At 41.0% G+C, this 142,921-nt stretch overlaps 14 protein-coding genes across 14 annotated transcripts in view; 5 read left to right on the forward strand and 9 right to left on the reverse strand.

Moving 5' to 3' along the window:
- leng1 (leukocyte receptor cluster (LRC) member 1) overlaps positions 1-3,149 on the forward strand; it is a 4,020-nt gene extending 871 nt beyond the window's left edge. Inside the window, exons 2-4 of the mRNA XM_079227676.1 lie at positions 1-122; positions 1,183-1,502; positions 1,754-3,149. The exon at positions 1-122 is cut by the window's left edge and continues 70 nt beyond it. Coding sequence (XP_079083802.1) covers positions 1-122; positions 1,183-1,502; positions 1,754-1,973 — 662 coding nt within the window. The 3' untranslated portion in view covers positions 1,974-3,149. The remainder of the gene's footprint in view (positions 123-1,182; positions 1,503-1,753) is intronic.
- An 11,597-nt stretch (positions 3,150-14,746) lies between these two features.
- Positions 14,747-21,005, forward strand: lmtk3 (lemur tyrosine kinase 3; the record flags this gene model as incomplete). The annotated part of the gene is made up of 6 exons (XM_079227289.1): positions 14,747-17,815; positions 17,904-18,067; positions 18,692-18,825; positions 19,077-19,411; positions 19,501-19,585; positions 20,872-21,005. The coding sequence occupies 6 exons, from the start codon at positions 14,747-14,749 to the stop codon at positions 21,003-21,005; spliced, it is 3,921 nt and encodes a 1,306-aa protein (XP_079083415.1).
- A 4,479-nt stretch (positions 21,006-25,484) lies between these two features.
- On the forward strand, positions 25,485-30,341 carry prpf31 (PRP31 pre-mRNA processing factor 31 homolog (yeast)). Its single transcript, XM_079227559.1, has 14 exons — positions 25,485-25,607; positions 26,528-26,740; positions 26,832-26,892; positions 27,036-27,119; positions 27,221-27,318; positions 27,799-27,905; positions 28,026-28,195; positions 28,314-28,471; positions 28,577-28,666; positions 29,018-29,145; positions 29,422-29,494; positions 29,677-29,805; positions 29,891-29,989; positions 30,078-30,341. Exons 2-14 carry the CDS (start codon positions 26,528-26,530, stop codon positions 30,189-30,191), a joined length of 1,524 nt encoding a protein of 507 aa, XP_079083685.1. The 5' UTR covers positions 25,485-25,607; the 3' UTR covers positions 30,192-30,341.
- A 528-nt stretch (positions 30,342-30,869) lies between these two features.
- On the reverse strand, positions 30,870-40,391 carry cnot3a (CCR4-NOT transcription complex, subunit 3a). Its single transcript, XM_079227550.1, has 17 exons — positions 40,349-40,391; positions 40,117-40,184; positions 39,944-40,018; positions 39,742-39,831; positions 39,503-39,631; positions 39,204-39,299; positions 38,838-39,057; positions 38,599-38,732; positions 38,418-38,474; positions 37,198-38,155; positions 36,985-37,090; positions 36,763-36,904; positions 35,297-35,405; positions 34,617-34,815; positions 32,633-32,765; positions 32,409-32,534; positions 30,870-32,312 (listed from the first exon to the last, which is right to left on the reverse strand). The coding sequence occupies exons 1-17, from the start codon at positions 40,371-40,373 to the stop codon at positions 32,214-32,216; spliced, it is 2,766 nt and encodes a 921-aa protein (XP_079083676.1). The 5' UTR covers positions 40,374-40,391; the 3' UTR covers positions 30,870-32,213.
- Positions 40,392-41,680: 1,289 nt separating this feature from the next.
- tfpt (TCF3 (E2A) fusion partner) lies at positions 41,681-45,990 on the reverse strand. Its single transcript, XM_079227563.1, has 7 exons — positions 45,893-45,990; positions 44,851-44,952; positions 44,213-44,335; positions 43,417-43,487; positions 43,268-43,337; positions 42,479-42,637; positions 41,681-42,280 (listed from the first exon to the last, which is right to left on the reverse strand). The coding sequence occupies exons 2-7, from the start codon at positions 44,950-44,952 to the stop codon at positions 42,206-42,208; spliced, it is 600 nt and encodes a 199-aa protein (XP_079083689.1). The 5' UTR covers positions 45,893-45,990; the 3' UTR covers positions 41,681-42,205.
- A 206-nt stretch (positions 45,991-46,196) lies between these two features.
- ndufa3 (NADH:ubiquinone oxidoreductase subunit A3) lies at positions 46,197-47,512 on the forward strand. The gene is made up of 4 exons (XM_079227566.1): positions 46,197-46,216; positions 46,467-46,541; positions 47,085-47,162; positions 47,318-47,512. Exons 1-4 carry the CDS (start codon positions 46,210-46,212, stop codon positions 47,407-47,409), a joined length of 252 nt encoding a protein of 83 aa, XP_079083692.1. The 5' UTR covers positions 46,197-46,209; the 3' UTR covers positions 47,410-47,512.
- A 3,122-nt stretch (positions 47,513-50,634) lies between these two features.
- Positions 50,635-57,542, reverse strand: LOC306744857 (BAR/IMD domain-containing adapter protein 2; the record flags this gene model as incomplete). The annotated part of the gene is made up of 14 exons (XM_079227553.1): positions 50,635-50,707; positions 51,025-51,065; positions 51,203-51,371; positions 51,752-51,814; positions 52,668-52,869; positions 53,263-53,908; positions 54,579-54,755; positions 55,142-55,294; positions 55,785-55,922; positions 56,156-56,227; positions 56,447-56,508; positions 57,088-57,174; positions 57,270-57,345; positions 57,495-57,542. The coding sequence occupies 14 exons, from the start codon at positions 57,540-57,542 to the stop codon at positions 50,635-50,637; spliced, it is 2,007 nt and encodes a 668-aa protein (XP_079083679.1).
- An 8,233-nt stretch (positions 57,543-65,775) lies between these two features.
- LOC306744860 (neuronal pentraxin-2) lies at positions 65,776-69,978 on the forward strand (the record flags this gene model as incomplete). The annotated part of the gene is made up of 5 exons (XM_079227557.1): positions 65,776-66,447; positions 67,375-67,825; positions 68,537-68,784; positions 69,374-69,553; positions 69,769-69,978. The coding sequence occupies 5 exons, from the start codon at positions 65,776-65,778 to the stop codon at positions 69,976-69,978; spliced, it is 1,761 nt and encodes a 586-aa protein (XP_079083683.1).
- Positions 69,979-73,907: 3,929 nt separating this feature from the next.
- Positions 73,908-81,247, reverse strand: cyth2 (cytohesin 2; the record flags this gene model as incomplete). Its single annotated transcript, XM_079227562.1, has 12 exons — positions 73,908-74,467; positions 74,643-74,797; positions 74,912-74,983; positions 75,933-76,009; positions 76,662-76,773; positions 76,886-77,034; positions 77,397-77,509; positions 77,752-77,832; positions 77,928-78,046; positions 78,131-78,197; positions 78,634-78,784; positions 81,181-81,247. The coding sequence occupies 12 exons, from the start codon at positions 81,245-81,247 to the stop codon at positions 74,380-74,382; spliced, it is 1,251 nt and encodes a 416-aa protein (XP_079083688.1). The 3' UTR covers positions 73,908-74,379.
- Positions 81,248-84,781: 3,534 nt separating this feature from the next.
- Positions 84,782-90,982, reverse strand: sphk2 (sphingosine kinase 2; the record flags this gene model as incomplete). Its single annotated transcript, XM_079227551.1, has 7 exons — positions 84,782-84,844; positions 85,323-86,925; positions 87,054-87,257; positions 87,929-88,044; positions 88,211-88,305; positions 88,389-88,538; positions 90,526-90,982. The coding sequence occupies 7 exons, from the start codon at positions 90,980-90,982 to the stop codon at positions 84,782-84,784; spliced, it is 2,688 nt and encodes an 895-aa protein (XP_079083677.1).
- A 3,107-nt stretch (positions 90,983-94,089) lies between these two features.
- rpl18 (ribosomal protein L18) lies at positions 94,090-98,697 on the reverse strand. The gene is made up of 7 exons (XM_079227564.1): positions 98,679-98,697; positions 97,922-98,008; positions 97,671-97,778; positions 96,917-97,015; positions 96,627-96,750; positions 95,690-95,759; positions 94,090-94,226 (listed from the first exon to the last, which is right to left on the reverse strand). The coding sequence occupies exons 1-7, from the start codon at positions 98,679-98,681 to the stop codon at positions 94,151-94,153; spliced, it is 567 nt and encodes a 188-aa protein (XP_079083690.1). The 5' UTR covers positions 98,682-98,697; the 3' UTR covers positions 94,090-94,150.
- A 956-nt stretch (positions 98,698-99,653) lies between these two features.
- On the reverse strand, positions 99,654-101,089 carry LOC306744868 (mpv17-like protein; the record flags this gene model as incomplete). Its single annotated transcript, XM_079227565.1, has 4 exons — positions 99,654-99,773; positions 99,900-99,929; positions 100,030-100,100; positions 100,756-101,089. 4 exons carry the CDS (start codon positions 101,087-101,089, stop codon positions 99,654-99,656), a joined length of 555 nt encoding a protein of 184 aa, XP_079083691.1.
- An 8,987-nt stretch (positions 101,090-110,076) lies between these two features.
- myh14 (myosin, heavy chain 14, non-muscle) lies at positions 110,077-135,856 on the reverse strand. The gene is made up of 46 exons (XM_079227549.1): positions 135,780-135,856; positions 131,939-132,128; positions 130,141-130,347; positions 128,726-128,882; positions 127,931-127,958; positions 127,036-127,150; positions 126,730-126,777; positions 126,400-126,411; positions 124,987-125,079; positions 124,823-124,886; positions 124,459-124,557; positions 124,145-124,288; positions 123,836-124,050; positions 123,589-123,741; positions 123,106-123,279; positions 122,597-122,770; positions 122,404-122,518; positions 121,911-121,979; positions 120,686-120,891; positions 120,433-120,554; positions 120,249-120,318; positions 120,007-120,167; positions 119,048-119,156; positions 118,466-118,597; positions 118,172-118,378; positions 117,858-117,995; positions 117,640-117,763; positions 116,962-117,133; positions 116,635-116,847; positions 116,350-116,494; positions 116,058-116,264; positions 115,594-115,698; positions 115,267-115,419; positions 114,787-115,035; positions 114,584-114,697; positions 114,404-114,502; positions 114,105-114,317; positions 113,846-114,007; positions 113,633-113,761; positions 113,432-113,520; positions 113,229-113,352; positions 112,934-113,142; positions 112,523-112,631; positions 111,844-112,016; positions 111,556-111,579; positions 110,077-110,776 (listed from the first exon to the last, which is right to left on the reverse strand). The coding sequence occupies exons 2-46, from the start codon at positions 132,104-132,106 to the stop codon at positions 110,587-110,589; spliced, it is 6,183 nt and encodes a 2,060-aa protein (XP_079083675.1). The 5' UTR covers positions 132,107-132,128; positions 135,780-135,856; the 3' UTR covers positions 110,077-110,586.
- Positions 135,857-139,806: 3,950 nt separating this feature from the next.
- Positions 139,807-142,759, reverse strand: kcnj14 (potassium inwardly rectifying channel subfamily J member 14; the record flags this gene model as incomplete). The annotated part of the gene is made up of 3 exons (XM_079227558.1): positions 139,807-140,037; positions 140,487-140,804; positions 141,710-142,759. The coding sequence occupies 3 exons, from the start codon at positions 142,757-142,759 to the stop codon at positions 139,807-139,809; spliced, it is 1,599 nt and encodes a 532-aa protein (XP_079083684.1).
- Between the last annotated feature and the right edge of the window lie 162 nt (positions 142,760-142,921).

The following is a 142,921-nucleotide window of genomic DNA, read 5'->3' on the forward strand; positions in this document are numbered from 1 at the left end:
TTAAAGACGAAGAACAGAGTGGCGGAAGTGGAATTCTGGAGCATCTTAATCTTTTCCCCCTCGAGGATTCCTCAGAGAAGAAGGGGAATGAGGAGTATCTCAAAGAAAAGAAAGATGAAAAGGTGATGTTGCTACTTCTTCTGTCACTCTCATGCAGTAATTATGTATTAATAAAGCAATGTAAATAAATGCACCTTGAAAAATGTACATTAAATTCTACCCTTGTCTTACAACAAGATCCACTTACTTGGGATTTCCAGAGCTTTCAGCCACATCTTGTTGCCTTCATCAGCTCATGGAGAGGGTTTCGTTGTTATCACTTGACCTACAGTGAGTGTGGATTTAGGGGTTACAGTCTTGTGACGACAATTGATCCAAAACCATTGATCTCACTGATCAACTCCATCCCATACGAGATGTGACTGAAGGCTACAGGAAAAAAAGTGGACATTGTAATAATACAACTTTTCGCAAAACTGTTATTGTCAAGATCAAGAATGAACCTTTTTGCTCAACTAGCATTTAATTGTCGTCATTGTTTTCCTAATTTAGGTTCTAGTGTATCATCCATCACAACATGAAAGGGCCTGTTTAATGTAGAACTACCTCTTTACACAAAGGTGTTTTATGAACTAACTTGAGCAGGCAACCATCGGCTGTGAACGGTCAAACACAAACTGATCTTGTTTGAGTTTGCCTGTGAAATGGGTATTATTGTACCACAGGGATTGAGCTTGTAATCACAACATTTTGAGTAAACGGTGTGCATGTTGTGGCTCGTTTATTCATTGAGATGTTTGCACAACAGCTACACTTGTGTCCGTACTATCATTCATGTGAAGATGCTGGCATTTTGAATTGGATGTTTAAAATCACTGGAAGCAGTCTGTTTCTTGTTGTGGAGAAAATGCATTATATATTCTGGATGCAGCTCAGCCACATTATGCATACAAGCAGTGTAAACATATGGAGGGTGAGAGTGGGGGGAAACTAATAAAACCACAAGAGGCACAGAGCTGTTATTTCAGGGCAAAGTGTACAACACAAGGATGTGATCCAGTTTTCTAATCAAATCTCAATCAAGAGATTAGCCAAAAGAAATGTGAATAATTGTACTATGCTTTACTGATATCACCACACAACACATGTTATTTTAATTACTGTTGTCTTTCCTTTTTCCAGGAGAAGGAGGAACGCGCTATTGGCTTGCTGGTGTCTCTCGGACCCCAACCAGGGTCTGAAGTCACTCCGTGGTACATGAAAACTGGCAAAGAAATAGAAGAGAAGAAAGATGAGAGGAAAGAAAAAGAGGAGAGGAAAGAAAAAGAAAAGAAGAAGGGAATAAGTGAAGAGGAGAAAGAGAAGAGAGATCGCAGGTTGAAAGATAGTTTAGACCCATTGAAAGAAATGAAGAAAGCCTTGGCTGTAAAGGACAGAAAACACAATAATGGCAAGAAAAAGGAAAAAAGAGTCAGAGGGGAGAAGAGGAGCAGTGGAGAGAGGTAAGAAAGTAACTTTCTCTTGTTAATTATAATATTGTTATAATAACTAAGTGTAAATCTGCAAGTAGCTGATATATCATTTACTAAATTGATTTCAGCCCAGGAACTCAAAATATTTAGATATATTTAGGCTGTTTAGTGCAACGATTTTAAAGGGATACTTCAACATTTTGGAAAATATAACTATTATGTATCTCTGTGATAAATACTTATGGAGATAGAGAAAAACACGAATGTGCTTTCTTTTTCAGCTCCATAGAAAGGTTACGTGCGGAGCGCTTACAGAGGGAGGCTGAAGAGAGGAGGAGGACCAAGGCCCTGCTCGACCAGAGGAACGGCAACGGGAAGGAGCCGGGGAAGGACACAAATGAGCGGGAGAGGCCGTACAACAGCGCTTATTTCCCAGAACTTGCTCGCAAGCGGCAAAGGCGGGATCGAGATAGCTGGAGAGATGAAATATTAAAATTGTGAGCTGTCTTTATTGGTCGAGTGTGATATCCATGCTGGATGGTTAGTGGACAAATATTGACACCAGTTTTTCTAAGTGAAGCAAATGTAAAAATGTCCACAGGAAAGATGTGCCAAAGGGGTATGTTTGGAGCCACATTGAGAACATACCTGTAAAGGGGCAGCTTGTAGGCCACTTTTCATTTATTCTTGTTCACACAGAAATCAGAGGTCAGTTACAGTTGCCTCGTGGGGCTTGAAGCTCTATCGGCAAAGAAAACGCATAGTGAACAACTGGTAGAATTATTTATACTTTATATACTATATAAATTCCAAGAGATCGTAGGATGATAGAAAATCAGCAAACAGTGAATAAAGAAGTAAATCAGTAGAGAAAGATAAACTGGAGCGTAGAGCTGAAACTATTTCACGAGTAATCAATCAGTTGATTGACAGAAAATGTAGATTTTCGTTCTCATTTTTCAAGCTGAATTGTCAACAATTCTCTAGTTCCAGCTCTTCTTTATCATATGTTACTTTAAGATGAATTTATTTGTGTTTTTGACTTTTGGTAGGATAAAACAAAAAACATCAGGCTATAGGAAATCTTTTTCCATAACACATTTTTCAGATTTTTGTAGGTTGTAAATTTCTACATTTCCTTTTTAAATGACACATAAACGTTTTCACAGACACAGTTTGAATTGTCAAAGTAGCAAAAGCACAGGTATAAATAAAAAAACTGAATTATATTTAGTCCTAGTATTATTTATTAGTATTTAGCATACTGGCTCACTGTCACGTCTACCTGGGACAGAAGATGGAACAACGTCGTTATACATTTTATTAGTAACACCTGTGCAATTTTTTTTTGCTGCAATGTGACATCAATGTTTGCTGTTTTCAAATGCCTATTGTATCATATACCAACACCAATAAGCAACCCAACAGATTTATATGAACTTGTTTTGTTCATCGCTGTAAATTATTTCATAAATACATGTGAAAATACGCACAGCTGAAATAAATACTCTCATGACTGATATAATGTTTAGTTTTTTGAGGTACTGATAAGGTGTATTGGGCGAGACTCCATTATTTATTTAACGTTGTCCTGCAGTCTTCAAATTGGCCATCAATTTAAATCAATGCTTTCAACAAAAACTGAACATTATATCCTCCATGAAGGCACCATTTATTGCACGGCTGTGGTTTTAAACTGCATTAGTTTTGTGTATCTCATAAACCTGCAACTGGCTAAATCATCCATGACAGCTTAATCTTGTTTTTGTTGCTGGCATTAAGTTGGAAACCTTTTTCAAATGTTGTGCAGTTATGACCATTCACACCATATCACATGAAATACATTCAATGATGCATCCAGAGAAAAATATTTTTTGTTTATAAAATGTAGAAGGCATCCACTCCTTGTGGCGTGGTCAATTAACACGTATTTTATCATATTATTTCATATTTTTAATAGTAGTCGAATTACATCACACCCCAAAGTCCTCATGAATACTGAAGTGATATTTTAAAATATTAAAAATTCAAATTGAGATCGATATAAACACACCACCTACACGCCATCACCTCCCTGTGGGGACTTGATCACAGACTCTTTCCCCTTCTTCTCCGGGTCTGATACCGAGCTGGACCATGACAATGCGCGCCGTGTGTGTCTGACGTAAGCTGGCGGAGGAGAAAAACACAGACAACACCGAGAGATAGAGGGAGAAAGAAATAATTAAATATCCAGCCTATATATGCATATGTAGCGGGATGGTTGTTTTCAGCAACGCGCCGCACAGATGGAGGCAGAGCAGCGAGCGGTGGCCCGAGGATGCACAATAGAGCACCGCGCACACCGTGTTTAATTGCGGATTAGAGCAGGAGGAAGAGGAGGAGGGGGGAAGAGCACACCGAGGAAGGCAAGGAGACGCTCTTTATTATTAGGAGAAAAGCGGCGTGGGGGTGGTGGTGGTGGGGGGAGACACAGACAGCGTGAGCCCGGAGACGGCACAGACCGTGGCGGGGGTGACGGGAGAGAGGAGGACACCAACACCGACAGTCGGCAGCGTCGCTCGGATGGTGTTGTTGTTGTTGCTCCGGACGCGGCGACGATGCGGCCACACTGCTGGGTGATGGTAGCGCTGGCGGGGATGATGTCGTACTTCAGCCCGGAGAGAGCCCTCGGAGCCCCGCAGAGGGAAGGTGAGCGGAGGAGGAGGAGGAGGAGGGGGGGTTGAAAAACCTGTCAGTGATGCTGGAGAAAGGAAGAGAGAAGGGGGGATGTAATGAAAAGGCCTCTCTACATTGGGGGGACTGCTGTGTTATCCGCCAGTATAAATATGAGACATAATGCGAATTATTATTGCAGTCGTCTACGTGGCTGACTTAATCAAAACAGGAGCGGGGCTGATTTGGTGATGGTTAGGGTACCACATTTGCATGCAGTGATGAAAATATTAGGAGGGGTGGGGGGAGTGGATTTCGGGCCTCACATCGATGGCATTTAAAAACACTATATACTGTATGAGTAGCAAGCTAAAACCGTCGGTCAGTGCGAGATATCGGCTTTAAATAGCCTCCGCTTGGCACGGGAGATTATTTAGCCTATTAACCACTGCTGGCATCTTTATTTTTCTCAATCTGAATATGCCTTCTTCCCCCAAGATCTGGCAGAGTGTTGTATTAGTGTAATGTGTGCAGTCATTGTATTGTGGTGTATTGTTTTGATAGGAGCTGCTGGCACCGGGGCTGGTGGAAAAGGCCCTGTGTTAGGTTCCTATTCATATGCAGTGTCTGTCTGGACATCTGTCTAGGGAAAGATGAAAGAATAGCACTGCACAGGAGGAATTGTTCATCGGGATTGAAGCCTCCAATTTATATGTTTGTGTTGCATATTTAGGGGGACGCATTGCCAAAAGGGTTATTTAGTTTTCATATTTAGCCCCTGTTTAGCAGGTTCCGTGATCAAGAATTAGATGTATTTATCTGTTTCATGGGCTAAAACTCAAGACTGATTATCAAAAAAATTATTGGAGTGCCAATTTTCTTTTAATTCGCAACAGATTGGACCATTCACCAGCCTACAATTTGAAACGAAGGGGGTTTTATATGCTGAATACATCTTTACTTACCTCTGCGCAGGATGGGTGAAACAAGCAAAATCCTCTTCTGTTTGTGTTGTAACTTTATGTAAACACCAGAAATACAAGAAGACAAGAGGCGCTAAAAGTGTTAACCAAAACGAGGCCTACATGTTTATCTTGAAAATAAAATACATATTCCTTCCTGGGTTATATTTTTTGTAAAATGCTGACCCTCTTTTTACAATATTTATGAAGTTGGTAAATTATTAAATATACTTGGAAATTTATGTATGCAGTGTTTACAGTATCATGACATTGTGAATGAATGTATTTTAGGATTTGTTTGAGGGACACAGAGGATGAATTTGGGATATTTTAAGACAGCAGGCTCATAAAAAAAAATGTAAAAGGTCTACATTTTCAAGGTATGGTTTTAATATCATGGTTTATGTAAACCCCTGGGTTAATATTATTATTTCTCCAATGCATTTGTGTCAACAACAATTTTAAATGAATATGTTGTAATTTCAGGGAATACAGCTTTAAAGGTTTATTTGGAGAATACACATGGTAAACTTCCTACTAAATACCTTGCGAATATCATGTTATATAGTGACTAAAGTGCTGCTATATTTACACAGACTTAGACAAGATAGGATAAGTTATGATTTGAATATGAATGTTTAATATACAAGTCCTTCATGTGTTAAGTATGAGTTGGTCACCTTCTGACTAATCCAAGGTGTCATTGTTCCTCTCGCTTGTCATCTGTCATAAGTACTATAATGTCTGACAGTATTTAAATGAAACCTAAAAAAAATACCTGAAGGGCATTTAACCACCCTGCCCTGCCCCTTTTCTTTTCTACAGATGGTTCACTTCCCACAATCGACTACGTTGAGGTACAAAAATCAAAATGTCCCAATCCCTCCCTCTCTCACCTGAGTAGTAAACCTTCCTGATTTGAGTAACTCTCTTCCAGTTTCCAACCCTTCCCAATTCGCGCTCCTTTTTTTACCTAAATGACAACCAGCCATCCCTCCCCTGCTTCTTAACTGTGTTTCCTGAGTGGAATGCCGTTTCCAATATTTCCCCTTTCCCCGTGCTTTTTTCCTTACTGGAATGGTATATTATCCCACTTTCAAATTTGTATTCAAGTCTCTACTTTCTTATAATGATTCCGACAATCGTTTTTTAATTTTTTATCTTCAAGTTAATTTCTTTTCCTGCTTTTCCCTCCAAACTCCCTGATGCAAGCAGTCCATTGGGGTTCTCCACTGTTTCCCCAAACCTGCTGCTAAGAAAATGCTCCAATGGTTTCCCTCTATACAAAACACATGTGTAAAAAGATTTTACACTTTCCTGATTCAGTGAATTCTCTCTTCTTCCCACTGACTCAAACCTAACAATGCGTACCGTTACATTTCCGTGTTAAACCCTTTTCTCCCTTGTATTTTTCTTCTCTCTCTTCAGTTTCTCAGACCAGAGCTGCATCCCTCTCTCCTCCACCCTACGTCGTCATCCTCATCTCTTGCTCTGGGCTCGTCTCTTTTGTCCTGCTGCTCCTGACCTGCCTGTGCTGTAAGAGAGGAGGAGTGGGGTTCAATGTAAGTCTTCAACATGTAAGAGATCTATTCACCTCCCTCTGCTTCCTTTGTTGTGTCACACCTGTGCATGCTGGTATTGCTTTCATTTAAGCTTGACTTGATAAACTGCTGGAGGATATGGACATCGCAACAGGACTCAATAATTACAACATAATTAAGTAGAAATGGTCAATAACCATCTTTCTGTTTAATCTTGACTTAGCCTCCATCTTTTGCTCTGACATTGTTGTTGAGCGGGCAGACAGGGTGTCATTAGTTCAGAGTGGCTGCACACTCATTGTCTGTCCTTGTTGGTTACTGCTAAATTCCACCGTATTATTAAGAGAGCTTATTTAATATTTTCAATTATACCAATGATATGATTTTTTCTGTGCTGTTGTGACTCAACCAGGAGTTTGACAATGCAGACGGGGAGGAATGCTCTGGGGGCTCCAGTCCCATCCAGGAGGACAGCCTGTCATCATGTCCCTCCCTCCCTGAGGTCTACACCTTGCCAGTCCGAGAGAGGCAAAACTGCGCTGCCCTGCAGGATGTAGCAGGTAACAACCTGAAACAACTCTCCTGTTCTCTGACTCTCATTTGAGCACAAACCTCACAAGGAAGCTGAAGAACTGTCCTGCACTGAACTCCCTCACGGTCTGTTGCCTGAGTCACTGATGTGGATCCATTAAGGTCTCAAACTGAGTGGACAACCAGTACCGCTGGACTCCCCGGTGAAGTTCAGTGGAGTGGAAACTCTGATCTGAGAAAATTCTGCATCAGTGCTCCGTATGAGCACGCCAAGTTGGACATTTGGCCACAGACAGGGATGGTATCAGCAGACCTTATGAACTTTTGTCTCAGACAAGGTTATTGTTGTGTCATACATTCATGTCCTCCTCTACTCTGAACCATGCTTCGCTTCTTTTTACTTCGCTGTGCAGAGTAATGTAAGAGCACTAGAAGTCTCTTTTCACATCCGTCTGCTGAAAGCTGTGGTTCAATATGCAACTTACACAAAAGTGATGTGGAAACATAAAAACCTGAAGAGCATTTTCACGAACAAGGACTTAGAAGCCATCTTCTGTCCAGTAGTTCAACTTGTGAAATAGATTCTGGATTTTTCAATGAAAGAGAGGTGTATATATTATTTCTATACATTTTTAAGTAGGTAATTAGCTATGATGTTTTTTGTAAAAACAATGTCTTTAAACTTCTCTGGAGGGATCTTTAATGTCTTGGTGATGGCTAGTTGGGAGCAGTACTTTTTGTTTACCCTGTTATTTAAGGTCATAAAACAACATAAAATGCAGACGTCTGAGCGACTGATCTTTATTTATTTCTCTCTTCTTTTTTTTAACAGACTCCAAGTCTCAGTGGTTCAAAAGACACACTTTAAACTATCTTCAGGAGATAGGAAATGGCTGGTTCGGAAAGGTAAGATGATCGCCTCTCACAGTCAGACATCACTGTGTTTTCATGTTAAATATGACCCACATCATAGATTTTCTTTCTAAAAGCAATGACAACCTATGATGTGGGTCATATTTATCTGTTAAATACTGGTCTCTGAACAGATAAAGAATCTTAACTCAATCTTAACTTTGCTGCTGTTCTGCTCCTCCTGGGCACCCTCCATGTTATTGCCCATCGATCTCTCCTAGGTGATCCTGGCTGAAGTGCTGTGTGACTGCAGCTCCTCTCAGGCTGTGGTGAAGGAGCTGCGTGTCAGTGCCAGCCCTCTGGAGCAGAGGAAGTTCTTGGCTGAGTCTGAGCCATACAGGTGGGAGAAACTGCTGAAACACTGGTCGCCATTTTGGTGTTAAGACTTTCCCTTAACAACAACAATTGTAGCCAAAGTTCATAATAATTTAGCATATAGTAGCACATTTGAGTCATTGAAATGACTGTATGAAGTCTGTTCTATGGGACAATCTATCTAACATTAGCAACCATAAACTGGTATATAGACAAATTGAGGCTGTATTTGCATAACCTAAGCATATTTAGGTGATGAAATTTGTATTGTATTGCTTATTGGTGCACTTCAATCATTGATAACAGGAGCAACAATATGTCAAGCTTGAATAGTACCTGTTTACATTATTAAAATAGTGTTTTAATGTTTAGTTAGTAAGCGAGTTAAGCACTGACCCAGTCTATTTGTGACTCAGAATAGCATTTTAGCTGTCCTTCTCTCTCTCTTTTTAACACACACACACTCACACACTGCATATGCTTTGGCACCAACCTTCCCCTTGGCAAGTCACCTTTTGTCCAACAACAAGCGCACACACACACACACACACACACACACACACACACACACACACACACACACACACACACACACCCACACAAAACACCAAAATGCTGTCTGTCCTGTGATCTGCTCATCAATCTATTCATACTTTTCCCTTCAGGAGCCTTCAACATCCCAACATCCTTCAGTGTTTGGGGCAATGCAGTGAGAGCATTCCCTTCCTCCTGGTTATGGAGTTCTGTCAGCTGGTAAGTACACAGTGGCCATTTAAATATGGGACAAAAAATGAAATTAAACACTTAACAAACCCTTATGAAAAAGGCCTGAGACATAAAGGTAACTACACTATTATTGCATAATTTGTAGCAAGAAAGCTATTATGATCCACTGTTGTTGCAGTTTTTCAATCTCATCAAATGTTAAGGTTATTTTCATTGTTGAAGTACTTTACTTCAAATAATCCTTATTTTAATGTAATTGTATGTGAGTAGTTCTGCATATTATTTGATGCAGAAATGATACATTATTGGAATTATAGATGTTCCTGAAATCTGCTTGGCTTTGGTACAATTGTTTTGTTTTCACTGACTGATTAAGAAAGCTCTATGGCTCTCAGGCCGAACAGAGACACAAGCAGATCAATTACAGCAACACAGCCAGAGACGCTAAAAAACACTGAGGGCCTGACTGCTATTTGATCAAATCTACTATTGTCCTTTCCTCGTAGTATATTTCCCATTATTTATATAGTCCTAATTGTATTTACTTGCCCTTCCTGAAGCATAAATGACTAATACAAAGGCTGACAGCTCATAACCCCCTGCAGCTTTTGGGGCTCTGTAATGGAAATCACCCCAAAAGGTGACATATTTACTGCAGAGACTCAAATATTCTCTTTGCCTATATACCGTGTTGCCTGGAAGTTTTAGGAGAAGGCCACAAGCACTTGGCACGCACACTTAATGGCCAAACTGGTATTAACTAATCTTCTATTTAAGTATCCATGCATTTCACTATTTCACTGCTTGTGTTATTTTTGTGATGAACAACTAGGGTGACCTGAAGAGGTATCTGAGAGCCCAGCGCAAGTCTGATGGGATGACCCCCGACCTGCCGTCTCGAGACCTCTTGACTCTTCAGAGAATGGCGTTTGAGATCACCTCTGGTCTGCTGCATCTCCATGATAACAACTACATCCACAGGTCAGTCACGACTGTACATACTTAGAACCCACTTCTTTACACAATGTTATCTCTCAGATAGATACAGTGTGTGTCTCTGTTCAATGTGGTTGATGGTTAGAGGGTATGTTCTACTCTCTGCAGTGATATGGCTTTAAGAAACTGCCTGCTGACCTCAGACCTCACTGTTAAGATAGGCGACTATGGTCTTTCACACAACCATTATAAGGTAAGTGGGTCTTTGCTTGTAATTCTCTGAAAAATAGATATATCAATGTATGCTACCAGATTGTCTAACACTATATTTTTAATTTTAGAAACTGTAAAGCCTTTGTTGTGTCATGTAAATGATGACATAATACATTTTCCTCAGTATAAAAATAATTCTTGTTTTATGTCTTTGTGAAGGAGGACTATTACCTAACTCCAGACAAGCTATGGATTCCACTGCGCTGGATTGCTCCGGAGCTGCTGGAGGAGTACAGAGGATCTCTCATTGTTACAGACCAAACCAAGACCAGCAATGTGTGGTATGTTTTAGAGCTGTCACAGCTGTTGATATAGAGAGCCAGCCAGACTGATTATGGCCAGTTCACGTGGGTAATTCTACAATCATGCGTGTTTATCTGATGTCTGTTAGCCATTAGTACACCTGTTAAAAAAAATGCAGAATTTTTTTGCTGTATCAGTTAGGGCTTTGTTCTGGCCCAAAATTAAAAATCTCTTACTCTTTTGAATATTAAATTCAAGCAGAGTGAAAGTAAAAATACAAAGTCAGCTGTTTTGAAATATTTATCTTCAACAAATCAAACAACACATAAGCCTAACTTTACATATCAGAGTGAACTCAATTTAGCTGGACCTGAACCCTCCGCCTCCGATATTACAACTTCACTTAAATGTGTTTTGTTGAATGAACGAAGAAGAAAACATTCTAGCAACAAAACACCGAACTACAGGAAGAGTTTTTTCTCTCACAGAAGAAATTATGGCTTAAGATTGAAGAATTATTTATTATCTTATTCCTTACCTCTAATAATAGAATAACTCAGCTGTAACGACACATCCAACAAAATATATTTGACTGTTTTTTTTTTATTATTATGTCTCTCAGTCGTGTTTGTTTAAGTTAGTGCTCTGTATACAACAATGTGTTGCTATAAAAGCATTAAATAAGGAGGTATGTCTCTACATCTTCTTTTTCCTCCAGGTCCTTGGGGGTGGTTATATGGGAGCTTTTTGAATTTGGCTCTCAGCCCCACAGACACCTGAGTGACGAAGAAGTGTTGACCTTCGTCATTAGGGAGAGACAGATTACCCTGGCCCAGCCCAGACTCAAACTCTCCCATGCAGACTACTGGTCAGTACTCATCAACTAATTGGAGCTTTGCAGGAATTTTGATTATATAATTGGAAAGTGAAAATGCTCTAATTCTGTCTCTCCAAACTTAATTCCTCTGTCCTCAGGTATGAGATCATGCAGTCCAGCTGGCTCCATCCATCTCAACGTCCCTCTGTAGCAGAGATATTCCTTCTCCTTTCCTCCCTCCTGGCCGCTGAGCGAGGAATGCCGAGAGGGAGTGTCGGGGAAGAAGATGAAGAGGATGAGGAATATGAGGAGGGTAGAGGAAGGAGAGGGGAGAGCGAGGAGTCGTTTGAAAGACGCTGGGACTTACTTCGTCCGCCTGCCTTTCAGACTGCAGCAAACGAGCGGAGAGAGAGGGAGTATGGCAGGGAAGACCACTCCTACCCCCTACTGGACCCTGTAGGGAACTGTATCACCTCATCCTCATCTGAACTGGATGACATCCTAACAGTCACTGAAACCAGCAAAGGTCTGAACTTTGAGTATTTCTGGGAAAAGGCTCATGCCAGACGAGGCTACAAGCCTCTCCCGCCTCCTCAGCCAATCCCCACTGCGAACAATAACCACAGACAGTCTTTAGACACACCCACTGTGGTCCCAGTGATAAGCGCCCGCAGCCCCTCCCTCGCCAGCGAGTACTACATCAGATTAGAGGAGCACACTCCCCAGGACAAGTCGCCAACTCTTAAAGGGAAGACCCAGTCCTCTTTCCGCTCTGACTCGATCTGCCCGGGAGACATGGAGATGTTGGAGATTCGCAGTGGGATGCTGGGAAAAGAGCGGGTCCCTTACTGTTCGTCTGACAAGTGTGGAAAAGGCCTCCAGACCATCAGATCAAGCGAGATTCAACTCCAGGTGTCCAACACAGGTGTGGCTGAATTCAGAGACACTTCGAGCAGAGTGACTGACTTTTCAGTAGTTGATTTGGGAGATGATGATGAAGAGGAAAAGAAAAGGGGTAGTGAGGGAGATAAAAAATCTCAAGCCCCGGTACTTCCTCCCAAGCCTCGCTCCATGTCCATGTCGTCAGCCAACCACCTTCACTCGCGCCCCCTCCCAGCCCCTCCACTTGGTTATAGAGGACTGCCTCACTACACCATCAGTGGGAAAATCGAAACAGACCCTCATCACATGAGCAGCTGTCCACCTTCTACCTTTGATCACCTGGGGCTCCATCGGTCCCGACAGACTCTACCCCCCTCCCCGTCCCTCTCTCCCTCTCTTCCCCCATCAAGCCATCCAATTTACCCCCAACCTCCTCAAATGTGTCCCCCACCTCTCCCTCCCCACTCCAAGCCGCAAAGAAGCTGCCCCAGCTACAATACAGCAGAGACTTATTCAAGATACAGTAGGCCGCAGATGCAGAGATCCAGTAGAGACCCATTATCCTGTGACTTGTCTGATAGAGAGGGTGGTAGCAGGCACTTAGCATCATTGCACACCTCCAGGGAGACTTCTTATTCTCGTGCGAAAGACTTTGACTCTCCCATTCGTCGAGAAAACCCATTGCGTCCAATTTATCGCAATTTACCCCGTCCTCAGCCCACAAACCCCCTGATTGACCGACAGTCTTCATCCAGTCCCACCTACTCAGATGAGGATGACTCTCCCTTCACGTCCCCTGAGAGACCCAGTGGTGGATCTACTGTCACTCACTCAAGCCTATCTGAAGATGCAGACCCAGCCTGTGCCGAGCTTTTCTCCAGGGGAATGAAAAGGACTCAGTCCCGCCTTGACACCATCCTGCCTGCCATTTGGAGGGAAGATGCTGAACTTCATGCGGAACGTGTGGCTGCTGCCAGGAAATCCCCCATGCATCTGTTTCTGACAGAGATATCTAGTGTAACAGAGTCTAGTGAGTCAAAGTCAGAGGATTCATGGGAGGGAGAGAAGGAGGAGAAAAGAGATGGAGAGAGATGGGGGAACTTTGTGCTGCCCAACAGAGGGATGCGCCGCTCACAGTCGCTAATCACAGAGCTGGGGTCAGCAGGACAGTCATGGGGGCCTGAGAAATGCAACAACAGGACAAGAGATAAGGAGGACGATGCAGTCACTAAAGAATCATTCCAGAGGGATCTTTTCCTCACAGAGATCGACACAGGAAGGATGGATACGGATCTGGAGGGAGGATCACATCCTGATCCAGTAAAATACCTCTTTCCTTCAGGATCCAGATTGCGGCCCTATGTCTGTGCTCCAGGACTTCCCTCATACACAGAGGCAGAGGAAGCCTATTCAAAGGGTATACGGAGATCCCGCTCCCTCCTCTCTGAGATCACCATCGAGAAGCAGGAGTCTGAGTTGCAGCAGGCCGAGAAGGAGTCACGGAGAACAGAAATGACCAGAGAGGAGTTCCTTAAGGAGATCCAATCAGCAGAGACCTTTCTGACTGAAATCATATCCAGACAAAACACTGCTGCAAACAAAATAGAAGCAGACTCATCTTACTCCCCTACTCCACTGTCTCCTGAATACGAGTCCATATGCATTGACCCAAGCTCCGCTCAGACCATCAGATTTCAGTCGGAGAGCTCCTTACGAGCATCTAACAAAGGCAAAGATGAAACATTAACTGAGGCCATCTACGCACAAGTGACCAAGCGTGCTAAAAAGAGTGAGATAAAGGTTTCTATGAAACCTGAGATCCCAGTCCTTCATATAGGATCAAATAAACAACCTGTTAAACTGGACAGCGAAGGAAGCAATGCTGAAAACTGCCAATCTGATGAGTTTGTGTTTTCAGAAATCATGCCCAAAAATGGTCTTCTGCACAACCAAACACTTGCATCTCGGAAAGAAGAGGAGGAGAGTTCAGATGGCCCTGCTTTACCTGCCAGAGGAGAGCAAACAGCTCACGTAGAGCACTCTCCTTCTGAATCCAACACGGACAAATTGCTAATTACAAATGAAACAGATACTCAAAAGGCTGCTGTTATAGGGAACGGTGAGCTAATGAAAGAAGACCTACAGGGCAGCAACGCCGAGAGAGTGGATCAAACACCTGGAAAGACAGGTAACACGTCATATGAACCTGATAAAGGAAAGTTTCAAACTGATAAAGTTTCTGCAGTGGACTCTGAATACATCAGAGCAGCTGATTTGGAGAGTTTTGGAGAAGATTCGGGTTCTCAAAATAATGATGAGACAAGAAGAGAGAATTTACTCCAACACAATGACACTAGGCAAGAAAAACACTGTCACACTGCCAATAAGGCACCCACTCCTGCTGCCACTCCAACCACTCCAGACTGGGACCCATCCTCTGATGTCTCACTCATCACCCCGACCGACTCGGTCCTGTCACCCATGACTTCCAACTCAGCCGACTGTCTCACACCTAGTGACTCTTGGATGAGCGGTGAAGGAGGAGTTGGAGGAGGCGGGTGGCGAGCTCTGGGAAATGAAACACCGCATCGAGACTCTGCCTATTTCTCAGACAGTGACTGGGAGGGGGAGGGGATGAACCGTAGGAACAGTGATGGACTTTTTTCCTCCAGGCCGAGCAGCGGTCGAGGAGGGGATCGGGGAACACTGACAGGGATAGAGGAAAAAACTGAGGAGGAGGGAGAGATGAGAGAAAAGAGCCCCTTTAGAAACAGCATACAGCTGTCAGATAACAAAGGTGAAACTGGAGAAACTATTGAGCTGTGTGAGGAAACGAGGACTCCATATCAACATGCTACAGGAAATGTCGTCTCTAATTTAGATGATGACAAAGATATTCTAAACAAAGGGCTAGAGTCAACACAGAGAGACGATTCTGGCATTTTCCGAAACGAAAGTGTGGAAAAGGGTGATGATCCACAAGCCAAGGACTGTGTTAACTCAATTGCTAAGTTGTTGAAAGGACTCCCACACAGCAGTGGGTATTCGATTGACAACCACTTACGAGAAGGCATTGTCTCTCAGATAACAGATTGCGAATACCAGGACCCTGCCGAGAACGATTTAAATCTACATTCCAAGAGCCTCGTTGAGACAAATATTTTGATCGAGTCTGTATGTGGAAGCCAGTCAAACGATTGTGTGTTGAGGCCCAGCAATAAAGAATACACAAGTGTTACAGAAACGGATATTGATCTCTCTGCTCTGAACTCCCTCAAATGTGGAAATGACATTGTGGAATATGTGACACCATCCCAAGTTGACAACAAAGAGTCGAGATTATCTAAACTTTACGGCATTCGAACCAGTGAAGTTGACAGCGATGACACCCCGTCAGTTGTTGAGCCAAGTGATGATGTGAAGTCTGTCTGTGATGAAGTTAGTGGTCCGACATGTCCTTCTTGGGCAGAGGAGGATGTTGAAGAGCCTGAGGGAAGTGAAGAGAGGTCTGGTCTGGACCACAACGAGCTGGGCCTGAGAAACCTGCGCTGCTCACACGGCAGCGAGAACAAGAAGGTTACGACAGATACGGAGAAACAGCTGGCCGCCGCAGAGCTGAGTAACGCCATTAAGGAAAAGTCGCCCTTGAGAGGAGCAGCCAGTCGGACGGACTGTGCTAACAATGCAGATAAAGACTCCTGTGAGGGCCTGGATGTGAAGACTAAAGAGCTATGGAGCGCTCTGGAAGAGGATGAAGAACAAACAGGAGCGGGTGTCGTTAGGGGAGAGTTTGACTGCCACCGTTTTTCTCAGTCAAAGGACTTACGTTTGTGGCCTGATGAAAATGACCAGTGGGCCTCTCCAGAGAGGAGATGCCAGGATGTTGAACTGAGATCCGAATTTTTGTCTGGGTTCAGTAATAAGGCCTGGGAGGTGGGGGAGAGGCTTGTTGTGGGTCAGGAGTTTTGGGAGACTGAAGAAAACGATGAACTTGCCGGTAAAGAACCGCACCCTGCCATCTTGGAGGGCTGCGAAGAAACCTGGAACGATGAAACACAAGGACTTGCTGGTAAACTTGCCTTAAAGGAAACATGGGAATCTGCAGACGCTAATGACCAACAGGCTGTCCAAGTGTTAGATGTACAACAGGAGGAAAATATTGAGAACGTAGGAGAAATTGACGGTGTTAACAAAGACCTAGAAAGGGAAATCTCTGATATGGAAGTAGAGAATATAGAAATTCCAGAGCAGGAGTCATTGGAGAAAGGAGAGAGGCTGATTTTGTCAGACGCAGACACAGTCAGGCAAGGTCTGCTAGACTCCACAGAAAAAGAGGAGAATCTGAATTTTAACAGATGGCCTCAGAATCACCCCTGCATGATCCAAAAAGAGGGACAGATATCAGCTGAGCATGTTGACAAAGAAGCAGGCTCTAATTTAGAGAACTGCTTCAGTCACACTTTGGAGAGCTCAAATATAACCATTTGCATCACCGAAGCTCCTCATGAGAACTTTTCAGACCTGGAAAATGTTGAATCAGGCACAGATTCAGAAGCTGAAACGAGACCATGGCTTGCTAGTCAATATATAGAAGAGAGAGTAAGCATTATGAACGAAGAAGAGGATTACAGAGACATGCCACCTCCACCCAATCCCATCTCTTGTCCAAGTGACCTTGACGTGCAGGAGGAGATAGATCAGTCTTATTCACAGGTAGACAATTTCAGCTCAGTAGATTTCCCTAGTCCTCCACCAAGCATAGACCTTGACGTGCAAGATGATAAATTGGAGAGTTTAGACGACTCTTTTCCTAGTCCTCCACCATCTGTTATAGAGGCAGAGGAGTTTATTAGTCACATTAATCTAGAAGACTTTATTGCTAGCACTGAGACAGAGTCGTATATTTCCCCAACTCACAACGCAGATGTCTCAGAGCCACCTCTGCAAGAATCATCACCTGCTACTCAAAGTAAAGGGATCCCAGCCAATCTGAACCTTCCCTCTGTGCACATAACCCCGGCCGATGAGAGCAACCTAGCATCCGACATAGAAAAACAGGATGAACATAATAATCTGTTCCAGAAAACATCATCCGCCTCCCCATCTTTGCCCCAAGTTCCACTGAACAATCTCCCAGAATTACTGATTTCCGAGTGGAAAGATTTGGATGAGGAGCCCTTGGAGGATTTTGAAAAACTGGAACAACTGTGTTGCATATCTGGGGATGAGGAGGACTCTCTGGGTGACCTTTTTCTGGAGAACCTAGAACTCCTGGAGTCTTTGAAGAAAACACCTGAGCAGAAGGGCAGCCGTGTTGGTGATAGCAATACAGGTGAGGAGACATGTGACTCCTCGACTCCCGAGGAGAGCAGGGTGGATTTGAAGGAGGATCGGATCGCCAATAACAAACTGGCAGAATCTGCACCACATCTGATCCTGGACTCTGAGGAGAAGAAGAATGACGGGCAGAGATCATCAAGCCAAACATCAGATGTCAAAGATCAGGGCTCTCTCTCTAAGATGACAACAAAAAATGGCCTCATGATGCAGGTGAGCATGCTTTTTTTTTGTGATTTGCTCCTTGTACTACCTTCTGAATGTATTCAATCCTCTTCATTGTTTTGTTTTACTGCTTCAGGTGTGTGAGGAGAGGCTGCAGTTCTCCCTCAGTGAAAATGTGAAAACCAATGTGCTCTGGGGGTCGACTGTTAAAGACACAGTGATGCTCCGGCCCTGGGGGGAACAAATCTCAGAGAGCAGCAGTGCGCTGGTCACTGTCTTAGAACAAAAAGAGGATGAAAGGTAGGAAGAAGGCTGAACTTGGAAATCTGAGTTTATGTTAAATGGTTGATTCAAACAAATTACAAAAAACATCTGCACATATTTTCTTACTTTCCTCTTGGAGCCCTCAAAGTCTTGAAATGTTTCTTTTATTCATTAAAAAAATATATCCTCATTAGTGACCTCAGGGGCTCAGTAGTGTCCAGCTATACAGATAACTTTGGTTTTATTTGCCCAGCTTTAGAGATATTTGATTGCTTTCATCTCAATATATGATGGGGATGATTGTATTTTCCTTGGCAAAATCAACATATCTCTTCAGAAGTAGTGTCCCTGTTACTTTGGAAACTCTACACAACTCTGCGACACATTTTCAGTGGTACTATTTATTCCGTACAAAGTAGTTCCATTGCAAAGTTTTGACAGCAACATCTGTGAAATTGCAGTAACAGGGATAATACATATATAGTACTTTTTAAATGTCATTTTCAAAGCTGTGAGCACCAAAATGAAATAAAAAAGAGATAAATAACAAAAAACATGGACACATAAAACCAAAGCTATCTGCATGGTTAGATACCACAAGAGGTAAGATAATTTCATTTCATATTCATGTTTTAATTAATTGTTCTGTTGTTGTTGAAGCCAAGAGGAGCATGAAAGTTCCCCCAGCATTCAACCCCACACCGGGTCTGATGAAACTAAAGCTGAGCCGCTCACTGTGATTGAACAACCTGAGGTCACGACCCCTCAGCCGACTGCAAACCAGGCAATGAAAGGTACCTTCATGTTGCACTTATTGCTAATATTCATGACTGAGATAATTAAATATAATCTTTTTTAACTTTTAACTTTACAGTTTGTTCCCCCATGTCCAGCCATACAGCTATTTAATCTGTAAATAACCCCAAAGCAAACTGGTCTTCCTGTTGAGGGACTGCAAACTTTTATCCAAATCTTTAAATAGTTTTCTGACTCTTTTCAGGTACCTTTCATATGTAACGTCTCTTCCCTATTCTCATTTTCACAGCCAAACTAGCTCGTCTCTCTCTCGCCCTCCCTCCTCTCGCTCTCACTCTTCCCCTCACCCCCACTGGTAAAGGAGGATTTGGGGATGGTCCGATTGGAAATCGGATCGGAAGACGAAGATATCTCTCCTCAGGAAGCGACCCTGACGATGAGGAGGAGGATGAGCAGGAGGACGAAGGCTCCCGGAGGATGATTGTTGTCACAGAAACAGATGTGGACAAACGTGTCGGGCTGAGGAGTCTGCTGAAATCACCCAAAGAGCCGATGGACAGAGAGCGGGACAGAGGAAGAAATGTGTCCTTTTTTGATGATGTCACGATCTATCTTTTTGATCAGGTATCTCTCGTTCTTTCAATGATTGATTTATAGGAGATTCTTTTTAATACAATAAAAGAAGGCCTGACTGTACTGTTTCATTACAACAGGAAACTCCGACCAATGAGTTGAGCAGTTCGGCGCCCACAAGTCCCGCCCCAGTGTCTGTCAAAAGCACCAAGCTGGATTTGCGTGGTAAGATCATAAACATTTGAAACATCTAATCATCTCACTTTTCATGGTCAATCGTTAAATCGTTTCTCCATTAAATGTTGTACAGGAAGTCATGATCCCCAGAGGACAAATCATACTGACTTTGGTCATCTCCTGACTTTTACTCTAGCGCCCCCAGCAGGTTAACATTTGTGTATTTTTAGCTAAATAACATCGTCCTCCTTTAGCTCAATGCACTGCTGAGTGCAGCATCACAGAACTTTTAGCATGCTCCGGACTCTTCTTATCAGACTATCGATAACATGCATAAATCTGAAATGTGTTTATTTTTATACGTGTTGTCACTCAGTCCCCACCTTAAATCGGAGAATGACGAAATTAAATCTGACAGCCACTAACTCATCCCCCCCCCCCACCGAAATGGAAACCCTCAGTTCAACCATCTCCCCTCCAAACATGCAGACAAAATTAATCCTCTATAACTATGCCCCTCGACACTGTGACGTGTGGAAATGAGCAGCGACATAAATCCTGCACTCAACAATGCAAGCCTAAACTGTGTTTTCATTTGCTCTCATCGCTTGTTCTCCCTATTTTGGACAATAATGACCTCATTTCAAAGAATAATGTACGTTAGGGCTCAGAATTTCCTTTGGGCTGTGTGTGCACACATACAGAAAAACTCCAAAATTAGATGCTTTCATGATCTTTCGTAGCCTTAAGAGTTGAAACTTCAAGGCCTTGCAAGAAGAGGCTCTGTCCCTTTGAGTTATTTTTAACAAAAAACTGCTTTGCTTCAGTTTTATTATATTAATAGACATAAAACATTAGTTTATTTTCTGACTTGTCATTGGTTTGGTGCAAATGACAATCTGTATGGAAGAAACGTGCCACAGTCATTTATTTGTTTAAATTTGGGTCTTTATCTAATAGATGAAACAGATTGACTGGGAGGGGGGAGTGAGAGGGGACAACTTGCAGCAAAGGATCACAGGTTGGATTCCAGCCTGGCACATGGGATCCCCGCTTTAGCCTATGACCGGGGTGCCCCAATGTGTCCCAGTCATGATGGATTATGAGACAACCGGCCCCTGGGCAGAGACATGTAAAAGGTCCCCCAAAATAACATTTATTTTTACAATCAACACTTGAAATGGTCATTTTACTATATTTTAATAATTTTCATGTTTTACTATTATTTTAACAAACACAATCAGGACTTTATCTACTTTAAACTGCGTTGTTGAAATGTTGAAATGAAAAATGCACCCAAGGGACTTATGACTGGGCGTTTTCCTTTCCACCAGGGCCCAACATCAAGAGCAAAGAATCAAGAAGGAAAGAGGATTTCTCAATCAAACCAAGGTCGCCTGCGGGGGCCAAAGCAGTGACATCATCGCGTTTCACTGTCAGTCCTGCCAACGACCCCCACTTGGCGTGATGTTTCATGTCGTGGGAACCTTTAGAGCTGAACCCTCTTGGACTGGCCAGTGAATTAACCACAACAACCAGCCATTCACCCAGAGGCTATTTTTTTATTGAAGAGGCATCTTAAAGAATGAGACTCCCGTTCTAAAAGCTGGACACATTCCAGGTTTTACCAGCGACAGGATTTTGTATGACAGGAGTTGTTGTGCTCCTGGCTGCCACTATTTACAGAGTTTATTCATAGCCTTCAGCTACAAAAGTCTTTGGAAAAGGCAGCATATGCTAGGAGAAGAGGAACCCGGAGCTTTGTAAAATCTGAAACGGATTTGACAGCTATGCAGTGGGAGTCTTGCTGTGTACCAGCTTACCTTCTCTTTCTCTTCTTCATTCTGTTGTATTATTCCCCAAATGTGCGGGGAATGCACTTTCTTTGGTCATTCATCTGTCTATGTAAACACTTGGATTCCAGTCCTCTCTTTATTAAAGAGGTTTTTCATTGCAGTCAGTCAGTTGTTCTTGTAGGCAGCTGTTTGGATCAGAAATCGCTTGACTCCTGTATTTGAGAATATTCATTTGCATTTGTACAAATATCATAATACAAGTGAATCTAATATCATTTTTGAGCTGATTAATTTTAGATGTATCCTTAGACTGCACGAAAAATGAAACAAGCTATGCTTCTTTATACTTTTAGTTCTGAAAAAATGTCTCTTATGTTATTAATTTATATATAGGTATGTATTATATTGTTTAAATTATTTATGTAAAGCCTGTTTTTATGCAATATTTTATTTATTTATCTGTTTATTTATTTGCTTTCTGCAATTAACATATATTAACTTAGCTATAATTTGTTTGGGACTGAATGCATCTAGATTATACCTTCTCTAAGATCTTCATCACGAATAAATCAAAAATATTTTCCCAAACGTGTTAATTGCTAAAAAAGGTATTTTGTTTAATTTTACTTGTTAATATATGCCAATCTGTATGGAACTATGTCCTGTAATGTGTCCTTCTTTTCCAATGTCTAGGAATTTTTAGCTGTCTTGTCATTATTTTACCTTGTTTAAAGACCGTTAATGTAGCTTAGCATGAAAAATCAAAGCCTTTCAACAGTAAATAACTCCATTTGTTCGTATATCTGTTAATTTACCCCATTTTCTACTAATAACAGTCCATCCTGCAGTCAAGGTCCAACTAGTCCATTTGTTTAGTCTGTTTAAGTGTTGGTTTAAAACCTGTATTGTTTAAAGAATGGTTTTTAAGGGGTAATGTATAAACAAGGGGAAATAAAAACTACAAAATGTGAACCTCTTATTGAACTGTTTCATGAAAATAAATTGTATTGTTTTGTAATCGTAAAGCGCTCTATTTATAATCAGGAAGACTCGTATATCTCTTGTTTGTGCAGCTTGTTGACGTTGAGGTGTCTGGGTTGGGGAGTGAACATATCATCATTGAAATAAACAAACATGCTTTGTGTGGGATGTAGCAGAACAAATGAAAGTTAATTAAATAGAATTTTGTCTAATTGTCAAACCGGATTGACCGGATTGACTGCTGCAAAAGGTTTATGTGGATACGGAGCTACTGAATGTTAAGCACAGAAATAAAACAGCAGATCTAGTTCAGGCATATTACCGTTATAATGATAGATTGTACAGTGATTACATGCAGCTTTATACAGACATCCACTCGTGGGTCTACTAACAGAGGCAACAGGGAAGCCGTGAAGATTCCCTGTCATCCGACTTGGGTCATATTATTCAAGTGTGTACTTTGTTGAGTTATTTGCAGTTTTGTTTGCGTTAGAGTGTGGGAGATGTGACAGCAAGTAAAATACTTATTTATAGGGACTCAGTGTCAGCATTGTCAAGCATTGAAACCAGAGGAGGCAGAAATCAAGACCTAGTGTATGAAATATTATGTTCTAATTCAAGACTAGCCGGCCAGGGGAAATATCATTGTATTCATGGTCAAGAGAGAATATATGCAGATAAATATCAAACTTTCAAATAGAGAAAGGATATGTTGGAGGGAAATAAACAAACTGTGGCAGCACTATTGGGATAGTGAGACAAGATACTTACATGAAATACAAAATGAATCAGAGGTGTGAGAAGCAGTTGAAACAACAGAAAAGAACAAATAATCACAAGTATACTAAGAATTAGATCACAGCAACTTGAGCAGTAGACATAATCTCAGAGGTCTAGTCATTGTAATCAGTGTCAAGAAACGGCTGTAGAGTACGCCATAGTTTCATGCTGGAAATATGAAGAAGAAAGAAGGTTTTTGGTTGCAGGACTACAGGACTAGGACGAGGAGAGGTCAGGGTAAAGATGGGATTGAGAATGGGGAAATGGTGGAGGGTAGAAAATGGGTATTTATGTTTTTTTAAACCATCAAACTGGACAAGGCTCAATAAAAAGAAGATAACAGTGGAAGATTAAATCCAATAGGAGGCCGTAATGCAATGGATTTAAAAGAGATTGGAGAGAAAAATATCAGGATTGTACTAAAGAAAAGTTCAAGTGACAAATATTTAAAATGTATTCTAGAATGTTTACTGCCAACAAGACTAATTAATATAATTTAAGATTTGTTTGATTTGTTTGTTTTTGTGCCTTTTAGCCAAGAAAATAAGAATATGATATATGAGCTATGATGTAAAAGAGTTTATCCCAACTCCGTTAAGATTTTTCAAGTGCCAAAGAATGGGACATACGGCAGGGCAATGTAAGTGGAAGCAGAGATGTGCAAGATGTGGAGGTGAGCATGAGTACGGAAAATGTGGAGGTGAACACAGCGCTGCTTTTGGAGGATGCCCAGTTCAAATGGAAGCAAAGGAAAGGCAGAAATATAAAATACTCAATACAAGTGTCTTATGCGGAAGCAGTTAAAAAGGTGAAGGAAAATGATAAGTTACACCCAGGGAAACGCTCATGAATGAAGCTAGGAATAAACCCCCTGTGGACCTTCCCCCATGTAATGAATCAGAGTCAAACAGAGTTAAATCCATGCATTAAAGAGATAAATGAGGACACGCTAATTGTTGATAAAATGTGTTTTGTGGCCTTCATCTGGAGAACTATGAATTTGGCAATGCACCAAAAAGAAAAAGTGACAGAATGAAGACAATTGTAGAGGCAGCCATAGAGATACAGGGGATTAAATAAACTAAGGCAGATTTGATTCATAAAATGTTAAATCCTCCCAACTATGATGCTCAGGGTGATTAACCTCCTTATGGTGTTGCACATCGTACAATGGAATGCCAGAAGGTGGTGGCTGATCTGAAATATATGCCAGATGTTATTGCATTCAAGAAACTTGGCTTAAGCCACAATTGGACTTTGTCATTTCAGGGTACAGCTCTGTCAGATGTGATAGATCTGGAAAAAAAGGTGGGGGGTCTGTAACATTTATTAAGGATGCCTTAGCATATAGGAAGATTAATGTTCCAAAGCAGTATGAATGTGTTATGTATGCAGTCCCAGATGAGGTATCAAGGTAGTGCACTTTTATAATCCTTGTAAAAAGTTTTACGAGATATCAGGAAATATTGGGAAAAGAGAAATTTGGTGTGGAGATTTTAATGCTCGTAATACATTATGGGGAAGTAAGTGCACGGATTTCAACGGAGGGGTAGTTGCAGAATTTATAGAGGAAAGAGCATTAATTTGTCTTAATGATGGAAGAGGCACTAGAATAGATGTTACTCAAAATTCAGTGTCCTCCCTAGAACTCACCTTAGTCTCAGGAAATATGAGTAATTTGTGTGAATGGAATATAATGAATAGTCATCTAACATAGGGAGTGATCATTACCCAATATTATGTTCATGAACTGGACTGTGACATTGGACATCAGACACAAGAATACATTAACAACACTTATTATAGTTATCTGCAAATATACACAGATTGGTCGAAAGACAATGGGAATGGTGACGTTGGTGCAGGGTTATTCATAACAGAATTTAATAGGGAAATATGTAAAATAATTAATGACAGACAGTCTGTCTTCACGGCTGAAATGATTGCTATAATCTTGGGGCTGCAATGGGTGGAAGAGGTCAGGCCTGAGAGAGTGGACTCTGCTGCAGAGTTAAACAGCATTAAGTCCAAACGATCTATACGAGAGGGTATAGTGCTGGAAATATCTATGCTAATGTTGAGACTGTAGTTGGTCTGCTAATTAGTAGTATTTAGTTTTGTTGTTTTGCTTTGTTTTTAGTGTTTTGTTTTTATTGTTTTTTTGTTTTGTTTATTTCTTAGTTAGAACAGTTATTCCTGAATCTGCACACTCCGGTACAGTAGGTGGCGGTATGCACCTAGGCAAGTTGGTTGCGATCCGCCAGTCAAATGTATAGAAGAAGAAGAAGAAGAAGGACAAAGAAAACGACGACGAAGAAGAAGAATAAGCGTATTGACTTTATTTCCCATAAAGCAGTTCGGCGGTTGTTACGTATTTAGTCTGCGTCGAACCCTTTACCAGTACGCAACACTCTGGCGAGGGAAACCTCGTTTAACAGTCGTTTTACCTTAAAACCAAAGAAGAACTTGATATTTATTGTTGTTTCATTCGGCAGCCAGTTTGAAGCTTCAAGGTAAGTTTGTGTTTCTCACGAAGCGTTTAGCGTTTGGTAACATGACGCATAGCCAACGTTTAGTAACGCTAACGCTAACTCGCGAGCACTAGCCGTTAACGATATAACCATGATTTGTATAAATATGTATAGCTTAACTGTTAGGTTTATACATGCATAAATTGTTTTTTTAAATGGCTAATGTTAAATATTCACTCTTTGCCTGTCCCGTTTACGTTAACGTACTTATCTTGATTCATTTTCATCGGTGGTACGATGTTTAGATCACAATGAATCTCATTTGAAGATGTTTCAATGGGTTATAACACGCCATGTATATTAGTCACATTATTGATTCATATTTGCATGTTAATTCAGTGACCGTTTTTTATAAAATGACGAATTTGCCAAATACAAATAGCGAGAGCACAACGCGGTGTCTTGAATTGCTTCTATTGTTTTGTGACGGCCAACGTATAATTAAATAGGTGCGATGTTATGGCCTCGTTACAAAATTAAAATTATTTCACCAATAAATGTTTTCAAAACAGGTAAAAAACGAAGAAATTTTTTAACATGTGTTCTTATTTAAATTCCTACACTTTCTATAATGTTAGTCTCTAATACTAATGTGTAGCCTCTCTATAACCATTTTGTGATTCTTTTGATTGCATTAATCAGCTTCACTGCTTTCATGTAATTTAAGCTATCTGACGATAACTTTACATTTCACTTCGCTTTAGTGATAACAAAAAATATGACTTAAAATCAGAACAAACAAAACATTCTGAAATTTCCCACGCCATACAGTCATGTTTTATTGGAAAGATTAAAACTGTGATACTAACACTCTGGTCTACCGAATACGTTTTGGAGACTGATCTGGATCTTATCCAGCCAGTTACCTTAAATGTCCTCAAACCTTCTGCGGCTAATTGCAGATGTCTCTGGCGGATGAGCTCCTGGCAGATTTGGAGGAGGCCGCCGATGAAGGGGATGATGGGTTGTATGACGAGTTAGATGGGGAAAGTGACGAAGAAGTAACAGAGGGTAAGGCAGATGGAGGGCTGGAAGCAATCCCAGAGGAGATGGAGGTGGACTATAGCAAAGCTGAGAGCGTTTCATCCATCGCCAAGCTCCGCAATAGCAAAACGGTAAGTTGTAGCACATGAGTGTTTTTCAAACAGATCTTAGTAGAAATGCTTCCGTTTGTCATTCCAACAACATTTTCATTTTTGTCTCCAGTTTTCAGAGATTATGGACAAAATTACAATGTACAGTTCAAAGCAGCGCAAGAAATCAGAAGGTGAGTACAACCTATATTGTATTTATGATGATTTGCTCTATAAGTTCCTCACAGCATTTGATTACATTTAAATATATGAACTAAGAATGTGAATAAAGTTGGTATGTTTTTTTTTTGTTTTGTTTTTTGTTGCTTTCTTTTAGTCTCAGGTCCAGTCGAGTCTGACCCAGAATACAGACTGATTGTCGCAGCCAATAACCTCACAGTGGAGATCGACAATGAGCTCAGTGAGTTGGGCGTTCTAGCTTGGTTAACTAAAACAAAAAATGTAAAGAGTTTAATGTTCTGCTCAATATAACATTTATTTTTCTTTCTAACTGGGGTTCAGATATCATTCACAAGTTCACTCGGGACAAGTACTCCAAGAGGTTCCCTGAGCTCGAGTCTCTGGTGCCAGATTCTCTAGATTACATCCGCACAGTCAAGGTGAGATGGGTTGACTTTTATGAATTATTATGGTTTTACAACAATACCCAGCAGCATTTCAAAAATGAAATTTTGAAATTGGTTTCTTTTGCTGCACTTTAGATTATTTGTATTAATTGGACAGAGAACCATTTTGAGTCATTAATGAATGGCTACACATCTGCACCAGGCCAATAATTAATTCTTGAAAATATTGGTCTTCAATGTCATGGGAAAGCAGTATGATTTTTTTTATTTTTTTTTTAACAAAACTGAAGGCTTTGTGTGATCACAATTGTGTAGTGTTGAAGAAAGTACACAGATTGACCTAATGTGTTAATGCTATATTAATTATTTTAGAATTTTAACACTCACAATTTCTACACTCAATCACTTCTATGTAGGAAAGTGTATACAATGACTAAAAGGCTAACTAAAATTGTATTACCTAAAATGTGGTTTTAGCATCATATATTCTCTACTTTTGTGCTTCCTGCTCAGGAATTTGGAAACAATCTGGAGAAATGCAAGACCAATGAAACTCTGCAGCAAATCCTCACCAATGCCACTATTATGGTTGTCAGTGTCACAGCCTCGACCACACAGGGGTGAGTCAACAACATCTGTGGTTTAGGGATGTCATCGCTCTCGTCCGCAAGTCATCAGCATGACGGTCTACATTGAAATTCTTATCATTAAGGTGACTTTGTGTATTTTTATGGTTTCAGGTCACTGCTCAGTGAGGATGAACTGAAGCAACTAGAGGAGGCATGCGACATGGCTCTTGAGCTGAACCAGTCTAAACACAGGATCTATGAATATGTAGAGTCCAAGATGTCTTTCATTGCCCCAAATCTGTCCATCATTGTTGGTGCATCAACAGCTGCCAAGATCATGGGTGAGAGGGGGATAAAGATTATTTGATTTACAGTACACAATTATATCATCCATGCTATCGGTCTCGAATACAATATTTAGCATTAGTCTCACGCTCTCTGGTTTCCCATCCGTTGCAGGTATCGCTGGCGGCCTCACTAACCTCTCAAAGATGCCCGCCTGTAACCTGATGCTGCTGGGAGCTCAGAGGAGAACCCTGGCTGGCTTTAGCAGTGCCTCCCTGCTGCCCCACACCGGCTACATCTACCACTGTGATGTTGTGCAGTCACTACCACCTGTCAGTACATATATCAACATAAACCTATTGCAGTGTTCCCCTTTTGTACATTTGACTCAGAATGGGGACTGTAGCTAACGCCTGTCTTCCATTTTGGGTCTTCAGGACCTCAGGAGGAAGGCAGCTCGTCTGGTGTCTGCAAAATGCACTCTGGCTTCCCGAGTGGACAGTTTCCATGAGTGTGCAGTTGGCAAGGTGACTGTCCAAATGGATCACATACACATTATTGCTAAAGTTGAACTAACGAGTGCTACAATAAATACACCAAACCTTTTCCAAACGGGCTAAATTCTGTAATATTTCCGTGACCTCATTTACATATAACAAGGACAAATGTATACAAATACCTACAGTACACTGTAGTCTAATGCAGCAATACAAGATTGCAGCCTCAACCATTGCTATGTAGTTTAGATTACACCTATCTGACACTGTCAATATTAACAAAACATTTTACAAAGTTTTAGCTTTTGGATAGAGCTATATTGAAGAGAAATAATTTTTTACTCCTCTGGTGTTAATCTTTTTGTTTCCTTATTTTTGTAGGTTGGCTACGATCTAAAAGAAGAAATAGAGAGGAAGTTTGATAAATGGCAGGAGCCTCCGCCAGTGAAGACTGTCAAACCGCTGCCAGCCCCTCTGGATGGACAGAGGAAGAAGAGAGGAGGAAGGAGGTACAATTCATGTCAACTGCTCTTGACCTGCAGAAACTTTATGAACAGGCCACAGATGTAGAGAACAATGTTGCTCAATATTGCATAGTATACATTAATTGATTAATGCAGCCTTTCATTTAAAGTCAAACACTCTGCAACATCGGAACCCTGAGAAACAAAACAAATTGCAAGGAGCAGAAATACGCATACACAAGTTGCAAAGTTAATAATATCACCATCAACTCTGTTTCTATAGCATAACCAACTCCACTGCTCTTATCTCTTCTCCCAAAGGTATCGAAAGATGAAGGAGCGTCTCGGCCTGACTGAGATCAGGAAACATGCCAACAGAATGACCTTTGCAGAGGTCAGTAGATATTTTCTATAATGCCTCCTTTATCGCACATCTCTTTAACTATGATCCATTAAAGTTTTACTTCTATTTTAGCCAATGCTGTTCACATTTAATGTTAAATATTTTGAGTCGCATTGTACCATTTTAAAAATGTTCCACATAATATACAGCTTAATTTGTGATGTGTTTTTCAGATTGAAGATGATGCGTATCAAGAGGACCTGGGCTTCAGTCTGGGTCAGCTGGGAAAGAGCGGCAGTGGACGTGTCAGGCAGGCTCAAGTCAATGAGGCCACCAAGGCCAGAATCTCCAAATCCCTTCAGGTAAACATTCTTTACTCACCTTTGGCCGATTTTATTTTTCTCACCCATGTTCTAAGTCCCTGTACGTTTCTGTTGCACACCACAGAGGACCTTGCAGAAGCAGAGCATGACGTACGGAGGAAAGTCCACAGTCAGAGACCGTTCGTCCGGAATCAGCTCCAGTGTGGCATTCACTCCTCTTCAGGTAAAGAGTTCAACATAATCTGTTGAACATCCCTTTCGCGCTGTGCAGGTATATTTCAGTGATCTAACCATTGTGCTCTTGTCTGCAGGGCTTGGAGATAGTGAACCCACAGGCTGCAGAGAAGAAGGTGGCTGAAGCCAACCAGAAGTACTTCTCTAACATGGCGGAGTTCCTCAAAGTCAAGAAAGAAGCTAAGCTGTGAACACAGACACCCATCATCATCCCGCTCATGGACAATTGCACTCAACACTGTAAAATGATAGTATATTTTCAATCTCGTTTCACATTGTGCTTTGTCCTGTAACTTGTTTTTACTTTGTTTTTTTCCCATTTTAATAAAACATAAAGAATTCATGAGGCGTCCTGTCTTCTATAGAGAAGAGAGGGGAAAAAAAGCTCAACTCTACAAGTAAATGCATACATCAATACTCAACCAATAGCTGAAAGTTGATACTTGGCCACCAGAATTTTGCCAAATCCACTCTAAACCAACAAAATATATTGGAACAAATCAAAGCCAAGCTCACCTATTAGTGGAAAATAAATGATTCCATTTAGGAATGACAGGACTTTACACCACACACTGACTTGTAATTTCTTAAAAGTATTTATTGAAATTTTACAATCCTCTTAATCCCGGTTTTATGACATCTTCCATGCAGAACTGTGATGAGAAAAAGTAAATACGTCTTGAAATTCACATTTTAGCAATCTCCTAACTGACCGTCCCTTTCTGAAAACCTTAAAAGCCCCAAAAATAGAATCTATAAAAGGCAAATCTCTCATGACTTTGCTGTAGTTTCCTCTTTTTTTTCCCCACACCCTCAATCCAACCCCTCCCTCCCCCCCAAAAGATGTTACTAAACGCACGACATGAAATTTGAAATGCAGTACAGATCTTACGTTTTCATTGTTGCTTAAATGGAAAAATCTGATTCAGTTTAACACTCTCCCCATTCAAACTGCCAAGAAAAGGTGGGATCTGTCTCACACTAGATTCAACCTTATTGTTCTTCAGTGTAGCACATTAACAACCACGGCAAAGTAGACATTTCTTACTTAACCCACAAGTTAAATCTACCACCAGAATTTTAGGATCTGTGTTTTCACTCTACATGTAAACAGTTTCAGTGCACATTCACTGTATAGGGGTTCACGTAAAATAACAGGTGGTAAATTAAACGCAGTGGATTTTTAGGATGAAGTAATGTCAACAAAATAGAATAAAATCTTATTTTAAAGGTGGGAAGTTGACTCGAACCAATCTCAGATTTTATTTTGAGAGTAATAGGTGATTTTGGGTACAGGTACATTCACTACCGTTACCGTGGCATTTTGCATTGAGGATGATTATAATTACTTAATGGTGTACAAATCAAACATCACAGATAAAATGTCTCAAACCCTATTTTTAAGATTTAATTTACAAGTTTATTAATTTGTCACAAACATGAATGCACCATAATGCATTTTGACAGGTTAACTTAAAAACATTTTATTTGTAAAGAGAGGGAGTCAGAGACCAGTTCAATTGCATAGCAATTTAATCCATGTCCAATACGGACTCTTTCCCTGTCACAGGGAGAGGCCCTGTGGTCACTCTCAATAAGCGTTTTAAACGACCAAGACAATCAATAAAAACTATTGATAACCGCTCACTATCTCTAATAGTGAGCATATTCAACAGGCATCGTAGGGTCTTAAAAGAAGCCAGTCCTACACACCATGACTAAATGTCCACTGTACCTCCCCAGTCTACTCCAAATTACAGTAAATACAAGATGGTCAGTTTACTTGATCAAATCCATGGTTTGTTTTGTGTCCAGTCAAAGGCTTCCAGGCTCATGTTGGGTAGGTGGTATAGAGAATCTTGTTGAAACGGAAAAGAAAACATGAGAAACATGCATGGGGTAGGCTTTCCTAATGCCACATACTGAGTGTGCACACAGACAGGCACAAACGCAGATCTCTAGTGAGAACCCGGCCAGCTCGAGCAGCGTGATGCATTTGATCAGGCCCACAGGGCATTTTTTGTCAAAAGCAAAGCGCTACAGGAGGAACGAGTCCTTCACGTTGAGATGCAGCCTATACAGACACCAGTCTCCATCTTAGGAGATGGTTTCTACTACACATCACAATCTCTATCCACAGTTTGAAGTTCAGTCTCGGAATGTCAACAGCAGCACGTTTTGTCTCTCTCTGTCCTTTTGTGTCACTCCGTCCGTCACTGCAGGTCTCTGTCTTCGAGGTACCTGTACTCAAAGGTGAACCCCTCCTTCTTCCTCTGGCCCCATTTCTCATAGTCAAAGTAAATGTAAGTGCCCTGGAGAAACAGCAGAGCGGAAAGAATAAGCATTCAACACAACAAACCACAATCCCTAAACTTTGAGCGAAAATGTGTACTGTGGTGAGTCTGCACCTGTTCAAATTCATCGGTTATAGTCTTTGGCTCCTCGTGCCTCTGGAACCACATCATGTACTTGGTATGAAACCGCCATGACTGTTTCTTCAGAGCCTTGGCAGACAAATACTGAGCCTTGGTGCCCTGAGAGAGAGAGGGTCAAATACACATCACACTTACATCTTTAGGAAACAAAAAGATTATCTGGGAGAAATATTGAGTGAGTGGGTAGAGTGTTTTACCTCCAGGTAGTAGAAGATGAAAAAGAGAGTTTCTGTGGATAGCCTCTGGTAGAACTCTATAGAGTCCGAGTGGTGCGGTGGTATCTGATGGTGGAAGGGCAACGTGGGACACGGATTCCTCATCAGGTATTGCCTTTTAGGACGGAAGCACAGACAGTTCAAACTCCATTGGGGGGGGGGAGTAATCAGGGGTCTCTATAAATACTTCAAGTAAGGGATACAACCACACCATTAAACAAACCATATATAGTCAGTTTGTTGAAAAAGGTAATAATAGCGTGTGGGAAAATCCTCAAAAGTAATGTTTAAAAAAATGTTATTGTAGTATTTAATATAATATAATAATATATATGATATATTAATATAATATATATTTAATATAAAAATTGATAGTACGGTATTTCAAAAAGGTTAGTGTCAACAAGTCTATTGTATTTAGAAAGTAATTGTTAAAAGTATAGTGTTGAAAAAAATAATTTAGTATGTAGTAGAAAATCATAAAAAATATCGAAGAAAGTAATCTTATATCTTAAGTCATAGTATAGTGTAAAAAATAAATGACTGTAGTCTTGTCGTAAAAGGGTATAGTTTGTGTTTAAAAAAATCATGGAAATATAGTATGTGAAAAAGTTATGTAGGTATGTATGGCATTGAAAAATGCCATAAAAAGACATTCAAATTTACAAGTAATGTCAGCCATTAAAGACACGATAAAATGTCAGTATGACCTCAAATCAGTTTTAACTAAAACTTAATGCAAGTTAGACATTTTTGTTATGTTCCAGAACTGGACCTCGTTGAATTTAATTGAATACTCCTGGTATAATATGTAAACATTTTATAATATAGTATGTCATAAAAAAAGTTTGTAGTTTTTTTTAAATTGTGGCCTTCAGCAACATATTGTGCAGTTTCTGAATGTTACATAAAATGCATTATTTAACTTGTTTTGTAATCTTTAGTACCATTCTCTGCTACTGTGTCAAACTGTCAGGTCGTAGAAAGCTACTGATCACATGGAAACTATTGGCACCTCGTGAGTATGGCAGGATATGTTCAGCAATGCTGGTGCTGTTAGCTAAAGTGAGCAACTCTGCAGTTTAATGTGGAAAAGATGTTTTGTTTGTGTGTACTTTTCCTGTGTGGCCTTCAATCATATGCCATCTCCCTAGATAGGCGCTTTAAGATCCCTGATCTTTACTTCGTTAAAATAATGACTGCAAGTTATTGTTTCTAAAACAGCTGGACACTAGTTTTAAGCAAATATTACTCAAACAGGATTAATTACGTATTCATTGCAGAGAGAGAAGCTTTATCAAGCTTGAGCTACACGGATTATACTTAGTTTGTTCGTAGAACCAATTCATTGTTGGTTTTGGTCTTAGAAATATATAGAATATCACTATACTTATTCTTCAAATAGGTTATAACAGATTTGTTTTTTGGTGAGTTTACTCGCTCGCCTTTACGTGGTTAATTTGCCTTTTCTAGCCGCTTATCTCCATAAAACAGTTACTATTTCCGCCATCCACCATAGAAATAACCACAGGTTCTGCTTTATACTTGTTGTGGAAGTCCCACAAACGTCGGAACATCAAACGCCCTTGTGTCTGGGTTCATAATATTATTCGTAGCCGCACACAGCTCTGACTCCTCCAGGACCAGCAGCAGTTTGATTCAACAACGGCAGGACGGCAGTGAATACGGGCGCAGCTTTTGGTGTGAACGCAGAATTAGAAATATATATAGAATATCACTATACTCATTCTTCAAATAGGTTATAACAGATGTGCACATAATGTAATAGAGATTATGTTTTCTAGGAATCATGATGTACAGTAAAAAATAAATACAATAATGTTAACTCATTAAATCCATACCTCATTATCAAAGCAAATTTGTGAAATGACAGATTTAAAGCTCAGCTCTTTGTTTATTCTCAAGTCATGAGTATGTAAAGATGCATCATCAGTGGTGTCCTCACCTGATCCTCTCGGAGTCTGAGGGGTGTGGCATGTGTGTCCATGCGGATTCCTGCATGGCCTGCTGGTAGAGCTGATCTTTGGGGAGAGGGGTGGGGCCAAGTGGACAGACGCCCAGCGAGGGGGGGATGCTAACTTCCGACACGGACGGCTGAGGGGCGGCAGGTGTGCCGGGCGCTGCAGATGAACTAGAGAAGATATCTGCAGAACAAAGAAGACATGGAAGATTGAGTTTGACACACAAATACTGTACAGACTCTTCTCTTAAGTTCAAGAACTCCCTAAACCTACTGCTCTTTTCTTGCGAAAGGAAATATATTTAATAATATCTGACTTCTTTCTGGAGAGTTCTCTAGCAAAACACAAATATTTGCTACATGGTGAGTCTATGTCTGCAACTGACAATTATTTTCATTATCGACTACACTTTTGAATGATGCGTTTACTTAATAACATTTAATTAATAATTGTAAACTTGAAATACATTTTCTGTCAGTTGACAAATATGTTAATAATTTCTGTACTTTATGGTCATCTTGACTTTTAACCCTACTAATGTGCTGTGGAGTAACAACATCCCCTATTAATCCAACATGAAATATTATTGTAAGTCACAGAACGTTTCCCGTGTCAAATTGTGAGTCTTATTATTATTCAAGAAGTGTAAATAAAAGCGTCTGACCGTTCCGACCTCTGTCCGTTAGGTGCAGGTTGGGAATCTCTCCATCCAGGCCCGATCCCAGCGCTGCTCGCTCAGCCATCGCCTTCAGAGAACTGAGAGGTTCAGGGGCCTGAGGTGGGAACGAGATTGAGATAACACAGAGGGGTTGATTGAGTAAAATTAAGTTGGGAGAAGAGAGAGAGGAAAGCAGATATGGGCATTTGAGAACGGAAGGGCAATGTACGGGAGCATTTAACATGAAGAAAAATTAGCAGAAAATTAACAATGAAAACCAACTACTATTACAGCTGCTACATTAACCTACAACAGTCAGAGAGGCCTAAGGTCTAAAATGATGCACCCACAGCCAGCGACAATATTAAGACACAATAAGTAATGTTTTCCAAAGAGGCAACATTCAGCAGCTAATATAAATAAATACTATAAACACACAAAATAAAAAGCACAGATAACAAACGAACACATTCTAAAATATAACCAATAATGATATCCTACATTCTGTCCTGATACAGTGTACAACACTGTCTGCTTCGTGGTGTCTACAGTGAAGTCTAAATATAAGTGTACCACTGGGTAGACGTGGGCTTCTGCGTCCGGTATAAATGTGGCTCCGAACAGAGGTTCGTGGGCAGTCAGGGATAGTTCAATAATGCTATTTACAACCAAACTCATCAGCATGAATTATTAGACTGCAAGACAGCGGTTCTTCTTCCTCAGCAGGAGAGGTTCAGCATACTTCTACGGCTGCACCATCCCTAGTACCCTGACCGGCTGCATCACCGCCCTCAACCGTAAGGCTGAACAGAGGGGGGTGAAAACAGCCCAGCACCAGGACGGAGGACAGCTACATCCAGTGGTGTTGGAAGAGGACCAACTAGATCATCAGAGACCCCAATGAGCCACAAACTGTTCTGCCCGCTACCATATGGCAGGCTTGGGGACAGCTTGTTTGACCTTTGAACTCTTGAGCTCATTGCTTAACACTTAATATTGTGACTTTATCTCTATATACTTTAGTTACCGTTTTACAAATAGTTAACAAATGTATATTACTTTATTTTCTTTATATTTTTATTCTAGCTAATATTGACCTATTCTATGTTTTAGATCCCTGTTTTTAAATGCATACACAATTTTATGTTGGAGGGAGCCTGAGATCTTCGATTTTCATTGATAACTACGGCTTCTCTGTAATAGTTATTCATATAATAACTGAATCGTTAGTGTAGGAAGCTTTTTCTCCCACAGTCTGACATCTGTCTCATAGTGTCAACCATCTTCTTTCCTTTGTCTCAAATCTCTCCATGCAGTCCGCTTAAGGGGCAGCAGATACACCTGACTATGATCTCGCTGGTTCACACCTCAGAGTCTGGCTACTCAATTATGCCATTATGTGATGCTAACAGAAGACGTAAGCTCTATTGCAGATAGTGTTTATCCCACGCCACACTGCTGTGGTCCCTTACCTTGAGAGCCTCAGAGGCTTGTGTGTAGGAGTGGGGCCCGTTGAGAAGACTCCCTCCTCCGGGTGTGCTGTCTGAGAACGAGGGGGACGGAGAGCTGGGAGGCAGGGTGATGGAGCTGATTAAACTGGGACCATTGTCCATCCTGCAACAAAGAGACAAGTTAACAACTATCGTGTAAAAAAAAGTAAGAAGATGTGAGCAAGTGAGCAACCAATAACTTACAACTGACTGGTTGAAGAGCTGAGAGATGAGGGTTGGCTGCTTTGTGACTGGCTTGGTGTGCTTAGAGCTGATTCTGTTGAGCTCTCTGCCACTATAGCACTGTAACCTGATGACAGACGAGGAAACAAATAGAAACAATCTTTTATAAAGAAAGTTAACTGAAAAAAAATCAGTAAAGAGTCACACAAGGACAAGCCCAACACAATAACGTACTTGTGCTTCCATTTTGCTTGAGTCCACTGGGTGGTCTAGCAGGAGCAGCGTTCACTCCTACTCCTCCAACCATGCTGACATTCCCTCCATTGCCTCCCATCATGCCAACTACTCCGGGTGTAGTGCTGACAGAACTTGGGGGCAACTGAGAGGCACCGGGGTCTACATTTAGCCCAGGAACCAGTCCCAGAATACTGCCACTCAAAGAGCTATGGGCCGGGCTGGAACCTAGCAAACCCAGCCCTACCAACGCCCCGTTGGTGGTGACTCCACTGGAGCCAGAGGAGGGTATGGAAGTGCTGCTGTCTACTGAAATGCTGGACTGTGTGGTGCTGCTCAAACCCAAGCCTCCTGATGCTGCTGCCTGGGCGTAAGCGGCAGGTGAGGAGCCTGAAATGAGCCCTGCCATTGTGTTTAGAGGAGACGAGTGGACACCCAGGCCCAAACCAGACATTTGGTTGGCACTGCTTGTCCCCATCAGGCCAATTTTGCTCAATCCCAGTCCCAGTCCCAGCCCGAGTCCCAAACTAGATGTGGGGGTGGGCACAGATGTGAGTTGAGACTGAGAGTTGGTAGCTGATGAACTGGGTGTGCTGGGTGTGGGGAGAGATGGTGCAGTTGAGGCTGGGAGAAGAAGGTTGCTGGGTGGGCTGGGGGTGTTGTTTGAGGGGGCAGAGGGTTTTGTCTGAGGTGACTGCTGCTGCTGCTGTTGTTGCTGCTGCTGCTGCTGCGGTTGATTGGTTGGCTGAGGTTGTTGCTGCTGTTGCGCAGGTTGATGCTGATGTTGCTGCACCGCACTGCTGAAGCTCCCTATAAGGCTGCTGCTTGTGGAAAGAATGGGAATGCCTCCGACAACACTTGCCATGGACACAAGGGAGGAGGATGAGGAGGATCCAGAGGTGGTGGAGGAGGAGGAGAACGAAGATAGCAAGGATGGGGTGCCGTTCTTCACAGGTGACTGAAAATGAAAAGGCACCAGAAAAAGTGATTTCAGACAAACTGTCCAGTGGGCAATTACAGCTGTACATGGTGTGTTAGGAGCAAAGTGAGTGTTACTGCAAACTAGAGACAGAAGTCTACAACCATGGTCCCACAGAGAAACGGCATGTGCCTTTTCAGTGTTCAAGGACCCTTCAGCCTCTGCCTCTCCAGGACCACGGGGGAGGAGCGCTGCACTAAACGGTTTATCTGCTGGCATAGTACAGATGAGAGCCTCTCACCTGACTAACTTCACTGTCTGTCGATCGTCCTCTTTTCTTATCGTCCTCCGAGTTCTCCTATAGGAAGAAATACCTTGATATGACAATACACTTTTGAAATTGTGCCAGACTGTACTTGTCCTACCCAGCATCCCTTAAACACACTGACCCAAGTTGTAATAATACAAACACAATAACTTACAGCAGTGCAAGTGGCCGGGGATGGAGGAATAGGTGAAGAGGAGGTTGTAGAAGTGGGAGTGCTGTTGGAGTGTAGATACATCTCATCTTCCAAATTGCCCTGACCTGTTGGAGAAGTTGCAGCTAATGCTGCAGCTACGAGAAAGGGGGGGCAGAGAAAAGTGCAAGATGTTGTCTTTATTAATCCACCTGAAGTCTGAATGAAAGCAGCATCATAACACTCCACAGAGCTCTACTCACGGATGTCTTCCAGGTCTAAGTCGTCATATATGAACTCGTTCTCTTCAAAGTCGGGATCTTGAGAGGAATCAATGTAGTATTCAACATCATCCTTGATCTTCTGGATTGCATCCACTGGTACTGAGTCATTATCCAGCATTCGTAAAATAGTCTCCAACATGAGAATGTGGAATCGATGCCTCTCAATCAACCGCTTGAGCTCCTCAATACGATCTTGCTTCTTTATGAAAGACAGAATACAAACTTTTTACTCAAACTTTTACCAGACTACATTGGGCTACACTGCACTGGATATTCACAGGAATTGCACTACTTTTCAAAGTGCGGGGGGAAAAGCATCCTTGAAAATAATGATGGTTGACTTACATCTTTATCGCCCTTCTTCTTTCTTGTCTGAACCGAAAGAGATTCAACCTCACTTTCAAACTGATCCACCTGCATATTTAGGGTGTCTATTGTATTCTATGGGTGAGGAAGAAGTCAGAAAAAAGGGCATTAATAGATTCAATCAAAAGTTTCACCTGAAACACATTTTTCAATCAAACTGCCTTATTTAATTAACCCTGGGTGATAGTTCGTCTTTGACCAATATTTTCAAAACTTTATCTAGAAAAATGCAGGAAAACAATAAGTACAACAGGTATAGATAATAGTGCATGTATTACTGTTAGCCAAATTCCCGTTTCCTCTTTTTCCCTCTGAGCTGGATCCACTTTCTGAGCGAGCCCCAAGCCTTCTTTTGAGTAGGCTTTTGTTTTTGTTTCCCGTTCCACCACCTTGAACCGCTCCATTTGCTAAGGAAAGAAAAATCAGTCAGTTGACTGCTTTGATGAACTGATGTCCAAATGTTTTACTTTATAGAAACAATAATAGCCCTAAAACCAGAAAGGATGGAGAACCATACCGTCTCTATAAGTTTGCGGTTCTCGACTAGCTGCCTTTTGTCTTTGATCTCGTTTGAGGCCACCCATGTTTTTATCTGATCTCTCAACCGCTGGAAAGAGGACAGACAGAAAAATATAAAAAATGTCAAAGACCGGTAATGTTGTTGAAGAGCACATATACAGTAAAAGGACAATCAATATGCGCTTGTTAACTTGAATTACCTGTAGTTTTTTAATCTCTTTCTTGAGGTCAGCCTCATATTTTTCTTTCTGGTTTGCATTCGCTGCATTGTGAAGCTAAAACGTAGACAAATAAATTAGAGATTTTAGGTCATGCCACATTTATTTAAAAACTGGAGCAATAATACAAAATGCAGGAAGCAAAGATCTATTACCTTTTGCCAGATATCTTCAAACTGTTCTACACCTTCAGCTACTTTTTTCAAACATCTATCGATCTCACCTGTGGAGATAAAAAGATGTGGTCCAACATAATGATATCAAAAATCTGTGCAACACAAAAATACTTTGCTGGATGAAGTCAGTCTGAGTCTCTGCAAGGTGCCAGGCTGGACAGTGTGATGCATCCAGTGCAACATTACTGATGAATTACACCAACGGTCTTACCTTGTAGTTTTCTCTTGTCAGCCATGGCTCTGACTACGACTATGTCCACATTCCGTCTGTCACAATGTTAACTATGTAAAGAAAACCAAATGTGCATTCAAACATAACACAAATCCCTTCAACAGAGCATCAGTACATCGGTGTCCAAAGTGGAACTGACGTTATCTCCAGCTAGCTGGCCAGTGAACGTTAGCTGCACAAAAAACGTCATCTATTAACAATGTAAGGGCACTTTAAACCATATATTGTGTCTGGTCGTTTGTCTCTCGTTATAATATTATATATATTGCTGTTACTAAAATGACTGACATGGTTATCTGCTAAACATAGCCAGCTATCGCTCCTGTTAGCCAGTCGCTTAGCTCCACCACCTCGCTCGGTCCAACCGTTCAAAACAAATACCGCCGAGCATGTTGATGGACGGGCGTCATATTCATGCATCGTCATTTTGGGGCGCAGAACAGCTCTTTTATGGTGGTTTTGCATTGTGAAAGGTAGAATATATCAGAATCCGTTGTAATCGTTACCCTACTAGCTGCTGTGGCTAACTGTCTGTCTAGCTTACCTATACATACAATGCTAGCTAGCAGCTTAGCTAGCCAGCTAGCCAAATGTAGGTAAATGGGAAACTGGGTCAACCCGAGCATCTAGATTTATAGTTGTTTACGACATTTACCTAGGTTATGGGCTTTCGTTTGTCTTTTTCAATTACAGCCAAATCTAATTCCAGAAAGTCTTCTTTACTTCCAAATTGTGTTTTCTTTTCGACAAGCTCGCTCACTGTAATGTAGCTGAAGATGGACGGTAGCTAAAATCCCACCTCCGCGTTTAGGCCCCGCCCTAAATCTAATCTACAAGATCTAATTGGTCAGAGCTCACGTCTGTCATTAACACACATCCGCTGGAACGGGTTTAGGCCATTGGCTGGGCCGTCTGATGAAGAATGAGCGACCCAAAACAAAAGCTGCATCTACAAGAACACATTCCCAATGTTCATTTACTGAAACATTTCTGTATAGTTTCTTTATTAACACCTGATTTCGTAGTGTGTATATTTATACTATGATAACATATATTTAACATAGATATTTCATTCTTCGTTCGTTCACGTTGACAAGAAACTTATAGAAATTGATCTCCATCACAAAGAAATAATGTGATATCAAGCTAAAAACTCCAGAAAAAAAATAGCAAATTGACCTGCAGTTGATTAATAATAATTTGTAATTATTATTAGTTTTTCTGCCTGAAATTTTGACTTTTATTTAGAAACATAATCTATCACAGTTTGAATTGTTCATGCAGATGTGAACATGAATAAAGGTAGTTGTCAGCAAAGCCCTTTTTAAGCACCTGTAAAAAGTTAAAAAAACAACAAAAACTTCATAATACAGCGTAACTGTCAAATTGCAGTTTATTTCAGCATTTACTGAAATAAAATTGTGAACCATGAAATCATTGATAGAATCCCAGAATGTAATGGGAAAGCTAATAATAACAAGTTTGCAACCCCACGATCATTTTATTTAGGTTGCCAGATATTAAACCAAACAAAGCTGTCGATGACAGTGTGTACGGGTTGACATTGGTCATAATTATGTTTTCTCATCATCTCCTTGGTACAAAAAGCGACAACAGAAAATAATATATACAAAACAACTGCATTTATGTACCAGGTGAATAACATTTCCTTTTACCTACCATTAATTATTTATATTCACAATGTTCAAGTAAAGCTACAAACAGTGCAATACCTGGCTGAACAAAGGCAAAGTAACTACTGAACAGTTAAAGAAACTGGGTGGTCCTTCATCATCATCATCTTCATCATATCCAGGGCTGCAGTGCAAGCTTAGATTAGTGAGACAGAGAAGTTGGGCTGGGCATTTCTCCAAACTGTGTCTCTGCCAACACTGACATGTCTGGTTCAGTCTGGTAAAAAAATTAAAATCAATATAAAATCAATTATTCGAACATCAATGACACCTTTCCGCATTTTAAACCACCCATTCATGCATCCATAATTACATGTTTATCCAAATTAGACACACATGGTACATTGTGAGAAACTCACCCATGTACGACTACACTTGAATAGACAACAGCAGTCCAGCAGAGTCCTTCACCTACCTGTTGGTCTTTATCCTTTTCTTGCCGTGGAATTCGATGCCTCCTCCTCTTTGGTCCGGCAGCATGAGGCATTGCTGCAGACAAAGTGGAACCAGACACACCGTTCAGGCGTTCATCCTCCACTCCAGACGCAGGATCTAAATGGGCTTCGGGCTCATCCTTCAACAAAAAATAAAAAAAGGTATACATTTCTAAATGTAAAGGCATTATATAAATTGAGCATATGTATTATTGTTGGTATATCAAACAAATCAGCAGACCTGCTGGTGCCCTGGTGTCTTTAGAGGACCCAAAGCCACATATTAGTTGCATGTGTATTGGGTTTTGGTCATTTTAACTTAAATATCAATTAAAGCGATTCCTGTCTTGTACAATAGTTCTCTGTCGAAATCCAGATTAAGAGACATTCGTTATTTTACATTGTCCTCGGATTCTTAATTCATTGTCAAGAAGGTCTTACATTTTCGCTCCGGGCCCCGTAAAGGGTTAATCCACCCATGGTCAATTGCTTTAGTAAAATAATGTAATACAATCTTATTCGGCCTGAATTTAAAGATTATGCAAAATTTAAAAATAGGGGATAATTGTATTTAAAAACTGGTGTGATAAGTGCATTATTTTTTCTTTTGAATGTCTCATATACGTGGACTAGTATAGCATGTCAAAAAAAGTTTTTAAAAGAAAATCACAGTATACGATTAAAAAAAAAGTCATAGTATAGTATGTTGGAAGAAGTCATAGTATGTCGAAAAAAGTCACGAGTAATATCCATCTCCATTTAATTCTTACCTCAAGAAGTATAGTGAGCTGGGCATTTCTGTAGTCATCCCCATGAGCATCTAACGTTTTCATGAGAAACCTAAAAGATTAACATAATCGTCAGATGTGCCATCAAGTGGGAAACGCCAAAATGTAGTTACGATCATGAGGTTTAGTACCGTCTTTCCTTCTTCATGCGCCGTGTAATTCTTTGTACTTGATGAAGGCGACCTAGAATCTTCTGATTCACCTGAAAAAGACAAATTTGGAAGTGATTACAGATGCACCATCATACTTGTCCGATATTAACTTTAAATAGTGAATCAGTATTAGTCCAATAAATTATTGTTGAATTGGAATTTTAAAGAGCTTTTTTCAGATATATGTCACATCATAAAACAGCAGAATAATCAGAAAGTGTCATATTCTTTGTTTTAAAACAATCAGATCACGGAAAGTAATAGTAATCTATCATTGGTGCCAGCCGGCCCTCCATCCTGGAATTGTACATCTCCAGAGTCGAGAAACAAGCAGGAACCATCACTGCACCCTGGACACAACCAGTTCCTACTCCTCCCCTCTGGGAGGCGCTACAGAGACACCAGAACAGCTTCTTTCCACTGGCCATCATACTGCACTATTACCTTTATTCTGCACTGTTACTTCCATTGTATCGTCATTGTTGTTGTGTTTTATGCTCAGATATATACTTTTGTTGATATATTTATATACAGTTTTGTTCATTTGTCTATTTCTGTGTATGTAGGTTGAGAGCAAAAGGAAAAACCGGAGTCACATTCCTTGTATGCGTACGCAACTACGCATATATGGCCAATAAAGTTCATTCTGATTCTGATCAGTAATCCGTGTTCGGAAATGATGTAAGAAATTAGGAACTAAATGGCAAGACCCAAACATAACCCATATGCCAACCCTGACACACTTGTATGCATGCATATGCAAGCTTGCACACACCTGTTCAATATCTTTACATCTCCTGTTCAGAGCCAGACATTTCCTCTTATCAAGAGCTCTTCTCTCTTCATCCTCCTGTGCTGTACTCTCCAGCAGCTCATTGCTTCCTGGGCCCAACTCCACCTGGGGACAAAAAAAATAGTTTCTGTTTTATGTTTGGCCGTCTATGTCAGTGTTTTTCAGTGTTTCAAATGGAAGAGTTGTTACAACAACAAAGCCCATTGTTGGATCTATTATTGTCAGTAACACACATTGCACAATAATGGTGTCATTGTGTTCCTACTTTGATCAGAAATATGTTTTTGTGTCAATAATGCATACAACACCAGTCAGAAATTACATCCAACCCCAACAGACCCTTGCTCCATCCACTAGGCTCCATACAAATTACCACTTTTACACAAGACACTCTGAATTAATACATTTTCTCTCACTCTATTATAATTAGAAATGTCTGACATGGTGCCATTTGTAGATCACATTCATGGGATATTTAAATAGATAATGGGTGTGACTGCAGCTTCTTTCCTTTAAAGACAGAGCTTGTGAATTATGTGGTGTTGAATCTGGTAATATGTGGTACAATTAGCACCTCTCATCAATATAATCATTAGCATAATCATTAGCATTAACATTACCTCTCCTGGTCCCAGCTCCACACCACCAGGCTCCAGCTCTGCCTCCAGGATGTGTCCTCCAAATAGAGGAGGGAGAGCCAAACCAGAGAAATCCTCCATCATCTGGAAAGGATGAAACAGAAGATTATGTTATGATGAGAGAGAAAAAAATCCATAATGCACATGTGGTGAGAAATATACCTTGAATGCCAATTGTGATGATAACCTATGGTAACATAGAACCCTGAGGTCAGAGCATAGAACCCTGAGGTCAGAGCATAGAACCTTGAGGTCAGAGCATAGAACCTTGAGGTCAAATCATAGAACCCTGAGGTCAGATCATCCATATTTCTTCACTTGCTAGCTGCTGAGGGGCTGAGACTGGTGCTCGTCTTCATTTTGGAACTAGCTGATGCTCAATCTCATCCTCTTCTTCAGAGTCACTGTCAGACTCTGAATTTTCATAAATGTTATCCTCACATTCTGAAGCATCTTCTACATGATCATCAAAAACTTCTCTCTTTTCCAAAATCAATTGCAAGGCCCTCTGAGCAGAGTATCTTTTGGCCATCTTGATCAGTTGTGACACACACACACACACACACACACACACACACACACACACACACACACACACACACACACACACACGTAACCTGCATGTAGGGGAAAATATTTTCTGATTTATGTTCTTCACAGAAGATTAGCCAAAAAACAGACCGAACACCCCACAAGGGTTAAGTAAAAGTACTCATTATGCAGAATTACACATTTCCGAATCATATCTTTATATTATTTGATTCTAATTAGTGATGCAATAAGGATGCAGCTGGTAAAGGTGCAGCTAGTAATAATAATGACTTAACATACTGCTTTGGAGAGTAACCCAAAGTACCTCGTAAAGCGACCAAAGAAATGTAGTGGAGTAAACAGAAGAATGTTTGCCAAACGCAGTGGTGTAAAAGACTAAAGTCGCATAACTTGGATACACTCGAGTACAGTAACATCACAAGGACCTAACTAGTTGACTCCCATTCTCAGTCGCAGTCTCTCTGGTACTTACGTTTCTGAATGATGACTCCAAAGACAATGGTGTCGCTCAACAGCACAGATGTATCCTGCGTGTTTAAAACTGTTTCTAACGGTCAGCCTACTCTAAAGACGTTGTATTAGTACATAGTGTACACACACAGCTAGCTTACAGCCTTTAAAAACATTAACTTGGGCTCAAATCAAACGTAAACCAAAGAAATTGCAGCATCTCTGCCAGTCTCGTCGACTAACTAATGTTTATTTGCGACGGGCGCAACAATTATACGTCACATAGTAGTTACTACATTTCCCATGAACACCCGCTAGATTGAAACTACACAAGACAACATGGCGGGTATGTTTCTATATATTCCTCTTTTGTACAAACATCCGGCGAAATTAGCTTTATTACGACATCCAGACGGCATGCATACATACTCAAACGTTTGAAACAACTTTATTTAAGCCTCAGAGTGACTTTTACACACTGGTATCCACTCGAAAGTAAACGAAATACGTGACCTTGGATGTGTTGCTAACAGTGGCTAACGTCAGCTAACCGTATGCTACTTGGATTGTAACCTGTCCGGTTTGTGTTTCTGCAGGAATAGCAGCCTTCCTGAAGAATGCGTGGAATAAAGAGCCCGTTATCGTGACGTCCTGTGCTATTGGACTTGTAGGTCGGTAATCAGCCTCCCACACTTGGCTCAACAATGTGGGCGACAGAACGAGCACAACGCTGTACTTCATTATGGCCACGATAATAAAGCAACGTTTAACATGAAAGGGAATTAGAAGTGTGTTATTAAGATGGACCCATGAGACAGTGGCATGCATTTACTGTAACTCGGTTCAGTCCCGTTCAGTTTATTTTGTAGCATATGTGCCTTAAATTAAGAGTAAAAGATACAAGCCGTCCTTTTTAAAACCATGTAGTGTTTCTCTATTTGTCAACATTCTTATTTCAATATAATGTGGTTATCATATCTAATTGAGATCATATCTACACGTATTGTGTTTCTACTATGCTAATAAAAGCAACAAAACTGTACATTAAGATAATGTCCTGATATGTCTTTACATATTCAGAGTCTGCTGGGAAGCAATGCAATTAAGCAGTGTACTTCAAGATGTTTTTTATTGACCAATGTAGACACAAAGTACAATATAAAGCGTAATTAATATATTTAATGTAAAGTTAATACAACTCTGTATGTCCTCAGGTGTTGCTCTTCCATTAATCAGCCCCATCACAAAATACACAGGAATGATCAATGCGGCTGTACCGTACAACTACCCAGGTAAACACTGTCGCTGATCATTTTACAGCAGGTGTGTGTTGAAAGATGCTTCACAATGCTGATGCCTGTGACACAGCTTTGGGTATTTCAATCATTTACATCTATATCCGTCTAATCAATTATTAAAGCTTCTCCTCCTTTCTTTCTCAATGCAGTTCCTGTGCGAGATGATGGAAACATGCCCGATGTCCCTGCTCATCCGGCTGAACCAAAAGGAAAAAACTTGGATTGGCTTAAAAACATGTAACTTCATGTTTGCATGATCAACACTTGTGCCGTTCCTCTTGTTCATGTGTCTGCAAAGCTGCTCCACTTATCAATATTCCACAATAAAGATTTATTTAATTCTATGTTTGTGCCACACTTTTTGGTTTGGTTACATGTTTTGGTACATTACAACATCACATGAACATTTCAGAAAATTGCCTGAGTGGAACAAGGCTTTAGTCTTTTTGATTTAGCTCTATAGTGGGATGGGAGACCAAGATCTCTTCACACTGACAAATGTCAAAGGAATAATTTTTCTATCACATAACATTTCTGTTTGATTTTCCAGAGAATCGTGAGAGTTTTGAAAGTAAGCTTCAACACAGCCCTGATCCTCAGAAAAGGCTTAAATTGACAAATCTGTAATCAGATTAACACAGTTTAAATATGAACTCCATGTTTCATTCCAGCATCATTCTACTTGCATGAGTAAGAAAGCAAGTGGAACAATATGTGGAGCTGTGCTGCATGAAAGACCTTACAAATCCAGACCCAGCTGCTACAGTTAAAATATGTGACTGTATTACTCAATAAGATGTAATGCATTTCAACATCTGTCTTAGTTTGTGCCTGTTCTGTGTACTCCACCCCAGAGACGGACTCAAAAATATACATGCAGAGCAAAAGTGGACAATGATTTCCTTCATAGAACTTTTATTTCACAAAACGTCAATATTCAGTGTTTCGGATAAAGAATGTCCTCCTCAGCAGTATTCATCATAGTATCATCTGCAGTCACCAGGATTGGATGTTGATGCAATTCAGAGAACAGACCGACAGTTCTGTTTATGTTGCTTCATATTTTTCACAGAACCTAGGAACTGTGTAAAATGTGTGCAATGTTAAAAAAATATTTCACTTTGGAAGAAAAGTTCCTGTTTCTACCAACATCTTTTTGCATAGGTTCCTCCATCTGCAGTTGACAATGGACAGATTCCAGGTATCATCTACACACATACTTTCTGTTTACAACATTTCCTGTTGTTATATTTAGCAGGTATATATTTTTAATAAGCAAATGTATTTATTACAACATATTACACACTTCAGATATATTTATATGTTGTACATGCACTACATTTCTCTATCAATTTCCCCCCCAAAATATTTTTTTTCAGGGCAGAATGACATGTTGTATAATAAATGACACTGTATCATTTGCCCCAAACTCCGTTCATGTTTCATTCTATTTTATGACTCATTGATAAACTACAGCCACTAAAAAAAGTAAGTCTATGTTAATCAGTATTCAGAGTTTAAAATGCATTCAGACCCATATAGGTGAATAATATCTTGTTCCATATGATCACTGTGTCAGAGAGAAAGGTTTGATTGCTAAATTCAAAGTCAAAATTTTCGACCAAAGTGAAATATCATTATAAAAAGAAGTCAAATAAAAGTCATACAATCAGACATTTTCATCCCCATTTACAAGCATGAATAACATTAGCTCTACCATTCTGTGGTCACTTTTATTAAAAATGCCGTACTACTTAAAGTCATATTTGCTGTTAGAGAGGATTTACTTCAAACCTTGTTGCCATTATCTTGATATTCAAGGTACTAAAAGATCACAGAAACTCAAGGTAGTCACAACAGGAACATTAAGCATTTCAGTTTGTACAAATACACATTTTTCATCTTAAAACCACAGTTTTCTAGAGGTGACTACAGAGCTACAGAATTACTTTGGATATTTCTAGTTTACTATAAACACTTGCTCAGACGTTGGTCAACTTCCCATATACTTTCTTCATCACTTTCATAGACACATTTCCCCATTTAAACTTAATCCTATTGTCTGTCTCGGCCTTCAGATCTCTCTTGAAGATTCTGCTCAGTCTGATCGGTAAACGTACAACTATAATGAACTAGCCAGATGTTATCTAGCTTTAGATTTAGGACTGAATAGGAATCAAGAAGACATAAAATCCAAAGACTAAGCATCCAAATATCTCATTCTTAACAATTTTAACCCTCCACAACATGCTACTTTCTAATAAAAGGGTTTTTAAACCCACTTTCGGTAATAACACCGTCCGAACGTCCAACTTTTAACTGTCACAGTTTCTGTCTGTGAAGCTCATAAGCTTTTCTGCTTCTGTGTTTTCAAGACTCTCTCTGTATTAAATAAGTATTCCACTCGAAAGCTAACACTTCTCAATGATCAATCATTTGAATACTCAAATTTAAGGTAGAAGTTGTTTTCACAACAATTTTGAGTCCAGGCAAATAATTAAGCTGTTTCAAAAATCTACATCAACCAAACACTAACATGTACAGTATATAGTGTTAACTAGTATAAACATACCATCTAATAGACAGGGACTTGAACACTCAAAAAGCTTTTCCCATGTTCAGTTAAAATTAAACAATAATAACTCACTGTGCCAATTTCATAAAATTATGCCAAGTCTCCCTCAACCAAACAACCACGTTTTAAAATAGAAAAGACACTCTGAATGAATCTAAAAGTTTACCTTCACTGAAACCAAGAAACAATCTGGCATCTTTTCTGAAAAATATAATATTGTAATAGCACTTTTAGAGTAGGAGCCTGTCCTCTTCCCATAACACTTCATGGCAGTGAAAGTAAAAGTTCACAACCTGCTATTAGGAGCCAGTCCCTAGATCAGCCCCACAAAGATTATTTTTTTGAAAATGGCACAAAAAATAACTCTAGCAAGGTTATGTTGAGAAAAATAAATCACTGTAAAACAGTCAGAGATATAAGCGGCATCTTTCATTGGCCGGGATGTTTTTTTAAATGTTAGTTATTTTGGACGACATAGTAAGTCGATCTCAAGCACTAAACTAAGTACAGTTAAACACCTTTCTTCTGTTTCATTAACCTAGATGTTATTTTAATATCATTGTTTCACTCAAACAGAATTTTACGACATCAAAGTAGTCTTGTTTCTATACACTATACTTGTTTCTTTCCTATAAACTACCTCAACATTAAATGGATTGTAATCATATTTATAACAGGTCATCCTTTACACATGATATACTTTTAATGCTTAGATTTTAAGATGTTCTATTTCTGCACAAGAAATACAATCTGTATCTAATTAATTTGCGAAAAAGAACATCCAGAGTAAAAAATCAACATCAACCAATGAGCTGTTTCCAGGATTCAACTTGAGGTTTGATGGACTGACAAACCACAGAGAACAAAGTTGCTGCTGTGGGAATACATCTCTTACTCAATGATGGGAGCTGAGCGATCGTTGGTAACAGTTCTTCTGAGTCGGACGTGGGCAAATGGATTGGCCCTGAAAGGAGAAAGGAAGAAAAAGGAAAGGTATGACAGTTGCACACTATATCAACTGGTGATTAAAGGGGAGCTTTTGCAAATAGGTATTGTACATGCAACAGTAGGAAATGCAAAAAACAATAAAAAAGAAATAAGAGTAGTAGTCTACAGTCATGCCAGCTGCTCTGTAAGGCTAACGTTAGCATGCTTCCAATGACAATGCTAACATGCTGATGTTTAGCAGGTATACGCTTAAACGTGTTGAAAGTGACATATAAAGCTGGTGGAATGCGCCTTTAATAACGAACAAGGCACCTTTGAATTGCTAAAAGGTACCTGGTTGGAGAAGGTGGTGGAGAGACCAATTCTGCAGTGATCTGAAATGTGAAAAAGAGATAATATTAATTCAATTTCCATTCTTAGGAAGCATCTATATCCCCTCCATTAACAGTGAGGCTCAGTTGGGAGAAGATCTTGACCTTTGACCTCCTCCCAAAGGTTTCATGTTTCTGACCTTGTTGCTGTCGGCCATGCTGTACGGGCGCGGGCGGAAGGTGCTGACCCTCGGGGGAGGAAGGGAGTGCTCCTCTTCTGATTCAGGGGTGAGAGCTGGGAGACCTGCAGACACCAACTTGTCGAGTTGGCCCGTACTGGTGCTGTTAGCCTTAGACAAGAAGAGAGAGCTAGAGGGAAGGTCCCAGACAGAGAGGAAAGAATTTACAAGGAAAAAGACAAAAGGAAACAGTGAGTTGAGAGATGTTGGTTTTGTGTTAATTCATCAACAAAGCTGTTGCTGTTGGAAGTGAATGTGTTGGGGAAAGGGCGTTGGAAAGACTGGGAGGGCAAGCAGTAAAGGTCATTCTGCAGTTTATGAGCTCCTGTGGACTTTCTGTGTGTCTGGCTGAGGATGTTTTGATTTATTGAGAATACAGATGGAATTGGGAAGGGTGTCATATTATTTTCCACATAAAAAATGACCCCATGAATTGCTGATTTAAGTTGTCAAAGTCCATCAACCATCTCTAAGCCCCCAGCTTTGAGTGTTTGTTCTTCTTTGACTTACCTCTCGAGGTGATCCATCTTACTGTGGTTTGACTGGGTGTAGGAGAAAGGGAACCAGCCTTTCCTGAGGGGGAAATGTTATGACATTTGACCACTGATGAATAATATAACAAGAGTACACAGTACATTTGTCAAAGTCAATTTTACTCAAATTGAATTAAAAAATTACATTTGGTCCCAGTATAAATAGAGTAAAATCTACTATTGCCTTGAGAGTATTTTTACTCTATTCAGTGTTCATATTTCTACATGATGATATATTTACTCGAATTGGATTCAATTCTATTCTCTTCAGCTCTCTTCCGTCCCATAAACCGTCAGCTCATTCCAGCGTAGCGAGAGGTTTCATGGCGGCGCGGAAAAGAAACTTAAGGAACCGTAGTGGGCGTGGTCACGCTGTTTTACTCCAAAAGATTTTTAGTCTGAATATTTGCTCCTACTCTACTGGCTACGGCTAGTAATTACACTCCAAAATGATGAAATATTACTAATTTAGAAGAAAATAATAGTAACTCTGTAAAAATTACTCCCCTGTTTTTCCTGTGTCTAAAGCAGCAAGTCAGGGCTGTGTGTGATGTAGAAAACTCTTCATTGTCCTATATGAATATATTTGTTCACCTGGCGACAGAGAAGCTTGCACACAACATGCAATGCAAGAAGTCCTCTGAAGTAAGAAAAAAAGAGTAGTTTTACTGACGGTAAACTTGAAAGAAACACAAGGTGAAGGGAAGTGGTGTCCTTGATTTGTTTTGGCTATGGTGACGCCTGAACACACAGCCTTGTCTTATGACATGAGACCTTTCAGAGTCTTCTAATTGTGTACATCACACCAGTGCTAAACATTATAAGGTCCTCTCAAGTTACACAGCCGATCATTCTGTGGTTTTCTACATCAATGGGAGATTTGTAAAACGTACCGTCCAGTTCGTTCATTTTGACCGTAGTGCCACCCGTCTCTGGGCTCAGAGATGAGCAGGGCGATGTTGTCGCCAGGCAGGAAGTGCAGTAAACAAGCCCCGCCCCCTAAGCCACCGCCCTCTGATGCTCCGGGAGTGTGAACGAACATGGCTTCCACACGGGAAGGTCCAGATAAAGGCAGCATCCTGGGGAGACTGGAGCCTATGGAGATAAGAAAGAGAAATAAAAGTTATAATACAAATTGCGCTTAACACATGGCTGGCAATCTCTTTATCTCACTGATATCAGCTTGACTGTAGTTTTGACTAAAGTTACTACTGATGAAATCACTTAATTTACTTTACACTGCTCCTTCATATTAAAAGTATTTTTGTCACAAACACAAACATTTCGGGGAGTAATGACGCAAACAAAGTTGCTAAAAATGAAATCATTCGGTATAAAAACAGTATGAGTTTGTTCGGTTGCGCTTTAACACTAGTTGCTCTTCTGTTGTATTTCTGTCAAAGTCAAAATGTAATTTCTGTCACAGATGTCGCCAAATCAACAGGCTGGAGGCATTCAAACATACAGAAGAGACTTATCACATCTCACCCTGAAAGCCGCCCAGCCTCATTTCACTGACAGGTCTCTTCGGCAGTGGAAGTGTAGCTGTTGCACACATGTCAGCTGTCTTCAGCAGCCAGGGATTATGTGACGGTGATAAAGTATTGCTTCCTCCCGGTCCCACCTGTTGGTGCAGTAACTGCACAGGCGTCATGGCCCGGGAGAGAGGAGCACTGTGGGGCAGTGGCGGACTGTGAGGAGCACTGTGGGGGATGGGGAGGGTCATGCCATGCAGGGAGCTGCCGGCCGAGGAGATCTGGCTGAGCGTCATCACCGTGGAGGGGATGAGGCTCGGGGAGAGGTTGGATGTGTTGGTGGCCAGGAGGAGAGAGCTTTGCTGGGCCGAGCCACCGGTCGTGGTGGGGGTGGACGCAGCAGGGCTGACGCTGCCGCTGCCGCTGGCACTGCTGTCGGGGAGGAAGCTGGCTGATGCACTGAGGGGTGTGCTGCTGTGCTGAGGAGACGCTCCTCTGGAGGAACCTCCAGCAGCTCCTCCAGTGGAGAGAGAAGAGAACGTTTGGGAAGAGCCCTGAGGCGGACAGGCTTCACTCTGGGAGAAGGAGGGGAGTGAGCGCTGCTGGGAGCGACTGGAGTCTCCATTCAACAGAGGAGGGACTTCTTGAACAGAGAGCCTCTGAAAAACCAAGGACAGACACTGTTAACTAACATAAATGATAAGTAACTGTTAAAATCTAATAATGTGAATGTCTTATTAAAGTTTTTAGTATTAAGTTTCCAAGTACCAAAAGTGTGGAGTCGAGTCACCTGACTTAGATTTGAGCCAGACTTACAAATCTGGTGACTTTAGACTTGTCTTGGCAAAATCAAAAGGACTTTGTCACTTCCAGTTTGACTTCTCTTGGACTTTAGCCTTTTGACTTGAACTTGATATAATCTCCAAGTCATAAAAAAGTGCAGACTACAGACGATAGATGATATCTCAGATCACATGAGGATTTACAGACGATGCATCCAAGATTTTAGAAGTCTAAATGTTTTCTTTTCTAATCAAATTAAGAATCAGCAATATCTCCTCTACATGTGTGTCATTTATGGGTTACTGTTCTTATTTCTATAATGACTAATTTAAGAATTAAATTGTGACTTGACTCAGAACTTCCTAGCAAGGCTTGAGTTACTTGTAACTTGCAAAACAATTATTTTGTCCCAACTCTCTAGATTGTTTTGTGGGTTTCAAGCCATCAACCCACCATGTATTCCTTCTGTGGAAACCACACACGATGCTGAGATTAATATTAATATTAATCAGACATCTGACACGGTATGAATAAAAATTATCTGACCTGTTCTGGCTGAGCAGAGCCGATCTTTGTGTGGCGGAGGACTTCGGCTATCCCAGCAGCCCCTGAGCCTTGAGGAGCCGTGTGACGCAGCAGATTCAGAGCGCGCTCGGGGAGTTTTGTGGGCTGAGAACACGACTGCTGCCAAGAAGAGAGTTTCTGAGAGAGAAGCTCTCTCACCTGGATTACATTCAGAAGGATAACAATGTTAGAGGAGAACCTTTTTTCTTTATGTAAACAAAAGAGGAGACCATAAAAACAAACAGTGTTATTTTGTCATTCAGTACTGTCTAACTTCCAGTCCTGTCTGAGACACTCAGAACCCAGCTGATTGGATCCTACTAAAGATGTGACTCTTCAGAATCAGGTTACACATATTTAAATAGTTCTACATACGTACATTCCTACAAAATGTCAAGTAATTTTCTAAAACACCTGTTACAAACAGCAAACCTAGCAAACCTTACTCAAACAGGAGTAAACAGTGCATTTGCTGGGGACTATTTAATACATCTGGATTTCAGAACGTTCCCAGATGAATATATAAGTAAATGTGAACAGATCACCTTGGAGTGGTAGTTGATGAGCAGTTTGGTGACACAACACTGTCGGTCCACCAGGAAGCAATATCGTCTCCTCTCCTCTGTGAGCGCAGACTTGTAACCCGAGGCAACCAGTGTGTCCAGCTCGCCTTGACGACGACTCATCAACTCCACAAACTGAAGAAACCGTTAAAAGAGATTTCACTGCCAAGCTGAACATCCTTTAACATGCACGCACATTCCTGCATTCACAATCACATGCTACGTGTAGTACACAGAGACAAAGTGACCTTTAATGCACATTGTGCGGAGAGAGGAATAAGTGAGGTCATATCCTGCCTGCTGCACAATGATAACCAAATCCAAATCATAAAGCTCTATCCTTTTGCCATAGTGACCTTTTTGATCCAACATAACCCTTCAAGCGGCTAAACCCTTTCACTCTCTTATATCGCTCAGATTTCTCCAGTAAAGGCTTGTGCACTAAGTTGCTTGTTTTCTGAGGAATCAGCTGAGGCAGGTTGTTCTTTAAATCGTATTCGCACTGGCCCATTTCTTACACAAACCCTCACACACCTTTTTTAATCTGCTGTTATGCTGAGTTTTTAAGATATTTCTACTTAATTAGGTATTTCTTCACCCATGTGGAGCTCTGGGCTTCACTTACCTGCATCTCTCTGTCTCCATATTTGTTCGGGTGGCGACTGCCCTGGCTCTTCCTGCGGAGTTTCTTCAGCTGAGACTGGCAGCGCTCGATAGACTCAGATTTAGACCTCCGCTCACTCTGATACTTCTTGAGAGTGGCCTGAGAGGGAAGTGGGTAAAAAGCAGAAGATTTATTCAATAAGTCCACTTTTAGTCTACTTTTTTTCTTTCTTTAATTAATTATGGTTACATTTAACACAATTACTCTGGTGTATTTTCCCATAATTTATTCAATAATTTCCATTATTAATTTAGAATTAGCTACACAACTAAACTTGCCTTTCAGCCAAAATAAACTAAACATAAAAAAAGTGAATGGATGTTTTAACTTACTGTGAGGTATTTAATATCCAGTTCCAGCTTCTGCTCCAACTGGGCGAGCAGCTCCGAGTGAAACAGCTTCAACTGTTGATGAAAGATCCATATGCAACGTTTTAAGGGATACTGACACTGAAGTCCACTTAAGGGCTTTGCTTCATTCATCAAACAAATATGAACCCTTTAAAAAACAAATAAACTCTAAAAATGGTACTCATTCTGGTCAATCTATAAACAATATATATTTTTAAATGTTTGCTAAAATAATAATTTGGCGATAGCTTGAAATGAGCCACTGAGTCTTACCACGTCTTCCAGCTGCACCTGGATCTGTCTGTGGACCTCGGCCATCTGAAACAGCGTGTCTCCTGTAAGCAGCAAAGCACAGGACAGTGAATCAGCATTAAATATGATTTAGATCAGCTGTGTTTATTAGTGACGGTGCATCATTAACCTGTGCGGAAATAGTTTAATCTGTGCTCTAATGATGGCTGTTCACAACAGTGACAACATCAACATTGATGCAGGACAACACATCGGTAAAAATGTCATACAACTTGCTGTTTTAACACAGTTTCTCATTGACAAAGTGGCGGTCAGCTGTGTGTCCCTCCCTCGGTCACACAGCTCTGTAGTATGTGGTGGCTGGCATCTCGCCCTCCGACTCTCCTGCCTGCCTCCCCCGCTGTTTTCAGCATTACAATGAGATCATGTGGTGTTGTTAATCTCCCAACAATGACCCTACTCTCTCCCTTTCCCTCTGTTCTCTCCCTCTCTCTCCACATTTCCTCACTCCCTCTAGTCTTCATCTCCTCCCTCACCAATACAGACTATTTTCAACTTCAATCCAGCTGTCACATCAACTCTGTTAACGTTATTAGGTCCATAACAAACTTATTTTGTATTAGCTCTTCAACCCAGTCCTTCTCTACGGGCCGCCTACTCACCCAGCTCTTTGGAGCCTTGGCTGTCGCTGGCCAGCTCTCCAAGTTTCACCAGAGCATCAAAGTACCCTTTGGCAGCCACAGTTACTCCTGAAGAAGAGAGTACATGTGAGGGGAAACAGAAAAGTATCCTGATCAGTGATTCAACGGCCAGTGGCTCCTGAATTATCCTGTGTTTGACTTACCTGTCAGGGCCTTCTCATAGTGTTTCCCCATGGTCACAAAGTTCTTCAGGCTGGGGTTGAACTGGTCCAGAATCCCCTGTTGACAATGATACACACGAATAACAAGGATAGTCAAATTATGACACGCACATTTGTGGAGCTTTTTCATATTTCAAACCAATTCTCTGCAGTTTATTAGGTTCAGTGTTGGTTCAGACAAGAGCGATAAATACAGAGGAGACATACCTTATAGACATTTTCTGTCATCTTGTTGACCTCTTCTGTTCGAGACATATTTCTTCTCTCAGTTATGTGTTGCCACAATGTCAATTTTGATTGTTTATTTCTGTTGTTCAGGGCCTTAAGCTTTGCAGCAGACAGCTACCCCCTACAAGAGGAAAGACAAAGAAAAGATACAGTGAGTGATGATCTCTAACAATGACCCATAGGATTTAAACAACAACTTGATGATCTATTTGTGGGTGTTTTTTATCTTCATGTCAATAGATGAAAAAGACTATCAATGCACTTATATGTATTATTGTATATTTGTATTGTGCCATGTGGAAAGAGGACCACCTGAAACAAATCATTGGGAGGTTTCAAGTTGAAGAACTGACTGGAAGATTCCTCTTTTTCTCTTAAGAAGAAACTACTCAAATCTGAAATCCTCATATTCACAACACAATAATCTCTACAGTGCTATATGTAACTCTATAAATGACTTTACAATTGATATTTAAACCAGCTAGAGGATTTTTAAGACCATTGAACCATCACAATAAGTGAAGAGGATGTCAGACCGTCTTGTGTTTTGTCTGAGGGCAGCAGTGTTATTTTCACATGGATCTCCTCTGTCTCAGCTGCCAGTTTCTACATTATCGCTTCGCAACATTACGGCAACCTAAATATTTCTCCAAGATTCGTGTGCCAGCCAAGTTATACCATTTCAGATAAGAACAATGGGCTACTCCAGTCCGAGTCACAGGTGTCAGAGCACTGAATAAACAAGCGACAACTAAGTTTCCTCGCCCGAGAGGGCGATCGAGGGGGGACTGCTGCGGGTCAAAGGATTGCAAGTCTGGATTTAATGGCAAAATGCTCATTGGGTTTTCCTTGTGCAGTCCTCCTTTGTTAGCACAGCGAGATTACAGAGAAAATGTTGACCCAGATCAACTAATGGTATATGACACAAAGAAAACATTTCCAGTCTCTTGCTCATTAAGGCCACCCTGGTGTATGCTGTACTGTGTCAGAGGAGCTGTATCAGCCTGCAGGAAAAAAAACTGAAAAGTGGGAGCTGTGTCCAAACTTTGCCTGTTTTGTTTAGTTTGAAGGACTTTAAAGCTTTGCACATTATTAAAACGCTTGAATAAAATACTGAAGCTACATTAAACCAATATTTGTGTGTGTGTATAATCTATCTTAATGTGGTTTAATTCTAAAATATAAAGTGTTGCTTGTTTCAGGATGCAACAGGAACAGTCTGCAGGTGGTTGGGGAACCGATACAGAAGATGCATTCATGCGGTTTGGCCTCTTTAAATTTCTTCGAATGGTTTGGAAGCAAACATTGCATTGAAAAAAACATTAATTAACCATTAATCTCACTTGAGTCTGCAACGAATTCGATGAGCAGAATAATGATCTCCAACCATTTTGATGAGCAAAAATATCATACAAAACTTTTCTCTTTATTAAATGATAGTCAACGGGTTTAGAATGATGTTCGGAAAAAAAATATTCATTGCAAAGCAAATCATGGTGACTTTTTTTCTACTATTCTCTGACATTACAGAACCAAAAAGAAAATTGTGTTAAAAATAATTCATGCAAGAATCAAAAGTAAGAGTACATTGTGGTAGTTTTGAAAGTATCTTGTCTTGTTTCATCGTTAAATGATGCCAGATGTTCATGCTTCTACTCCCAGAATTTCTCTCGATAATTAATGGTGCAACATTGCAGCTAAAACGTTACTCCAGCACTAAATTAGCCTTTTCTTCTCTCACTAGCTCATCTTATTTCAACAAGTGCATCAAAGTATTTGGAAAAACTCAGGCAAATGCGATATAACCCCCCAAAAAGTACAACATGCCAAACCTGCGTGCTGTGCACATTAATAAATGAGTTGGGTAATTACACAGTGGATGTCTTTCCTGAGTAAAAAAGCACCCTGCCATTCGCTCACACGGTGCAGCGCAGTAACAGCTACCTGTTGATCTCTCGGTTCCACTTCCACTTGTAAAACAGAAACACATAATTCAGCTACTTTGGGAAAAAAAAAAGTTACATACCTTTTCTGATCTCATTGTGGGAAACGATAAGGGCTTCCTGCGCGTCTTTGAGTGTTAAATGAACAGTACAACACCCCCCGCCCCCCCCTTTTCTTCCTATTAGGCTACTTTCCCTCTCGGTTAGTTAGTGGGGGGTTGTTTCATCCAGAGCACTAAATCTCCCCTCCACCCCTTTTTCACATGGCTCTCTCCCTCTCCTCCTCTCTCTGCCTCTCTCCTCTCAGCAATCGGGGTCAGATATTTGGTGCCGTTCAGTACCTCTCCTCATTACTGAGCCGATTATAAACATGCCTTCACGCCCGTAAAAACCGGCCAGAAAAAAAACTCCGACAAAAACCCCCGCCCAGTACAACCAGCTCCCTGCAGTTGGAAACCACAGTCAGCCTCCCATTCTGTGTCTCTCTCTCTCTCTGTCACTCGGGCAGAATAACAATGAGCCAACGGGACCTCGTCTGAATGGGAGCAGGAGAATAATGACTTGAACTTTTTAAGCCAAAGACAGAGCAGCACATGCAGGCCTATCACTGGCCTACATACACCGGACCATCACATATTCCTGCTCCCCATTATCATGGGGAGGAGGAGGAGGAGGAGGAGGAGGAGGCCCTTCACTTAGTGCAATACAATACTGAGAAGATTAAAGGCTAATGTAAAAAATGAGGTGCTGGAGAGGTTAAAGTGGGGGGAAAGTCTCCAAAAAGTAAAGTACATTTACCTGAGTACTGTACTAAAGCACAATTTTTAGTTACTTGTACTTCACTTGAGTACTTTTTCCATAGTTTATACTTTATACTTTCACTCCACTACATTTATTAGACAGCTTTAGTTACTTTGCAGATTAATATAATATATAACCCCTCTGATAAATTATGATATACTATTATAGTTTAAGCAATGGTTTTCACTGAAATGTACTAGTCCAGCCTAAACTCTACCAATGATAACATTGCATGACTATGTTAAAATGGTTTGCATGAAAATTAAATCAGCAAATGTACTATAACTGTCATATAATTATAGTGGGAGTAAGCATTTCCATCTAAATGTGGTGGATTGGTCTTAAGTACAGTGTCGGTGCTTTAAAACTGCACATTATGTACATAAATGTACACAGAGCCCATAAAGCCAGAGTGGTGTACCTCACTTGTAGTACATTTCGGTGTCTGACTGAAGCTGTCTTTTGTTGCAGTTGCAGGTTTTCTCCAGGTGGTGGCGATAGTGTGACATCATTTCCTGCAGCACCTCCCCTGCATTAGACCAACAGCCACAGTGGTGCAACAAGTGAAGACTGTAAACATTCAACGTGAATGTTTAAAACACATGTCATTTATAGTGTTGACAATTTAATCTAAATATGAAATAAAGCCAACTATGAAACATTCAGCACAGCTCACAGGTAAACATGTTCTACTCAGGTGTCCACCCTCCACCTTATCACTGCAGCTCATTGTCTCTCCACACGACCTGTGCTAACACAGTATTTTGTATGAATGGACACAACCAGATCAAACCCGCATACAAAAAGCAGATCAAAGTGTCTTTACTCCGTTGCAGGGTGTGCAGGACCTTCTCTCAATTCAAAAGACGAGACCTCATCTCTTTCCGTCATCAGTGTAGCCTCCGGCCTGCCAGCCTGAGCTGATGCTCTTTGGCGTTCTGGGTCACCTCCGTGTTGAGGGGAACACATTGACGTGTCCGTGGTCCTCTGCCCTTGGACCTGAGCCGTAAAGCTGTTTGTGTCGGCTTGCTTCCTCTGGGCCTAATTCACACGTTAAGGAGATTGACAGAAAGAAGAACCCAACTCACACTGATCTATATTAAACAATACAAATGACTCTACACACCTCTCACGTCTATGTCTTTACTTGGAGTCCAAATGTGTCATGTATGAATAGTGTCTTAAACGAATGTCCTGCCAAGGAAACAAAGACAGGATTCAAAGTGTGACCACACAGAAATAAAGTTCTCTGAGAGGTCAAAACATACCTAAAAAATATGGCAGTTCTGAAAAGAATTAGCAAAACTCACTCCATGGAAAAGTAATTGTCCCTTATTAATCTCCCCATTAAACCGAAATGACAAATGAGAAGATATAGGTAAAGGTGGGACAAATAAGGATTTATTTCAATGACTGAGATGGGAACATATTTTGTACGCTGAGTGCAATATAATGCATAATGGTGAATACTGTTGTGACTGTATTATCTTAAGTAATTTATCTGGCATATTACAGCAAATAAAACAAAATATATGTCTCTTTTCTGTGTGTTTACATCATTGATCTGATGAGATAGGATGCGACTATAACATATAGAGAGACAGAACATGTCATGTCCAGACACTTCTGGGAAACGTAACTTTAGTAATTAAGATGTAATTACACCGAAAGAGTCTTTTAATCCTTGATACTGAACACGTGTCACACGCACTGAAAGGACATCTCTTGTAATCAGGCTGTGCACTTTTGTCCAACTGCTCTGATTGTTAGTCGGATTTCAAGCTGTCAATTTTGTCAGAGAAAAGTCCACTAGCAGCAAGACAAAAACATCTTAACCCAAGGTCTACTGTCTAAAACCATTGCCAGCTATTTCAGATGATGAAGAATAAAACAAAGTGACCATGCCTTGAATTGCGCAACCAATTACATTTGCAATTGTCCAGTTTCTCTTATTAACAAGGTTTTAATACCCAGATGCCTGAAGTATGCCATTGTGTCTAAAACCTGTTATATGTCCTGTAATCAACATGCTGACTCCAATATTTGGTGTTGTGTGATTTTCTTTGACCATAAATCAGCCATCTGCTGTCCTCTGCTGGCCTCTTTGGCTGTCAGTCAGACTGGAAGAGACGAGTAATTAATCAGGCCAATTACTCCCGGGCTGAGATCTAGGTGAGCTGTGTGCAGGAGCCGAGCCTATAATGCTTGTGTCCTGTTAGAGGGGATTGTACATCACAGGTCAAATAAAAATATAAAAAGTGTTTATGTGGGTTGTCAGAGAAGGATAATATATCGTCAATATAAGCACATTATCAGGATACAAATATAGACGATGGAGGAGCGAGTAGGATGTCGAAGAGTCAAAAGAGTCTGGCAGGAAAAGAGGTGTGGTCTCCCAAGAAAAACACAACGAAGCTGATGGAGGGGAGGAGGAGGAGAGAAAAGAGAGGTAGAGACAATGAAGGAGGTATAGAAAGAGTTCTCTCCTCAGGAGTAAATCTCCCTCAATCTGATCAGTGTGTGAGGTGGACTAACTCACAGTGGACAGGGACTAAGTGGGACTTTCAGGTACGGACGCTTTTTACAATGTAAATTTAACAGTGTGTTAATGGTGTCCTATATTAGTTCAATTATTTCCACGAGGTGTAACAGAGGACAGTTAAGAGTCGTGGTGTGGCTGTGTTGACCTTTTACCATTTAGAAGCAAAGAAACATAAACCTTTTTGCAGTAAGAAATATTGTGAAAAACGATAATTGGTCAATCATTACAATATAAAATGACACAATTTAGATTTAGAAGAAAGAAACACAAGTTTGGGGATTGTTTGTGTCAGTTACTAAAAGCAACTGCAACTAAATGTAACTGCAGTAATCTCAAGAGGTTGAGACATCTCCAAAGATGTGTCTGCCCGTCACGTTTGCATCCAACAAAACCCTTTCCTAAAATAAATAGTTCACAAAACAATAGTAATTAATGTATCTATATTCAGTACTGATGGAAACTAGAGGTAGATTTATCTATGTTCTACTAAATGTGCTTCTTTTAGTTGGTAAATGGAAGAATTACACATTTTGTTTAATGGAGGTTGAAGAGATCGACTGCAGAGTTTGTTCAATTCCAACTAAGGAGCGATAAAAATCTGTCATAAAATACATATTTTCAATCACTGTTCAGCTGGTCATGACAATGAACTAGAATGCAGGTGGAATATATAACAGTTTAAGATAAGAAGTTAAAACTTTTAAATTTTTTCATGATAATTAATGCTCCAATTCAGTTATATTGTGCATGTTCCAAGTCAATTAATTCGTTATTCAACATATACTAGAACATGCAAAATAAAATATAATGTAGCAGCGATGAGATGCTTTATATGGTTTGTAAACTACCAAATGTGCGGTTTTGGCATCTCACAGATTTAAGTAAAACGGCTTTTTAAGACATACAAATGATCATTTTACACAATAAAGACTATTGAGTGGGTGAAGCACCAGCTATGGGGGACCACTCAATGGGTGTGATTTACACTGAGGAAGACTTTTCTTAAACTTAAACTTAACTAAACAAATTTTGGGAGAGAACATTCTGTTGACATTGATCTTGTAATGCACTGGGATCTTAATAGTTTTAACGCCATCCATTCTCTGTCTGGAAATAATTTGTTTGTTTAGTTCATTATTTTGTTTGTCAGAGTCAACAGTTTTTTAAATCAAAAGGGTCTAACAGCAGTTGTCAGTTTTTAATTTGGGAATAATCACACTACTTAAATATCCACCTTGACCATATGGTGCAGGGTGGTTGCACGAGCCCAGTGCTCACCATGGATTACCCCCCCCTCCCCCCACACACACACACACACACACACACACACACACACACACACACACACACACACACACACACACACACACACAGAGAGAGAGAGAGAGAGAGAGAGAGAGAGAGAGAGAGAGAGAGAGAGAGAGAGAAACACGCAAGCCCACTTATCTCTGGTTAAGGTAGCACAACAACTGTGTGTAATTAGGTTAATTCAGTGACTTGTGGTTGGTAATAAACTCAGGGTTAAACTGTGTTGATTGGGTGTGACACGGTTTTGTACCTCGACCATCTGTCTCTCCTGTAAGCCGTTAATCAGAATAGGGACTGCAGAGACAATATACATTTAAGTTCAAAGGCTGTTTCTTTATTATAATGAGAAGTACATTATAACAAAGCTGATTCTCAATGAATTAAAACAAGGAATTCTAAATAAATTCTAAGGCTTAATAACACCTTTTTTAAATTGCCATTTGTTATTGGATTTTTATTCAGGCTGAAATGATCGTCAGACAACAGACTATGTTTGTGTAGGTATTTTTCCACTGTTTCATTATTGATAAAGTACAGTAAATCATGTATGAACTATGTGTACACACACACACACACACACACACACACACACACACACACACACACACACACACACACACACACACACACGGTCACTGTGAGCAACAGGTGGTCAGTGAGGTTTAGCTGCCACAGCACGCGTGTGCCATTTCAAAATGCCGACCCCGTATAATGAAGGACGCGTTACGTTGCTCCGAGTGGTCAGCCAGCATTAATGATACAGAGAGAGAAAATAATAAGATCTAGGTTTTAAACAATGTACGGCTTTAATACCATCCTCCAAGTATAAGAGTTAAATAACCGCCTAAATTAAAGTTGTAATCCCATTTCATTAAACAAAAGGTTTCTGCAGCCTTCCTTTTGGGCTTTCTCGGAAGTCAAAACCACCAAAGGTACCGACAAAAGTCTTGTGACGCTGTCTGGTCCGGTCAGGATGTCACACTTCTGATTTGGATTAATCCTTGTCTGCACGGCCTCTGGTAGTTTTGGCGCATGCCCGTGTCATGTAAGGTTTACGGGTCAGACAGACTGCAGCTGAGTGGAGCCAGAGACGTCACGCTGAGCTGTTCTTCCGTTGATATACGCCAGCCAGCCTGGTCTAAAGGTGTCTCTTCTCAATGTCCTGTTTCTTGTTTGAGGGAATTGACTAACTAGAACAGTACAAATACAAAACAGACATGTCTGTAAACTTGTAGATACAAATACAGGACACTGGAATCAACATATCAGATAAATGAAAATGTAATACAAACCAAAACAACAGTAGGATTATAATGATCGGGAATAGAGCTAAATAAGCTCATCCCCGACAGAGTCTCTATAGAAAGCTGCCTCCCCTCCTTTGTTGATGCTAATAGAAAACCTTAAATCTAAAATCTGATGTTTTGTTTTACAGGTTTTCATTTTTCAGTGACGGAGGGAGAGGAAGCATCCAGAATAAAAATAATAAAGAGATAAAAGACAAAGATTTTCATTTCTTATGAGTGGATACTCTGCCGATGGAGATCTTTGTTATCACGCTCCCTGATGTCTCCTCTCCAACAACAAAGAGGTCAACACAACCTTAACCGGCATCACACATTTTGAAGTGAAGCCAAGCTCCTTAGACTTACTGGCTGAACTGTGGATGGAAATTATGAGGAACTCTCCGTCTCGACACATGTTCCTTGTTCCCATTGGGTTTTCTTTACTTTCACTTCTCCTTTGCCCTTCAACTGCCAGCTCAGGGTCCGACTATGACTATGGAGCCCACCCACGCTTTGTTTGTACCCCTATTCCCGTGGATGCAGACCCTGCCTGCTTCCCTACAGGGGGTCCAGGTGTAGGGGCAGCAGGGCCCGGCGGACCAGGCCATCAAAGTGCACCTCCTGCTGGCTGGTGGGGGGCGAGCGAGGAGGCCAAAGCCACCATCCTCCACCTCAGGGAGAGCCTGATCCAGCAGAAAGAGACCATCCTGGACCAGCGAGAGACCATCAGAGAGCTGACGGCCAAGCTCACCCTGTGCGAGGGCCTCGGACGAGGCGTGGCGCCTCACGACGAGTTCCACGGCACGGCGTCACACCCCCATCACGCGGGGGTGGCCGGCCATCACCCGTACCCTGACAACGGGCACTATAGCAACCAGCAGGGTCACCATGGTATCCTCATACCAGACTCACCGCACTACACCTCTGTGGGGGGGCACAGCGTGCACCACCAAGAGAAGGACAAACATGTGACGCCAGGAGACATCACATCGTCCCCAGAGCAGATGGAGAGGATGCTGCAGGCGCTGAAGGAGAGGCTGGACAATCTGCAGGTGAGCAACAACAGGGGGAACTTTTTTTTAACTCAGTGGTGGCCGACATAACTATAGGAAGAAAGAATAGGTGGATTAAAGAAAATATAACACAGTTGATGAATAGGAAAGAGGAAGTAGAGGGAGGCTTGTGAAGTGCAGCCTGCCTATATCGGTCTTTTCATTGTTTGGACATTAATGCTGTGGTCACCAGATTGCTGCATAATTAAGTCCCAAAGTAGTATGCCCACTAAGTACTTAGAGAGAAAAGAACAATTAATTACCTAATTGCATAAAGCCACTCACCACATTGGTAAGAGAGTCACTCTGATGTCCCTCAGTGGGCACCTCAGAGCGACAACAGGCTCAGAGGTGGACGTCACTGATGTAAAATACTCTGAAACATTGGATAGACTGGGCACATTTAATTTAAGGTTTTCCTTTAGTTACTCACTGTTTTTACATTCCTGGTACATCTATTTGTCCTTTTCTACTCGCTCTTCTCCCTTATCTGTGATTACAGACTGATGTCAGGAGCTGTTTAGTGTATGGAGGAGATGGGGGGTGGCAGTACGACTCTGACATCCGCAGTAATTATCCTAATCTCCCTTGACAGACTGGTAATCAGGGCATGCACAGCGACAAAGCCTGGATTACCTGCGAGGAAGAGAAGCAGAAGTAGATACAGGAAGACACAATTAATATCTGACTGCTGCATTTGACATTGAAAGATTAATAGTGAATGTGAATAGCAGGCAAAGAAGTAAGAGAGACACGAGTGCTCTCTTAGACCTGCAGGTGACCATGACACGTGACTCCTTGAGGTCCGTTTGTGCACCAAAGTACCACTAATGCCTTTGTCCCCACTGTTGTAAATAGGGAGCACAAGGAAGGAAATACTCTTTGTTACCAATACCTCACCTGTGTGTTCTTCACCTCCCTCAGCAGAAGAGGAACACGTCCATCACCTACTCCAGCTCTCTGAAGGAGCTGCTTCAGAGGAAGATCAGCGCTCTGGAGCAGCAGCTGCACCACCGCACCTCCTCCCACAGCGGCCCGGACCACCACGATGAAGACCGCAGCCACAGAGACGACGGAGACCACCATGACGGAGACCATCACGACGGCGATCATCATGACGATGGACACCCAAATGACCACAAGGACGACCACAACGATGGCGGTCACAGTGACAACGAGAACCATACTGACCATGACGATGACCATCACGATGCAGACACGGGCCACGCTGACGGCCACCATGATGATGGCGGCCACCACAGCAATGAAGCAGAGAGTCACAGTTTCCTTTCACACACAGGGTACAGAGAACCAGGGCCACGGACTGGTTTCCACTCAAATAAACTGGAAGCAATGCTCAACCAGCTGCACCTCACAGGTACACAGACAGTGTGGGAACTTTGTAACATGCAGTCACTCCTTTAATGAGTTATGACGTGTTTAAACTAATACTTGGTCTACGTTGTGCGAACAGCGTATTCTGCAGCTGCGTATGTTACCAAAGACGAGGGAAGAACTTGCAGTGTGTGGAAAAAACACACAAGCTAGCTGCAAAACTTTACACAAACATATTGGAAGTACAGTGTCATATTTGATTCTTTGGAATTTTACATCAGGACATTTTTCTACAAATAAAAAAGCCTTTAAAGGGAACTTTCCCTCCATTTTTATAAAATATTTCAGTATTTTAGATAATAAATATCTGAAAAAAATGTTTGTGTCATTACCTTCTCACATTCTTATAAAAAAAATAGGAATGAAGTAGAGTTTTAAAGTTCATTGTTGGCCTTGTATGCAGCTGTTAGTAAAACAAAACAAAATGACTTATGTTTAAAAGCTCCAGAACAGATACAAAATGGAAGTTTCTTAGATTGAAGGATCTTAGATTGTTTTATCCACTACCAAGGTCAAGAGTGAACTTTGAATGTTCAAGTCAAATAACTGTGAGGTACTTAAATTGCTCAGAAATATGAAAATGTGAACATCTGCGACTCGGCAAACTCCTTCTGCTGACCAGGACGGTTACTAAATGCACCGCGCGTACCAGGAGATTGTTTTCTCATATGATGTTATTTCTCTCCAAAAACAGGCTCCGGCAGGACAAAGAGTCCTGATGCCTTCCAGATCAGCTTCCCCATAAGATCCAACTACATGTACGGGCGGGTGAAGAGGACGCTGATGCAAGAGATCTTCGCTCTGACTTTGTGTCTTTGGATCAAGGCGGGCGTGGGGCCCGGCTTGGGAACGCCCTTTTCCTACTCGGCCCCCGGACAGGCCAATGAGCTGGTGCTCATTGAGTGGGGGAACAACCCCATGGAGCTGCTGATCGACGACAAGGTGGGGACGACATATAGAGCCACTGCAGCATGGGAGTTAAGCTTACTGTGTGGTTACAGCGTCAAAGGCCCCCAAGGCTTCTTTTCTCAATCAGCTTCTTACTATGAGCGATACAATCCCACACCAACACACAATTTTCTAGATAATGTTTTACTTCTTTTTTTATGCACACTTATGTTTGAAGAAGGTTTGCAAACTCTTGAGCCACAATCAGGGTTTAGAATCTAAGGACGGCTGGTTGTTTGCTCACCGTCAACCAAATCTGAAAAAAATCACTCTCTCACACAGAGTATACGTTTTAAACCCTTTAAAAATCTCTACGTATTATCCAATTAATAACTTTGTCACACATATAATCCTGAACATTTAATATTATAAGGAATTCCTTTAAATTACATCTTAAAATACTTACCTGCTGTCTAAGCAGCTTCAACCATCTAAAGTGTGTTGGCCGCTTCAATTGTCCACTAAAATATGCAGCAGATCTCAGAGATATTTAAAAACATGTTTTCTTTCTTCAGGACTTACTTGTATTACACCAGGATGTGTTCATATTATTGTCTCACCATCTCCAATGGCTCATCCCCAGGCTGTGACGCTCCCTCTGACCCTTGGGGATGCAAAGTGGCACCACATGTGTGTGACCTGGTCAACCCGGGACGGACAGTGGGAGGCCTACCAAGACGGAGTGCAGAGGGGGTCCGGGATAAATCTTTCCCCCTGGCACCCTATCAAACCTGGAGGGGTCTTCATCCTGGGACAGGAACAGGTAAAGACAAAGAGAATTCTCTGTAGATGCAAATTTCAGGACGGGAATGAGAATGTAATATGCTAAATAATAAATAAATACCCCACAAAGAGCTCTGAGCTTGAAACATTTTCCAGTCCAGAGAAGCCTTTTTTTGGTTCCTTATGACATTAAATACATTATTGGTTTGTAAAACAAGTATTGCTGCTAATGGTGACGGTTCTTTCCCTCTTCAGGACACTCTGGGAGGCCGTTTTGATGCCACTCAGTCATTTGTGGGCGAGATGTCCGACGTGCACATGTGGTCACATGTCCTGACTGCCAGTGACATCTACAGCCTGGCCTCCTGCGGCAGCCACCTCAGAGGAGATGTCCTAGCTTGGTCCGAGACAGAGGTGGAGCTTCTTGGAGGCGTCGCCAAATACCCCTTTGACCCCTGTCACTGAAAGGCCATAACACCAGATCCATGAACGTACCAAGAACATTTATTATAGATCAAAATGTGTGAGGATAAAACAAGACCCTTTGGCTTCCAGTTGTTTTTTAGGATGATCATTTAACGGCACCAACTCAATGCCTTCCTCTAAACTTAATCAGAGACCTTTTCTTTAAAAAGAACAATAAATATAAGTCTTATCTGTGTCTACGGAGACTTTGTAGGGACCTATTGGACTTTGGTATTAAGTTTTGGGCTCTACTGTAATCATGAGCTAGTGTTGTATGTGACATATTGTCATGTTGTTAATAAGACGTAATTCTGGAGGGGCTGTGATGGAATTAGCAGACCTTACATGTGTTCTGTTGTGGTGAAATGTGATAAACTGTTAGTTTGGATGATAGGCATAGAAATGTGTTGAGAAATCAATTTGTAAACTGGATGCTTCTTTTTGTTAAAAAGGTGTGCCAGAAAATACAGCTAATTTACCAAAGAAAATGTAGAATTGATTAGTGTTACACAACTTTAATAATTTAAGTGTCATAGATAGATTGATGTTTTATTTTGGAAGAAATACTGCAAAGCCTGTCAGACTGAACTAAGAGTTTCACTTCGTTTTGTAAACTAAAAACCTTTATATACTATGCAATAGTACTATACAATGCGTCCGTTTGTTCACTTAACAAATCGCTGACATGCATCACTTTTCCCCCCAATATATTTGAAATTGTGTATTTCGTGTGATCCAATCATTGCACTGTCGCTTCTTAATTTCTTACATGATCTGGCCTTGACTGTATATTTGTTAATGTACTGTATATAAAACACTGAATTTAGGCAAGGTTTGATTTTTGACAATACAAATGTTGTGTATTTGTTGTGTGTTTTCTTCTTACAATATGAAAATGTAAATTAAAAAAAATATAATAATAATTAAAAAAAAAAAAAAAAAAGTATAAAAACAGTTGTTTTTCATCACTTGTGGAGGTCAAACCCAAACTTGACAGGTCAAACTGGCAAAACGACAACATATTAGAATATTATTTCACGACTTGAATCCCAGTGAGACACACATTCACAATGCAGATGATCCACAAGACTTAACAATTTGACACAATTAACTAATGCCAACGTTATTTGAATTCAACTAACGCTAGTGAGTTACAAAGACCCAAATTGACCAGGTTTTAGGATAGTTTCAACGTGAGCTCAGGTTTTGTGCGTGTAATCTGTTTACGTAGAGACAGAAGAAAATTGAGAAACTGGAAACAAAAACAGAGGCCCACCCCTACAAGTGAGCATGCTTACAACCAACGTTTCTACGGTTGGTACTATGAATGTAGGTCCGGGTGAACAAACACATCCAGGAGAACACGTTGTCAAGGCGAAAAACGTCACTTTCACCTTCGACACAGCAGTGTTGTGAGCTGAACGCTAAAATGTTCCAACATGCTCACCTTGATCAAACTTGCATGTATGTATGTATGTAGCTTACATGTTTATATTCAGCATGTATCATGTAAATGTTGTCTTCCATGTTCAGTGCAAAAATGTCACCAAAGTTAAAACATATGCAGCAATCCATCATCTCGGTTTATCATTTATTGTTACACAGTAGTTTACTGGCACCAATGTATCATTTTCATTTTGCTACATTTACAGATGAACTATCCATCTTCACCTCACAGTAAATAAAAATAAATAAATACAAAATGAACACATTTTCTGAAAGAGGTGGAATCAGAAATAGAGGCCCAGTTTTCAATCTGATCATTTTTCAGTGTTCAACATTTAGTTTTAATGGAAATATTTGTGGTCCGAACTGTTTTTTTTGGCAACTTTGCACTTAAAAATACCCAAAAAGGGGAAGGCCCACAGATGTTTTGAGTGGATGCACTAACATGGAGGTATAAAGTTAGGCCTTTGTCAGTTTGATGAGGAAGGAGATTAAAAGGAAATCCTTGATCTGTATAACAGGGTCTACATGTTCTGATCAGAGAGAAAAGACCCCATTTCGCTTCAAACAACATGATCTTTATCAGGTGGACCAATACGGTACATGTTGTTAACAAAAGACTACTAAAGCGGGCACTGACCAGGTGGTGGCGTTATACAGCATTTCTACACAGTTCATGGTTCATCCTTCATCATATTGCAGTGTATGAGATCGCCAGTAAAGGGTGATAAAGAGTATTGTCAGTCAAAGTAACAGCATTTTCTCCAAAATGCTAAAATTGATAAAGTGCGGTAGACAAAGTATTTTCACTACAATTTAAAATGCCAAGTCAACAAACTACTAGTAATAAGTTCATGAACTGGATGTCAAGCAAAACTATCACTGGACACAAATCTAGACTCGTTACTGATTCATTACATTTTAACATTTTAATATTATATAATGAATCAAAGCTTTGTTAGTGTTCCTTGTTTTATTGTCTCTTCATTTCTATCACTGTGGTATGATGAAATATTTATATTACAGCTTGTGAACAGCTTCATCACACTTCTAGTGGACACTTGACAGCCCATGAAAGTAAAGTTGATGATAGTTTAACAGAGTGAGACTCATTCCTGCTTGTGCTTTACCGTCTGGTTTACTCAAAAAACCAACATGGTGGCCAAGAGGTAAATCAGACTACTAAACATTTCCTAAATATCTTTTTATTTTCCAATAAAACTAAGGTTAAAACAATTTACTCTACGCATGAATCAACTTCCATGTTAAATGCAATGTCTCCATGTCAACAGGGAACACTAACACTCAAATCAGTGCACTAGCATGATCAGCATCAGTACCTACGACTGACACCTCAATTTATCAACATGCAGTCCTACAGTAGCTCGTACAAAAATCAGATTTTAACAAAAGATAAAGAATAAATTAAATTGTTTCTATGTGTACCGTAAACAAATATGCTAACATCTATTTACAAAAAGTATACATTGTAATGAGCTGCCTTTGTGATTACTTGAAACTCACGATAGCGGACAGACCAGGTTCCAACAGTTAAATGTCTGACAGAGTTATTACTTGTGAGAAAGATGTCAATGTTCGTCAGCGAGAAGGAAATTATTTGTGGTATGCTAGAACGTTACATCAGAGAGGACGTGGTGATCGTTGCTCAGTATAGTGTTATGAAGGATTTGTAAACAAGCCTACAGACTGGAACTACGGGTTACTCTGCTATTGCTCAAACATGTGAAAAAAACATGCTGAAGAACACACATTATAGAGAGAGAAAGAGAGGCTCAGTAAGAAAACAAGCAGCTATCTGGAAGGAGAGGAACAGCTGTCTCCGTTAATTCTGCAAGTTAAAGCAACCTTTCTGCCTCAAGAAACGACCATATTTATAGGTCAACAGTAACTTGGCGAATTGTAATGAACAGTGACATTTCCCTCACATAATGTTTACAGTATCTAAGAGTAGACAGTCGCAATTTGTGTCAAAGCCATTAAGAGTACTATAGGAAGCAATGGACACGTCTCTAATCTGTAATCATTTGCCGATTTGACTTGACGGATTCCTCTCTGACCAACATAGACTAAAAATACATCTCGTTAATGTTTGAATAGTGCATTCACATTTTCTCTTGGGTAAGCACCATCAAGAAAGGCAATGTCTCATTCAGGCAGCATCAATACGTGTGAAAGACGACTTCACAAGAACGGAAGCTGCTTGCTACCCTTAATAAGACCATATTCACACTGATGCAGATAGATGTCAAAAAGGTACATTCAGAAGATTTTCGGTCCAAACTATCATTTTCAGAAGGTTAAAACTATGAAGCATGCACAAACTGCTTCAGCCAGCAGCGTTACATATTTCTGCTGAACAACTGTCTGCTGCTTTTAAAGTTTGTTTGTGGTTTCCGGAGCAACTGTGAACAAGTAGGAAGGAAAAAGTAAGATTCTCAGAATTAAATCCAGACCTAAAATCCTGATAATCAATCATTTTTAAATCCTCCATTTTCTAGGCGTTTGCTAATTTGTCCATATTGGGTCAGCAGAATGTTTTTTTTTTTTTTTTTTTAAATCTCACACATTAGTGTGGATATGGTCTAAGACACATTTCACAGTTTACTTAAATGCTGAACGAGAGAGAGGAATGTGGTGAGAAGACGGGACAGACGGCATCAGGTGGTGTATAACAGCAGTAGTGTAAGAAACAAGATTACAGGAGGCAGCCACAGTGGGTGAACGTCTCACTCTGGATGTGACTTTGGAGAGTCTAATAGAAAGGATAGCAAGAAGCCCTCCCATCAGGGAGACGATGCATTCTTGGGACGGGTGAAAAGAGGGGTAACGAAACCTATGAGCAAGTAGTGAGGAGCAGGGATGAAAACCTGTGTCCAGTGTTGGAAGGAGGGATGAGAATGTCAAAGGAAGACGGGGAGAGATGATGGGAATACTCTAGGGTTGTTCCTCCTTCTTCTTCAGTGATATACGTTTCTTCCTGGCAGCGAGCATTTCATAGAAGGGATCAACACTGACAGCAGATCTGTATAAGTGACAAAGAAACACTATTGAATTGAGAGGATCATAAAAATATACAATTAAAAAGACCAGACAGCAGTTAGGGTTTTTAAATTGGGCTCTTAAACAAGAGGCTACCTCTTGGGCTACCACTACCCTCATTTTTCTTGTGACATTATCCTCGATTTTTATTTCCATACTTGATGCTGTGGATCCATTCATCCTTCTCCTCCGGTGTGGGGGCGGAGATACGATACACATTGTGGTTTCCTTCCACTACTCTCCCATCGGCCTCTGTCTTACACGCCTTGATCAGCTGACCACGGTTGTTGGGGATGTACAACTCAAAACAGTTCTGTTGGGCGAAAGGAAAGAAAAATTTGATTAACAATCACATACACAAAATTTGTAAAAAAGTACAATTATGACAATTACATATGCTTATATAAAAAAAAAAATGCAAACTTACTGTTTTTCTTGGGTCTTCTACCTCACGGATGCTGAGGTTTTCCAAGGGAATGATACCTCGGGGCTCCTTATCCTGTTAGTGAAAAACACAATCACAACAGATTAGGGCCGCAATAGTTACTGCAACATTCAAGTGCTTTTGTTAAAAAGAAAAATCCTTCATTAGTCCCACAGTGGGGACATTTGCAGTATTACAGCATAAGAGAAGAGAGTGCAACAACCAGAGGCATCAGTAAAGAACTAAACAAGTACAATAAGTAACAGTTAAGATATAATAAATGAGTAAACCGAAAAAGTTATATAAGATATAGTCTGACCGAATGGTTGAGTTCACATTATTGCACATATGATATAGGAAATATGAAACGTTGATTACACACTTGTGTTTAATGTGTAACGATAAATATTTGAGTGCAAGAATGAACAAAAGTTGAACGATTCTCTCAGCATTATTTCTGCAAAAAAAGAGAGAAGAAATATATATATCTCATCACCAAAATTGAGGATAACATACTTTATGTTTTACTTGTTGGCTAGGTGGGATTCTGGGCTACACCAGAGACCTCCTGGAACATGAGTTTGTGTTGATATTGCTATGGTCGTATGTCTTTGATATGTTGTCTCTTGTGACCAGTCTGACTTGCGTCTCTTTGGTTATTATTGTGTCTGGGCTACCAAACCAGTTTGCCCTCTAGGGATTAATTAATGCATCTAACCCTGGAGTTCAGGAACCAAACTTCCTTTCAGATACAGTATATTATTGACAATGACAATTTACTGCTAGGACCCAAATAAGTTTTCACAGACAATCTAAATTTTCCAGCGGCCTTGCAATCCTAAACATCACCACATTTTATTGCAAGATAACACAACAATGCCATGAATTATTTAGCCTCTCTTTTTTTTTCAATTAGAAAAGCAAATGCAAAAACAGCAACTACATCCTAGTCAGACAGTTTAATTCACTGAAGAGTGGTAATGTCAAATTAACTCAGATGTTGCATGTGCACACAAATACTTACTGTGGTGTATTCAAAGTAATAAAGGCAGTTGTCTGTGAGGATGAACCATCGCCGTTTCCAGGTTTTCACTCGTCCCCCTGAAACACAAGAATAAAGTCATGTTGATGAGTGAGGGGAAAAAATATTTCCTGAGGTGGTCAAAGTTGAAAGGACACTATTCTACATTCTTACAACCAATGACGTGGCTATTTTTTATAACTACAACAACTGTAAGTACATACCTCCTGAGAAAACAAGCAGCGGCAGTAGAGGGTGGAAATCGCAGGGAAGAAGCAGAGACAAAGGGGACCAGAGTTTTTAGAGGAAGACAGAGGACAAATAGAGAAAGAGAGACAGACGGGGAGGAGGAAGAAGAGAAAGAGATTAATTAGTGACACAGAGATCACAGGCACCGCCATGCAAAAGAAAATTTGATTTTGCCATGACGGAAGAAAGAGAGTCTCTTGTTCACCATCATGCTATGGCAATGTTCAAATGCCACAATACTGTGAGCTGACAATCCAAGTGGAGGCAAAGAACCAGCAAACCTCAGACAACATCATAGCAAAAAGCCTTAAAACAGAACAAAGTACACAACTAGGATGCAGAACATATCACTGTCTTTTCTCAACTGTCTTTACGGTCCTGACATCTGTAACATTTACATACTTGATTTGTTTAATTGTAAGTGTCAACATGAAGGGTAGAAGTACACCACAACAAAGCAGAAAGGTCTCACTGGCATCTCACCAAGTTTAAGAAGCCAGCCCTCTCTGTCAGGGTTAAAGAAGGTGTGCGTCAGGTCGTTGCCGTCGTCTTCTGGGATCTTGAAGGGCTCATTTTTAATGCTGTCGTAAAGATTCTGTAATAACACATATCACATAAGATGGTAAAATAAGCTCAATAAAATATCTTCACTGGCTTCCTTTTAATTGTCACTTAGCCAAAGAAAAATTATGTAGAGCTCATCGTACTCTGAGCAGGTCCTCAGGCAGGTCTCCTCCCTCATTGATGCCTCGGTTCATTGAGATGAAACGGTCCACTCCAGGTTTGTCCCTCACGTTTGGGTTATGGAGGCTTGTATTCAGCATAATTATGGCAAATGACAGCACATAACATGTGTCTGCGAACAGGAGAGATAAGCAAGAGAATGCACAGCGCTGAATTACAAAAACAAAATTTATAGAGCTGAACCTCATCTCAAACTATTTGAGGAAATAATTCATGAAACCAAAAAAAAAACTGAATATAGTACAACTGAAAAGCTATGTTTACAAATTGACAGACTCTGCATGCTTTCATATCTGGTTTAGGGGCTTGTTGTTTGTGTGAGTGCGTATGTGACACGCCCCTTCCTGCAATACATCGTAGGAAAATAAAACTTGATTTAAGGAGACAGCTCCCGACCACACACAGAAGTCGTCCTACATTAGATTGGTAACAGATTAGACAACATGAAAAGCATGGTAACGCGTGTGTGCTTACCAGTGCTCTGGAAGACACCAGGGTTGCAGTGGCAGTATCTCTGAGCAAAGGCCTCCATCATTCTGTCAATCTTCTGAGCTTCACCAGGCAAACGGAAACTCCACAGGAATTGTCTGCAGAGAACAGTTCGAGGTTTAGGTCACGTCAAAGAGAACAAATTTGGCAACCAAGGCTGAGTTAGACACTCACTAGTGTTTTCTTGTGTTTTATAAAAATAAAAATGTCCCTCCTTGACCTGAAGTGATAATGAGAGTGGGACTTTCCATAGTGGAGACAGTTTGTTTTGAGTCAATGCCAGAACACCATTCAAGAGATTCGGTCCTTGGTTCAAAACAACACACCAAACATAGTTTACCTGAGAGCCTGGACGAGGTTGAGATCAGTAAACTCATGGAGGTCAACAAAAGCCTGAAGAACTTTGAGGTTGAAGTCATCCCTGCAGAACAGCAACAGAGAGTTCACAGTTAAAAATGGCTGATACAAAAACTAAAAAAAGGACAAAAGGACAGGAGATATTTTAAGACCAATCACCTTTCTCCAAGGTAATCTCCTATAGCGGTCTTGTTGAGGCCCTCTCCTTTGTAAAGGAACTGGGCGACGTCCTCTGTATTATGTCTGAGCAGCTCATTCTCCACCAGAAACACAATGCCCTGTAGAAAGGGGAGAGTCCGTCACTACACAGCTAAGACAGAGTAAAGACAGAGAAGACTTGTAGAAGTATGAAAGAGTTTTACCTTTTTGGGGTCCATATTGAATTTCTTCCGTCCCATTGCCACATGCCTACTTTTCTGGAGAGTTTTACTGCAGAGAGCAAGAAAGTCCAATATAAGCAAGAATGGCCCTTGTAGCATTCATGTTACATCTCCTTAACAATAATTCTAACAGCTCACAGAAACAAATCACTGAAGATCACAAGAAAATATTATCATAACATTAATTAATAAATTGCTCTTATTTGTCAAAAGCTGAAACACCAATGCGGGTGCTCGGCTTTGTTGGTTTTGATAATATCTACAACATTGGGAGGATGACATTAACATAACCTATAAGAAATGTGACCAATTACAGTGAACAAAGTCATAAAGTTGATCAACTGCAATTAATAATGTATTCAGGAATGGGAAATGAAAACCTGTGCACACTGTGGGGATCAAGTAAGCCAACTCTGGTCAATTTGGCCAAATCCAATATTGATTAGAGTATTGCAGCAAAGTTACTGTGTGCATTTTTGTCTTACCTGCCCTCTGTGCTGGTCTCCAGCCCCTCCACCTCCAAAATGGCCTCTCTTAATTCCTCTCTGAGCCTCTGTATCTCCTGCAGCAGGACGCCCTTCCTCCTGCGGATGTCCTCCAGCTCAGAGCGCTCCTCTGGGCTCAGGTCTACGGGGACTGTAAGGGAAGAGAAGAAGAATGACTCCATTACTGCTGCTGCTGCAGATATAACACATTGTAACTGTGCCCATACAACATAACAAGGCAGACTGTGTCTTTATTAGTAATACTAAGTACAACTATTTTGAGAACTACATTGTTACTCAAAATTGGTTATGACTACTATCAATATGCTACAAGGGAGAGGAGCGGAAGAAGTGGGGTAGAAACATTAGGAATTCAGCAGAGGCAAATACAAAACCTACAGTAGAAAGGAACTGGGCGACGACACTTTTGTGAAGATAAAATTGGCTCTTAATTTTAAATCAGTTGCACTGTTACCACACCACACTTTCAAACATTTAGCCTTAATCTGTCTCTTTATTGTCCTTCCTATTCGTTCCCTTTCCCATTCACTTATCTCCTTATTGCACCCATTTGTGTACTCTATAGAAATAAATAAATAAATAAATACGTAAGCTCTGCATTCTCCTGTTTTGCCATTTCAATAAAATGTATGAGAGCATTAACACTGTCTACTGTCTGATTGTGATACACTCCACTCATGCAAACACTTCATGGACTCAACAGACTCCTGCACCGACTGACACGAGGCGACTGTAAAACTCAAAGTCAGACGATCAGGTTGAACCATTAAAACATTTCTCCCACAAATACAGTTGAATGAGAAACAGCTATGGTTTGGTTCCAATGGCCAATATCTGCTTACAGATAAAACACCCAGATTTGTTTAAAACTTGGTTAAAAAAAAAATGAAGATTTAAAAAAAAAAAATGCTTCTCACGAGCGAGGTATCAAGGCAGGCAATTAATTTAAGTTGTATTTACTGGGAGAGCAGACATCCTCTCGGAAATTTTGGTCATCACCTAATTCATAAAATGAAAGTGAATGGATTTTCATTTGTGCTGCTCACTGAACTGTTTTCATTGCACCTTCTTACCAATGGAGAAGTAGTCCCTTAAAAAAAAGTGTTCAAAGTGGGGCGCTGTAATATTTAGACTGAAAGCTGCTCCATCATTCACATGATACAATTTTAGATGTGGGCAGAATCAGAGGTCTGCTAACAGGCTAGTGAAACACAGTGCCATGCAGTTAAAACAGCAATATATTTAGGTTATGTCGACTGGATTTCTATGGCTTGAAAACCATGACATAATTAATTATATCAAACCAGTTATAGGGCTGTAGCTAAAGATTACTTTAAAATGGACGTCTCAGTGATAAATAATAATCAGACATGTTCTCAACTGTAAAATATTTTTTGTTTTTCATGGTTTTGGAGGCTGGATTACATTTTAAATACACAATCTTGCCAAAACATGATGGCCTGTTTGTTAAACACATCTTTATGCATTTGTAAAAATTGCTGACGTATAAATATTTTTCTGACAACTCAAATAAATTGAGGTGGACAGTTTACACCAGGATCAAATTTAGCAGTCTAATTTAGGGCTGTCCTGCACTAAATCCCAGTTCTTCCATTATACAATAGTCCATGCCCTGTTAGAGAGATGCCGAGTCAGCTGTATTGTGACATTGAAGACTATCGTTTGAGGTGGTGTGGTAGATTGTATTGAGTTTTTAAGTGTCAATTCTTATCAGGGATGGTGGACAAAATATTAGAAACACTTCAAAGCATGAAATACAAATTAATAGCGACTGTAGTCTCCCAATCCTTAATCAGTGACTATAAATTTGAATCAAGAACTCAAGTTTCAGTTGAACAAACTTTTCATATTGCTCAGTTGTTGCAATGGACTTCAGCTCGATGTGTCATAAACTAGTGTAGTGTCTGAAAGCTCCAATATATATAATTTGCACTGAACGTCGTGATGATTGATTTTGACCCAACCACCCAGATCAAGTTGCAGCTTGTGAGCAGCAGCACCCACATCCTTCCAGACCTGCGTTTACTCTGCAAAACAAACAGCTGCTCTAAAACAAACCAACCACGCCCACAGTCTGGATCAACAGGACGGGTTGACTCCTCTACAGCAGTCAGGCTTGTGAGAAGAGGAGGAAGACTGCTTCATTAGTAAAAGCAATGCCCCATTTTAACTCGTGTTTAGCTCGTGTGTAGCTTGAAGGCTGGTCAGGGTGTTAGCTCAAACGTTAGCTCCGAGCACAGTGAACTAATCAATATTTAGTTGGCGTCAGGCGAAGCTAACGCATCTTAGTGGCTCATTTGAACCGAAACGTGGTTGACGTGCACACGCACTGTTCCGAAAAGATGGCAAAGGAATATAGTCCACCATTTAATGACACGTTAGTTGTTAAACGGAATGACCACCGTGTCACACCTGAGCAAATAAACTGAGCCTGCCTACAACTAGCCACAGTTAGCTCGAGGCAGCTCATGCAAAAGGCTAATTAGTAACGTGAAGCCCACTTACTGTAGTCCAGGTCATCCATTTTGGGCGCTTTACTTTTAGGCATCAATAGTTCAGAGTCGACTGTCATTAAATATCGGAAAACTAGGGATATATGTATGAATATATCCTAAAGATTAAAGGGAAAAAATAGACAAGCCCTGGTGTCGAAATGTTGGGCCGGAGACAAAGAAGGTGGCAACACCGGAAGTGGAGTCTGGCTGTCGAGTGGGCTTCTTCCGGTCAGTTGTTTTTCAAAATACAACACTTGAAGTTGGATATACATTATATTTGTTTCATATTCACAAGACCCTTTGCTGTTCACGGACTTCTCTCGATCTACTTGGATCTGGAGCATTACAGATGTCTAAATACATTTTCCCAGTAAACTTTTACATTTTGTAAGAAACACTTAAGTGTCTGCATGTTTCCAGCTAGCTGCACATCTCTCAAGAGGAGCTAAGAAGATACTTTAATGATAGGATTTTCCAAATTAGATTTTATAGTTTTTGTATAAAACAAAATGTAATTTAAGAATGAGTCATTGTAAATACATGAAATACAAAGGTCATACCACAATGCCCACTCAGTGGCGGTTCTGGTGCTTTTGAATGTACCAGATTGTCCTCTTTGTTTCCTCTGGGGTGATGGGACCTGAGACAGTACAATCTGCTTATATGAAAAGGAAAGACTCAGGGAACAAGTCACAGGAATAGTGAAACTGTATTCTAGTTATTCATCCCCATTGTTTTTCAATTGTGTACTGTGATTGAGAAGAGTGGAGACAAACTATGTCTTAATCAATGGCCAGTAGTTTAAACAATGTCATTAGATTTGGCTGATAAAAGCAACATCCCCCTCTTTATATCACATGAACACTTTGCGTTGTATTCTGAATTAAAAAGACAAATTATTGTGACAAAAATACAGTCGATTTGGTCCAGAAAACGTATCAAGTTACATTTATTCAAAACCATATAACTATTAACTGTACATTGTGTATTTAAATATTTCATATATTCATATGATTTTAGTAATAATTACAATTTCATTACAGGCGCCCACTACAGACAACTTAAGGGCATGATCAATTGAGGGGTTATACCCGGACATTGTCATATCAAATTGGTCTAGAACACCATAGGCCAAGCTATAGCCATCAACGACAAAAATTTTAGGAAGGTAAACTAGCCTCTTCAATATTGCGAGTAAAAATGTTGGCAAAACAACTCCATTTAAAGTGTATATAGATCCTGCTATTTGGTACTGTTAGAAGCTTTGAATCAAAATGTTGGTTTCACATTATGTAGCTGTGTAAGCACAGTGTAGTTGTGGTAGACTTGTATTGCATTGTTTGCTCAATGGAAAAAAATAAAAGCAAAATAAAAGCCTGGTGAGCAAAACGTTTTACTCCATTTTCAGTCAGGTTTTAACAGTTCATCATCAACAGCCAGAATTTACAGGCTTATTATACAAAGGCATTGATTTGTCCAGGCATAACCAAGACATACAGTATGTGGACGGTGACCCAAGCAGTCGGCACAAGAACTTACTGAATGATACACTGCACATGCTCATGATTTATTCTTTGACCAGACCAAATATATTCTCAGGTTTTATTATAACATTTCCAAAACGTATAAAAAAAAACATGAGAATTCCTAGTGTGGGCTCCAAGATCTGCTGTTTGATTGTACTAAGAAGCACATTCTCAAGATATTTTCAATTTAAAAACCAATTTATCACTTAATTCAACAGATCAGTTCTGCTGCTGGATCATTTATCACAGTGAAAGCTATTTTACCTTCATCTGATCGATCTATCGATCAAAAGGCAGATGTGACAACACAGAGCTGCTGGATTTAGTGTTGTCCCCTTATTTGTATCTACGGAAGGATTTTAAAGTTCGAAAAGGATTTTGTAATCAGTCAGTCCTGCCTTTCAAATGCTTTGAGTGTTCAGGCATTTCATTCATTTAAGGCTAGGAATGTAATGCGATCCATTCATTAAAGTATCTGATCTAGGCTATTAATACTAGTGCATCCATTTCTAGAACAAGCATTGTATCAGATTCTGTTACTCTGTAAAAGTTACAAAGCATTCTAGTGTTGTGAATTTCTGTACTGCCTAAACTCCAGTTATTGCGCAAAAATAAATGCACTACTTACTACTTAACAGAGGCATGTGAAGCCCTCTACTCTTCCATAGTCGATTACTCAAGAGATAGTGATATTTTCTCGACTTCTATGTGATCTGAAACATTTCTTAAAAATGTATGGTCTTAAACCACTGACAAAGAAGCTTGCTTTGTTCAAATATTTGTATGTTCAATATGTTGCAACGTCTGACATCATCGTTGTGTATCCACTGGCTATGAAAAGCAGGCAGATTATGTAAAACTGTCAGCAATAGTCACCGTTCAACGGTTCCATTGTTCCTACTAATGTAATGACCGTGAACAACTTGATCTAGCTGTTCTACATGGAGTCCCTTGCATAAACAAAATGGTCATTGAAGTGTACATTTGTCTCAGCTGATGCTTAAAACAGTGGAAAGTAGTGTTCTCCAAGATAACAGACAACTGATAGACCCACCTACTTACTAAGTAAGTAAGCGTAGCTTTGCTTTGATGCAGTGGAGAGACACTATGATAGGTAGACAGAGACTCATGTTCCGTTCACACTACGAGACACAGCGACAGTCTTCATCTTCATCGGAGGCCGGTGACAAGAAACAAACTGACGCCAGACACGAGGGACGTGCTACTTCTTCCAGCGCCCAAATAATGCAACAAAGCGTCAACCAATCGCATGTTTTTGTTTCACCCTGCCGTTTGGCCGTTCCCAGCGTTATTGACATAACTTCGTCAATGAGCGCTTGTGCAACTTTAATGTTGACTGACCAATAATATAGTTGGTCATTTTGTTGCTTGTGCCGCTCGTAGTGTGAATGCAGCATAGGAATATTTACATTTCTTATGTAAGAGCAAGTCAGGGCAAAAATAAAACTGTACTGTCCAGTGTCAGATAAGGCATTCCTTTCATGGACGGAAGTTTTTATACTCAAACATTTAGACATTGGGGTGAGGTTGAAGAGAAAGGGTTGGGGTCCATTTTTATGGGGCGTTGGTTCGAGTGAATCTCAATGTAGTTTCATAGCATTTCATGGAAGAACATCTTTCTCTGAATTTAATCTGATTTCTTTCCATCTTATTAAAGGCAACATTCAGGTAGTGCTTCTCTGCATGCATACTACTATGTATACATCCAACACATGCATCTGCACACAAAAAATCCATACACATTTGATTGTTCTTCCCTCTAACTATCCCAGGCTGTGCAGTCTTCATGCTTCTCAGGGTACGCTTTGCGTAATCCAACAGCTGTGCAATGACGCGCATTTTTCATCCATTTTCAAATTCGCTATTAATTCCAGCAGTCGTGCTCCAATGATGCGTGGCTCGGTGGGTTATCCCTTTCATTAAACCTCAGAAAAGCAGTTTCTGCAGTCCCGGCTTTTTTTAAGTCTCTCAGATACCCCGCCCTCTCTTTCAGCGTATAGATGACAACAGATTATATAATTTAGTAGAGTGCTGTATCTGTCAATCAACTCAGCCAATCCCTGATTAGAATCTGGTAATCCTCACTCCAGAGTCACCAACGATGAGACGAGCCAAGGAAGGATGAACCTGTGAAATGTTGAGAGATCAGAAAATACAATTATTACCAATGATAAGTCTCATCAACCTATTAACATAACTCCACAGCATTCAAACTGGAAAGACATATCGTATATCTGCAAAAGATAAAACACACCTCCTTACTAGTTGGGAGAATGTGTAGTAATTGTCAAACACAAATGAATAGCAATCAATCATTTTAAGCCTATGTATTACAAAGTACCTGCTTTTCTGTTTATTGTTGGTCATCATAGGGCAAACCAAACTAAAAACATTTAACACACCACAATAAAAATATTATCTCTGGTGCAGAACTACAAAGTATATTACAGTTACATGAGCGTGTGCTTTACATATGGGTGGATCTAGACAGGGAAGCGAAACTCCTCACGTAGGCAAAATAAGTCTCACACACGTCAATCAGTTACGTTGACTGTTCATAACAAGTACTTTTCAAAAGTTAAGCACCCTTTCCCCCCTTTCTGACCTGTGCTTGAAGAGGTCCATAGGGCACCAGTTCTCCATCCACAGTGAGTGTCCCTCGTGTCGACAGAGGCTGCAGCCTGAAGGCATTGCAGGTAATATGGCTCACATACGGCGAGCTGACGGAGTGGTGGTTTCCTCTTTCCATGGCAAAAAACAGTCTCAGAAGAGTGGCTCTGGAGATCCCCGCCCGCACAAAGGTCAGGTGGATCAGTCCATCGTCGAACCTGGCCTGGGGTGCAGCATGAAGATCAGCCCCAAGGTGGGTCTGATAAAGGGCCAGTACCAGGACAAAGTCCCCTTCAATGGTGACCCAATCTCTGGTGGGAATCGGTTGCTCGAGGGGGGGTAATAGGTCATCCCGAGGGATATTCAAAAGTGAGACAAAAGGACGGCTCTTCATGGGTCCTGCTGGTTCAGCAATGTCAAAGTTAAAAGATGAGGATGGTGTGCGTAGAGATGGTGAGGGCGAGGTGGAATTTGGGGTATTAGGACGGGGGATGAGGTAGGATGAAGAGTGTGGGGAGGCACATGAAGGGGAAGATGGGGGTGTTGGAGAAAGAGACAGGGAGAGGGATGGGAGTTTAGGGGGGAGGGAGTTGGAGCTGGAGTGCTGGAGGAGAGAGAGGGGCCTCGGACGAGAAGCATTCTGGTTTTGGTCCAGGGTCTTGGGCTTGTAGGAGAAGGGAGTGTGACGAAAGGGAGAGGAGATGGTGAGCGATCGCTCACGAGCAACGTCCAGTTGGTAGGGTTCCTTCTGGTAGTAGGTCCCATTCAGATCCATGTCCTCCACCCCGTATGAAGTGCCAGGGTCTGTGTCAGCCTCCCGACTGAGAGGCTGGTTGAAGAGCGTGTTGGCTATCTGGCTTGAAGGTGCTGAATTCTTTCTTACTGCCGGTCTAGCCTCCTGAAGGCTATTTTGGCAAGTGAGACAACCCTCTTGCTCTTCATCTGCCTCTCGCCCCATGTCTACCCCACAGCTCTCTTCCAGCTCTCTTGCATGCAACACTCTCTCCCCCTCTGCAGAACCACCACTGCCTTCTCCATTCTTTTCCCTATCCTCCTCCTCCTCCTCCATCTCACTGGAGTCTTGCTCTACCCCTCCCTCATCTTCCCTTTCATCCTTGATCCCGGCCAACCTTTCTACCCTTCCCATATTGCAGTCTTCCCTTTCAATTGATTCTGAACTCTCCGAACATGTCCCTGATCTCTCCTCTTCTGCTTCCATCTCCACCTCCCTCTCCCTGTCCTCTGCCAGGCTGCTTGCCCTCACTACACCAGTTCCTCCTCCCCTAGTCCTCTCCCTTCTTCTCTCCCTTTCTCTCTGCCTCTCCTCTTTTTCCCTCTCTACCTCGCCCTTTCGCAGGCTCCTCTGTTCACTGATGCCCATGTCAGAGCAGGTGCGATGGATGGGCGTTCGACAAAAGCCCTCCAGGCCTTCTGTGATACTGCGGGAGAGGGGTCTCCTTGGCAGAGGAGGTGTGGCATCTGGTGATGGGGTGCTAATAGAGGGAGGCAGGTAGGACAGACGACCCTTGTAGGATCGAAGAGAAGCTATGCGCACCAGGGTGCCCAGGGTGAAGCGAGCTGAGCCCAGGCCACGATACCTGGAATAAGGAAACATTAGCTGTCTTTTGTAATAAAGCAAAATGATATTGCAGGACAAATAGAGTAACGTTTAGATGAACAAAGCCAATGGTGGATATTTTTACAGTCTAAGCAATTACACACCCACCTCTCACTCTCAATGTCAACATCGGACACAAAGCCCCAGGCAACAGAGAGGAAAGAAAACAGTCTCCTGGGTGATGCAGCACGGCTGTTGATGGAGGGAGGAGGGCTTGTTGTCACAGAAACCACGTCCATGGGTCGGACACCGCCTCGACAGAGCAAAAAGCAGCAGTTCATAAGGAGGGACTCCCGAAGGCACATGTCATACCTGAGGGAGATATGAAGAACAACACCTTTTGTGAGTAAAAATAAAGAGAGAATTGTGCAAACAGCAGGTCGATACAGAGTCCTTCTCCTATTCAGAGATATCTAGGTCGAGATAACAAGGTCAGGACAAAAACAAGGAAGCTCCGTCTGTGCGTATGAGGTTATGTCATCCGATCTAATTCACGCCGCATACAGTGTCAAAGTTTGGCTATTGGACACAATAACATTTGCAGCAGTGGAGGCGGGGCTTCAGGGCTCTGCGGATTGAGCAGGTCATCTGCAGCGGGCCTTCACAGACCACGGCTCATTGACTGTAGTTACTGAATATACTATATACACTTATACAACTTATGTTTCAGTTGATAAAAGTAACATTTTGGCATTGGAAACACAAAGTACAAAAAACACTTAGATGTCGGATGTGGAACATGACAGGGCTTTATTCAGTCAAAACCTAATAAGGCTAAGCTCTTACAATTGAACAATTTAAAAATGTTCAGTGTTTAGTCTTTATAGCTAAGAAAATCAAAGAGCAACATAGAGAATGAAGATATCCTTAATTAGCACTTTTTCTGTTCACAGAGCTAAGTATTTGTCTGGTTTCATATTGGGCTGGAAAACAAGATTCGACTGAGTCTCACCTTTATAGATATGAATGAGATACATGCTTACCCTGCATGGTGGTTGATGGAGCCAGCCAGTGCATTTCCAGAGCCACAAGGAAGAATACCGACAGGTGTTTTTATTGCTTGTTCCCAATCAGGACGCTCCATCAGCCCATTAATTACCTGCAGGAACACAACACAGGCATTTAAAAAAAATCATAACTGTGGACATAATTTATTATATATGTGGTACTAAAACAGTCAATAAATATCTTTACTGTCAAAAAAATCCCCCCCTTGAGCATACCCCTAAATTTTACCATGCATAGCCCAACAAAACAGTTCTCACCTCGTGCAGCAGGCCATCTCCAGAGATAATGATGATGCCGTCCCACTCTGGGAGCGATATCTCTCTGACAAGCTCTCTGGCATGGTTCTGACGCTCTGAGACAGATTAATTAAGTTAACACCGGTTATAAATGTATGTTATACGTCAATATTATCGGTCTTTGCCCTTGACGTGTTACCTGTCTGTATAAGGTTGTAGCTGATGTTGGCCTCTCTGATCATTGGCAGGATGTGGGTCTGACACCACTGCATTGCCTGGCCTCTCCCACTGAAGGGATTGACCAATAACAGTAGTCGCCTGGGACGAGGTAGCAGACTTCTTGAAAATTCTGGATGAAAAAGAAGGGGAAAAATCACGTTAAACACACATTACAGTGTGGCCCAACCTTGCAGTTTGAGTTCATTCAACTATTTGGGGCTCCTTTATTTCACCACAGGATTTCCTTCACATTGCATAATACTGCCACCCGACAACGTGTCTGTTAATCATCTAAATTTAGACAGATGGTAAAGAACACAAGTACCATTCAGAATATAGGAATTAAACAAAACAAGGTGGTGAAATAATAATAAATAATATTTTTTCTGTCCAACTGGAGTGCAGACAACATAGCCCAGGTATGATGCTTAGAATACATAAACAAGCTTTTATAGTTAGCTCTGAAATCTATACTAACATTTAGTATAGTACATATTGCCGGCAGTGCAGGGAAGGAGGTGAAATGATTGCACTCAGAGATAATCCTGGATTATGCAACAAACAATACTAAAGCAAATGAACAGAAAACCCAGCTAAGCACAGCTATACTGTCCGTAAGCATAAAAACTCAAGAATCAAGACAGCAAGTGATTCAGAAATGGAGTGATTAGATGAGAGAAATATAACAGAGAGATGAGAAAGACACTCAGGGTGAAACAGTAGGCTGGCCACGCTGAGGAAAAATAGGGGGAACTGTAACTAAGTATGAAGGCGGCAGGAGCAGACAAGGCGCAAACAGAGTCTTGGGAAAAATAAATAAAAAATGATTGACAGTTTTACCTCTGCTGGGGGAAGGAGACAATGATGTGATAGGTAAAGACTGAGGAAGACAAATGATGGAAAGATTAAAGAGTATTGTGGGTTTGAGATTATCTCTAAAAGGAGAGGAAAGAGACAGGAAGAGGTGGGAGATGCTGAAAAAGTATGGGACGCATACAGTAACTAATGCTGAAAAAAGATAGCCACACAGGGATCGTAAACACTGTACAGGGCCTTGCTATCTGCTTGATTATTAAGGCTGGAGGATACAGTGCTTGGGAATGGGTGACAAACTACAGCAGCCCCACCCTCCTTGTCTCTACATTTGACACTGAATGATACAGACTGTGTGTGCAGGACAGATAAGGGAAACAAACAAAGAAGTATTAGTTCAATGTGAGATGAAGTTGGGTGAAACAAACATTGAAATCCAAACTAAATGTTCTGAATAATAAAGCTCACATCCTCTTAGGGTGTATTAGGGTTAATCCCCCATTGTTGCTTTTTCGACATAACCCCTAAAATGCTTCACTACTCTTGGCATTTGTGTTCTCTGTGACAAATATGAATACTGTACATACAGAAAGGTCTTGGGTCAGTGTGACATTAAGCTATACTTAGCAAGCATTACAAAGAAGGCATAAATCAAGGCGGCATGAAGCAACATTGTGTGGTTTCAAATAGTATATAGGAATTCAAAACTTCAACAATAAGAGACAAACTATAAAGGCAAGTCAAAGTAAATCACACATCTACTGCAAAATAACCATGTTGTCCTTTTGATAAAGCCTTTCACTGTAACTCCACACTATATCGATGGCCAGTATTATTAATAACTAGCGGTCGTGTGGCTCTGCCAACCAGTCAAGTTGCAGTTGTTCTTTTATCCTATTAGACATTTGTATGACATTTTCAAAATAAGCATATCAATTCTTGAGTTATGACCAAACATGTGTTTTATGAGCTCACAGTGACCTTGACCAATTTCTAACCAGTTCATCATTTTGTCCAAGGGAATGTCTGCCAAATTTGAAGAAATTCGCTCCAGGCTGAGATATTACGTTCGCTAACAATGGACCGGACAGACGTACAAACAACTCAAAAACAAAAAGCCTCCATCGTGGAAGCATAAAAAGAGAATACTTGTGGTTTTAGGGTCTGGGAAACTTTGACTATTCATGAATTGCCAATTAAAATGTAGACAACTTGAGGTTAATGGCATACAACAATCACAAGTATGGTCCTGTAACACCAGCTATCAACCCTCACACAGCCTTAGCAAACAAGTGCACACTCACCTGTGTCAGCAGTGACAGTCACACCTCTGAGTAGACACTGCACAGCAGCCGACCACCTCTCAGCTTCACACCTGCTTTCAGCCAGGTAGGCCCTCACTTGCCTGCGCCGAGACACACCTTTCCGTCGTTTGCCCGGCGGGTACCAGTACAGCACCAGAAGTGGGGGCGCGGGGGCACGAGGGCAGCTGCACCCCACCAGCTCTGATAAAGGCAGCAAGAGACGGGCTTCCTTCCCCGGCTTTGGTGACAGCCGCTGGATATGTATGTGGGTGTGAGTGAGGGTCAAGGCATAGTTGGAGGCCAGAGTCGGGGAGGCAGCAGGGGAGAGTCCCTCCGGACCACCAGGGCTGTTGGGGCAGCTGTTATTGTTGCTGTTGCTGCCTGAACCCCAGCTGGCAAATTGGCCATGAAGGAGGGCTTCTGCTGTGGAAGGTGAAGACGGTTCTGGAGATCGCATCCTGACTGCTGAAGTGGACAAGGTGGATCAGGAAAAGCTTGGACTACCAAGCTTGAGGGAGGGATTTTGAATTGTTTAGAAGCTTGAAGAGAGGAATCTGGCAGCTTTTAGAGATTTGAAGTGAAAATCCAAATCTGAATGTCAGTCTGCTCTTAGTTTCCGTTTGTCCAAGAAGTATGTGTTCATTTGAAAAGAAATGAAACACTTTTTTCCAGTTGAAAGGTTTCTCTGGTAGAGTATTTATCCAGTGAAGATAGGAACTGCAAAATATTTGTTTTTGTGTCACAGTTAGAAATCTCCCATCAAAGTTTGATCTGAAGAGTCGTCAGCTTCTACAGTTTACTGCCAGTGGAAAAATGAGTGAGCAATACTTTAACATATTCAAAGCAGAACTTAAAAATGATATTTTCCACGACAAGATCAGTCATTTAAACAAACGTGTTCTTCACAAGATGCATCAGTAAAAAAATTGTTTACATTATAACCCAAAGCCTCCTAGTGCGAAAACAATATAAGGCAGCATAGCAGCTCCTCAAAATGAACAATAAATCTTTAAATAATTATACAAATGGACAAATAATTAAAGTGATCTATTAAGTATGAATAAGACAAACAAACACACCTTGTTTAAACAAGGTGGCTGCAACAATTAAATTAAATGAACGCAGTAAAGAAAGTTAATTAATGCCACAAAGATAAAATAAGTGCACGTTTTTTCAAGACCTTTGATACCTGTATTGCTATCTTTAATCTCAGTGATATAAGAGGCAGCCAAAAGGAGTGACTACACCACTCCTCTAGACCGTAGTGTAATACATTAAACTTTCAGCCAAACAAATACTCCTGCATACTTCATTATCTGTTCTACACAAGAAGATGGTGAACACTAGGTAAGACAGGTGGCGACTAGACAACAAAATAAAAAAACAGAAACAAAACAAAAGACAAACAAGGAGACGGTCGGTCCTTAGTTCATGTCATGGTAGTGTCCTTGAGTCAAGCCTCACGTTCCCTCCCTAAAATCTTTGTTCCTGTACGAAGACAAAAGAGGAGTGGAGGAAAAAAGTCAATTGTAGAAGTGTAAAAAAAAACATAAAAACATAGCAGAACTTTGATGTATGGGTGATCCACCCAAGCATATTTTCTGGAGCAGATAGTTAAGAAATCAACCACAAAGGAAACTAGAAACATTGTGCCTGATACAAGACCTATCATGCCCCTTGACCCCAAGTGTGTCTTTGTACATAATGACTAACAGTCACACATCCTTAACCGCCTCGCTGAGACACCACATTATTTTGCAGTAACAGTTAAATAGATGACCACGTCTGGTTGGTGTTCTTTTTCCTTTTATTAATAAGGGCTTTTGGGGAAACACGGTCTCTTTCACAATTCAAATCTAGGATTGCGATTTTACAAATTGCTGACCTAAATGGTGCTGAATATGAGAGGTTTTGCAATACGCATTAGCATGCAACACTCTTAAACTGTTCCCTCTGAAGAAGTAGCTTCATAATGAGCCTGTTCGAAAAGGTAATGACCATTAGAAATTCATATTAGAGATTAGGATATACTTTATACACTATATAAACATAGTAGTAACATAACAAAGTGCAACAGCTAGATGACATGTTAAAGTAATGTTAAAGCTCCAAGCCAGCAGGATCCAAATAATTAGACTTTAGTGCATTAAAGAGCAACTACTTGACCATCACCGTGGGACTTCAGTTTACCTTAAATTAATAAACTTGTCACATCTTTCTTTCAAGCCCGGAAACATGATGCAAGCTGTGGTGCAGACAAAACCAATACCTGGCTGATGTCCTGTTTTGATAATAAACACACGCACACACAAAACTGAGCTCTCTGGTGTCCATTGTTGCACCTCACGTCCTTGAAGTGCAGGGCGGGGACACCCAGAAATAATATCGGCAGGCTCATTTAGTCCCCCACACAATGAGCCTGTTGTTGAGTGACTTCGTGGTATTTTTGGGCAAGTTTCGGCTCCCTTTGACTTCAGGAGCATTCACACACCAGGGACACATATCATCGTTAACAGCGTATGACCCCCCTCACGATATAAAGTAACGTTAATGAAGCATAACCGTTCAACTTTATCGCTACCAATGGCGTCACACCGTTAGCTAACAGGACGACTGGCTGTTAGCCGGCTGAACTTCTCTCTTGGTGCAGCAAGTCCCCGTTACAGCCCGAGCTCTACAGACGGTGTCATGGACGCGGCAGCCTTTGACGGAGCCGTACGTTATAAATCAAGGTGATACCGCCCACGAGCTGATGTGTGGACAACAGCTAACGGCACTGCCCGGCTCAGTTAAACTGCTAGCTGTGTACTACTCAACATGCCACCGAAGTTTAGGCAGACTTCCGCCACTATTACAACTTTATTCTCTTTAAAAATGACTCCACACCACCACGGGTGTGCTGAAAAAACTCAATTTGACATGTTGGGTTAATTTATCGACAGGTTGAGGGAGGTAACCTAACCAAGTTAGCGGTGGGTGACAGCGTGAAGCTAACGGGCGGTTTGATTGGATACCTTCATAAACACAACCAAGCGCTCACTTTTACAGATATATTGTTTTGCCAGCACCGGCTCAGAAAGAGACAAATCAAATGTTAAACAAAGCAAAAACACACAATTACCTCATCTTGTCTCTTCCCCCCTCACGACAAGTAGTCGCTTGCTCGGGAAACGGTAGCTTGGTGCAGGAAGTGTCTGGAGACGCAGCAGCAGCAGCTTTGAGCGGCGGACAGGAAGTCCAATGGCGATAAGGAAAACACTGCAACACCCACCGACATTCTCCAATCATTGACAGACCACTTCCTGGTCAAGTAATGTTCCCCCAGACCAAGTCATTATCGATAATTAAACAATTAGTGACGTCAGATATACGTTAAAATCTCGGTGTGTGCTGAAATAAAGGGATTTAATGACGGGGGAGGGGGGGTTGTAAATAAGGGATTGTTCATATTAATTTTAGTCCTCTCCTGTGACGTCAACCAGCATGTCATCTTTTGCTTAAAATCAGTGACAGATGTATTTGCAACAGCATGCAAGCTTTCCATTTAAAAACACACAAGACAACCAGTTTTGTACAGTCCATCTTTTATTTGTATCAGATTGCACGGAAAACAAAAAAGACAAGACTAGTTCTTGTAGCCACGGCTGGCTCTGCGACCACGGGCTCTCTCGAACTTCCTGCCCTTGGAGCGGATGTAGGGCCTGGAAAACAGGAGGAATAGTTTAGTATACAATTCACACAATACTGTTAAAGATATAATGTATGCTTCATTAATCTTGGCTCCATCAAGGCTGCCTTACAAATGGCCACAAAGTGAACCTAACACACTATTTACATTCACTAATATGGTCCAAGAGTCGTCATTAAACAGTTTCCACCCCTTACTTTGGTGCCAACTACTCACTCAGTGTTTGTGTTCTCACAAAGCACCAATAGCAACTCAGATATACAATTGGTTTGGTTTCTTGTCAGATATAGAAAAGGAGGTGTGGAGCTTCCTTTTTTACATTGTTTTAATTATAAATATACACATTAAATCATATGGATTCAGCCTGACAGTATAGACCTTTTTAAACACAATAGCCATTATACATGTCACAATAGGAAAAGCACAAATAAAACTGTACAAATAATGACCAATCTATAATAATCTTGGTGAACATCCTCACTACAGATTATAATCTAACAATAATGTTATGCCAATTTAACTTTAGTCTCATAGGTATTTTAATTGTCACACACACACGCACGTGTGTGTGTGTGTGTGTGTGTGTGTGTGTGTGTGTGTGTGTGTGTGTGTGTGACAATAACCAGTAAGTCCCCGTTAGTAGCGTTGCATTCATGTTTGATTGGGTCCTGGTCCCGTGCTTATTGGCACATGTAATAAAGGCTCGAAAAATAAAAAAGGTATTGCGTGTAGGATTTGGCATTATCTAGCGGTGAGGTTGCAGATTGCAACCAATTGAAAACAAAACCCAAAAAAATACAAAAACATGAATGGCCCTTTCTATATTGATTTGTCCGTTCTGGGCTACTGTAGAAACATAGCAACTGGCACCGAGAAGAGGACCCACTCCGTCTGTACATAAAAAATGTCTCATTCTCAAGTGACAAAAACTGACAATAGTTTTCAGCTGACTATACAGCAAAGAAAACATACTATTGTACTAATATATATAAAAAATGCAACTCAAGTGTTGCTTTCGGTAACAAAGTGAAGATTCATGTTATTAGTTACACCTTTGGTTTCCCCTCTAGGAAAGCTCGATTACTTGCTTCTTCAGAAAATCAAACCAAAGGACAAAGATATCATTACCTAGGCAAATTAAGATTTAATCTAAATCGCACGTTCACATGAAATTACACCTGGGATGTAAATTATAAGTCCTTTTTAGTGCTGTATAAACTACTACGAATTATGGAAAATCTAAGACAAATGCTGTATATAACCTTATTGACTAGAATATCAGAAATGCTGAATGTATAAACCTTTTTCTAATTTTCTAAGTGTAGTTTCTATAAGAAAACCATTGTCGATTTGTGCCAGTTTGGTGGCCTGGTAGACTGATTGATATTTCGGTACAACTAAACTAAACTTTTGTTGGGACAGCTTAATGCAAACATTTTGTTTTGTGTTTGACAACAGAACCAACTATACACATACTTGGTGTGGCTGTGGGGAGTTCCAGGGGCTTTTCCAAAGTGCCTGTACACTTCTCTTCCTTTACGGGGTCCTGAAAAACAAACATGTTATAATTAAAAGCAGATCAAATGCTTTACATCTTCGAAAAAACATAGCTTGAAAAGTATTTCCAATTAAATTCCACATTTTGCGATTACATTTTAATTTAGCACAACATCCTCAAATTACAGTTTTGAAAGAGCGTAAGAGTGGCTTATATTACAGTTTAGATCACTAGATCAAAAAAACCTGAAGCAGGGTTAAGAATGACAAGTTATAAATGTTCATTTACATTTTACATATGAATTACTTTACGAAAGATGAACCACTTTAAATTCTTAATTAATTTACTTGTGACAAGCTAATTTGCAGTCTTGGCTTTTATATTATTATTGGAGGATTCTATGCAGCTAGAAAAATCCAGCTCTTAGTTTTCTATTGCAAACTTAAGACAGTCTCTGGCGTGAGGGAGCTACGTCACATCCGGTTCTAAATTCCATCACGGAGGACGGTCAAAAGGTAAACATTTTTGGACGACAATGTAATGGCATTACAACCAACCAAGTTATCTTACTCCTTAAAGCAAATAAAACATGCCAGTTTGAAACTACAACAGATATTGGGACTGAAAGGGCAGTTTCACACAAAAAGGAAAAATATACACTGCCTCTAATCCTCGCACACTATTCTTAAGTGCCTAGGAGTACCATGAGTGTAATTTAACACGAGTAGCCCTAATGAAAATCTTAACGGTTATTCTCAACTGACTGTTACAGGAACATATTTGTAAAAAATGTGAGTTTGATTTGTAGACCTTAGTGAAAAAGTTTCTCCAGCACCATTGGGAGAGCGAGGGATTACTTTATCTGTGCCGATTGTATCCTGGTAACTTAATATGAATAAAGCAATGTTTAGTTACCTGACAGCAGCACTGTGCCTTGTCCTTTGGGAGCAGCCAAAGCTAGCTGGTCAAAGGTCATTACCTGACCACCTGCCTTTAGGATTCTGCGGCGGGCACCATCGGTTACCCGCAGAGCGCAGATCTGTGGGAGAACAGACAGAACATGAGAATTATTTTAAAGACAGTCACTGACAACACAGCGTTGAGGGATAATCTAGAGTTTTCTTCATGGGAAAACATATACACATATATATCACAATAGGTGAATTCTGCCATTTTAAAAAAAAAAATGTAAAAAGAGGGGTTACCTTGAGCTTGGGGATATCCTGGATCCTGACATCATCGGTGACTGATCCCACAACAACAGCGGTTTTGTTCTCGCGGCCAGGCATCCTCATCTTACGGATCTGGATGCAATGGAAGCAAAGTCAGAAATTCAGCACACATGATCACATATCTGAACAACTGACACAGAGCTGATACACCTTCAACATTATGACTTCTGATCCGGACAATACCATGCAATCAGTTCTTTTTACCACCAGTTTAACTTTCTTATTTCATACATTTCCATTAACATTGTTTCGCGAGCCAAATTAACACTGAACAAAGTTCTATCCGGTTTTGTTAAACCAATCCAAACTACATAAGGAAAGTCAAAGCACTTAATATTTTTCTTTTCTCAAACCATCTACTGACCCCTTTTCAGTCCAATTATAATTTCTGTATACCTCAATACCCAAATATAATTGTCGCATTGTGAAGTTCACATGAGGCCATAGATGCTGTTGCACTAACTTCCAAGTCATCTGCCCACTGACTGAATTGAACTGATGGTGGAAGCAACATTTTATACAGACAAAGAAACAGCATTTAATGTAGATCTGTCATATCCGCACTCACACCTATCAGGTGGTTCTGATCTGGGCATCAATAACAGTCAAACCAAATGTTCTTTGTCAAAAATGCATTACAGTCTTAATATATCAGTTAACATATCTAATAAGCGGAAACAAATAATTCACAAGTGGTGGGCAGGATGAGAGACAACTGAGAACTGACCAGGCGGGAGATGGAGATGGGTGGCCTGTTGGTCCGGCTCATGAAGAGCCTCCTCAGGATGACCTTGTTGAAGGGAGCATTACAGCGACGGGCCAGGAACCTGTACAACTGTAAGAACCCAGCAGGACGGTTATTAATATGCAGGATTGGAACATCAACTCAGAAGTTACTGTGCTAAGATGACAAGAAGAATTACTTATATTATTGGTATTATTCTAATGATTGAAGTATAATGCGCTAATGTAAATTACCTTGACCAGGAGCCTCAGGTAGATATCCTGGCTCTTTGGCTCCTTCCTGTGCACCTTACGGTCCTTGTTGTGTCTGATGTCAACTCCCTTGAAAAGTAAACAAACACATGAATACAACAATAAATATTGCTATAAAACATCATCAATCAGCTCATTTAAGTATAATATTAAGTCTAATACTGAGCCTAAGGCTCCATAGCTACTCTTGTAACTCTTGTTCAGTGCAACGTTACATTGAACTCTCCAACACAACGTTAAACTACGAGCAAAATTAATATAACCCACGGTAAAAAAAAACAAAAAACACAATATAGGCTCTTGAGTAACACGCAGCTCAACATGAAACGTTGGCTCACACGTTGACTCCACCGCTAGCTGCTATCACGAGCGGCTCAACCAACGACCGGATACGTCAAAGGGTCGGAATTTGACGTGTGGAAACTAAAGTTACATTTGGGGTAAATAATAAAAACCATGAACATAATATTCCGCTCACTGGACCGCTTTTATAGCTCGTTTCTGGTACATTGTGAGGCGCGAAGCGGCTGCTGGACGACACCACATCGGCATCAACCAGGGTGACGTAAAGCTAGCATAATTTACATGGTCTAATCACAGAAATCATGCCGGGACTGTAACGCAAATTATGTTTAAAACAAGTAGTGAACGCCAGTATGAACATGAGATGTTTTAATTCAGAGGATGATCGTGGATAGTCAAACTATTGTAGTCAACATTTCCTGCTAGCGCTACCTACCATCTTAGGCTCAGAGCGAAAAGGGAAAAGGAAGAGCTGAGGTCTCGCGATAAACACGGCGATGAGATCTCGGGTCTCTGATTGGTTACAGAGCGGCACTTCCGGCAGGACAGCGCCTCCAGTGGGGAAGAGGAAAAGTGTATCGCTCATTTGACTTAGTTTATGAATTTTCTGGCCTATTGTTTGTGTCCGTCCATAAGACATGACTGGAAAGTTTGCAAACAAGCACACATTTAATATCTATCCTACTGAATTATCTATAAATACACTATAAATACATTTAAATTCCCCATTAAAACATATTTATCTCTGTGATTTGACCAGTAATCACTAAGCCCTTCGTAATAACCAACATTTTGATGAGTAACAATAATTGAAAATGTTTTTTAATTCTTAGTACATACATACATACATCCTATTTTCAGGCAATAAATAGTGTCTGCCCTGTTAAACATCTTCTCCATTAACATGAGGTGCCAAAAAATATATACGTTCTGTTTAAGGTAGTTTATGACAGAAGGAGCTAATTACACGATTATACAATTTGCTTCTTAATAAAATGTTTGATAAGAAAAGAAGAATCACGTATAAAATACATTTCAAAATAGTTTTTTTTCTTTTATTAACTAAAAATGAATAGCAACATCAACAAAGTTATACATAATGCACGGAAAAAAAATAAATGACAGCTGGGTTGTTCTGTGTTTTGTCAGAGAAAAGGTTTCGACAACACGAGTACCAGCAGCCTTAAATCTGTTGGGTCATTGTAATTCACATTCGGACACAATATTCTGTTTGCAGACAGGGAAGTCAAAACAAGAAACAAATTACAGCTGAACAATAACCCACGCAGGCTGATTCACAGAGATGTTACCTTTATCTTATTCTATTGTTTTCTCATTAATGACTTTACAACTAAATTATGCCCTTATATAAACCTTTTCTAATGTCACAGTCCTTGAAGTTCTCTCCAGTTTATTCTGGTTTGTGGCCACTCTGCTGTCTGAGGTGACACAGGTAGATAGTGAAAGCCAGTGCGATGCCTCCCAGAAACACTGTCCGTGCCACAGGAGGGACCAGGGAAAAGTTGACTGCCTGAGATGGTAGAAGAGATGAAACATCGTCATTGTACATCTGTATACAGTATGCACTGTATGTGTACATGTCTTTGAATCTGTGGCCTGAAAGTGACCAATGATGGGATGAATAAGAATTTCTCACCTGCATTGTTGACCAAAATACCACTCCAGTCTAAAAAGAGGGCCAGAAGATGATTATATAAACTGACAGACAGACAGAGAGATGTTTTACATGGCATTAGGAATAAATAATAGTCTAAAGTCAACTGCACCTTGTAAGATGTCCAGAATTTCTGTCTCCAGTCTTCTAGCGGGTCATCTTTGTTTTCTAGAAGACTTAAACCTAAAATGTGGAAGTGGCTGTTAAATATTTTATTGATTCCATTGAGCCATCTCAGGAAGCTTGTTCAAACCAACTTTGAGTGATATATATCAGATTGAGAGTTTTTTCTTTTCTTTATATTGTCAGATGTGCTCGTAAAAATGCAATACTTCATTTCACATCATTCCTGAATAATTTCTATACAATTTCCTGGAAAAACTAAGCAATTTGGTAATAATCCGAGAGAATAGACAACTAACCAATTAATCAATTGCTCTGTAATCTTAATAGTGTTTTAGTCAGCAGGTCAGATGAGCTGGCAAAAATATGAAATACAGGCCACAAATTCAACATTCAGTATACTGAGCAAAGTTCAAAAAATTAAAGAACAATCACTTTTTTACTTTTTTTTTAGGACTTATTTCCTCAATACATACGAACAAATTGGTGCTGCAGCTATAATTTAGGACACCATTTATCTTCAAAATAAGATGACATAAAGAGGACATTTTACAATAACACAACGGCTGCATCTTTTTATGCTGATTCAGATTTTTGGGGTTTTAAAATACATGGGATTATTAAAGTGAAAAAAATAGCAATTTTTCCCTAAATGCTATTTGCTAAAATAGTTTGAGTATTTTATTCATGACTTGAAGAAGCTTTGCACACATACCAATATAAAAAGCACTGATAGTGAGAGGAGCCGCGATCAGCTGATCCACCACAACTTTCCCCGTCACTGCCTTCACTCCGCCTCCGGGCAGCATCCTCTCCAGCCCTCGGAGCCAGTGGTAGTTGAAGTTGGCATGGAAACAGAAGCCGACAGTTGCCACTCGAGCCGTCTGACACCAGTCGATGCCAGCCGACACTTCTGATGCGGATCCTGCAGCGTGTTTCCCATCCAGCACACGCTGTTGTATGAGGTCAGCAGAGGCAAACAGCGTTGTGTATCCCAGGACGTTACTGATGTATGGATGAGCCTTGAACACAGCCCAGGCCCGGTTCATGGTGCAAACTTTGGTGAGAGACAGTTCAATAATAATGCAATAAAGCCACTGGGTTTGACTGATTTATATTTAAGTGAGGAATGCTTTAAAATGCATATATACAGAATGTGTGTCACTCACTATTATGATCTAAATGACATGTTTAAAACCACTCTAAAGTACAGCTTTGACCCAAGGAGTAGTTAAACCTACCTTTCAGTGGAGCTCTTCTCACCCCCTCCTTCTATTTCCAAAGCCAAAGAGACACAAAGCTCTTTTCTGATTGGTTCTGTTGAATGAGGAGGAGGAGGAGCTGAGATGAAGGTCTTCTCACCGGGTCAAAGTTCTGCCACTGTTGTAGAGAACGAGTGATAAGACCTTTATCAGCCCGCTGGAGAAGTCTCTGAGAAAATAACATGTGAGAAACGGCAGCAGGAAAGAGTTCCTGTCAAGCTGTTTCACTTCATTTTTGCACATGTAGACTGATATAACTCACTAAATCTCCAGTAGCATTGTCCATTGCACACATTGCCTTATTAGAATAAAAGCCACTTGAGTCACGTCTGTGTAGAACCATAAATGCAACTCACCATGGATTTTTCTCACTTGGCGAAGTGCTGAAGTGGAGACCACAGCAGAAGGTTTACTGTGCAGCGCTCTGGTGAGAGGCACATGTGGTGTCACTATAAATAGATGCCACTCCTGCAGCAATGCTGCCATGCTTTGAGTAAAAGCACCATAAGATGCACAAAATCTTTCTTTCGTTAGAGTTTAGAAGGAAGACACATTGCGGTGTTGCATTAAAGAGGCCAGAGAGGCGTTTGAGATTAAGTGTCTTAGCAGTTGAAAGATCTGGGAAAAAATTAAGATGAAGTTCAAGATGTGTGTAACACATCATATACTTGGAAAATTCACTCTACTGGAAGGATTCAACTTAGTTGAAGTTGGAAATGTCACGTGCTGTTGTCTCCAGATTTAGAAAAACCAACCAAAATTATAGCATAAAAAAATGATATAGATAACCATTAACATAAATCCATTTAAAAAGAAGCAAAAAGGACACATTTCTCAGTGGGATGTCAGAAAAAAAATCACACTCAACTGAAAATCAGGGTGAGGTCATTTTAAAAAGTGAAGTGTGGAAGCAAAAATAAAAACTAATGCACATAAACTTGTATTATAATTATTCCTCTGAATCTTTGTGAAAAGGCAAGCCCATCCCTGAACCCACCTGCTGCCATAGATATTTTCAATTCTGTCTGTGGAAGGTTTGCTATTGAATTGGAAAGGTTAATTAAAGCCACTAGCAACCATCTTAGCTCTTCCCTCTGAGAATGTGATAATTAGAGCTAGAGTTTAAGCTGATCAATTAAGGGCTTATTAACTGCCTCAACTGGTGCGTTTGTGTCTCCCAGTAGTTTACAATCTGCCTTTAGTGGGACACACAATGGAGACGTGTGCCCACACCTCCACCAGCGGTTGACTTCTCCGATAATTGCCTCTTTCTTTTCAGAACCTCCCATCGTGTCTCACTTCCTCTCCCGCAATCAATTCACCAAGTTGTTTTCTATTCATGCTGCTGGAAAAAAAGAGGTGAATTTGAATTGGACGCTTGTGACTTAATTTGCAAACACACACACACACACACACACACACACACACACACACACACACACACACACACACACACACACACACACACACACTACATGCAAAGACATACATGAGCAATTTAATGACCACACATCTCTCTCCCTCTGAGGCAGCCCGTCGCCGTCAAGCCGAGTCCTCAGAGCAGTTTGTAGGAAGATACAAAGACACAGACAGGACAAGGAATAAGGTAAACATGATTTTATCTGATTTTTCTATTGGCCTTAACTGAATGGAACGAAATAAATGTTTCAATCCTCTAGTAACAGTAATTATGGGTGGGTGACAAGTATTCTGATCTTTTACTAAAGCAAAAGTACCAATACCACAATTTAAAAATACTTTATTACATGGACAAGCCCTGAATTCAAAATGTGATAGTAAATGTGAAAATAAAATGTACTTAAAGTCATATTTTTATGAAGAAAATAGCTTATATAGTTGTTGTATTACTATTTATGTCATATGTATATTATTGGGTACGTATTGCCATTAATGTGTCAGCAGGCGTTTATGTTGCAGCTGGTTTAGGAAAATCTGTTGAGTAGATTAACCGATAGCAAAGCATTACACTTTATAAACTCAACATGTTTTGTGTTATCTAACTACAGAGTAACTAACTACAGCTGTGAAACAAATGTAATAGTTAAATATTTCACTCTGAAATGTATTTTTTTTAAAGGCATAAATTATCCAAAATGGAAATACACCTCTCAAGTACAAATGTTTAAAATGTGTAAATAAGATATGTCTCATTTATGTTGAATTAAATAAACCTAAATGTGCTGCTAGGTTGCTTTATATTTCTAATATTTATGACATGCATACTAAATGTTAGAGGGCAATGACATTTCTCTTATATTAACTCACTCAAAGTGGAATTCTCTTGATCTAATAAACACAGTATTGTCTTTTCTCACCTTTTTTTAATCCTTTCATGTCTTCATCCTTTTATGTCTCATTCTCTATACGCGTATCTCTCTCTCTCTCTCTCTCTCTCTCTCTCTTTCAGCCATGCGACCATCAATCTCTGTGACTCTTGAGCCCGGGTTGGAGAGAGGAGTCCCGTGGGGTCGTGACCTCTACACCTTTGTAACTTCAGCAGCGGGTCACATGATGAGGACTCTTCAGAAACCACGGAAGAACCGGCCGTCCAAACGACAGGTCAACCACCGTCGCTTCCTGCACAACATGATCCAGAGGTGTGTGGAAGCACTGATGTCAACTGATAGTAAAATGTAAAACAGAAAAACAACTAAAACATTGTTTATTTTCTCAGATTTTTCTAAATTTGGTTATGTTACACGGTATTATTTTCTTCAGGCCCAAAAAATTATTCAAATAGATCTGAAAATGAAAAATTACTCTTGACTACTGGTCAGCATGATGACGTTGCTTCATTTTTAAGTCAAAGTTTGAAGTTTTGGTAAATATCTGGTGAATATGACGATACAGCCTGTTAGCTTAGCACAAACCCCAACTGTCACTACACCCGGCTAAGAAACCCCTCCCCCCCCGCATATAACCCGCTGTGAAACCACACATTTTATTCTTAAGGATTAAACAAATATTAAAACATGTTCAAATTGAACGTGTTGATGGTTGGCAGGTTATGCAGCTAACAGAGTCAGGCTAGTTAATTGTTTATCCCTTTTAATAGTATTCAGGGCTCTCAAGTGTCACGCATTGAGCGTGACTGTCACGCATTTTGGTCTTGGGTCACGGGGGGCGGGGGGATATGTCACTCTTACCTGTCTTAAAAACTTGAGAGCCCTGGTATTTGTGCTAAGCGAACCTGCTAACAGAAATGAGAGCGGTATCGATCTTTTCATTCAACTCTTGGCAAGAAAGCCAATAAGATTTCCCCCCAAAATGTAGATTTATTCTTTTGAGGTCACACGGAACCTATTGTTCAATATTGCATTGTTCTCCTCGTCTGTTTCTCTCCACAGAAAGTTTGCAGACATTGAGGCAGCAAACCATCGGCTGGCATTTGACCAGCCAGGTAGCCCCCAAGGTGGTTATCTACAAGACCCAGAGACATGCAGTGCTCACACAGACGTAGATGGCACCTCTAAGACCAGGAGTGACATCTCTGTTGCCTCACATGAAACTGAAACCAGTGAAAAGAAGCAGCCAGACTTGGGACATCTTTGGAAACGACACCCAAAATCACAGCGCACCACTTGCACTGCTAGAAAGAACAACCAGAGCAAAGAGAGACAGAAAAAAGAGAATAGAAATCAATTATCATCATCATTATCATCTATGAGCTCCCTAAAAAGTCTCGACGATCCCCACAGGGCGGAGCTCCTTCAGACAGAGTGTTGCGACGATGAAAGTCCTCTGAAGTCAGCCGGCAGCCTCTCAGAAGACTCTCAAACAGCTCAGCAGGACTCCGGTTTCATCCAGTTCAACCAAAATGTGGACACCTCTCCTTCCTTCTCTCCAGAGCTCTCTCCGTTGTCTCTCGACTTGTGCGACTTCTCAATCCAGATGTTCACGGACATCTCAACCTGCATGCAGGACGAGAAGAGCGTCACCGGCCTTTCAGAGAGTCAGTGGACAGACATCATGGACCTGTTTAGCGTCGGCAGTCAGGATCTAGGAGGCTGCATGGATGTAGAGGCCTATTTTGAAAGTATCTGTGCATGCCATGGTGACACTGGGCAGGAAGGCGGTGCTGATGAGGGATTTGCAGATCAGTCAGAAAGTTTCAGCAACAGAACTGAGATGGATGATCTACAATGTGAGACAGCTGAGTACAGATATCAATACAGTTGCGATGGAGATCAGGGATTGACAACAGACCACTTGCAGAGTGATCAGAGGAGCTTGCAGGCGGCGAAACAAAATGAAGACGCTGCGGAGACACAGGTTAACCGCTTTAACCAAGAGACAGACATCGTCCAAAACGAGTTCCCCACATCGCTCAGCTACCAGCACTACGCCTCGGAGCTGCAGACCTACCAGCATCCTCAGGTGGAGAGTCACTGTCTGCTGGTAAATTGTGAAAATGACACCATTTTTACACCATTTGAGGGCGTAGCTCAATCATTCTCTGTCCCGCTTCATAATCCGGAGCACCGTCCCATACCAACACCGCCGTATGAGGACGAGTGGCTGTTCACCGATATCTTAAAGGACAGGAAGTCACTCGACTGCTAGAAAAATGTCTTTTTAGAGAGAAGTTTGTTACTTAGGATACTAACATGTTGACGGTGAGGGGGCAGTGGAAAGTGTCCACACCATCTCTTCCTCATTTCACAGGAGAGCAAGAACAATCCAGCAGGGACTTTCTTAATAATTTATACTTTTTGCAGCATAATTTATCTGAAGGTGTGTCGTTTGCATTTTCTCCATAATTTGAATGCCTGAACGTCGTGATTTTAACACATTTCAGTACAAATCGGATAACATGACTTCAATAAGAGCTATTCAGGATGTGCACTGTCTGTCAAAACATTCTGGTTCAGTTTCCACCAATTGTTTGTTGTTGTAAATACTGTGAAGTTTGAAACTTTACTTAATACAGGGATGAACACTTTTGTTATATTATACACAAAAACATGTAGCTCCAGCTGCAACATGATTAAAAAGTACATATGTATAAGTCTAGTAAAATGCTAATCACATATATTCTATTCACTAATTAACTTCTTAGTTTTATATTTAAAGACTGTTTTATTCTGTATTGCATGCATAGTAGCAGCACTAAATGTATTAAATGGACTTGTGGTTTGTTCCTTGCTGCAAAAAGATCTGAAAGGATGGTATTTAAAATCTATTAGAAATACATGTGAGAGTCAACATCCAATCTTTTTTTTATAGTTCAAACACAATTGACTGGCAGTAAATTATACTATATTTACTAGTACAGCAAACTCATTTTTATTTGTTCCCTTTTTGCACCAAACCTTTTATGTGAATATGTGAAAGCTTTCAACTTTTACTTGAGCTGTGTCTCCATCTGTGTATTGATTAGTGGTATTATGTGTGAAATGTTAATGTTTAAAGTCGTGACTAATATTCAGAATGTCAATATGTGAAAGATAAATGCGGAAATTGAGGATGTAAAATCTGATAATGTAGGGCAATGCAAAGTACAATATTTCCTTGTGAAGTGTATAAAGTAGAATTCCTCCAGTTTGCACTGAGTACAGTACAGTACTTGAGTAAATGTGCTCAGCTCTCAAAGAAACACACAGAAAAACAAAGATCAAAACCAACGACATATATTAAAGTTAACCCCAGTCAGATGTTTTATAATTACAGCATCATTAACAAAAAGAGGCTAAAACAATAAACAACATCTTTTCCAAAATGTTTCAAGTTCCACAGTAGCCATAAAGAAACAAAAAGTGAAAAATAACACCTTAGAGAAGCACCTGCCTCGTCTCTTGCTACAGGCGGACAAAAGTGATCTCGTTCCAGCAGTTCAATCCTCGTGTCTTCAGATTTTGGTCTATCAAGGCGTGAACAAAGTTGCCACGTTTAGACGTTGATACGACATTCTGAGGATACGACATTTAACAGTTCGGAGTGACAGATCGTGTCAGCTCATTTGGCTTAAATGCTTAATGTCGGCCTCCTTGAGATAAATGACAACCTGACAGAGCAGCCGCGATGTACTGACAATGTCGGCCCTTTTTTTTTTTATCTCCAGTGGTAATGTGTAAAGTGCAGCGTTTACACAATATCAAAAAACTTAAACAAAACACACAGCTTCAAACAAAATCAATTGCATATTGCTAAAATAAAAGAATTGTACATACAGAAAAAAAAACTTAAATAGAGCATTAAATATATGTCGTCAGTAGTTAAACTCTTTCTTGATCTTTCTTCACCGGGATTCATGGTGAACCTGCCACGGCCAAAACAAAGCTTAACATGTGTCATGATAGGGGGACGTGAGCACTGCACACGTTTACGGTTCTCATTTTTGCAAAAGTTAGATTTGCATTGCTGTTTCATTCAAATACACACCTGTTCAATTTAAACAGAAGGAAGGGGAGGCAGCGGTGATGAACCCCGATTATCGAAAATAACCGGTTCTGTGCGGAATCAATGGTAAACACCAACGGGATCATTCATCCTTTGCCATCTAGTATACATTATATATAACCAGAATACAAAGAAAACATTCAGAGCAACATTTGTAAAATTATCTTTATCTTCCTTTAGTTCCAATTGAAAGTTAAAGCTTCGGTGACATTCTTCATAATTTAAAGAGATAGTTATACATTTTGGGCTTTTTGCTTTTTTCTGTCGAGTGAGAAGAGAATATGACGCTATACAGCTGGAAGACCTTTAGCTTAGCTTAACACAAAGCCTGGAAACAGTCAACAAAACAACTACCAACATCTCTAAAGCTCATTTGTTGAACTTGCTTGTTTTATCCGTAGAAAAATGTAAATCTAAACGTGGCAAATTGTGTTGTACGGGCGGTTGTATGCCAGATTATTTCTTAGCCTGCCGTACTTCCTGGAGTGTCTGCTTACTGCATCTTTGAAAATAAAAGTGTTAATTAGTGAGCTTTAGAGATGCTTGTAGGTAGATTGGTTTCCAGTCGTTAAGCTAAGCTAACCAACGGCTGACTGTAGCTTCATATTTACCGTACAGACATGAAAATGGCCCCATAATCTCTCCACAAGAAATCTCCCAAAATGTTTCACTACTTCTTTAAAACATTGCTCTTTGTGTCTACATCAAAATCTAGATATCACATTTATTTTCTGGACAGCCTTAGTTATGACAGGCAAACAGGTGCTGAAGAAGGTCATGAACAAAATATATATATAAAAAAAGAAGACCTGGTAAAATGTTTGTTAAACAATAAATAAAAAATGCTGAGCAAAACGGAGATTTATCACCAAAAGAAAAAGACATTTGAAACCAGGTTTTACGGAGACATTGTCTATTTCACAGCAAGGTCATCAAGCTGCTTGCGTTTGGTTGACACCACACACACGTATGTCTTTTTGAGTTGATAGCTTGAGTAAAAAAAAACAAAAAACTTGCCATTCGCTTCGTAAAAATTCATTCCTCAGTGCCTCTATTGTAATTTTTTTTATCTAATACAACTAGAGTATCTGAGAATGCTTTGAGTCTGGAACTCAGTTATTTTACACAGGAACTGGAAGCAATGATGGAGTTTATTCTACTGAGGAAAATAGAAAACTTCACCATCCTCTACTCCGGTCATCTATTCTAGAGCTACACTACATTGACTACTTATTTAAGTCCCTTATTCTCATCCATACGCCCACCATTTGGTTAAACACAAAAAGCTTTGTTTAATCAATAATTTACACAGATAATCAGTAAAAATCAAAATTACAATGTACAATATGTCTAAAACAAAACCTCTCCCAGAAAAATCAATTGTCGCAATTAATTCTGCTTTGGACAAAAAGATAAATTAATAAAGTTCTCCAGGTTATTTTTTCTAGTTATGTTGCTGTGGTAGACAATCCTTTTCTACACCAGCAACGAACCAGTAAAACCAGTGTTCCACCAGAAAGACCATCCATGCAAATTCACCTCTAAGACCCGACGCTGTAACACCGACATCAGCACCCGCAGGAACAGAAAGGATCAGAGTAACAAGCTTCCCCACAAGACGAAAAGAGTCGCAAAGAAGAAAAATAACAGCGATCAATAACTTCACATCGGATATAAATTATACAAATTAAAATTTCTGAAGCCATATCTTAAGACTTTAGTTAAAGAAACTATCTAATACTACCTATCGCTTTGTCTAACAACATACTGTTTTTCTAATCTACAGAAAAATGATTTTTAAATCCAAAACAGCTTTACTGCATGTACGCTGCTTTTTATGGTCAAATGTTTGTCCCTCCACAATTCTGTCAGATTATATGAAAATTATATAATATATTATGGAAGTTAGTGTTATGCTTCCCAGTTTCTGCTCAAACATTTACAATAAAAAGTTTAAATAAATATTGGTTACTAATTGCCAGTTTTCTTTTCCTCCACTGTTTTTTTTAACCTTTTCTTTTTGCCCATATACTCCATGTTTCTCCCATTTAATGCTTTTTAAAACGGATTTAAAACTGACTGAAAATGTGAGAAATCACATTGTTCCAATGTCTGTATTTGACTTATCTTGTTGACTGCTTTATGTAACAGATTGTCTCAACACCTCTCATGAATAATATCTATATAGATATATATATATATATCTATATATATATATCTCTATATAGATATATATATATATATATATATATATCTATATAGAGATATATATAGATATATATATATATCTATATATATATATCTATATATATCTCTATATAGATATATATATATATACATATATATATATATTCCTCATCAAAGGGGTAAACATGGCTTAGCTTTAGCTTTTAAATGCTTCCTAATGTAAATGACGTGCCCACCATAATGTTTTCTGCCCTCTAATTACTGTACAGCATCATGAAATTAGTTGATAATAATTCACTTTCCCCTCAGAACTCTGGGAAATGTAGTTTAGTTTATCAGAAATGCACAGCAGAGATGTATTGTAGAAATTTCTAGTCTTTGCAATGTCATTAATTATGTCACAGTTTGTTACAAAAGAAAAATTAATTCCAGTTGCCTCTTTGTAAAATTTCATTTTTACACTTTTTTTCTGTTTTGCACTGAGGTTGTTTTACAGTTATAGCGCCTGATGTATTCATCTTGAATTTACTTTTATAAAGTACAGTGTTGTTATGTGCTGTGTTATGTTACGCCTTCACCCCTGAGTAGTTGAGGCTGTGAGAGGCCGATGTCTGACTGTGTGTGTTTGTGTGTATTTTTGTGTGCGCGTTATGTTCGTAACTGAGTCTTTGTGTGCGTCACTCTGTGTGGTTGATGCTGTATGGCGGCGGAGGGTCCAGGCTGTGTTCAGAGGAGGGAGTCGGGGTCCCTGGGAGTCCAGAGGAAGGGGTCGGTGAGGCAGGAGGCTCCTCCGAGTCAGAGTTCTCCAACGAGAGGTCGTCGACCAGCGCTCTGCGTCCACGCAGCGCCAGGGGCAACGGAGCACGCCTGGTGAAGAGAGACTGAGTTACAGCTTGTCCTGCAGAGGAACCAGTCGAGTGCATTTCTCTAAAAAACAACCTTATTGGTCCAAATACCTATGACCCTGATTATAAGTCCACGCACAGCTGAATTTGGAAAATGACCTTTGGAAGATAGAAAGCCCTTGAGACTTTTTAAGCTACTCCAGTTTGTCCCTGAGATCCTGTTCGTCCAAGGGGAAAGTCTTTCGTCTTCAGAAAGTGAAATATGAAATCCTTCCATTAAAGCAGCATGTAAATGATTTACTTACTTATAACTAAGGCTGCTAATTAACAATTATATCCCCTATTGATTCTTTGTCAATTAATTGACAAATTGCTCGGCCTAAAAAGGGAAATAAAATAGTTAATTGCTGATAAGTGATGTTTCCAAATGACTTGTTTTGTCAAAACAAAAGATTCTCAATTCACAAACATATAAAACAAAGAACGCAGCAAATTGTCACATTTGAAAAGCTGGAAACAGACAATGTTTGCCTACATTTTTGCTTGACAAATTATTGAAATGGTTAATTAATTACTAGTTGATGGTTGTCGATCCAATTCAATCAAACAACCGATTGTTCAAGTGCTATTAGTTCTTAAGCAACCACCAGAAGAACAGTGGAATAATACAGATCACAGATGAAATGCTCAAAATAAGGTAAACAATAAAAAACACATGCACTAAATGTGCATTAGGCCTCCACCCTTACACGCACACACGCACACACAATACAAATATGACAAACATTGACATTGACCTACTGATCTGCCTTCCATTCAGGGATGCTGAGTGTTGGTGTGACGGACAGATGGACAGTTTGTCAGTGTTAGATGGACACAAACGGATGCAACAAAAGAGCACAACAAAACAAATCATATTGAGTTAATGGGGGGTTAAAACAAGCAAAACAACAAATTATAATACAATCACAGAAAATACTCACACACACACACACACACACACACACACACACGCACGCACACACACACACACACACACACACACACACACACACACACACACACACACACACACACACACAGGGTTACCTGAGCTGGCTGCGGAGAGTAGTTATCTCTCTCGTCATGCTCTGACTAGTGTCGGTGAGCTCCTCCAGCTCTCTCTGCAGCTTCCTCTTCTGGGCGTTGGAGCGAGAGTTGTCCTCCTCCACCTCCTCCAGCTGCCTCTTCAGCTGCTTCAGGCGGACCATGGATTTATCCAGCTAGGAGAAGGAAGGGGGAAGAAGAGTCAAGATGGAGGGGAAGAGAAGGAAACGGACGGAGCATATTGCAGAGGTCAGGGGGAGACAAGAGATCGGAGGAAAGAGGGGAACAAGAGGAGAAGGGGACAGATATATAAAAAGAGAGATTAGTCTGGGAACAGGAGGACCGATAGGGATCAGGAGTCAGATTAAACCTGGCAGATTATCACCGATGATGTTTTGGTAGGGGAGTGTGTCTCTGCTGTGGCTGATGGATTTAGTCTGAGTGGAATACGCTCTAGCTTCCCAATGAACACACAGATGCCGGAGTGGGATTAGGATTACGTTGGACCGAGCCGGATAAATCACTCATTTTAGGATGATTTTTCAACACTCTCTTTGTGCCCTGGATCACACTTAGAGCAGCGTTCCCAGCTGACCTGACCCCCATTAGATTCATATTTAATGGCGTGTGTCTGGCTATACTCTTCAGTGTATCCTCTTGTAGATAATGTTCATTTTCGTACCTGTTCTCTGTACTGGTCTGCGTGTCTTCTCTCGTCTTCTCCCTGCATCATCACCTCCTTCAGTTTCTTCTCTGTCTTCCGCATCAGTTTGTTGGCAATAGCTCGTTCCCTGAGAGAAGGAAATATTAATTGTATGATACATGTTGCACCAAGCAAAAGCAGCACATTTAATTGAAAGTGTTTATTATAATATAAGTTGTTTAAAATCATGTTTATGGTTTGGTGTGTGTGGGGTAAAAATAGTTGTAATAGACGGAGTGGCTTTAAATCTCATTCCCCAATATGATGTTATTTCAAGTTTGGCTACCTGTATAACACGACAGATGTATATTTATATTTTATGCATTTTTATTTGTCAATTTATAGTTAATGCATGAGAAAATTAAGAAAGTAACATGTAATATCTCTCACTGTCTCTCCTGTTCCAGCAGCTCCTCCATCGAATCTATCTTGGCCTCCAGGGCAGCGACGCTGAGCCTGTGCTTGCCCCTCACTGCTCCCTCCATCTCCCCCAGTCGGGTCTTCAGATCCTTGTTCTGTCTCTCCAAATGCTCCCGAGCCGCCTCTGCCTTTTGGGCCAAAGTCCTTTCTCCCTGCAGCTGCACGGTCAGAGTCTCCACCTAGAACGCAAACAGTGCAACAATCTCATGAGGTGACACAGAGAGTGGGGGATGTGTGTGTGTGTGTGAAGGTAAATCTACCGTACCTGGAGAGCAGTCTTCCTTTGTCTTTCCGCCAGCAGTTCAGAATTACTCTGCTCCTCCTCCAGCTCCTCCTCCAGCTGACTGACTCGTGAGTCCAACCTCCTTTTCTCTTCAAACATTGCGGTCCTGGACAGCCATTACATTTTAGTAAAACCAACACAAGTCCATATACCAACCAACAATAGTAAGGTAAAGTGGTACTAACTTTCCAGAGCTGCTGTTGACCATTTCATCGGCCAACTCGTCTCTCTCCTGCTGAGCCTGTCTCTTCTGCCTCTCTGATACAGCAAGCTCCTACGCAGACAAACGAAGGCGGACAGGGTTTTAAAGTCACTCAGAACACAAACATCATTCTAAAAGCATTATGTTTTCATATTTCTGTTGGGTTTCAGTTAAATGCACGCACTTCAGTGAACTGCAGGACTTCCGCTTCCAGAGTTTGGATCTTCTTTTCGTTGTCTTTCGACTGTGAGATCACCTCATCCCGAGCCAACCTACTTTCATCCAGCTCGCGCAAAATTTCCTTCATTTGACCCTGTAACAAATAGAGACTTTTTTAGAATGCAAGCCATTTACAAGTACAGAAAATCAATGTTAAAGCGTGGGAAAATGTCTTTACCTGGAGCCTGCGTAGCTGCTTCACAGCCTCCTCTTTCCCGCGGCCGGTTGTCTCCACCTGTGCCTCGGCTTCCTGTAGTTCAGCATCCAGCTGCTTCTTGGCCGACACAGCCTGAAACCGCTGACTCCTCTCCTCCTCCAGCTGGATTTCCAGCTCCTTCACCTGGCAAAGGAAGGAGGATAAGAATGTTTTGCGTGATTTGGAGAGAGGAACAGCAACAGCACATTTTCCTTTCCTTTCTCTCCCTCCTCTCTCTTACCTGTTTGCTGAGCGCCCTCCTCTTCTCCTCTCCCTTTTCCTCGCTGGTGCCGAGCTCCCTCTCAAATTGAGCCTTGAGCGCCTGCAAGGTGACCTCCAGCCTCAGCCTTGAATTCTCCGCCTCCGTCAGCTCCTCCTCCAGTTCCTGCGACTGAACCCGCAGGTTCTGGGCTTCTGTTTCTAAGCTCCTGCGAGTGCGTTCCAGCTCATGGACCTGATTCAGGGGCAGATGATAGGCAGTGACTCACTGAAGACTGACATAGAGAAATGACAAAGGAGTCCCAAGTGGAAGATTCTTACACTCTTGCCGACGTCGTCCTGCTGGTTTACAAGCTGTTCCATTTCAAAACGGAGCTGCTTGTTGGACCTCTCTAGCTCTTCCCTCTGATCCTGGGCCTCCTACACACACAAACACAAGAACATTAATGGCAACAATCGCAGATACATAACGGAAATTATTTCTGCTCTCAATTAGTTTACCTGCAGGGCTCGAGAAAGAGCCAGATGTCTTGTCTCCTTCTCTCGGCTGTCTGCCTCTGCTCTGTCCCTTTCCTCTGCCATCCGAGCGCTCACCGCCTTCTCCTCTGCCAGACACTGGCGGTGTGACAGAGACAAGGTTAGAGGTCTAGGGAAGAAAATATTTTTGCAGCCTGTGCATGGCGGCAAATCGATGAGGCTCGAACCTGGTCAAACTTCTTCTGCCTCTTCTCCAGGGCCGAGCAGTTCTGTCTCTCTCTCTGCAGGGCAAGTGTCATGTCCTCTATCTCTTCCCTCAGTCGCTCCCTCTGCCTCTCCACCCGATCCTTCTCCTCCTCCTTCTGTCGCTCCCTCTGGATGGTGCCGTCAAGCTCTCTCTGGAGCTTCCTGCGTGTCTCCTCTCCGGATTCAACCGCAATGTTCACCTCCTCTGACTGCTTACGAAGCTCTGCCAGCTGAAGCAGAGAAGGGTTCATAATTCTTTATAATCAGTTTGACCTCTTTGTGAATTATGAAGTATTAAGGGATGTTAGAAACACTTGGAAATATGAGATGTTTTTGTTTACATCTATGTTTGTTTGTTTTTTACTGGGTTTGGGTAGCTTTGATGTTTTACTGCAGTAACATTGATGACATCTATTTCAAAGAGATGAAGCAGTTAAACAAAGCCTGCGAGGGTTTTTTACCTGCTGGGTATGAGTTTGGATCTGCCGGGTCAACTCTTTTGCTCTCTCCTCCTCCTCCTCCAGTCTTTCCATTAGTCCATTCTTCTCCTCCTCCAGCGTTCGCACCCTCGAGCTCAGAGCCATCTTTTGACGAGTTTCATCCTGCAGCAGTTCCTGAGTGAGAAGAAAAGACAAGAGCGTCAAACAAAGTCTGGTGGCAGGCCTGTGAATGTGCATTTGAGAAGATGTTTTAAAAAGCTATTGCTACTCTCTCAATTGCTAAAAGTGTCTGTGGCTGCTTAACGTCACACCTGCATCAACCCTGGTGTGTGTGATTCACTTTGTTACCTTTGCATCGTTCAGCTGGCTCTCCAGGCTGCCGACCTCTTTTGTGAGCCGAAGGGTTTTGGTGTCAGAGGAGGACACATTGGTGGAGAGAGCCTCAATTTCACACTGAAAAAGCCAGAGATGGAGAAAAAGGTAATTTACCAGAACGTTCAAAACATACAAAGTAACTCCTATTTGAACACACTAATATAAACTATAGATTTAAGGTGTAGCCTGTTAAGCCCTAGCGTCCCCCAATTGGGGGACCCTTTTATATCAGGAAAATCAAGAAGAAATCATGGTATAAATCTCTCCCCCCCCCGAAAACAAACATGTTAGGTATCAAATTAAACATAAAAATCAGGGCTACAATAATATATAATCCCGATGTACAACCTCTAAACACAACTCAAACAATAAATAGGATTAGGGGTTAGGGTTAGGGCTTAAAGGGTTAATATCAGTGTGTTTATATTCATTTCCACCTGTAGCTTGTGCACTCGCTCTTCCCTATCCTCCCGCTCTCTGTCAGCCTGAGCCAGTCGGGCGCTGAACTCCTGCAGCTGACTCTCGGCCCTCTTGCGGCCTCTCTCACTCTCCGTGCGGCTCCCTTGGAGGCTCTTGAGCTCGGCGCTCAAATTCTGCCGCTCTTCCTCCATCACCAACTTGGCCTTCTCCAGGGATTGACGAGCCTGGAAGAGAACATGGACGGCACCTGATGAGCGACATGTTTACACATGCATGTGTGTTTTGAATATGTGTGTGTGTTCCTCTTACTCTCTTGCTATTGTCCAGCTGTTCCTGGAGGCTGTCTATAGCACTGCTGTGTTTGACTCTGAGTTCTGATAGCTGGGCCTCGTGGTGGCGAGTCTCCTCTTCAACACACCGCTGGAGATCATTTAACTCGCCTTCCCTACGAGACCTGCGTAGACGGAAGAGGCAGCAGGTCAAAGAGGTATAGATCTTGCCCTTTTTATTATATTCTCTTTTTCAGTCCTGTCCAGAACAGAAACTGAACTATTAATGCCTATATTTATGATAATATATGTGTGTATCTTTAACCTTAGCTCCTGCTGCGCAGCTGTGGTGTCCAGAGTGTCCTCCAGCTCAGTTCTCAGAGCTTCAAGCTCCTCCCCCAGGTCTCGCCTCTGTTTCTCTGCCCTTTCCCTCATCCCTCGTTCATTCTCCACTTCCTCCTTCAGCTCAGATACTTGTGACATGGCCTCCCTCAGCGCCCTCTGAGCTTCTGCACGTCGCGCTCCTTCTTCCTCCAACCTGGCAGAAACAGCAAAAGACGAAGGTGAATTAAGGGAGGGGTGTAGTGTGAAAGATCTATGACAAGCCTCTATTTGTGTTACTGCGTCAGATATATGTCGCCCTGTGTCTCACCGGCCCTGGAGGGTGGTGATTTCCTTCTCTTTCTGAGCCAGACTGCCCCTCAGCTCGCCAGAGAGCATACTCAGGTCTGACAGCTGCTCCTGGGCGTCCACCGAGTCGTTCTCCATCCTCCTTCTCCACTTCTCCTGCTCCAAGCGCCCCTGCTCCTCACGCTTTAGGCGCTCTGCACAGTTGTAGAAGCAACGGATTATAGATTGCAGTATTTGAACGGTAAAAACATTGAAAATAAGTTAGATAACAAGGATAGTCTCTATTCACTGACACTGTCATAACTCATGAGTAGTTGACTGACCATGTTGGGAGGTTGATTTGTATTCGAAAGTTGGGTGCTAAGATGTAATATTACTCTAGATTTGGCTACAATTATGGTAATAATTATTTTAATTTAATACTGAGATAATATCACAATCATTTACTCATTCTTGGGACAAAAAGAGTCATATTGAAGTGGAATATTTGAAAGTTGTGGAAAGTTGTACAATGCCACATTGTGTAAAAAAATAATTGAATAAAAAGTCTTTCAAATATAAAGAAATTTTGTCAAATGTTACAAAAAGTTTCCACATAAAATCAGCGTATCTTCTAAATAAAATGGAATTGTATTCCAATCATAGCAAGCAGCAGGAAACAGTACAGTTGTAAGTTGTGGAAGGACATTAGGACAGCTACCCTCTAGGTCAGCGATGACAGCTTCCTGTTTGTTCTTGAGTTTGTTCAGACTTTTGGTTTTCTCCTCTTCCTCGGTGAGCTGATCCGTCACTTCGCTCAGACGCTCCTCCTGCTGTTTCTTCTCCTGCTCAGACAAAAATATCAACATTGTATTGGATCATGGAACATATAAAAATATGTATACTATACAATGATAAAAGTAATAATGTGATGCCCACCTTGCTGAGTCGGTCTCTCTGGTCCCCTGCATTCAGCAAGTCGGTTTCTAGACTTTTCACTTTGGTCTCCAAGGTAACCTTTTCCAGCAGGAGGCGCTGTCGGGCACTTTCTTCCTCCTCCAATTGCTCCTCCAGGTCCTGACAAGGAGAGGACACAATTTAAGTAACAGGGAATGGAGAAAAAAAAATTTAATTTTCATGTAATGTTACAGATTTACTTCTGTTTTTATGAACAAAGCAAATCTGGCAGAAAGATAACATGAGTCAGTCAGGATTAATTTTTCTTTACATATTAGATTAGGTTAAAAAATAACCTGAACATTCTGCTGCATCCTCTTCTTCTCATTGGTGAACTGCACGCCTCTCTCCTCCTCTTCCTCCAATCGACTCTCCAGCTCACCGATCACCTCCTCCAGCTCCTGTTTCCGACTTGCCAACCTGGCCCTCATCTCCTCTGCCTCCGCAAACAGCTCCGCCTCCGCCTGGAGCTGGTCAGCCAGCACCGACTTCTCCTCTATCAGCTAGAAGGTGACAAAGACGGCATGAGGAGGAGTGGCGAGGATTTCAGTGGGGTGGACAGGCAGCAGAACAAGATGGAGGTTTACTACCTGAGCATGCTTCTTATCCAGATCTGTGTAGTCCTGCTCCACTCGGGTGAGATTGTCTTTGGCCTTCAGGAGCTCGGTCTCCCTAACCTGGATCTCCTCGTCTTGGCGGGTCACCTGCAGCAGGGGCTTCACCTGGTTGGCACAAAATAAGGATCAGAGGTCAATCTGAGGGACATCCCCATACCTGCATCCCTTTTGATTTTATTTATTGTAACCGGCTTATTTAAATGTTTCTTTCCCTTATCAAGGCCCTACGGCCATTGTATTGATTTTACAACATATTGTTTCAATTGCAAGGTTATAATACCCAATACACTTGAGCTCTCTATAGTTCATAATGTTTTGTTTGTGAGATATTTTCCTTCCTGCACCAACTAGTAATTAAATATCTCGTTCTACATTTTTAGCCTCACAACTTTTTAAACAATGATAGTTGTATTTTGTGCAAAGAAACTAAATCAAAGTAAAAAATAAATAAAATAAAGCAAAATAAACTGAAATGTTTCATCTGCGTCAGAGATCCCTTGCAGGTGTGTTTATTGTATATTTTATGTCTTTGTTGCTCAGTTTTGAGCTCAGTACCTTGGTGAACAGCCGCCACCACTGCCAGTTCCTGAGTTTGAGGTAAGCAGAGCAGTTCCTCTGCATGACCCTCAGTGCGCTCAGCTGCTGCTGCTTCTTTAAGAAGGATCTGAGAAGTAAAAGAAATACCACAATAAATCAACAAAAACACATACGTGAGTGTAGGTAACCTACAGAGGCAGAGGAATGTCTTTTCAAACATAGAAAGTACAGAACTAAATAGATGTCAGGTATTAGCGCTTTACCCAAAACACATGACAAGTTAAAACTCTGAGCGTTAAGTGACATTTTTAAATAACATCTGTAGACATTTGACAGGGTCATTAATCAACATCAACAACTTAGTGATTACTTTATTTACTTGTATCACAAGACATTTTGTTGTCAAGCAAAAACGCAAATGATAAAGAAGTCTTTATTTTGTATTTGTCAAGGTCATCACTAGGGACACTTCATTTGGGACATTTGGAACACTTAGTTTTACTTTGCATTTTAATGTTGCTAATGCATTATGTGAAGCTGAATTGCCTTGCTTCATGAAATGTGCTATTCAAATAAACGTACCTTTAATTAGTTAGCCACCATCGTATAAATCTAACTTTATTATTGATGTCTTTTACAGGCCAAACAGCTGTCATTGCGGTTGCTACTCCTGAGTCACTGATAGGGGCTTACAGAAGATTAAATATTAACGCTCCTTTAAGAGTGAAATACAAAACTGCATCCTAAACAGCAGCAAGTGAGTGCTCCTTATAGAGAAACACCATCATTGTTAGATGTTTGTCTTCTCCTACCCCTTTAGTTCCAATTAGAATAAAGTGAACATTGACTGACTGATGACTCAAGTTAAATCAAGTCAATTTATGTGTAACAAACGTTAAAAATGTACCAACATGAACAATTATTCAGTATCTATCATACCTCTCTCTGCTTATGATTTATCTGGGTAATGCTCTTACTTGCGTGCGAGATAGCCTCTGGAGGCGCTCTGGAAGCGTATGATGGTGTCAGTGATTTTTAGGTCTCTTTCTTCTTCCAGATGACCCAGGACTCCCGCTCTGAAGAAGACTTTACTCTGACCCACCCTGAACAGGTTGTGATCCAGTTCCAAAGCTCTGATCTGAACGAAGAAACAGTGGTTGGCGATTTTAATCATTTAAACAGTATGTTTAATTCTTTCAACTAGTGAAAATTGTCTCACCATGAGTTCGGACGCTTGTTTGCCATCCATGAAGGTGCGAGGAATAGCATTCGGAGTCAGGATCTCATATCTGGAGGACAAATTAGATTTAGAAAGTGTGAGTTTTTGACCAAGAGACACAAGACGCAAAAGGATCATTAGCAGGAGTAAAGTGCTTGATGAACACACACACACACACACCCACCTTTGTCTGAACTCCTGGAATGGGATGCGGTTAGGGAAGCCTTGTCTGCAGATACGGATCCCCTCCAGAACTCCATTACATCTCAGTTGGTCCAAGACCAGATTGGGAGACAGTTTACCGGCCTGACGACATGGAGACAAGAGAAAGTAAAGAGTGAAAAGAATTTAAAGTTAAATTCAGACATTTCTCCAGCTTTCTTGTGTTTTCTGATTTAAAACATTGTCCACATGCCTCTCCAGTCCCACCATCTTACCCTCTTCTCGTGGTTGGGGATGATGCAGCGAAGGAAGTTGGGGTTAGTGTTCCTCAGCGTGGCCATCAGCTTCGTGAGCGACTCCTTGTAGAGCTGACCAACAGTCCTGAACATTCCCTTCTTCGTCTTTAGCCCTGCCGCTCCGAAATTTACAGGCCCGCTGTTCTCTCCTGACGACACCTGGTCCAGACCCACAATCCTGTCCACTGGACCAAAACATGGTGCAGAGCCTCAGTTTCAGCAGCAATTATCAGTTTAGTGGAATGAAAAGAGTGTTTGCCAGATTTGGCATGATGAGGTATGTGGGAAGGCCACACTTATAGCATGGGCATTATGATTTCACAACTGCTTCCACATCTGCTATCAAGCTATCGACAGATGATATCAGATGGTAAACAATCGAGGAGTTCTTTAGAGATGCAATAATATTGTTTCAAAGCAAATACCAACAGAATATATTTGTCCATCCATATCGGCCAGTAAGATACACATACACAGTCTTAGTACAGTGCAGGTGCCTAACAAGATGTCCAGCTTAACCAGTTATTAAAGTTTTAAAGTATTCAAGTTGTAAACATGTCACGACAGGCATGCCTGCAGGTTTGTTATTCTATCATTTGAAACAAAAACAAGTGTAAGATGATTTATTATGGTCCTGATTTGACAGTTGCGTGATATACTCTTGGAAAAATGGCAATTGCCAATATTAATAATACAATTAGACCAATATTGTGGTAGCTATTTAAATGTTAGTACTGAATGCCAACATGTTGCACCTCCAGAGCTCCTTCAGGATCATATTTCTGCCTAGCTGGTTTTCATGAAACCACTCCAGGCTGTTGTTTGTGGCAGTATTGTGCAACACAACTCTTATGTGATCCTGAATGAGTTTTTTGTGACTAATAATGAGCATGCTGCTACCATGACACTTTCCAATTTCTACACAACCATGGTGGATTACTTCTTTATGAATGGAAAAAGCTACATCACACAAGCACAGCACTGTCACTAAAAGCTCAAACTTGGTGAGAGAGAAAAGAGAGAACAACTGAACAAACAGCACAGTGATAGTATGAGAATTAGACAACATGACATATAAACTAGAAACTACAACTAAAATGGCACACTACAATCAAACAGCGGGCAGACAGAATACAAAGGAGTAATGTAAGCAGAGGTGGGAATGAGGAATGCGAGTGTGACACAGACGAGGAGAAAAACCTACTGTCAGAGCCATTAGCCTGTAGTGTGGCATACGAGTCAAAGAAGTACACACGAGGAAGAGTTTGAATATCTGATGCAGGAAGAAGGAAGGAAGGCACAGGGAGAAAGAAAAAAGGGTAGGAAAGATGGAGCCCAAGCGAGCACCGAATTAGTGGAGAGGGAAAAGAAAAGAACAGAAGGAAAAGAGACAAGAGCAAGTGGACATAGGAGAGAACCAGAGGGAGGAGAGTTGAACAGAAAGTGAGAGACAGCAGATAGATAGAATAGTTGCATGATAGAGAAAGAAAGATAAATACAGTTAAATTAGTACATTATGCACCAGAAAGCTTCATTAGTTATACGTGACAAGCTTGAAAAAGAATTGCAGGGCATAACAATACTCAGTCTTTCAGTTAAATGTACATTTAGTTAAAATGCTGTAGACGTATCAAGTCTACGCTTTAAAGGTTTACTGTACATGGTGGTGAAAGAACGTGGTAGTAAATCAGTCTCACCCTCCTTCCAAAGCTCTGAGACATAATGATCAGACGACTGGTGGAGAAGAGACGCCACGTTGTCGTTGAGAGGATCCATGTTCTTCACTAACCAATCATGTGCCTTGTAGTCCACCTGAGATACATTACAGGGGAGTTGATGACTTTGAACAGTAAAGATGGCCGACATGAAAAGATGGTAATGATGGGATACCTTGCCAGCATAGTGAATGATGGCGAAGTCAGCTTCTCCACGTGGCTGCTTTGGTTTGAAGAACTTTGGATGGGTGCCTTGTTCAGTAGACAGCTTCTCCACAAATGAGCGGTCTGTCGCCCGCGGGAACCAACACTCCTCATCCAGCAGGGCCAGCACACCAGGCGGGTGGGCCTAACAGAGACGGGGGACAACAACACCATTTGTTGTGAGTGAAATGGGATTCTTTGTAATTCAGGATGCCAAAGAATCAAAGCAGAGTGTGTGCCTGCATGTTTTTGTTTTTTATTTCTATTTCTATTCTTCTATTCACTTTCAGGTCTTCATCTGTGTGTGTGGTGAAGCGATGAGGTTCTCTGGGCCACAGGTTTGATCTGCAACCTGAACTTTAATCACCAACCAATGCACGCTATTTATATGGTAAGTGAATATGGACTATCAACATTATATTCTAATAATTTATGGGGTAATAATGTGTGATCCTTTATACAAACAACAAGTGTATTTACTGGTCTCTCGATGAGGTCAATGCAGGGCTGCAAGTCCAGGCCAAAGTCGATGAAGTTCCACTCGATGCCCTCCCGCTGGTACTCCTCCTGCTCCAAGATGAACATGGTGTGGTTGAAGAGCTGCTGCAGCTTTTCGTTTGTGTAGTTGATACACAGCTGCTCAAAGGAGTTCAGCTGCAGAGATTTGGGAAAGCAAACAAAGACTCAATAATTAATGTGATTTAAACTATGTAACAACATAAACACGCTTGTATGCCTACCATTTGTTAAGACATTACACTGGTGACAACCCAGGCAACTACATGTTTATAATGCTCACCAAACCTAGTACTAACTGCTAACTGTAAGCTATCTTCAAAAAAGTAGAAATAAAAGAAAATGCTCAGGCACAAATATCCCTAATCAGTTCCACCATCATCCCTTATGTTAACATTGTATAAATAACCTACTTTAAACAAACACATCATCAATACATGAACAAACCTGGAAGATCTCAAATCCAGCGATATCAAGGATGCCTATGAAGGAGGCTCCCTGTCTCTGTCGGCGGTCCAGAGCCCTGTTGATCCTGTGGACCAGCCATCTGAACAGACGCTCATATGTGGCCTTAGCCAGGGCCTCTACAGCAAAGTCAGCCTTGAGGAAGAAGGATATACAGTTAGATATACTCCACAGGGACAAATGTCCGCTTATCATGATGAGCACAAACGCCTATGCACATAAAGCCTACCTGTTCTTTCGTCTGGGCCTTCTGAACATACTCTCGACCCACTTTGATTCTAGGATTGAGGATGGCCCGGGTGAACTCCAGCACGTTGATGCCCAGCAGATGGCACAGTTTCTGAGCAGCTGTGTTATCAGGCATTGAGGCTTGGTCATGATTCTTCTCCTTCATGAAGGAAATGTTCCCAAACTGGAGCACAGCAGAGATCACCTTAAGCATGGCTGAGGAAGAGAACAGGAAGAGACAGGGAGAGGGAAGGTGATTTATAGCAAAGATCAATTGATAGAAAGCAAACTACTTTCTCTTTTCTCTTACAGAGCGACTCCTCTGGGTTGAAGCCCATAATAACCATGGAGTCCATGGTCTGGGTGAAGTTCTCTGAATCACTCTGACCAGAAACAGGGATGGAGCCTCCACTGAGAAAGCGGTACTCTTCCGCAGTTCCTAAGAGCAGGTCCGCTGGGGATGGGAATACAAATAAAAAAGGTAAAACAGAGAGATCAATTTAAATAGAAAATACAAATATTGCAGGACATATAAACAGTTTCACCAAAATAACATACAGTATGTTCCGCAGTATAGCAATATTTTATTATCACACTTTGGTCGACTATTGTACTTTCGCTCACCTTTTGTCTCCTCTGAAGTTCCACACAGCAACTGGTAAAAGATGTGGAACGTCCTCTCATCTTTGGCCTGACGGGTGGCCCGGGACTTTTCAAGGAGGTCTGGATTTGTATAGTCATGGACATATCCGTATAATATATGTGTACACCTTTAAAAGATGCAATTTATTTTGCACATGTTCTTAAATGAACACCCTAAAAGAGACAACTCCATAAACCAGAGTTTCATAAATCAACTTGTTGATTAAGTGTTAAGTGTAACAATAAATGGACAAAGTCGCCAAACTATGCTGTAAATGAAGCAGCTTACTGAAAGAGCAAGAGTGTATTAATTTTTCAAAAACATTGGAGTCATGTCAAAGGATACAGGTCTCGATGTTGGCACCAACAATGTACCCCGCCACATCAAAATTAATGCGGATGAATTTACCCTGAAAAAGAAAAAGTGTTTTTTATGTTTCAGTGGATTTCTATGGAAAATTATCAAACTGAGGATAGATTCAGAAGGTAATAAACATTATCTGTTCTTACAAATCTAGAGGAGTTGTCATTCTTGACAGTCTTTGCGTTGCCGAAGGCCTCCAGTATGGGGTTGGCCTGCAGGAGCTGTTTCTCCAGCTCGCCCTGATACAAACAAGAGACATCAGATCAGATTAACAGCACAACTAAGTCAACAGCCTCAACAAAAAAAACTTCCATCGGTCCTATCTGCTAAAATGCACCATCTAATTCTGCTCTCTTTGGAGTACCGACAAAAGTGTGACTCATCCTTGAAGAGCAGTGATACAAAATGGTGTATTTTAGGGCCCAAAATAGCATCAACAATCACATACCATCCCCAGACCATGAAACAAAAGATTCTTAACATTAACAAAAGCAATGGGCCCTCATAAGTTTAGCAATCAACAATAAGGGCATCAATATGACAGCATATTGATGCATATTGCTAAGCAAGAAAGTGAAAAATGTATCAGTATCACGTTATAACGCATATTTTGTGTTATAACAAGATGTTTTTCACATTATTGCAAGATATTTTTACGTTATTACATTATGAACTTAACACATTACAACGTGAAGCATTTCATGTTATAACAAAATCAGTAGCACTACTTTAAAATGTTGAAAAAGTTCCTTGTTATAAGGTGAAAGAAATCTTGTTATAACGATACACATTTTACATTACAATGTCTTACTGATCTGTTTTTCTTTTTTCTGTCATACGTTTAGCAGCAATACGCTGCTGTATCAATCTTGTGTTACATTTTATCAATTCAAATTTAATCTCCTACATTATTAAAAGGCAATCTCTAGAAACCAACAACAAGAGTCAGTTGAGAACCACTGTTGTAGAAAAACAACAGCAGAGGGAAGCTACAGATTGAAAATGCTAACATCATACTGCTAGCTGCAATGCATTACTGCAGCTGTGGCATTGCCAGTGCAGCTTCTGTTGACGCGGCATCAGCAGCAGCCAATGTAGGGAGTTACTGTAGCTACAGGAGGTGGTTATACTGTAAAAAACTGTCGAAGAATGCCGACAAGCCATCCCCATAGACAGATACACAAACATACACATGGTCAGCACTTTTTATAGTGCACACTGTACATGTGAACAAAACTGTTGTTCACTTGCTACACACTCACATAGATGGTTGTGGCAACCAGATCTGCACTCATTCTCCATACACACATACCGAACAGTTCATGGACTTAAAATCTCTCCAGCAGAAATGAAAAGCTGTGGCATTTACAAGTCACTGGGAATGGGATAGCCACACAATAAAACGAGCCAAAACTGAAGACCCAGAAAAAAAAACAGCACTGAAGAAATGATTCTTGTTATGAAGCAACAGAATCATTTCAGCTCTGGTAAATATTCTACAAAAAGTAACTTCCAATAAATATACCCCAAGTTGTCTTATATAATGCTTTCATACTCACATATTGCATACTCTGACGAATTGGGGAGGGAAATGAAGTTTTAGGAGGGAGGAGAAAGAGTGGATGGGCGAATATATGGATGGGATAAACAAACAAACAAAAAAAGACAAATAAGACAACAATAACAACAACAACAACAAATAAAGGAATACAAACAAGCAAAATCAAATATACTGTACAAGGCCTGACTGTTATGAGGAACCACATCAGCACTGGTGTTAAAGTTTAAGGCTACTCTGTTGGTTAGTCTGTATCTTTGTGGAGTTCATTAAGCAGGAAATAGGAAGGGAAAAAAGCACAGGACAGGACAACAGGAAAGAGTTAACTCACCTTGTTCCCCAAAGAACTGCCTCTTGTTAAGGACTTAGAGCCGTCCATCTTAGTATGCAGGAAAGAGAAAGAAGCAATGCAGAAAGAAGATAAAGTGGGGATTTAATGTTAGCGTCCTACAGCCTCATCCTACGTCATATTTATTTTCCTTATCTTTTATCTGTTTCTCCTCAATGCTTCTTCACCATCTTTCCTGTTATTCCTCCCCCCTTCATTCTATATGTTCCTTGAGGGCCCTTCTTTTTTTCTAAGTTGTTTTTCCAGCTGCTCCATTACATTTTTACTTCTGTAGTTACTGTGACATACCTGTGCAGCTTCCTTGTTCCTACCCAGCGTGCCACCCTTATGGGAGGAGGCAACATGAGCCAAATACTGGATGACTTTCTTTGTGTTCTCTGTTTTCCCAGCTCCAGACTCGCCTCTGCAACACACACACATACACAATAAATACCATTATCTTTGCAAAACAGTTCATCTTCAACATATACAATATAGATACAGTATATATACACACACACATATATATATATATATATATATATATATATATATATATATATATATATATATATATATATACACACACATTATATATATGCATTTAAAAAAGAAAGAACACACAGGTACAAGGGCCAAACACTCATTCCTTACACCCATAAATATAGAGTCCATGCAGTGCATTCAAAGCCACAGGTCTAAACACAAAGCAGGTGTGGAGGATACAGGCTGTCAGATTTGTTGCTTTTGGAGAAGAACGAAGGCGAATGGAGTAAAAATAGCAACTGTAAAATATCTAAAAGAAGCAGACACCTTGTCCCAAATACACTGATTCAAGAATAGCCTAAAGTGGGATCCTTGACAATAACAGGAAGAGTCTGACAGGAAGACATGATGACAGAGAGACGGTTGGCTAGTCCTCAGGCAAGCAGGTAGGTTGGCAAATTATGGGTACAAACAGACAAGGGGATGCATTCACATCACAGGCCTGACTTTTGGTAAGATATCATTTTCTGGCTTTAACGGACACCAGTTTGAACATTGATACGTCCTGCATTTGTACATTTGCATGAAAAAACAACAGATGTGTTATTAGCTGCATAAAAACGAATGAGAGAAGCAGAGCAGTTAGCACAGTGAGTGTTTAACCTAGACTAACAGCATTCACAGACAGACACACTGCGTCCTACAGGAGGCTACTCACGTGCAGAGGATTGCCTGGTCTTCTCTGTCTGTAAGAGAAAAACATTGCAAAGACAAATGAGTGACAGGTAGATGAGATGAATGTTAAACATGCAGTTTAATGTCAACATGACACATCTACAAGTATCCAGACTATTTGAAAGTCTACGCATGTTGACATTTGATGCCTTGAAATAACACACAGGCTGCTAAACCACACAACATTGGTAGTCGATGGGTGAACATTGTTTGCAACATTGCCATGTATTGATCAAGATTCCCACACTTTCAGTGTAGAATTCGTACTGGTCCTACAGGTTCAGTCACTGTGGTAACACACCCACAACCTACCCTGAGGAGGACGGGAGGTGGCAAACAAAGTCTCATCTGGCCTGGTTTATTATTTCGGGAAGACACCCGGAGGCGCAGACAGTGCTCAATCGGATCTTAACTGCTTTGAACACTCATGAGCTCAACGTGACAGGTAGGGCCTAATCAATGTCAGTCATGCATCGTGAGCATATTTGTTTACTATCATCCCCACAACCAATATTCTATGTTGACATATCTGTGGGAGTGCCACACCTAGACATCTCTGTTGCGAAAAAATACCATCTTGCCGATCTTGTTTTCCCTTTTAAGGCTTTTGATAACAGCCACGAGTCAAGAATATACCACACCTTCAAATAGCGCTCAAAGATCACAGATGGAATTCAGTATCACGTTTCAGGCTAGCTGAGCTGATAGCAGATCTATAGGTTAGCGACATAGTGTCAGAGTTAGTCAGGAGTCAGAGGTCCCAGATAGTGTTGGGTACCTTGTAGCATGCTGCGATAGGCGGCCTCTGATATGGCGTAGATGTGGGGAGGCATCTCGTGGCGTTTTTTGCCCCGGTACATCTCCACGATTGCCTCTGTGTAGATGGGCAGGTTCTTGTAAGGGTTCACCACTACGCAGAACAGCCCTGAATATGTCTGGAAAAACACAGAACAGAGAGCTTTACATTGACCCAATCCTCACAGTGCAGTCCATGGAGCCTTTCATCTGTCCAGTCAGAATAAATCTGCATCACTTTGCATTAGGTCTGTTTGATAACCTTCTGTTTTTGACTGAACTTTCTCTGTCCACATGCTCAATCACTTGAGTTAAGTGGTTTGTGCTCGATTCAAGGAGACTGTCAATAATTGTGGGTGGTTTGACTTCTCCCGTTTAATAACTGCAGGAGTAGCATATTCTTATGAAACTACTGTTTCAGCAGAAAGAACAGCGGTAAACCAAGTGTGAAGCGCTCAATACAACTCTACTTGATTAATTATATTACGTAAGCCAGCACCATTTTTCCTCATTACCTCAACTTACTTATTGTGACACAGGGAAACCTTATCTGAACATTCAGGGAATTGTAAATACCACAAGCAGACAAGCAAAAAAAACCCTCCATTTCCAGACTGCTGCTTCATACACATCAAAACATTCATCACATTCACAATGTAAATGGTCTGTATCCTAATTAGATACTAAAAATACCAAAGATAGACTCCTGCACCATTAACCCACATACGTAACCAGTGATTGTATTTTCTACACAGCACTACTCAGTTAGTGACGTGTTAATATTCTCATAATGGATTCCAACTGTAGATTGGTATATGTATCCTCATGATGATACATAAACCACTTTATCTTATCACACTGTAACACGCCTCTCGAGATAGGTTGTTGGAATAGCCTCTCGAAGACATTCCAACAACTTATCCCTGCTCGTACCTTAATCTTCACTCTCAGCATGATCCGCCATTACTTTATCCCATTAAATGACAGCTTAACTATATCTAATTGCCTATGTATTATTCTACTTTACGATGCTTCCTGGGTATGTCAATTATCATTGGCTTTCACCACTATAACTTCCACTCCTATCTATCATATCCTACTCATATCTCTTTTCTCCACTCTCCTCCCATTTTTTCTGCAGGAGAAACTGGAGATGCCTCCCATTGCCACCACACAGACACACAACTTTGTAAACCGACTCCAAACCTCTCTTGCATACCATATCGGTTACACAAGAGATGCCAGAGGAGCCGACACATGCTTGTACTGTACTGTACACAAATGTACGCAATGCACGTATGTGAACATATGCATGAGAACCGGGACCACAGATTCTTTCTTAGTTATGTGCTGTGAACGAGTTAACCGCCTCATGAATTCATAGTTCCGTCGACTCACATAGATCAAGCCTGAGTAGTATCTCTCTCTCAGGTTGTGCAGCACCGAGGCTTCGTTGAGGCAGGTTAGGTCGGCCATGTCCTCCACTTTGCTGAAGCGCGGGGGGTTCATCCGCTGCACCTCCTCCCTGGACAGAGTCACCTTCCTCTGACTGTCTGTCAGCTCAACCTCCACCTCATCACCGCGCTCCTCTCGAATGCTGGCCGACTGGGGATGGAAGCAGGGAGAGAGATGTAAAAAAGACATTATAGGAGATGAAGAAAGAAAGAGTTTCTGTTCAATGTGAGATTCAAATTGCAGAGACTTTAAACTTGCTTTAGTGAAGTAAAACACCACGGTGAATATAATATCTGCATGTATTGTTGTCAACGTGACCATTTTACAATTAGCAATGCATTTACAAAATATGCCGTCTGTAAATCAATTCCAGAATAATCAAATAAAAATCCATCTCTTGAAGGAGTTATCGTGAATTTATATAATTTCTCAGATCCTCTCAGATGTCTTGAATATTGGATTTAGCATCTTCCTTTGATGACTTGAATTAAAGTTACCAGTCATCATCAAGTTTCAAGATTTGGACAAATTCATTCATTCTGCATCAAAAACAATAGAAGTTAACAACTATTTAGAAGGCAGAACATCTATGAAAAAAGGCTTTGTAGCATCAAAAATGAAAATCAAAGTAGCCATGCTGTTTATTTGTAGGCACTGGGCCATAACACAAAACACTACTTTATTCTACAGTAACTGAGCTGGCATTCATATAAAATGAAGCAAACATAAATATATTTGTGAAAATGTTTGACAGAATTCCTGCCAGAGAGCTTTGGAGTAAGAGTAGTCATTGTATTCGACAGCAGACAAGAATAGATGGCGCCAGAAAAGAGGACCTCTCTTGTCCTGCTGTTGGTCTTGTGCTCGGACAGGAAGTAGTAAACTCTGATTTTGACCAGGTCACAGGACTGTGATCTGCTACACTGTATTATCTCTACTTAACATGCACAACACACAACATATGTGCTTGTTTGTGTGTGGGTGCATATTAGTCACAGATTGAACTACATGCTCAGAATATTAAAAGTCTGTGTGCTATACTGTATGAATTTGTATATTTGGTATGTGTGCGTTTGTCCTACAGGGCCATTCTCAGATCATGAGTGTAAAATGAAGTCAGTGTCGCCACAACGGCCTCTTAACATTAGGAGGCTGAAGGAGAGTATTGTTCTATTCATAGAGCTTACTGTGAAACCACTGCAGAAGAGAGAGGGAGATTCAGATAGGACATCAACTTCATATGTCACACTCACATCCTACAATATGCACCAATATAAATGTGCATGACACAAGTACCAAGTAAAAATGTAACAACAAACAAATATTACAACATGGGCCTTGTGATAGTCATTAGGCCTAAATTTGTTATAGAGTATCACAAGGCATATTAAGGAATCTAAAGGTCGAGGGAAAGCATAGAAAATAGGGTATTGTCATGGGAAAAGAAACCTACAAAGATATGGCAACACACATACAAAACGTTCCCACACGCTGTGCTGCTCTGCCTCACCTATTTGACACACCTTCAATCGAAGACACACATGGAGCTAATTATTTACCAGAGTAATAATACTAAGATAGTGGAAAACATGTTTTTAAAAAATAAATTCCATTTAGCCCTGAAATCCAACATTCATTTAGGTTAAATCTATTCACATCCAATATGATTTTTAATTTAATGTTCGTGCTTGTTGGAAACTAAAAACATACAGCCATACATTGCTCTCTGTACCCGCCTTACCTCAAAGCCATGCTTCTCTGACGGCACCCACACCAGCCTTTTAGCCGCCCAGTCGGCCTGGCTGGCGGCGGAGAACGTAGATTTGGAGGTGGGAGACCCTGGCGCTGCCCCCCCTGATGCCAGGAAGTGGGTGACATCGTTGACACCGCCTCCCGTTGGCTTGGACATGGCTCCTTCTATTCTACTGGCACTAGAAAGAACGGGAAACAAAAAAAGATTAACAATAAAAAGTGAGCCTGTCTTGAGCCACTTCTTTTTTGTCACACGACTACTGTCTTGTGGGAGGCTTAAAACTGGAGCACGGAAGATGAAGTGAAGGACTGTCGGACAGTGACACTGATGTGATTCTGTGACACGAAGACACACACATACTCCATGTGCACCCAAACATAAAATAAGAGCAGTAGTAGCACGCAAATAGCATGCAGGCCTTATCCAGCTCAAGAGTGGGTCAGGAATGGCCTAATTGAAAGACAGCAAATCAAGGAGAAGAAGAGAGGAAGGAAGACAGAGAAATCGGTGGGTGGAGAAGTGGAGGGTGGAAGAAGAGCGAGATTCATCAATCGACTGAGTAAACTGACATGACAGTGAGAGGGGGAGGGATGGCAAGGAGAGAGAAAAAGATGGGCTGAATTTATTGTTAACTGAATGAGAATGAAGTATGCTTCTACTGCAGGCCACTCAGTAGAGATAATACTCTAGTGAAGCCCCCACTGAGAACTAGTGGACACAGTGGATCCAGTATCCTGTGAAAGAGGAGGTGACAGTAGCTAGCAGTGGTTGCTACTCTGAAACACAAAGGCAACCTCCAGTCAGGGACTGTGGCGCTACAACAGGATGTTTCAAGATTTGCTCCGACAGCTAAGAAATGATGCACAGTGATTTTGTGAGAGTAGTTCTTTTGTACTTTTGACTCCAAAACCTTTCATTGAGGCGAGTAGGAGTAACATTGTTTCTGATGTGCTAATTGCAGCTCGACGCACGATGGCACACGATGACCATTTAATTGTAACTGTCAATGCACAGTACACACAGCATTAGCAATAGCCCAAGATATCATGCATGATATCTTTTTTTTATGAACATAAATATCTTTGGGTTTTAAACTTGCAGTCATTTTAAGATATTGCTATGGTCTCTTAGAACTTGTGTTGGGGATTTCTTACCAACTTTCAAAGCACCAAACAATGAATCAAGGAGTTAATCCGTAGATAATTCAATAATCAAAATGTTATTAACTGAATGTTACACAAGGTTATTGCCATTCATGTAGAGTTGGGCGATCTGAAGAAAATAAGAAATAAATAAAAAGATATATATTTTTGACCAAATACCTCAATATCAACGATATGCTTTTGCAATAAAACAAAAATAATTAGTAATGTGGATATAATTATTAAGTTGGTAAAGGCCAAGAATTCAACAGCTAGAAAAGACTGGTAAGTTTAGAAAATGACATAACTTTATTGTAATACACCTTTAAAACCAGGAAAAGAAACAAAACTAACATGTATGCCATTTTACCATATTACAATATCTACAATCAAATAAGCCATCTAGTCTCAAATCACAATATCAAATTAAGAATAATATGTTACCCAGCCAACATCAATGAAGCCACAGTCTAATTAATGGACCAATTACATAGCTACTACACTTATCTACACTACTACTTTTCTAGGAGACCAGGAAGATGGATATTTTCATCTGAATCTATGGAATCTGATAACCTGAATTTCATGTGGCAACTAAAACCGACGCAGAAATGTCACCTTTTAAGCGTTCCCACTGGAACTCTGCGACGCTCCGATTGTTGTTGGATTAATGTGCTGTTTGATGAGCTAGCTGGTGAAGTGTTAACATCAAAATGATCATTATGGTGATCAAAATGAGGCTTTGTGGAGGAATGATTTGACACAATGTCCTCTTCAGTCAACTCAGTGGATGAGAATGTCAACTTTGATCAGACAGGTAGGCTATTGTGCCGGCCTGTTCAATACTAGGCGTCTCCACGCCTCTGCAGGTATGTCATCTGGCTTGATTCCTGCTGTGTGTCTCAGTGTCAGTTTTTTCCACTCTGTCTGTTCATGACAGGGCCCGGTCCTCAACCCTGCCTTAACCATACCTGTTACTCCAATATAACTCTGGGTGTGGATACATGTTGACAAAAGAGTCGCCACCACCCAGCTACCAAGTATGGGAAATATGTGATCCCTAAGTGGTATAAAATAGTTGTGCACCTGTTCTTAACGGCTGACGTTACTTGTTGTTAACAAATCCCTTGAAAAGACCAATACCAACAATGTTGTAGTCCATCTTTGAATACTTTACGAGTTCTCTACTCCGTCTGTGGAACTGAATCTCAAGCCCATTTTTTCCTATGACGTTTTCAAACTGGTTACAAATATGTGGTTTTGTGGCCTTTGATTTACTAGAAGTAGTAGCTGTAGTTAGTGAACCAAATGTTTAGCAAATGTAACTAAAGCAGGAGTATATATGCATTTGTTGGGGACTATTTTCAGCAAATGTATTTCGCACTGCAGTAACTAGTTACCTCAGAAGGACAAGATATATGGGGTGTGTGAATAATCTAGTTTGAGGTATTGAAAAAGCCCCTGATGTGTGAACAGTGGAGACATACTTACAAATGAAATACAAATGTATTTGGCTACATAGGGAATACTTCTTCATCGTTATCATCATCATGAATTAATTGTGGATTTTGGTCTTTTCATAGGTTTTGTCAACAATAAGTTGTAATCGTATATAACAGCAATCATAAAAGAAGACTTTGCACCCCCAACACATGAGCTGCAGTGTAGGATGCTGCCGACTCCCATAGATACTATTAATTCCCCTAAAGCAAGTATTCTCACACACACACGCACGCACACATTGTCGCAATACAGCCTGGACTGACCAGCAAACTCGTCCTGCAGCAGCTGGAGTTGCCAAAACCTGACTGCTCTACTCCATAGCAACAGCCCACAGACAATACCTTCAGAGTCTGAACTGAGGTCATTCAATGCGGGGGTCTTGTGGGGTGTGTGTGTGTGTGTGTGTGTGTGTGTGTGTGTGTGTGTGTGTGTGTGTGTGTGTGTGTGTGTGTGATTAATGTGTGAATAATTTGTGGGTGCCTGGGCGTGATTGTGCGTGTGTTAAACGAGAGTGAAGGGAGCAGGAGACGCCTTTTTTTCTTCATCTTTGCATCGGTGATAGTATTGTGTCATCGGCGCACTTTATCTGACAGCGAGGAGAGGTGACATTATTAAGCCACTGGCTATGATGATAATTACAGCGGCTACAGACCAGTACAGCTGTGACGTGACCCCTATCTATACATTACATGTGTTTCAGGTCTGTAGCTCTAACACATACACTGACGAAGGCAACCACACCTTGAACACAAGACGTGGGACATCACGAGCCCCAGCCTTTAATTGACTCTGAACCACATAAATATGGGAGCGACATAACCGAGCCATTCTCACTGGAGAGAAAAAATACTAGGTATGATTAATTAATAACACAAAGATCACAGTAGGCCATTACATTTTAATTATATGGGTCGAAATCCCTTCTAACATGGACATTAGACAGACACCGTTTTCCTTGGCCAGACCTCAGGTCATCTCGATGTAAGCCGGTCTATGAAGGCGAACATGAAGACCAGACCGGTGTCTCGAGCCCCACCAAACGGTTCATTTCTAGGCGTAATGCCACCGCATGTAGCTTGACCAGCCTAGCGAGGTTAGCCAGCCACACTGAAATATGATCCGTTCAGGGTATCACACTGGCTATTTACGAGCTGGATTAGATTAAAGGCAATTAAATATCTCACCTTCAGGCTGCGGTCTGAGTCGTGGATAAGGCGGTGGCGCGAGGAGAGCCGAGTTCAGGATGTTTCGTGGGTATTTTCCTGCCTGATAGGTGTGTAGCCTACCGCATATGCGGCTTTTATCATTGCACCGCTCTGTCGCCGGAGCCGCACTCACACTTCTCGAGGAGAATAAAACGGAGGGCAGTGAGGGCAGAGCGACGGCTTCAGCGCGGGACACGGCTTCCTGCTAGGAGACCAACCCGGTGCGAGGAGACGGGTTTTAGTCACGCCTCAGGGAGAAATATCTCCAATCAAAATCTACAACTGAGCAGTAAGACCCGCCTCATGAATACGACGGGAGCTTCCCGCCCTAAAACTGGCATGACACGCTAGCGGCGACGAATAGCGTTAACTGTAGCGCAAGAATCTCACCCGGTAACCAATGCTAACGGACAAGAGGCGGGGCTACGTGTGACAGACGCGTCAAACGGCCAACCGAGGCGTTGCAGCAGGTGCCCGTGCGGCACTCTCGCGCTAGAGTAGGGAGATTTGCGCGCCCTTTGTTTACCACTCAGTGGAGGCGAGTGTCCGCAGACACAGATCTGGGATCGGATTTGTTCGAATCCCCAAAGTAACACAACCGGCGGTTTGCTTGGAATGATCTGACTCCAGGCGCGTGATTCAGATCAACCCAGAAAATCCGAATGAACCCGAGTCCCCGAGGTGCCAGGTTTCTGGGCTTTCGGTAAATAGTTACACCAATATAAAATATAATGTCATAGTATAGTCATAGCTTTATCTTCTGAAATGTTTTATATCAGTCACGATTCTAACCGTTTTTTATTTTTTACTTCTTTTTTTTTTTCATGGGCTACTCATTTAAAATGACCATTTGCCAAATAATGACAGGCTATAGGCCCATGTTTTTAAACATAACATATAGAATATAAAGATCAGTATACGGTTATTATGATTTTTGCACATGGGTTTTTTTTTCTTCCGATTTATCAACTGTGATTTACAGTGAGTTTTACAGGTAATTTTGATAACACAAAAGAAATAAAAACTTTAACTGTCAAAGTGGTTCAATTCTGTTATAACTCATTTTATTTACATCCGCAGGTTTTAACATTCTTCCTGTAAAAAAAAAAATGAATTGTTTGGTTCAGGGTTCCGGCTGTATTCTGCGACAGTGTAATATAGTTGTGGACATTAAACAGGAAAAAGAAAGTTGACATTCTTTCTGTGACAAAACAAGACTTGATCATTTGGTTACGTGTCCATAAGAGTCTTAATATCTGGCAGGCAGGAAATTGTAAGAGTAAGGAGATTATAATATAATCTGCATTCACATATTCTCATACAACATTTTGCTAAAAAAAAAGAAGTTAGAGCTCTTCAATGTAAATGCAAAAAAGTTAAATTACAAAAGAGTAAATTACAATGACATTTTCAAAATGCTCATAGCTGTTCCCCGCGAGCTACACAGAGAATAAATAAAGAAGAAACCAATAATTGCAATTCCATCCCCGTGTTTTATTTGCTCTACACAGTTCAGTTTCATTTGAGCGTGCTCGGTGCCTGAGGCAGTTCTGAAATTACATTTCAGTGTTAAAGGGTTTATCTTTCTCTTTACAAGTTTAACATAGGAAAGGTAGTCACAGCTTTTACTTCCAGTTATATGTAGTATTACAGTGTACTATGCATTTTACACTATGTATATTATAAATACATATGATTTAAAAATGTGTGCACTGAAGTGAGTCCGAGATAACCAGTGAAATTACCAAATGGTCCAACTGTCCATTTCTTTCAGGGTTTTTTAAAAAGCGCTTTAGTAGTTAAAGTGATGGTGCAGTAAGTTCAAGTTAAAAATGGAGGCAGGGTGAATGACATGGCCCATCACGCAGCCTATAAATAGGACATGGAAACCATTGAGGAGAAGTGTATGGGAGGACGCAAACATAAAAACAGCATTAACACTAATTGTAACAGATAATATGTTAACAATACCTCACCCCCCACCCCCGAGCTATACCATAAAAAAAAAACTTTCAATAACTGAAGTGAAACACTGCAACTGATTCTTTAAAGTTAGCATGTGCTGATAAAGGAACACAATTATACTGTTGTAAAACCTCATTAGTGATATTAGTCTCCATATAATACTTAAGTGCAAAGTACAAAGAACAAGTTCCCAGGATGTGCATTGGATAGGCTGATTATTGGTCAACACTTCACAATATCATGTTGCACACATTTACCATTACCTTCTATAATCAAACACTTAAATACTCAGGTGGCATAATTGATTGCAAATAATTACAGGATCTAAAATAGACATTCCAAATATTTTGTAATATAACTACAAAGTGTAACTATTACAGTCTACAATATAATACAGCTAAAAGCCTCTTTATGTTTTCAGTGCATGTTCATATTGAGACTACTCAGTTACGGAGCAGATTCACAGCATAGACATTTTTCTAATTAGATCAACATACTGCAAATGTGAAAGCGATTGAAAAAGAACCTCTCTTGCATAAGTAGCATTATGCAAATGAAGGCACCACTCCGTACACTGTTCTCACAATTTGTGAGAGAAACTGTAACACATTAGAACTAGAGCAGGGCGTCACACGACTTTATGGGCACAAAAATACAGAATAATTTATAGTTTGTAGTTTCCAGTTCAATCCTTTCCGCAGATGTTAGACCAATGTTTTATTTCTCAGAGATTCAGACACGGCAAGCCATCATCACAACATCTCTCCCCGTCAGGTCAGTTATGTTTAAGTAATGTTGGAGGTGAGTTTAGGCCTTCTGTGCATTAACAGAGTCACTGAGAGCAGCCCCTTAAACCTTGTATTCAATCCGAACCACCTTCAAAGTTCCAAGACACTCAGAAGATTACAATGTCTTAGCTCAGTCTTGAAATACTACAATCCAAAAGCAAAAGAGCAAAACAATACAGATTGGCTGATTTTAGAAACACCGGCCATGAGAAGATACTGTCGATCATAATGCAAGAAAGAATGTATAGTAATTAGCTTATCTGCACACAGATAACATAATCTGTCAATGTGTATCACTACAGTAGTTTAGAAACACTACAGTGCGTCCTCTGCCCACATGGCATTCAACCCAACAGATTAAATGAAGCAAATGTTACAATCAGTGTACAATGTTTTTTGAATGACACATAGAAAAAAAAAGTCAAATAAAACAAACAACATACAATAAATTAACATGGAAAAGAAACTGCTCAAAATTGCTGCTAGTTTTCAGCAGTGTCTCCATGTTACTGTTGCTCTGCTTTGGCTCTACAAGTAGCCTAGCATGCTATTCAACTACATTATCAACAGCCCCCACCAAGCTCAAACCTTTCACAAAAATGTTCACTATCCATACTTACCATACGAAAATAAAACATTCAGATTTGAAGTCAGCATCATAGTGGAATACATCCCTGAGTTGTACCTCAGAAGGTACACTTCCCTCGCTTCATACAGAAGCCACCTCAAATAGAGGAAAAAAGTGTATGCTCATCAGTTACGTGTTAGAGCCACCATGGGGTGCTGTTGTATATTCTGCCAGTCGGGCATTGGAGCCAGATTGGCGTGCTGTGGTAGCGATGGGCCAGAAGTGAGACTTAGCAGACGAGTTTTCAATGATCTTGAAAGATTGCCAGGACCAATCAGACAACAGTAGCCAGTGGAGTAACCCTTCTCTCCAAAAGACTGACCCAAAACCTCTCTCTATCTGTCCATTTCCTTTATATTCATCTGTGTAATCTAATCTGCATATCAAAATCTTTTCAACGTGTCTTGTGACTTGCTCCTATTCTGGACTTTCTTTCCTGCTGAATCACTGTAAAGAATATTGCTTCCTATCCTTTATTGTGACACTGGCCCTATCCACTTTTAATCCTGTCCCACTTGGTCTGCCCATTCATACCTGCCTATCCCTTTCTTCTTGCATGTTATTCCTCTAAACCTCTGGGTCAACTTCCTTTCTCTTTTAACTTTAGGCCTCCTATTCCACAGGTTCAGTTATAGTGGAGATGTTCTGCCAGTGATGGCCTTCGGGTCATTGCGGAGGGACACTCAGGGTCTTGGCCGGGCTCATCATCAGGGGAGACGAGCTGCAGAGCGACTTCGTTCTCATAGCAGAATGACGAGCGAGAGCTTTGAATGTACTTCTGCTCGGCCAGTTCTTTAGCACTGCATGAAGGTGTGTTTGGGATTTCACGTGTCCGATGGAAGAATGAGTAGTCCACCTGGAAAAAGTGCAGAAGAATTTTACTATACACATTATTATAAGATAGCCATGCTAGTGGCTCTTTGAGGCTGTATTTTGGTTTCACTATGTTTTGAGCTAAATGCAGATTATTGTTTACCATATTCACTGTGGCATGTAACATTCTTTTTTAAATGTAATAATTAGCAACAAACAAAAAGTACAACTGAGGCTGATGGGATTGTCAGGTTTGCAGGTGTCTGGTCATAAACCAAAGTACTGGACATATTCCAATTTTGACCTGTTATGGCGCTAGATGACAGGTTAGGGGATCACCAGAGTCATTGGGATGCATCGTCTGGTGAACATGAATGTCTGCACATGTCCAATCAAACCATCTGATAGTGGTGGTGGACCAACCAACCAACATTGCCATCCCTTGAGCCACACTGTACCATGGCTAAAAACACTTCATCCTTCCTTTCTGACCTGGTAGCAGTTTTTCCTCTCAAATAGCACTGGTTCGAATCTGTGTCCCCAGAGTATTTCAGAAGCCAGATAGGAGCTGCGGCACTGTGTGGTCATGGCTGTGGCCTCCACCATGCCCTCGAGTATGACCACAACCTCCAATTCAGAGTCATTCTCCAGGGTTTTTCGATCGATCTCAAAGAAGGGTGACTCGTCGTTGATCTCGTGGACAACTGTCACTGGCGAGACCAAGAAGATGCGGTCGATGCCAGTGTCAAAACCCACGTTGATGTCCATATTGTCCAATGGGAGGAACTCTCCCTCTTCTGTCACCCTTGGCTAAAGTTGGCAATGGAAAGTAAAATAAAGTCACTATTTAATATATTTGACATTCTACATTATTCTAGACATTGTGATGTTGCAAAATAGATTTTCAGTTATTGAATAGAGACCATTTCCTACAGTCATCTTTAGATATTTCATTTATCACCCTGACCCAAAAGCTTAGCAGTTGGTTATTATATTCAGATGAATTTGACTATGCAAGTTTTTAGTCATACCGCCCATGCATAGGCTTATCACTCACCCAACCCTTACTATGGAACAACATCCAGTCCCATGATTTATATTGTATTTCTTTGATCCTCGTAAACTTAATCCCATCTGCCCTGTCTGAACTTTGATGTGGTCATGCTATTAAGGGAGATGAAATTGTCTATGCTGTAGCCCCAATGTTCCTAAGATTTTGACCCTGTAGACAATTCACATGTATACACACAGCATTGTAGACAACAAAACATTCAGATAAATAGGAAACATGTTTAAAACCACCCATGTAAGACCAGCCAGAAAGGTAAACATAAGCACATACAGTACAATCACCTAACCCACATACAGCATAAAGGAAAATGACATGACAAAGGACAATTGTTCTCAGTTAAAGAATTGTTGTCAAGTTAATCCATGGTAAATCTTCCTAGCCCCTGAGGGAAAATAAAACAAGCTCTCATTAACTACAGCCCACAGAATACAGGCCAGATGGTCTCAGCGCTCTCGTTCTCTCTACAGCAACCTTTTTTCCTCTATCGCTAACACTCACAATAGCAACCTATTTTTTGATACAATCATTCTGTCTTTCAATCTCATTGACCTTTTTCTCAAAACAGAAAAGGATTTCTCTTTTATCATTGCATTCTGATCTCTTTTTATTCTTCTTATGGTCATTATCCATCTCCCCCACTTACCTTCAGTAGTTGTGCTCGAACATGTGCCTCTACCAGGTGGCTCTTGCGTAGGTTTCCGACCCTCCACATCATGCAGAGTTTCCCGTCCCTCAGTGCCACCACAGCTGTGTCGGAGAACACCAGTGTCTCGTTGCGCTTCTTGGGCTTGGCAATCTTTGCCATAACTGCCCCGATGATGAAGGCGTCAATAATGCAGCCCACAATGCACTGCAAAACGACCGCCATCACCGCCAGGGGACATTCTTCGGTCACGCTCCTGAAGCCATAACCAATGGATGTCTGAGTCTCCAAGGAGAATAGAAAGGCCGCCATGAAGCTGTTTACTTGTAGGAAGCACGGCTCCTCAACCACTGCCTCTCTATCAGACTCTCCTCCAGACCCGGCCTCTCCTGATCCCGGAGAGAAACCTGAGCTGGAGGTAAGCCGAATGGAGAGGTCCCCATGCACAGTGGCAATCAGCCAGAAGGCAAATCCAAAGAGCAGCCAGGAGAGAAGGAAGGAGAGGGTGAAGATGACCAGCATCCAGCGCCAGCGGATGTCCACACAGGTGGTAAAGAGGTCGCTAAGATAGCGCTGGCCCCTCTCGCTCATGTTGACGAAGGTGACGTTGCAGCGTCCGTCCTTGCCAACAAAGCGTTGTCGGGGCCGGCGGCTTGAGCGCCTGGTGCGCCGGCGGTTGATAGTGGAGGGGGAAGAGAGTGAATCCTGGTCTGAGGATGATCGGCCTTTTCCTCTTCCTCCTACACTACTGCCTTTTCCAATCCTTGGCCCTGAGCACATTCCTCCAGCTCTCACCCCGCCTTCTCCTACATCTCCCCCAACTCCAATGGCACTCTGCCTCCGGATGTTGTTGGTGTTGCTCTGCAGAGGTAGAGTTTTGCCGTTCAGGGCATGGGTAGGGGAGGGGCTGGTTGGGGTTCCTGACCCCGTTGGACTCCCCCCTGCCCTAGCCGTATCTGCAGCACTCTGTGCCAGCCTCATGATCTCCTCCTCTTCTACTGGCCCATCCACCACAGCACTGAAGCGGCGTTTCACACGTGCCGCTCCCATAATGTATACAATGTTTTCTTTTGCTTACGGTACTCCGTATTTCTCAGTGTGCCTTGATTTGATTGTTGATGTGGCAATTAAGCACCTTGACTGTGAAGTAAGTGTGTTGTGCTGACAACACAGGCAGTCTTTCAGTCCTTCTAATGACGAGAAAATGTTAAG

This window comes from Taurulus bubalis, assembly GCF_910589615.1.
Source record: "Taurulus bubalis genome assembly, chromosome: 12".
NCBI classification, from domain to species: domain Eukaryota; kingdom Metazoa; phylum Chordata; class Actinopteri; order Perciformes; family Cottidae; genus Taurulus; species Taurulus bubalis.

Bases quoted from the DNA above. Each gene is read 5' to 3' on its own strand.
- prpf31 (XM_079227559.1), top strand. From the start codon at position 26,528: ATGTCTCTGGCGGATGAGCTCCTGGCAGATTTGGAGGAGGCCGCCGAT. The intron at 27,906-28,025 runs GTGAGTCAACAA...TTATGGTTTCAG, and splicing joins ACAGCCTCGACCACACAGGG to GTCACTGCTCAGTGAGGATG. The intron at 28,472-28,576 runs GTCAGTACATAT...TTGGGTCTTCAG, and splicing joins TTGTGCAGTCACTACCACCT to GACCTCAGGAGGAAGGCAGC.
- cnot3a (XM_079227550.1), bottom strand. From the start codon at position 40,373: ATGGCTGACAAGAGAAAACTACAAG. The intron at 40,185-40,348 runs GTAAGACCGTTG...TTATCTCCACAG, and splicing joins TGACAAGAGAAAACTACAAG to GTGAGATCGATAGATGTTTG. The intron at 32,535-32,632 runs GTAAAACACTCT...TCTCTCTCTCAG, and splicing joins TCATCTTCTACTACCTGGAG to GGCACCAAGGCTCAGTATTT.
- tfpt (XM_079227563.1), bottom strand. From the start codon at position 44,952: ATGATGGAGGATTTCTCTGGTTTGGCTCTCCCTCCTCTATTTGGAGGA. The intron at 44,336-44,850 runs GTAATGTTAATG...TTTTGTCCCCAG, and splicing joins TGGAGCTGGGACCAGGAGAG to GTGGAGTTGGGCCCAGGAAG. The intron at 42,281-42,478 runs GTAGGTGAAGGA...TTTTTTTACCAG, and splicing joins AAAAGGATAAAGACCAACAG to ACTGAACCAGACATGTCAGT.
- ndufa3 (XM_079227566.1), top strand. The intron at 46,542-47,084 runs GTCGGTAATCAG...GTATGTCCTCAG, and splicing joins CTGTGCTATTGGACTTGTAG to GTGTTGCTCTTCCATTAATC. The intron at 47,163-47,317 runs GTAAACACTGTC...TTCTCAATGCAG, and splicing joins TGTACCGTACAACTACCCAG to TTCCTGTGCGAGATGATGGA.
- rpl18 (XM_079227564.1), bottom strand. The intron at 97,779-97,921 runs GTAATTTACATT...GGGTTCTTACAG, and splicing joins ACCTGAGGCTCCTGGTCAAG to TTGTACAGGTTCCTGGCCCG. The intron at 95,760-96,626 runs GTAACTAAACAT...TTTGTTTTTCAG, and splicing joins AGGCACAGTGCTGCTGTCAG to GACCCCGTAAAGGAAGAGAA.
- myh14 (XM_079227549.1), bottom strand. From the start codon at position 132,106: ATGTCCAAGCCAACGGGAGGCGGTGTCAACGATGTCACCCACTTCCTG. The intron at 116,495-116,634 runs GTTAAAGATACA...CCGTCTACGCAG, and splicing joins GCTGCGCAGCAGGAGCTAAG to GTCTCGTAGGGAAGGCGAGT. The intron at 116,265-116,349 runs GTAAGAGGAACA...GTTCTCTTCCAG, and splicing joins AGCTGGACAATAGCAAGAGA to GCTCGTCAATCCCTGGAGAA.